At 38.9% G+C, this 125,981-nt stretch overlaps 1 protein-coding gene and 1 long non-coding RNA gene across 6 annotated transcripts; one reads left to right on the top strand and one right to left on the bottom strand.

The window, feature by feature from the left end:
* Positions 1 to 9,027: 9,027 nt before the first annotated feature.
* NUCB2 (nucleobindin 2) lies at positions 9,028 to 63,048 on the bottom strand. Of its 5 annotated transcripts, none has more exons than XM_027581343.2 (14): positions 62,919 to 63,048; positions 57,625 to 57,777; positions 30,484 to 30,627; positions 29,793 to 29,900; positions 25,998 to 26,124; positions 17,781 to 17,884; positions 16,780 to 16,965; positions 16,498 to 16,588; positions 15,836 to 15,894; positions 15,647 to 15,739; positions 14,499 to 14,588; positions 9,913 to 10,083; positions 9,571 to 9,652; positions 9,028 to 9,140 (listed from the first exon to the last, which is right to left on the bottom strand). In XM_027581343.2, exons 3-14 carry the CDS (start codon positions 30,625 to 30,627, stop codon positions 9,133 to 9,135), a joined length of 1,263 nt encoding a protein of 420 aa, XP_027437144.1. In that variant the 5' UTR covers positions 57,625 to 57,777; positions 62,919 to 63,048; the 3' UTR covers positions 9,028 to 9,132. The 5 variants fall into 5 exon arrangements, with proteins under 5 accessions (XP_027437144.1, XP_027437145.1, XP_027437147.1 ...); XM_027581344.2 differs by lacking the exon at positions 62,919 to 63,048 and adding an exon at positions 59,644 to 59,705; XM_027581346.1 differs by lacking the exon at positions 14,499 to 14,588.
* Positions 63,049 to 63,164: 116 nt separating this feature from the next.
* On the top strand, positions 63,165 to 107,507 carry LOC113915418. The gene is made up of 3 exons (XR_003517655.1): positions 63,165 to 63,295; positions 66,242 to 66,329; positions 106,684 to 107,507. It is a non-coding gene; the product is annotated as an uncharacterized LOC113915418 (long non-coding RNA).
* Positions 107,508 to 125,981: the final 18,474 nt, after the last annotated feature.

The following is a 125,981-nucleotide window of genomic DNA, read 5'->3' as shown; positions in this document are numbered from 1 at the left end:
AAAGAAAAAATGCTGGAAAGGAATCCTTCCTCTAAGGCCCTCAGACTCTTTGACTCTATAATTGTGTTTTGCAAACAACCCACTCTTTCAACATTGCCAAGTTTGTCTTTTTCCCCAGAAAATAACAAATATTACATATTTTTTCTGATTTTACATTTAATATAATTAAAACAAAGCTATACAAATGATGACTAGAATAATATTTTCTGACAAATATTGCACTGGGAGAAGTTTTACAATATAAAATCAAAAAACAAATATAACAAACTTGTATAAGGTCTCTGTGTCTTCCTGATTATCAAATTAAAATCCAGTTATTTATTTGTAGTTTTTTTAAATGATCCAATTTTCTAAAGAAGCCAAAAAGAATTAAATCTAAATACACTTCAGATTAATAAAATTTCTGTCCACACTCTAAAATTAACAGAACACTTTTGGCCACATATTTATAAAAGGTTACATTTTTAATTCAACACTTAAATTGAAAAAAATTCCACAGTCCCCCAAATTTAGCAATAACAAATAAAATAAATGGTCTTTAAAATAGGATGTATATACCATCATTATTAAAAGTTTTTAAAACATAATAAATATTCGCCTGGGTGGCTCAGTCGGTTAAGTGGCTGCCTTCGGCTCAGGTCATGGTCCCAACGTCCTGGGATCGAGCCCCGCATTGGGCTCCCTGCTCTGCAGGAAGCCTGCTTCTCCCTCTCCCACTCCCCCTGCTTGTGTTCCCTCTCTTGCTGTGTCTCTCTCGTCAAATAAATAAATAAAATCTTAAAAAAAAAACATAATAAATATTGATAAAGTACGGATTATGCAGCACTGGTTTTCTTCATGAAAAGGAAAGGCAAAATTTTTTCACTTTTTAATTCGAGGACACAATTTTTTTCAGAAGACACAAACTAACTAATGGTCTTCCTTCCACGCCTATTTTAGGCACAAGTTTACATATAAATGTACACATATTGCTTCTGAAATATGATCTTTCAATTAGATGTTATAAAAATTGGTACATAGACACTATGAAACTTGCAAGGGCTTATTATAACCTTCATGTGTGCTAATAGATCCTGGACTAACAGTTTCAAAGAAAGAAACACATTCACTTAAAAGGGGCTCCTTCCTCCACCTCTGCTATAGTACTTGAGCCTCCAGGGCTCTTCCATTCTTAGGCCCTGAAACTGGATGGAAAGGTGCAAACAGAGCTATCTGGAAGTCACCAGAGCCATCACAAAAGAATGAAAAGATGCTCTGGGCATTAACTGGCTTCCAATTATCCTTAAAATAAAATACCTATCCTCTATTACATCTCTCACAAATCTTTTGTAAATTAATCCTGTTTTAATAAAGTCACCTCTACATCTTCCTTAGTGGTAATACAACAGACTCCCTTGAAGAAAAGATGAATAGTTTAGGATTGTGAGGGAAGGGCAGAATTCATTAGAAAGGCCTGATAATAAACCCCAAAAGCTGGCGGCAGGGGCGACAGTGAAACTTTAAGAGAGCTGACAGTGGTGCTAATAACTCTCTACATCACTCAAAGCTTTCTCCATTGACTCAGGAGGTGCATTAGAAACACAGCAGTGGGAAAGTCAATACAAAAAGTAGAAAAGGGGAGAGTTCATAGAGAGAAAATAACTTAATTAAAGCTAAGATCAGGGCACCTGGGTGGCTCAGTCTGTTGAGCATCCAACTCTGGGTTTCCGGATCTGGTCTAGTGGGTTGTGGTCTCAGGACTGTGGAATGGAGCCCGCCTCGGCTCGGTGCTCAGCAGGGAATGTACTTGGGGATTCTCTCTCTATGCCCCTCTCCCCCTAAAATAAATAAATAAGTCTTAAAAAACAAAAACAAAAAACAACTCAGATCATCCAGGCAAAAATAACAAATACAAAAAACTATGCTACTTCTAATCAGAGATTGCAAAATTCATGTCCTGGTCTTTCTATTACAAAAAATACTTTTTTTTCCTTTATTAAGAACCATAAGACAGAAAATGTCTGCTGGAATGCACAAAATATTTTTTAAACTATTATTACTTAAGGAGGGTACAAAAAAGCTAAAGAATTAGACAAGGGACATTGATCAGAGTCTGAATGCTATGCATTTGCTCCATAAGCTGGTTCACTCTGCGGAAGAGGAGTCAGGAACCCTACTCATGAGTCAGAAATTTTGTTTAGGGTTAGAGTTACTCTCCACAGTGGTCAGGAACCCCTCCAGGAATGACTGCGGCTTGCCTAAGGAGCTCTAGGACACCCCTCTAGAAATGACTGCCTGCTTGCTGAAATAGCTCTTTCTGCAAAGGTGGTTTTTCTTTTTCCCAATATCAATCATGAATCTCAATGAAACATGCTATAAATATCAAAGGGAGTGGAAATACATACACATCAAAGGAAATAAGAAATGTATATGGGATTAGAACTGAGTTAATCAGAAAAAAAATTAAGATACAAACTATAACATCCATTGCTCAATGCTATAGAACAAGAAGATGATTGTTGTGTTTGACAAAAATGCTTCAATACTACCACAAAAATGTTTAAACACTAAGAGGCATGGCAAATGTTTTCTAAAAAAGGAAAAAATCTATAAGACATCATCACACTAATAAGGAAATATTTACAAAGAAGCAATGCCAAGAACAGAAAGGGAAGAATTCAAAAGTAAAGCAAACTCAAATCACTTTGAGGGTAATAGTGACAGATAGACACATTAAAGGGTAAGAGTGAACAGTAAAGTAGGTAAAACAACATTGTACAAAACAAATACAGAGTATGGCACAGGCTGTACATGTGTTTCATACTCCACACATAAGGAATCGAAAATGAGAGCAGGGATTTAGTTAAATGACACATATTCTCCTATCACTAAAAATCTACATTTAAGGTGGACTAAAATTGAACAAAAATAACATTTTAACACAATGATTCATGGAAGAAGGCAAAGAGAACTAGATGGAATCTTATTTCTTCTCTCTCACTTTTAAAGCACTCAGACAAGTTATAGCTTTAAAATCATGTGGAAATAAATCCTTACCCATTTTTAAATTCCATGGAGCAGCAAAATTAAAAGAATTGTAAAATAAAATATTTTAACATTTTAGTTACAAGATCTATATTCATAATCTTGGAAATCTTAGAACATATTACCAAGGATAAAACAAAAAGAGATAAGGAAATTTGCACAGCAAAAGTCAAATCTATTGCTTGCAATAAATTATAAACAAAACCAAATTTGTTTAAAGGCATGCACAGCTCTGAAGTTAAATGGAAGGGTAAGCTTTTAGGGAAAAATACACTGTCAAGGGCTGACTAACAACCAAGCTGGTACATGGCATTCACCAAGAGTACGACTACTGCCAATTAAAATGTAAACTAAAAGCTCTGCAAGAAAAACTGCAGATATCTATAAACATGAAATGTAGGGGGCTTTTTCTATATAATTCTAGAGGTAATATTGGGGGAAAATCTAAATACCTAAAATTAAATCAAAGGTTTTATTGGTTTTGCTTTGCTTTTTCTCAATAAAGAGGTTGGCAGTGCTAGTAATCATAAATTCAAATTTTTCAATTTGGTGCCTTTACCACTTGCTGCTGCTGCTTGTTCTGGCTCAGTTCTTGGATTGTCTAAGAAATGGGTATTACTCCATAGCTAAGTACTCATTTAAAAAATAAATTAAATGTGAGTAAGGGAAAATTGGAATACTGATAATGATATTGTGTTAAAAAAAAAAAAAGGCAAGGAAAAGACCAGATTTCCCTCCAATCTCATACCTTGAAAGCAAGTTGTCATTACAGTCTTTCATTCTTTCACCCACAGGGAACAAAAAAGTACACTTTTCACTTTACTCAGTACACCTTAGTCTCTCAGTTAAAAAAAAAAAAAGAACTAAAGTATTAAGTTGAGGCACCAGTGGTTAAGGGTGAAAGTGACTTCTTTAGCAGGTTCGTCAAATGATAAAAATCTCCCATGACAACGATGAAGCTCATCGTCTAACTCTGGCTCTGTTTCAACTTCTTCTTCATTGTACTGCACAGTTATAAAGCAAAGATCAAATTTTAGGCACTAACCAGAACTAGGCTTGTCAAATTTTCTTCCTAAAGAAAATAGATTTCTCACCACATTCTCACAAAACTGTAAAATTTTCTTTGTATTTTTCTTTCTGTGAAAAACAGATGTGCATTTAGGCTTTGGTAATACAAATATGTTCAATTAGCATAGAAAATAATGCTGTTGTAAACACATTTTGGTTAAAAAAAAATGTAGAGCCATATCTCAAAGAAGTTTTTTACCACTACTTCTAAACTACAGTTTCTCTTAGCAAGAGTCAAATATTCTAGAGGACTATCATCTTCCAAAATCTAATTTTAATTATATATACCTAAGTATACTATAACATTTATATGCTTTATGAAAATTCATATATGAAACAAAACCCCAAGTTACTAATACATACCACTAAGTCACCTAAATCAAAGACTACTGAATACCTAAAAAGTATTAAGAAGAATGGTATAGGGGTCCTGGGTGGCTCAGTTGGTTAAGCGTCGGACTCTTGATTTTGGCTCAGGTCATGATCTCAGGGTCCTGAGATGGAAACCCATGATGGGTTATGCTCAGTGGGGAGTCTGAGATTCTCTCCCTCTCCCTCTCCCTACACTCGTGTGCTCTCTCTCTCTCTCTCTCTCTAAAATAAATAAATAAATTTTTAAAAAATTTTAAAAAAAGAAGAATGGTATAAATTAAGCACAGGACCAATACTTTCTAAGAGAGCTGTAAAGAATACTCTTAGCAACTCTGTAAGAAAAATTAGTTGCTCATAAATGCCCAATACTCTTAAGAACTGGAATTCCTTAAGTCCATAGATAATCTTGGGCTAACAATTCTTTTATTTTAAAGATTTTTAATTATTCATTTGAGAGAGAGAGAGAAGAGAGCACACAAGCAGGGGGGAGGGGCAGAGTGAGGGAGAGCAGACTCCCCTGCTGAGCAGGGAACCTGACATGCAAGGCTTGATCCCAGGACCGGGAGATCAAGACCTTAGCCCAAGGCAGACACTTAACCATCTGAGCCACCCAGGCGCCCTCAATTCTTTTTTTAATAATATAAATTACGATAATTTGCTGGAAACTGTGAGGTATGTCTACAGTAATATCCACCCATTATTACTCATGCCAAAAGATCATTTGAAGAAATGTCTCTAAATTCTCCTCCAATTATATTTTTAACTGAATATATTTGACATATAACATCATGTAAATGTAAGAGGTACAACATGTTACTTTGATACATTTATATATTCTCATGACTACCCTGTATCCATATTTATCATATTACATAATCATAGTACAATATTATTGTCTCCAATTCCTTTCTGATTGAACCCCAGTCCACCATCTAAAAAAGTTTGCCCTCGGGACGCCTGGGTGGCTCAGTTGATTAAGCGACTGCCTTCAGCTCAGGTCATGATCCTGGAGTCCCAGGATCGAGTCCCACATCGGGCTCCGTGCTCAGCAGGGAGTCTGCTTCTCCCTCTGACCGTCCCCCCTCTCATGCTCTCTCTCATTCTCTCTCTCAAATAAATAAATAAAATCTTAAAAACAAAACAAAACAGGGCGCCTGGGTGGCTCAGTTGGTTAAGCGACTGCGTCGGCTCAGGTCATGATCCTGGCATCCCGGGATCGAGTCCCGCATCGGGCTTCCTGCTCAGCAAGGAGCCTGTTTCTCCCTCTAACCCTCCCCCCTCTCATGTACTCTCTCTCGTTCTCACTCTCTCAAAATAAATAAATCTTTAAGAAACAAAACAAAACTTTGATAAAAAAGTTTACCCTGGGTGAATCTCTGTTTTATCACAGTTTCTTGTCACAGATAGAGTCAACAAAAGGATATGCCAGATAATTTTTTAATGTTTCCTACAATTTAAACAATAGAGGTAGGAATCCTTCTCCATCTCTAAGGAAACACAGCATTACTCTAGTGAGTGATTTTTTTGTGGTTTGTTTGTTTGTTTTTGTGTGTGTGTGTGTTTTTTTTTACAGCTGTATGTAAGCAGAACTTTCCCAGATTGCTACATTTAATTTTGGGATCCATGATTTAAGAAAAAAAAAAATCGAAGGTATCTTTGGAGCATGCTCTGATTATTTAAAAATTTTATAAAATGAGGACTAAGAGTTTTAAAAATTATTAATGTGAAGAGACACAATGTAAAAGTATGAGATGTTACGACAGATTGGCTCACTCAACAGCTTTAAACATGCCTTCCTGTACTACAGAGGTAGTAAAGTTAAATACTAGGATTTCCCAACCTCCCTTGCAGCTAGGTTTCCAGATATGATTAGTCCAGTCAATCAGATGCACTCACTTGAGACTTTTGCTCAGAACCAGGTTACATGGGGAGAGAGGCAGCACACGAGGTGTCCACTTTTGCCAACACAAAGCACGGCAGAGGTGGTACAGTTAAGGAGCTGGCAACTGTTCTCAGCTTCCTTAATCCAGCAGGAGGCATCCTGATCCGGCAGGCAGCTTCTCGATTGTTCCAAAAGCAGCAGCTTCTTTGGCAGCCCACTCTTGTGATGGAGTTCCTATGAAGCTCAGCCTAAGTTCTGTTTCATCTGCCTTCCCAAAGATTCTGTGAGTTACCCTTAATCAAGCACCCCTTAATCAAGCCCCTTCTGTTTAACAGCTAAAGAAGATCCCATTATCTACAACCAGGAATCCTGACCTAGACAGAATTTGGTAGCTAGAAGTAAGGTACAGCTAGTAAAAGGACCTTAAATATGGAGTTAGGTTAGTTGAGGAGTAGGGCTTTGGGCAGTGAGACCTCATGCCACTAAGGTTAAGATATCAGAGGAAGTAGTGGTAGAACTTCAGAATGTTAGCATGTGGGCTGCTTCTAGCCTCTTTCAGCAAAGTCATACGGGAGAGATGGGACTCAGGCTAAGGTTAACAAGACTGCACAGATGGAAAGGAATATAGCTTTGCCAAGGGAATGGCTCTCTACAAAATAAATTGACAAAGTCCCAAATCTGGAGCCCTGAAAAATTGGAAAAGTCAGCTACTACTCCAAACTGAAACAGTTATAAGTAAAGGTTCTGAGGAAGCTGCTAAAGCTTCCTCAACCTTTTTTCTGCCTTTCCTTTTTCTGCCTCAACCTTTCTTAAGAATTTTCTGCCAAGTAATGGGAGCCATCCTAAGGAAAGAGATCAGACTGGGATTGTTGCCATCCCATCCAAGCCTACAATTTAAAATGGTCCCAAGTAGGTACCATTCATTTAAGACCCAAGGGGAGAGAGAGAGAGCACAGAAGCCAGCAAGTAAAAGATGATGTTCTTTGTTAAAAACTGTGTCTTGACAAGATCTTTGTGGTTACTCATGGTTAATAATTGAAAAAGACAGACCAAAAACATACTAAGTTTTTAGGGGACGTTTTTGCCAAAAAACAAAATAAAAACAAACCCTAAACCTGGCCTGCAACAGCCTGTAACTATCTAAAACAATTCCCAAGCCCCTAAACCCACCATAACAGGAAGTTATGGGGTCCGGCCCCCAAGACCAGCACACTTTCCAATGCCCACGCAAATGTGTCCTTGAAAATTAATGGACAATAAAAACTTGCTAGAAGGCAGCGCCAAGGGCCCCTGAGGACATTCGACAAGGGAGTTCCTCCCACAAAAGTGAATCAGGGGTTGCCTGATATGAAAACCAAGGAATATATTTATAGACAGGGCAGAGAGACCTTGCTATTTTTGCCAAGCAGTACCTTTTAAGTGTTACGGATCAGTGACTGCTATTTTCCCCTCTTCTGAAAGGTTGATTTTATTGCAGTTATCCTGTACCTATCCCACCATTATGCATTTGGTACTCATGAGGCAGACACCTTGTTTTTTAGTTTGTTTTTTAGTCTGTTTTTAGTTTTTAGTTTTTAGATGGCCAGAACATTAGGTGCCACATCCTAACCTGACAGAGAGGACTATACAAGGGTATCATTGTCTTTGAGCTACATGCAATAATGGATTGGATGTGGGAGATTTCCTTTTGGGGCAGGGCAAGTGAGTGTTTTCTATGTTTCAGAAGAGTGTACACAGATATATAGGGAGCCAATAAAGCTGTATGGGTTAAAACTGAAAGTTGCCTACCAAACACGACCTCCTTCATCTTTAGTTAAAGATCCTAACTTTTAGCTGGTCCCAATGCCACGTGGATTTCTCAGCTTCCCTAGCAGCTACATGACCAATGAGATATAAGTTAAAATGTTGTGTGGTTCTCCAGGAACACTGAATCCAGTAAGCTGATACAACTGGGGGGGGGAACTTCCTTTTTCTCCTCTTGCCCACTGCCTCCAAAAGCAATCTTGGACAGTGAGAATGAGGTAACTTGAGGATAAAAACCATGCACTGAGGATAGCAGAACAGAGAGGCAGGAACCTGGACACCACCTACCTACAGATTTCCTTTATGGAAGAGGGAAGAATTCCTATTTAGTTTAAAACACTGTTATCTTTGGTTTTTCTGGTTTTTTGTAGCAGAACCTGATCTTAAGTAATAGAGTAGAAAGCAGAAATATGAACCAAAAAATGACCTGAAATGGTAGCAAAAGCTATTCAGTAGAAGAATTTCTAGCAGGTAAGGTTTCTGGAAGTAGGAAGAAGTTACCAGGAAACACTGGGGGAAAGTGCGATCTTCTCAGAAGAAGAATTATTAACATCAAAGAGACTTTTATCGAGAGAGGGGCTGATAAGCACCTATAAAAGACTATCTTTATGAGTAAGTGACAACAATATAAATTTACTTTAAAAGCAATACAGAACTTTTTCACTTAAACAGTTACTGATAGTTTCATTAAATTATGGCATAATTATGGCCACTTAATTGAATCATTAAAGGAGAACAAATTAAAAAGAAGAGAGGTATGAAAGTGAGACCAGTTACTGAGTTTGTATTCTTCCTGGTTGTGGTGGACTTCAATCCTTAAATATCTGTGTCCTGAAAAGATGTGTTCTCATTTAAAAAGTATCTTCCTTTATTCCATATATGCTTTAAAATATTTATTGAGCAGAAAAAAAGGAAGGGTGGTAAAAAGATGACACAGATGTTGATTTAACAATTTTCTTCCAAGTTCTGGTGGATTTCGGACTTTAAATGTCTGTTTGAAAAAAAAAAGGTATCTCCCTTTATTCTGAATCTCCATATACATATATATATGTAAATATAAATATAAAGCATTTTTAAAATACGTTTAGCTAATCATAGATTACAGTTAAGAAACCATGTTCTCTGACAATGTCAATAACTGATTAGAAAGAATTGTGAATAATGTTGAAATAAATCATTTCACCATAAATATAGCTATCAAATTATATAGCTTTTGAAATATGCTAATGCATAGACATTTTAGAAGGCTTGTTTCTGTATGTTTTTCTGTACATTTTTTTGTAGTACAAGTTGCACTATTTCCACAAATATATAGTAAATACCACAGATATTAATGATTTGAAATTACATTTGTAATAAACATAGATTTCAATTTATTCAATTTTTTTATTTCCTTAAACAAAAAAAATAAAGTTACATACGTGGCTGGAACTTCAATTCTCCACCAGGCCCTGATGGAGGAAATTCTTGTTGTAATTTTTTTTGTTCCATCTGCTGTACAACCTAGTGCATTGAAAAAGAATGTCTTAAAAGTAAGTATTCTTTTATTTTCTCATGACCTTTGACAAATCACAACAAACTAATTGAAAATTGTTTCCCAAAATGAGATATTCAGACTCTAAAATTTAGATTAATATTCAACAAAGCAGTTTTTAAAATACTATAGCTAATCGGACATTGAAATATTATATTACAAAAATCACACACTTTTACCAAAACACCTAAAATTCTTTTTAATGCCACAATCATTTTATAAATACCACCTGATGATATTCCAGCTTCTGAGCCTCAAGTTGATCATGCTGACGCTGTAGCTCTTCCTTTTGTTTCTGAAGTTCATCTGCCTTTTTCTTAAGTTCACTTTCTTGTAAAGAGATAAGATTTTCATATTCTTTCAGTTCTTCCTCTGTGAAGAGCTGTTGCTGATCCAGTGTCTAAAAGGAAAAAAATTGAGGAAAGAATAATCTTGGCTATACAACAAGGTTTGATTCAGCTTTTAAAATTCTATGATTAGTAAAGTACAAGAGTTTCTATAGTAATATACCTTTTTGGTAAGAAAGGGGAAATAAGAAAATACATATTTACATATTTATTTGAGCAAAAGGAAAAATCCAAGGCTAATGAAATGGGTTACCTACAGAACAATGAAGAGAACTAGGTAGAAAGGACAGAGAGAATGCGGGAAAAGAAATCACATTTCTCTGAATACACCTTTTTCGTACAGGTTTGATTTTTAGAAACTTGTCAGTGTTTCATATACTCAAGAAAAGAGAAGAAAGAAAATCCACAAGGACAGGAAAACCCAAATTGACTATAAGCAGAAGAAAATAAATTATACTTTTATTTTAAGTGAATAAAACAGAAGGGGGGAAAAAGAACTAATCAAGAAACTTTGGATCAGAGTATTCAGACTATATGCTCAGGTTAAAAACAACAACAAAAATCTAAACAAATAATAAATTCTTTTTTGCAGAGTTTAGCAATCTGAAACACTCTGAACATCCTAGGATTGAGGAAATAAGTGGAATAATATTGCGGAAAATAGGAGCCAGGTTTCATATGAAATATGGAAAGAGGAAGAAATAGGATGTTATACTGGAATTGGAGGCATTGGACTGAAATTTCAGGAGGTAGCAGTGTGAACTCATTAAGTTTGTGTTCTGTTTTTTTAAGATTTTATTATTTACTGGAGAGAGAGAGCGAGCATGAGTGGGGGAGGGGCAAAGGGCGAGGGAGAATTAGACTCCACACTGAGCAGGGAGCCCCACACTGGACTCTGTCCCAGGACCCTGGGATCATGACCTGAGTCAAAGACAGATGCCTAACCGACTGAGCCACCCAGGAGCCCCAGTGAGCTCATTAAGTTTTAATATATACTGATACTTAAATATACCAGGATGAATATGAATGTAAGTGTATCTCTGTATGTGTATAATACGTGCATATACAAATAGACATAATACAAATATAAATATATATATAAATATACACACACACACACACACACACACACACACTTAAATGTTTTTTAATTACCCAACTTTATTATCTGACAAAGCCTAGAAGCAAAGATTCTCTGGTAGCAAGGAACACATCCAGTGCCCAGATCCCAGTCTGTGATAATGATCTCCACTAAAAGGGACCAGTGCTCCTCAGAAAAATGGCTGATTCCAGAGGTGGGATGGAGAAAGAACAAGATGAGCCTTGAACATCATCTTATTATGCTAATAAGTAAGGAAGTCCTCAAAGAATGATAGGTAACATGCCAAAAGGATACAAAAGTCAGTTTGAAGAAACTCCCACTAGCCAAATCTGGAGCAATATGGGCATCGAAATAAGTAGTGATAGTAAGGATTCAAGCTTATTGAATAAAATAAGCCATGAATCTACACTCAAACAAACAGAAATGAGGGAAGGGATAGCTTTTCCTTACTGCAGAAAGCCAACTAATAAATGCAGAAGGAATGATGATTAGAAAATCACCATTTGTCAATAGTCATTGTAATAACTGATTCTGGCTAGAATCATCAAGGATGCTAAAATTAGTAGATAATGAATCTCAAAGTGTACCCTCAAAGACTCTTTAAAAAAACAAAACAAAACAGTGGTAATGATGGTAGTGTTAATTGGTACAATTCTTTTGAAAAATACTTTTACAAAATATATCAACTGCCCGAAAAAGATTCCCTTGGTCTTGGTAGTGCTACCTTGAGAATCCATCCTATAAAATAACCCTAAACACATAAGCTTTATATAAAAATGTGTTTATAGCAGCACTATCTTTTTAAAATAAACAGTAAAAGAATGGGTGTCTGGCCCTGAGAAAACAGTTAAGCACTTCCATAACTATTAAAGTTATGCTTACAATTAATATTTGGAAATACTTTTGATATGATGTCAAGTGATTTCTTTTAAATGCTGACTTCTGATCCTGGCAGTATGGTGTATTAGACAATATAAGAGTTTAAGTTACAAGTTACAAAAGACAAAATAGTGAGGAAACCTGGTAGACAGTATCTTAACCAAATAATCAAAATTAACATTGCCAGTTATGAAATTAATCAGCAGCATATGCCTCATGATATGATGCACTTAGATCACTTTGGTGGTATTCCTACCAAAACCAGAAATCCGAAAGAAACAGCAGACTGACTCAAACTGAAGGAAATTCTACAAAATTACTGGTCTGTACTCTTTAGAAATATGAACGCCATGAGATACAAAGACTCGGGAACTGTTTCAGATTAAAGGAGATTAGGAAGACATTACAACTAAATTCAGTATATGATTCTGGATTTTCTTTTGCTATAAAGGACAGTATTAGGAAAATTAACAAAAATCTCAATAAAGTCTAGAGACTGGAAAAGAGTTTTTTGTGTGTAGCCATAGATAATTTTACTGTAGTTATGCAAGATAAATCCTTGTTTGCAAAAAATACACACTCAAGTATTTAAGGTTAAAGCAGCACCATGTGCAACTTACTCTCAAAAAAATTATGTTATATATAAATACACATATGCACAGATTAAAAATAGAGAAAGAGATAAAGAGAATAACTGTAGTAAAATGGGAAATCTGGGAAGGGTATTCAGGAATTCGTTGTCTATTCTTATAACTCTTTTGTAAATCTAAAATTATGTTAAAATGAAAAAAAGTATGTAATTATCTATTTCTCTAGTTCACCAGAAGCAATAACGGGAATGCATGTTCAAATATCTGAGCATTCTTCTTCTTCTTCACCAAAGTCCAGAAATATTATAAATATTAGAAAAAAACATGACAAAAAAAGCTGATTTCTTTAATCTCGAACTAAGATGATAAACTGTCATCCTGGGACTGTCCTCGTTTCAGCACTAAAAACTCCCACATCCCAGGAAACTCCTCAGTCCAGGCTACACCAGGACAGTTGGTCACCCTACCTCAAACTATTTTCTGGACAGTTAAAAATCTAATTGAAATGGTAATCTTTTAAATTTTGTATAGAAAATGACAATTTTTTTTTCAATCTCTTCTGGTTGCTACCTCTCAACTATTCTTTTAAAAATGTGTATGCACAGTAAACTATGGAATAAATTGGTATGCCTTTCTGGAGCAATTTGACAAGACATATTTAGAAACTAAAAATGGTCATAAACTTTGAGAATAGTTCTATTCTTAGGAATTAATCCCAGGGAAATTATTACAGATGCTCAAATATGTATGAACAAGTAGAGAGTCATCATAGTATTAATCACTACAGTAAAAAAATTGGAATTGACCCAAATGACTAAATCTGTTCCAATGGTTATATAAATTATGCTATAATCACACAACTGCATGCTAAGGAGTCATTTCTAAAGTCTGTTTTTTGAGGAATGGCATCATGAAATATTGTTAACATTAAAAAACACAGAATTTCCCAAACATACAAAGACATTTATACAGTATGAAGCCATTTTAAGACTATATAGACAGGATGGGGTGCCTGGGGGGCTCAATCCTGTAAGCCTCTGACTTCAGCTCAGGTCATGGTCTCAGGGTCCTGGGATTGAGTTGCATCGGGCTCTGAGCTCAGCAGGGAGTCCGCTTGTCCCTCTGCCTCTCCCTCTGCCCCTCCCACTGCTCAAGCTCTCACACTCTCTCTCAAATAAATACATAAAATCTTTAAAAATATACATAGAGAGATAGAAGCTTATGTGTATATGTAAATTAAAAATGGGACAGGGGTGCCTGGGTGACTTAGTCGGTTGAACACCTGGCTCTTGATTTTGGCTCAGGTCATGATCTCGGGGTAGTAAGATTGAGCTCCACATCAGACTCCACGCTGGGCATGGAGCCTGCTCAAGATTCTTTCCCTCTCCTTCAGCCCCTCCCCCTCATTTGCGCGCGCGCTCTCTCTCTCTCTCTCTCTCTCATAAATAAATAAATAAATAAATAAATAAATAAAATAAAAATGGGACAGTACACTCTATATTGTATGCTATATATGCATATACTAAAGATACAAACTATTTCCAAATTGTCATACTACAATGCATAAATTAAGTGTCTACCTCTGGATGGTAGAATTATAGGTAACTTCTAATTTATTCTTTAAATGTATCTATATTTCTAATTTTCAAGAATGAACACTAGAAAAAATAAAATTTTAAAAAGACTTCTAATTATATGTAACATGATTACAAATAAGAGGTCAATTGACACAAGCTTTCCAAAAAATCAAGTTCATTATTTTATAGTGACATTTTATTGAAAAGCCAAGACAGTAAGGCTCTACATGCAAACATAATGGGAAATAAAAGTTAAAAGTAGAATGGACTGATGTAGAATTTCTTGAACCATACATCCCATTTCAAGTAGGTTTTATTACCTCCCAGCTATCTGGCTCCAAGAATTCCTTTTTTTCTGTAGCTTTCAAAAACTCGTCTAGAGTCACTAATCGGTCTTTGTTAGCATCAACCTGATTAAAAAAAAAAATGTATATGTAAAATATAATAACTCTCATATTACTAGAAATTGTCTTCTAGACAATTGCTGTATATTTGTGTAGATGCTACTACACAAATATACAGCAATTAAGGCTAGCCTAACATCCACAGAAACAGGGATGGAGGGTTGGAAGGAAAAAAACCAGAACACTCAACATTATAGTAGAATCAGAAAATAGATACTGCTATCTTCTGTATTATTCAGATTTGAAAATACAGTGAGATATTTATACTTCTGATGCTCAAAGATCATCACGCTTGAGTCTGCTGATCTGACTGGTTAGGCTATTATGGTCTTCCTCCCTCATCACACCATGTAAAATCCCAAGAAAAATAACCTTTACAGAAAGAGGACTGTGTTAGCCAACAGTAAAGGAGTTTACATTAAAATGCTCTCAACATTCTTTCTTAAAAACAACTAATAAATCAAAATTAAAGTTGACAACCAGTCCCAATCCTCTTCAGTGGCTGTTACAGCCATCCAGTTGCAAAAGTGAACTCCATAATGGCCAAAGAAATTCACTTGACACTTGGGATGCCAGCAGTCAACAGAAATCCCAATCCATCACCAATAGCTCAAATATCAGGTGAAAATCACTGACGCAAAACAGTGGGTGTTAGTTACTGGCCTCTGATGTCTATGACCAAAGTTCTCAGCTTAATAATGTCAATAAGAACTAAATACGTTGTTATAAACCATTACGGTATTAGATTTTTTGTATTTTCTTAATAAAAACACAGCCTTTTAAAACATCAAATCTTGGACTACATTATCTTTTACTTCTAAAAGACATGCAACAGCATCTTAATCTCTTAAATAAAAACCTTTTAAATTTTAAAATATTTTAAAGTAGTTACAAAATAATTTTATCTACACTAAGGGAGTCTAGCGAATATTCTGGATCAAAAAATGCAAAATTCAATTAAATAACTACTTTGTGTATTTATTTTCCACTTTATGGTAAGATTTATTGCAAGAACTTGAATAATCCATTGAAATAACATATATTCTTAAAATTTTAAAACATACCTCATTCATCACATGTTCCCTCATTCTAAGCCGTTCTTCCTCCATTTCTACCATATCATCCTCCTCATTTTTGGGGTCATATACTTTCTCCAACTAAAAAGAAAAGTTTAAAACCAACATAAAAGGAAGGAAAATAATAGAAGGAAAAAAGAGAGCAAAAATGCTGAACACTTAAATGAACTCATTTACCTCTTTAGTAAATAGGGCTTCTAATTCTTGTTCATCCAGAAAGCCATCATTATTGACATCTGAAGTTTAAAAAGTCACAAATGCAAAAATTTATTTTAATGCCTTCGAAAATCAATAAATAAATTACAACTCTTCACAACTGCCTTGCAGAAGTGATACTAACACGAAGCATCCATGTGCTACATAAAGATGTTTCCTCCTTTTTTATGAAGCCTCACATCAGTCCAACTGATAACAATTTACTACTAATTTATAATTCATACTAGGTTTTTTTTTAGAAAAATATATCTTAACCAGTTTTTTTCAAACATATAAAGTGAAACAATACGCTATAGGGAAAAAAGTAAATTTTAATATTATAGCATAAAGTGTGCTAGATAGAACCTAGCTAGTCACAGAAATACCTTCAGTTTACAGAGAACCTTACAGTAAGCTGTAATGAGTCAACAGTTAAAGCAGGTAAAAGACACAGCTACTGACTTAAAGTATTTTATGCTGCAGGTCAGCAATAAAGACTATTCTATTACCCTAGAGAAAAATTCTAAACATTTACTGTCAATAGGACTCAATAGCAGACCTTGACAAAAACCAGTTAAGAATAAAGCAACTATAATCTTTCAAACAGCAGACATAAATATTAATATTTGTATCAAATCTGTTACCATGTAATTTGAAAAATGTCTTGGGGTCAAAGTCATTAGGATCCAATCCATCAGTCTCTTCCCATACCTCTTTTAGTTGATCTTTGCTTCCCTGTGAATCAATTTTTAAAAAATGCTCAAAACAAAATATAATCTATGTATATAGACTGAAAATAAAACACAAATTTGAGAAACTATGCTGAATTAAGATTCTAAAGTACTAATAACTTATGATAAAATTCTATCTGATACTCAAAGAAGTATCTTCATCTAATGATGGTTTCTTAAAGTCATAATTCTTACTGGATGATTAACTTTGGGATGATTTTCATGCTTTTTCCTCATTTCTTCAAATTTAGATTCTTCTTCTTTTCTCTTTTCTTCATTCAGTGTTTTTAAATATTCTCTTCTTTCATGTTCCTTCATCATTTCATATTTTTTAAATTCTTCATGTCGAGTCTTATCATAGTGTTCCAGATCACTTGTGGCCTATAATGTAATATTTAAACTAAATAACAAGGAGTATTTGAAAATATAAATAAGGGCTTTCTTGCATACAGCATATTCTAATAGAAGGTAGTATAGAAGGTCCAGAAAACATTGGACTCCTCTTTTAAACTCTGCCATTTTATTTTAGTCATTATTATTATTACCAGAATGTAGGCATTAAAAGAAACTCAGAGTTCAAAGCAAGCCTCAACTTTAGAAAGTTCTTCATAAGTAAGTAATATATAAATTGATTTTAAAAAGAAGGAAGGGACTGTATCAAATCTATACAATATAGAAAACTAGAATTGTTTCTAACTACTTAACTAAACTCATACCCAGGCTACAACATGCATTTTGGTAACTCCATACAGTACAACATGAGAAGCCTACAAACTCTTATCTAAAATCCCAGAGCCCAGATATGTTTCAGAATTTTCTAGTTTTCAGAAAAAGAATATGGCACTTATGCCATATTGTGTAATATCCTTGCAGAGTCTATAATCAAACAGATTAGTACTTCCTCAGCAAAGTCTATGAATATTCACATTATGTAGGCTAAATAAAAACTACAAATAGCCTTATTATAACTGAAGCCAGATTTCAGCTTTTATAGTGCTTTGGATTTTGGAATTGTGGGCAAGGGGTTACAGACCGTTATGGTCATATTATTATCTGTAGTAATAAAGGTTAAGCTATCTCCCTTTAAAAATATTCTTGAGAGTGTCTAAATGTTATATTACCACTTCACTGAATTTACTTATCGAATGACAGAGCCTCAAAGGCACAATGACAACACTTTTTAGAATTATTCTCACCGCTTTGATGAGCATATCTAAATCTGTAGATTCAAACTTGTCAGGATTCAGGTGGTTTAGGTGATCAAATTGTTTTAGAAGAGCATGGTGGTCTATGCCTGTATCTGAAAGAAAATGAGAAAACTGTAAATGATAAAGTACTAAAAGCTAGAAACATTAATATAAATAATACATAAGCATAAGTATTCATATTTATTCTATAGGATCTTATAAGAATATTCAAAATTTTAGATTAAGCTTTCATATTTTCTTTTAGAATATTGTACATAGTGTTATTCTAGGCAATAGTGATGTCCTTGAATCCAGAAAGGAATACAACATAATATGTACACTTTAATATTATTTCTAGAAAGGCTAGTTGACTATCAGTATAATTAATAGTAAAAACTTTTTTATTATTGTAAAACTACCATATTTCCTACTTTTAATTAGATAAAGTCTAATATACTGCCTTCATCAGAGATCTAAGTAGAGGGGCGCCTGAGTGGCTCAGTCAGTTAAGCTACCGACTCTTGCTTTAGGCTCAGGTCATGATTTCCTGGATGGTGGGATTGAGCCCCACATTGAGCAGCATGTCGGGGCTCTGGACTCAGTGAGGAGTATGCTTGAGATTCTCTCCTTCTGCCCCTCCCCCCAACTCATGGTCTCACGCTTGCTCTCTTCCTCTCAAATAAATCTTAAAAAAAAAAAAAAAGGACCTAAGTGGAATTTCTCTTTTTTTAGTATTTTATTTTTAAGCAATCTCTACACCCAAAGTGGGGCTCAAACTCACAATCCTGAGATCAAGAGTTGCATGCTTTTCCAACTGAGCAACTCAGGTGCCCCCTAAAGAGAATTTCTAAAAAGAATTGTTCTAAAATTTATATGAAGGAATTTTTTGTATGCTGCTCCAATGAATCCTTTACGGAACAATAAAAATCTAAATTAGGTAAATTCATTTGGATTAGGACTTATTTTTAAAGACATATCAATTATTTTCTTTGTGAACATTTTTTTTTAAACAAGCTACAGTTTGGGGCACCTGGCTGGCTCACTTGGTTAAGCATCTGACTTTTTTTTTTTTAAGATTTTATTCATTTATTTAAGAGAGAAAGAGAGCAGGAACAGGGGGAGGGACAGAGACAAGGAGAAGCAGACTCCTCACTGAACAGAGAGCCCAACAACATGAGGCTCAGTCCCGAGCCAAAGGCAGCCATTTAACCTACTGAACTACCCAGGCGCCCCTAGTGTCTGACTCTTGATCTTGCTCAGGTCTTGATCTCAGGGTTGTGAGTTCAAACCCAATTTTGAGGGGCGCCTGGGTGGCTCAGTCGTTAAGCATCTGCCTTCGGCTCAGGTCATGATCCCAAGGTCCTGGGATCGAGCCCCGCATCAGGCTCCCCACTCAGCGGGAAGCCTGCTTCTCTCTCACTCCCCCTGCTTGTGTTCCCTCTCTCACTGTGTCTCTCTCTGTCAAATACTTAAAATCTTGAAAAAAAAAAATTGGGGCCCCACGCTGGGCATGGAGTCTACTTAAAAAACAAACAAACAAAACAAAAACAAAAAACAAGCCACAGTGTATTGTAGCTGAAAGGGTAAAGTGAGTCTGGACTATTTCAGTTGGATTATAGAATTGAGCAAAATAGGTACATGTGTTGATTTGTTAAAAGTCAGAATTCTCACTTAGAAAAAAGGAATGTACAAATATGGAATCATGGAAGGCAAGAAAAAAATCTCTGACTTGGCATCAGGGAAATACAAATCAAAACCACAATGAGATACCACCTCACACCAGTCAGAATGACTAAAATTAACAAATCAGGAAACAACAGATGTTGGTGAGGATGCGGAGAAAGGGGAACCCTCTTACACTGTTGGTGGGAATGCAAGCTGATGCAGCCACTCTGGAAAACAGTTCCTCAAAAAGTTGAAAACAGAGCTACCCTACGAGCCAGCAATTGCTCTATGGGGTATTTACCCCAAAGATACAAATGTAGTGATCCAAAGGGGCACCTGCACCCTAATGTTTATAGCAGCAATGTCCACAATAGCCAAACTATGGAAAGAGCCCAAGATGTCTATTGACAGATGAATGGATAAAGATGTGGTATATATACACAATGGAATACTACTCAGTCATCAAAAAAATGAAATCTTGCGACTTGCAATGATGTGGATGGAATTAGAGGGTATTATGCTAAGCAAAATAAGTCCAATCAGAGAAAAACAATTATCATATGATCTCACTCATATGCGGAATTTAAGAAAACAGAGGATCATAGGGGACAAAGAGGAAAAAATAAAACAAGATGAAATCAGAGAGGGAGACAAACCATAAGAGACTCTTAATCATAGGAAATAAACTGAAGATTACTGGAGGGGAGAAGGGTGGGTGGATGGGGTAACTGGGTGATGGACATTAAGGAGGGCACGTGATGTAATGAGCACTGGGTATTATATAAGACTGATGAATCATTGACCTCTACCTCTGAAACTAATAATACATTATATGTTAATTAATTGAATTTAAATTTTAAAAAAAGAAATAAATCTCTAGAAATAGATGAGAATTAGCACTGTGTGAACTTATTTCTAAAATATGAATATGTACATACATATGTATGTATGCTTTACAGGTACACACACATGTGTGTGTATATACGCACATACATTTATACAGCCAAAAATGTGTGTGCCCGTGTATGTCGATGTATATAGACATGCATAAATCTCCTATCTCTGTCCAGTGAAAATGTCAATAAGAAAATATATTCCAGGGGCACCTGATTGGCTCAGTCAGTTAAGCATCTGCCTTCGGCTCAGCTCATGATCCCAGAATTCTGGGACTGAGCCCCTCGTCAAGCTCCCTGCTCAGCAGAAAGTCTGCTTCTCCCTCAGCCTCTGCCCCTCCCCCCGCTTGTGCTTCTCTCTCTCTCAAATGAATAAATAAAATCTTAAGAAAAGAAAAGAAAGAAAATATATTCCAGAAGCAATGAGCACACCTACTGCCAGTCTTTGGTCTGTAATATCATTTCCCACTAAAAAAAACCAGGAATCCTCAGAGAAATAGCTCATTCCAGGCCTGGGGCAGGATAGGTACAAGATGAGCCTGGAACATTTTGTTATACCAGAAAGTAAGAAACTGCTATATTTAGTTAAATTAAGATTTCGCTGAATTCTTTGTATGGCACTGTACAAATTTTACTTATGAAGAAAAGATTTGTCATAAGACCCAGGCCTAAAAGATATGACCGGACAGTGAAATACATGAAAAGATGCTTAACCTCACTCAAAATAGGAGAAATGTGTATTAAAACCATGCTATTATACTATCTAACAGAACGGTAAAACTCTTAAAGTCTGAAGATACATACTATTAACAGGATGTGAGAAATTATAAGAGTATGTATTGATACAACCTCTGTGGAGGTGGCAATATCTATAAAAATTACAAATACATATATATAGTTTCTCTGTGGGGAACGTATCCTACAGATAATTTTACACAGATATACAGCGATATATATACAAGACTATTCGCTAAAAATAACCCAAATACTCATCACCAGAGGCCTAGTTAAATAAATTATGGCATATCCATATAATGGAAATCTATGCAGCTATAAAATAAACTTTTTTAAAATGAAGATGGTCTCCATGTACTAATACAGAAAGGTCTCCAAATATGTTGTTAACAGAAAAAGACAAAGTACAAAATGTGTATTATATGCTAACCTTCTGCATAAAAAGAGAGGAAAAATAAGGACTTTTATTTGTATTTGCTTATATAAGAATGAAGAAACAGAAGGATCATGTTGGGGGAACTGATAGGACACAAAAATATCAGAGCACTTTTGCTATATGCCTTCTATAGTTTCTGGTTTTCAGCCATGTGAATGTATTACTTACTTTAAAAATTATACCAAAAAAAAAAAAAAAGACCCTTTAAGTCTTTCTTCAAATTATCAGAAATTTCAATTCATAAATTCTGAATCAGTAAGAAAACATACATAAGTTTTCTAAGCATCAGACAGTTTTCTTTAGATAATGAAATTCAGCCCCTATTTGGAATAAAGAAAATATTGCCAAGATGGAACGGATGGAGGTTGTCTAAGAGGAAAGTAATCTCAAAACACCTTAGGCCCAGATTTAAGGACGGAACCTCCTTCTATGTCTGACCACCTGAGGTAGTAGGGTATGCGCTCAGTTTACCTCTCATTGATTTCCTTAAATCTCAGGATAAGGAATATTTGGTACTGGTTTTCTATGTCTATTCACCAGCAAGGAGTTTAATGCTCTACACAAGCATTTCTCCAATATGATCCATTGACCAGAGGCACATGTTTAAAATACATATTACTCACCCCCAGAATCAGAAACTCTAGAGGTAAGATCCAGTTAACTGAATTTTTAACAAGCTCCCCAGGTGATTCCTATGCAATCTGAAGTTTAAGAACTACTATTCACGGGGCGCCTGGGTGGCTCAGTCGTTAAGCATCTGCCGTCGGCTCAGGTCATGATCTCAGGGTCCTGGGATCGAGCCCCGCATCGGGCTCCCCGCTCAGCGGGAAGCTTGCTTCTCCCTCTTCTTCTCCCGCTGCTTCTGTTCCCTCTCTCTCTGTCCAATAAATAAATAAAATCTTTAAAAAAAAAAAAAAAAAAACTACTATTCACCAGGAGTAAATGTTCAAATGTTTATTAATGCCAATGAACCATCGTTGGCATTATAGCCTATAAGGGACATGTCACAAAAATAGGTCAGCCAGCTGGAAGGGTCTCCCACTTGTCAAATCTAGCTTCTTGATTTTGTTTCATAATTAGAAAGGCCATTCCAAGATAATAAAGAAATTCACCTATGTTGTCATCTAGTGCTTTTATGGTATTATTTTCTACACTGATATCTTTGATTCATTTGTACTTATTCTGATGTAAATGAGATACAGCTCTAACTGTACCTTTTTCCAAATGGCTAACCAATTGTACCAACATTATTCTTTTTAAAAATCTATCTTGATCCTACTAATAATGAGATACCACCTTTAATTCAAACTAAATTCTAAATGTATTTACTTTTACTTCTGGTATTTCTATTTAGTTCCACTGGTCTTTCTACTTATATGCCAAAACTATACAGTTCTAATGACTGGGGCTTAGTGATATATTTTAATACCTAACCTATCTATCTAGTCCTTCATTGTTCTTTTTCTGAAGTATGTAGCTTTTTTGCTTCTTTTTTCATATGAACTTTAAAATTAAGTTGTCTAGCAGCAGAAAAAAAAAGTACATATTTTTATTTGGATCCTGTCAAACTTATAAATTAACCTAAGGAAAACTGACATGTTTATAACGTTGAGTCTTTGTATCAAAAAGATGTTATGTCCTATATCATATGACCTCACTGATATGAGGAATTCTTAATCTCAGGAAACAAACTGAGGGTTGCTGGAGTGGTGGGGGATGGGAGTGATGGGGGAGCTGGGTGATGAATGTTGGGGAGGGTGTGTGCTATGGTGAGCGCTGTGAATTGTGTAAGACTGATGAATCACAGACCTGTACCTCTGAAACAAATAATACATTATATGTTAAAAAAAAGAAGAAGAAGATAACAGGAAGGGAAAAATGAAGGGGGGGAAATTGGAGGGGGAGACGAACCATGAGATACTATGGACTCTGAGAAACAAACTGAGGGTTCTAGAGGGGAGGGGGTGGGGGTTTGGGTTAGCCTGGTGATGGGTATTAAAGACGGCACATACTGCACGGAGCACTGGGTGTTATGCACAAACAATGAATCACGGAATACTACATCAAAAACTAATAATGTATGGTGACTAACACAATATAATAATAAAAAAATAAAACTGAAAAAAAAAAGATGTTATGTCTTCTCATTTTTTTCAAGTCTACTTTTGCATCCTTCAGGAGTATTTTAAAGCTTGTCTATAAGTCCAATTTGTTAATAGGTTTAATCTGGGTATTTTATCTTTGTTGGTATTTGTAAATGGAGTCTTTTCTTCCATTATATCTTGTAACTGGCTGTTGCATATGAAAAATACTGATTTCTGGATATTAAGTTTACCTTGCTGAATTTTCCTGTTCTTTATGTTACTTTTTTAGTCAATTATTTTGAGTTTTCCAAGTATATAATCCTATCACCTGCAAACAGAAATGGTTTTATCAACTCCTTTTCAATTACTTTATCTCCAGTTTTTTTTTTTTTCATTTATGTAATTGTTTTTGTTAGTACCTCCAATGCTATGATAATTAGTAGTGGTGATTGTGGACATCGTCTTGTTCCTGATGTTAATTAGAATACACACTTGCATTTCCCTACCAAGTATGATGTGGCTGAGTTAAACATACCTGATCATGTTACAGAAGTATCTATTGATCACTATTTTATTACTTTTTTAAAATTAAGAAGTGTTAAATTTTGTCAATTGCTCCTTTTCTGTAGATTTAGAGATGGTCATATGATATAGGAGATTGCTTTCTTATCTGTGGATATCTTCACATTTCAAAAATTCTACTTCATAGCTATTTAATATTCTCACAGTCTAAAATTAAAAGAATATAGGAGCATGAATAGGCAGAGCACAGAGGATTTTTAGGGCAGTGAAACTATTCTGCATGATACTATAATGGTAGATACATATCATTATAGATTTGTCCAAATCCTAGACTGTAAAACACCAAAGTGAACTCTAATGTAAACTATGGACTTTGGGTGATTATGATGTGTCAATGTAGGTTCATCAATTGTAACAAATTTACCATTCTGGTGGGTGATGCTAGTAATGAAGGAGGTTATGCATGTTTGGGGGGCTGGGGGCAAATGGGAAATCTCTGCACCTTCCCTTCAATTTTGCTGTAAACCTTACACTGCTCTAAAAGAATCAAATCTTAATTTTATTCATTTATTTATTTGTTTATTTGTTTATTTATTTTAGAGAGAGAGTGTGTGTGAATGGGGGAGCAGGGCTAGGGGTGGAGGGAGGGGTAGAAGTAGAGGGAGAGACAATCTTAAGCAGACTCTGCACGGAGCTTGGAGCCCCATACAAGGCAGGGCTCTATCTCACAACCCCAAGATCACAATTTGAGTCAAAACCAAGAGTTGGACACATAACCAAATGTGCTACTCACACATGCCAAATCTTAATTTTAAAAGATAGAAGTTTCAAAGATTTATTCTAATTTATCCTTTGTCCTTTGACTTCTTGATTTTTGTCACACCAAAATTTTTTCTATTACTATTCATATGATGATTTATAGTATTAGATTTCCTAATATTAAGTCAATCTTGCATTCCTAAAATAAATGCACTTGCTATTATATGGTGTACTTTTGACATAAAATAATTTTGGTTTTGGCATCAATACATATTAAGAGTATGAAAGCTTTCCTTCTTTTTTTATGCTCTGGAATAGTTTAAATAGCACTGACAATCTGTTCTTTTTTTAAAAAAAAAAAAAGATGTATTTATTTTTACTTGAGAAGGAGAGAGGGCAGAGGGACAGGGAAGGAAGAGAATCCCAAGCAGACTCCCCACTGAGTGTGGAACCCAACACGGGGCTCGATCTCACGACCCTGAGATCATGACCTGAGCTGAAACCAAGAGTTGGACACTTAACCAACTGAGCCACCCAGGTGTCCTGACAATCTGTTCTTTAACAGTTTAATAGAATTCCTTTTGACACTCTCTGGGCATAGTATGGTTTTTTTAGAGCAAGCTCTCTGACGATTTTCTGTTTCATCTATGGAAATTGTTATAATTAGATTTTCTCTCTCTTGGTTTGCTTTGATGTTATTCTTCCTCCCTTATTTTTTTTTAAAGATTTTATTTATTTATTTGACAGAGAGAGAAGGAACACAAGCAGCAGGGGTGGGAGAGGAAGAAGCAGGCTCCCCGTCAAGCAGGGAGCCCAATGTGGGGCTCGATCCCAGGACCCTGGGATCACGACCTGAGCCAAAGGCAGATGCTTAACGACTGAGCCACCCAGGCGCCCCATTCTTCCTCCTTTAAATCAGTGGCTTAATTCATTACTTTTCATTGATAAAATAATTTAAGGCTAATCATTTTGATTTTTGAATGATGTGATTACCTATTTTAAAAATTAAAAATTAAGAGAATGCAAATCAATGCTAACATTAAATTTTGACTAGAAGAGCATGGTATGTGCCAATATAAACTGACCTCAACAACCAAATACTGAAACTTTCCTACTTTTTTTTAGCACTTACCTTGAAGGGAATCCAACTTAGCTTTAATTAGCATTCTTAACCTTGCCACTTCTTGCCTTTTCAGTTCATCAAGTTTTGTCCTCACGTGGTGACTTACTAAATCCAGTTCTTTGCTTAGCCTCCCACTCTGTTAAAATTAACAAGCTAGTTTTATTTATTACATTCCATTTTTAGACCAGACACAATATATTAAAATTAGGGTTATGATGAAGTATGATAAATACTTTAGACTAATTTAGATAAATTTGGCATTACAAAAAGCATTTCTTTCAGAAGATACTCAGTTTATAACTCTAAAATCAAGATGTGTAAAAAACATATATTATGGAAAGAGTCCAAATGTCCATCAAGTGATCAATGGATGAAGAAGATACGTATACATATACAATGGCATATCAGTCAGCCATAAAAAAGAATGAACTCTTGCCATTTGCAATGACATGGATGGAGCTAGAGAGTATTATACTAAGCAAAATTAGTCAGTCAGTCAAAGACAAATACCACAAGATTTCACTCATATGTGGAATTTAAGAAACAAAACAGATAAATACGGGGCGGGGGGGGGAGAAGCAAACCAAAAACAGACTCAACTCTAGAAAACACACTGAGGGCTACTGGAGGGGAGGTGGGCAGGGGGGATGGGTTAAACAGGTGATGGGTATTAAGGAGGGCACTTTTTGTGATGAGCACTGGGTGTTGTATGTAAGTGATGAATCACAAAATTCTATACCTGAAACTAATATTACACTGCATGTTAACTGGAATTTAAAGAAAAATTTGAAGAAAATAAAAACCATATAATTGAAAGCATAATCAAAGCACAAAGAAGAAACTCAAAAAGTAACTTGAATTGTAAAATGGTACAGCCACTTTGAAAAACAATTTGGCAGTTCCTCAAAAAGTTAAACACAGAATTACCATATGACCCAGCAATTCCATTCTTAGGTATATACTTAAAGAATTGAAACATACGTTCACATAAAAACTTGTACCTGAATTTTCATAGCAGCATTATTCATACTAGTATAAAAAGTGGAAATAACCAAATGTCCATCAACTGATGAGCTGATAACCAAAATATGGAATATCCATAAAGTGGGATATTGTTCAGCCATAAAAAGAAATGAATGTACTAATATAAGCTACAATACAATGAACCTTGAAAAACATTATGCTCAAAGAAACCAGACACAAAAGGCCACATATTGTATAATTCCATTTATGTAGAATGTCCAAAATAGGCAAATCCATAGAGATAGAAAGTAGATCAATGATTGCCAAGGGATAAGAAGGGGGGGGAGTGATGGCTTAATGGGTACAGGGTTTCTTTTGGGAGGAAATGATATCGTTTAAAAGTAGACAGTGATAAATAAAATCTTGAAAAAAAAAAAAGGGGGGGGCCTGGGCGGCTCAGTTGGTTAAGAGACTGCCTTAGGCTCAGGTCATGATCTCAGGGTCCTGGGATCGAGCCCCACATCGGGCTCCCTGCTCCGCGGGAAGCCTGCTTCTCCCTCTCCCACTCCCCCTGCTTGTGTTCCCTTTCTCGCTGTGTCTCTGTCACGTAAATAAATAAAATCTTTAAAAAAAAAAAGTAGATAGTGATGATGGTCACATGTAGATATACTACTGAATTATATGCTTTAAAGGGGCAAGTTTTAAGGTATGTGAATTACATTTCAATAAAGTAATTTTAAAAAATAACTTGGCCACCTTAAGTTTTAATAGTTACATATATAAATAACTTTTCAAAATTCATCTTTTTTAGGCTGTCTCCTTTGATTACTTTTCTCTTAGATGAGTACTTAGATACATGTTCCAAAATTTAAGAAACAAAATAGCTAGTAGCTTACTTTCTCTTGTTTATAAATGCATTTGCAATCACAAACTGCAAATCTAACTAGCAATCAGGCAGACAGACTTTTTAGGACTGAGTCAACGGGGCCCACTGAGGAAGGTAAAGAAAAGAAACCCCCTACAAAGGAGACCAAGAAAGAATATTCAGAGGTAAGAAGGCGAACTAGGAGAATTTGCTATTATAGAAGCAAAAAGACTGATATACTCAAGGAGAGGGTAGTCATCATTATTACATACAACAATGGTTCTCAAAGTGTGGTCCCCAAGTAGAACATTAGCACCAACTGGGAACGTTAGAAATGCAAGTTCTGACTTACTGAATCACAAAGTCTATAGGTGGGGCACAGGAATCTGTGTTTCAACAAGTCCTAAAATCTGAGAACCACTGAGATAATAAAAAGGGGTCCAGTAAGAACAGAAATAAATAGTATTCACTGGATTTGGCAATTAAGAAGTCACTGACATCCTTCGTGAAAGTATATTCAGTGGCATGATATAGACAAAGCCATAATCTTTCCAGTCAGCAATATTTGGGAAGTGAAGAAATGCAGTATGATTCCCCTTTCAAAATACTTGGCTGAGGGGCACCTGGGTGGCTCAGTCTGTTAAGCATCTGCCTTCAGACGCTTCTGCTCAGGTTATGATCCCAGGGACCTGGGATGGAGCCCCACATCAGGCTCCCTGCTCAGGTGGGAGCCTATTTCTCCCCTCCCTCTCCCTCTGCCTGCCGCTCCCCCTGCTTGTGCTCTCTCCCTCTCTCTCTGTCAAAATAAATAAATAAAATCTTTAAAAAAAAAAAAACCTGATCAAAATACTTGGCTGAAAAGGAAAGGACAAATTTTAAATTTTTTCTCCCAATTTTATTGATAAGAGTCTTTGCGGAGCTATTTATATAATGATTCCGTTGGCTTGAGTTTTAGTGTCTTTTTTTTTTTTTTTTAAGATTTTATTCACTCCTTTGACAGAGAGAGACACAGCAAGAGAGGGAACACAAGCAGGGGAGTGGGAGAGGGAAGAGCAGGCTTCCCGCGGAGCAGGGAGCCAGATGCGGGGCTCGATCCCAGGACCCTGGGATCATGACCTGAGCCGAAGGCAGACGCTTTAACGACTGAGCCACCCAGGCGCCCCTTTAGTGTCTATTTTAATTCTTATATCTTTTTCATTGAATAACTGTTTAACTTATTACATTTTGTCTCCCCCTGCCCCAATAGGGAATAGGATTGACTGTGAAAGGCAGACAGTTATAAAAGTATTCCCATACCAAACCAGGATTATCTCTCTATTGTACTTCCTATTATCTACCTTTTCGGTTACCCACAAACAATGTTCTTTTTTAAAAAAAGATTTATTTATTCATTTGAGAGAAAGAGAGAGAGAACAGGGAAAGGGCAGAGAGAGGGAGAGAGAATCTCAAGCAGACTCCACACTGGCTGTGGAGCCCAAAGCATGGCTCAATTTCATGACTCTGAGATCTTGACTTGAGCCAAAACCAAGAGTTGGACATTTAACCACTGAGCCACCCAGGCATCCTGCCACAAATAATGTTCTTAATCCTAACTTAAGTAGATAAGAGACACTGAAAGTTCTACATTAAATATTATTCAGCCCAGGAAATTAGTTCCATAGATCAAATTAATTCCTCAAAGGAAACCTAAGATTACTCTCAAGGTAATTCAGGGAAATTATTGGCATGATGCTCTTACCTCTATCAGGAAAAATGACTTTCCATCTTTCCCCACTGCTGAACTATGTGTCCATGCTAGGCATCTCCAAAATATATTATACCCCCATCATATATTCATTCCAATAAAATTTTTTCTAGATATTATTTATTCAGAATAAATAAGAGCTTGGAAAGAGTCTCATCTTTGTATTCCCAGTACTTAACTCAGTGTCTGGGATGTTCTAACATTTGTTAAATAATTATTTAATTACATTTACCTTTATTTCCTCTATGTCTGCTTTCTGGAGCTTTTCTCTGAAATGATTATCTGTTTCCAGCACATCAATCACTTGCTTAAGATATTCGTCATAATAAAGTCCAGTATCCTTCAAATTAAGAAACAAACAATAATGTTTCTGAAAGTTTTTCCTTCCCTGCATCTAAAGATCTCAATCCTAAAAAAAAATTTTTTTAATTAAAAAAAAATAGACTAGCAAAATGGCACTGAGACGTATCTACTCTGATAGCTGGGACAAAGTTAAAAAGCTGTATTTCTCAAATGAAGAATTTTATATCAGAACCAATATAATGTTTTATTGTTACATAAAGGTACATATTCTATATGGCTTAGACAATGAGGACTTAACCAATAATATTAGTTGTTGATTTTGTTCCACCATCACCTGTCTCTCCTCATTGCTGTATCTCCTTTGAATACAATACAAATGTTTTTTCTTGGCTAGTGAGCTCTCCATTGGAAATGTATTATGATTAATTCTCCTGTGCATTATTTAATATATGAACTACATTAAATAAACACTGTCTAATATTAAACAACATATGTTTATCCAATATTCTTTTACTGCTATTTCCAAAATAGTTCCTAAATGTACAATTTTATAAGTAATAAATATTAGCAACATTTGGTTAAAATTCTTCCCACAAGGTTATCTTTATCATTTCACTTACTGGTGGTTCTATCTTTGCGCTGTCCACAGGTTGAGTATTTTTTACTTTTGTCTTGTCTATGTCTATAGGCACAGCTTTAAGAGCAGTAAGTAGGCAGGAAATCAAGAGAAAACAACATTGTAGTAAGATGGTCCTCCACCTCATCTGAAATAAAGGTATAATTACAGTAAGGTCCTGAAAAGATGTCTTCAAACTATATATACATGCATTCCCAATGCCATGTTAATTATAAATCCAATTTCAAGAAATTTATTACAACAAAATAGTTCTAAAAAGAGGTTTAAAATAGACTATAGCTTATCAAAATAATGCTTAAAACAGATCACTAAAGAAAATCAGGGGAGAAATGATTTTCAACTAAAACTAAAAAGAAAAGGAAACAAATTTTAAAATTTAAACAGCTTATAGTATAAGAAAACATTTAATTATAAAAGCTTCAAATAAAAATGATAATAAGGGTCTGAAAATCTTAAAAAATTAATAGCCCAAATTTTAGAAAAGGAGAAGTAAGGAAAAACTATATTTTTTCAATTAAAATACTAGGAAGGCAAATTTTTTGCTGGATACATTTAATTTAGCTTCAACCTAATTTTGAATATAAGTTGCTCCATAAATATAAGTTGATTAAAAGAGACAACTAGATAAAATATTCTCTTAGCCTTATAAACACCATTTTATCATAGCCAGTAGTCGTTTGCTAAAATTCTTTTTGGTCAATAATTTTTCAAATAAATAGGTCAATAAAATATCAAGCTTGAAACAAAAGAGGAGCAAGTATTGTTATTTCCACAATATTATTCAGATTTTGTTTATTCCACTCCATACGGATCTTTAGTAGCTCTGGAGGATCTACTACAAGAATTAGAATGAGTAAAAATCTCATATTTAATTGATTTTATACATACAGACTCATGTTAGGGTCCAAGTCAAGAATATTGGTCTGACCAGCAATGTGGAATATGCATTATTTAACTCAGAATCTCCCAAACTTAGCTGACTATGGACTTTTTTCTTTTCTTAAGTCACGTTTTTATCCATAGAGCACAATTTGGAAAAGAGTATACTGCCTCATTTTTGTCACAAACCTAGGTAGTAGATAGGGCAGTGACTTGTTTTACAGACGAAGAAAATTTTAATTAAAACAATTCACTCACAGAGCATGGTCTTGCATTACAAAATCGCTAGAACTCACATTTTAGTGCTATTTCTAATATATCAAATTTTTTAGCATCTCTTTTGAGATATAACTCACATGCCATAAAATTTACCCAGTTAAGGTACGCGTTTGTCTATTCTGTAAAGATGCTACTCAAAGTTTAGTTCTGAAACCTGAAGGATCAAATCACCTGGGAGCTTGATTCTCAGGCTGCACCCAAGACCTCGGAAATCAGAATCTCTGGGGTGAGGTCCAGAATCTGTTTTAAGAAACTTTCCAGGTAAACACACTATGGGTTGCTGGAGGGGAGAGGGGTGGAGGGATGGGGTAACTGGGTGCTGGACATTAAGGAGGGCATGTGATGTAATGAGCACTGGGTGTTATATAAGACTGACGAATCACTGACCTCTACCTCTGAAACCAATAATACATTACATGTTAGTTAATTGAATTTAAATTTAAAAAATTGGAAGGAAGGAAGGAAGCTTTCCAGGTAATTCCTACATACATATGCTCAAGCCCAAGATTCATCCTCCTCTAGGATACTTTAACATGATCACTGTGAGTAAATGTTTTTCAGGATGAAATGTTTGGGAGATGATGGGTCAATGAAGCTAAATAAAGTTTTCATCATTGCAAGCCTTTCAGAACATGTGATGGGCTACTATGCATTATGAATCTTTAATAGAAGGATGATTTGTTTCTCCACAGAAATTATTTTTCTCCTCTTCCCACAATTATTTTTTTATGACAACCAAAGTTTATTCCTCATTCATGCTTCATGCCCATTACAGGTGTATCTTTTATTTTTGATTTTCGTTTTTTGAAAGATAATTTACATACCACAAAACTTACTCTCTGAAATTGTACAATTCAGAGGATAATAGTATATTCACAAGGCTGTGCAATTATCACCACTATCTAATTTTTCTTATAACAATATTTTCTGCCTTTTTTTTTAAGATTTTATTTTTATTTATTTGACAGAGAGACACAGTGAGAGAGGGCACACACGGAGGGGAGTGGGAGAGGGAGAAGCAGGCTTCCCACAGAGCAGGGAGCCCGATGCAGGGCTCGATCCCAGGACCCTGGGATCATGACCAGAGCCAAAGGCAGACGCCCAACGACTGAGCCACCCAGGCGCCCCACCACTATCTAATTTTTTAGAACATTTTCATCACTCCAAAAAGAACCCTGTACCCATTAACAGTCCTCCCCATTCCCTCATTCTCACAACTAATCCACTTTCAGTCTGTATAGATTTGCCTATTGTGGACATTTCATATATATGGAATCATATAACATGTAGCCTTTTGCATCTGGCTTTTTTCATGAGACATGAGTCAGTACTTCATTCTTTTGTAAAGCTTTTGTATACACCACAATTTGTTTATCAATTCATCAGCTGTTGGACATTTGGGTTGTTTCTACTTTTTTGGCTAGTTTGAATAATGCTACTATGAACATTTGTGTTCAAGTTATTGTGTTACCATGTTTTCAATTCTTTCAGTTACATACCAAGGAGTGGAATTGCTGGGTCAATTTGGTGACTCCATGTTTAAGTTTTTGAGGAACTGCCACACTATTTTCCATAGCACCGTTTTACATTCCCCCCAGCAATATATGAGGCTTCCAATCTCTCCACACCCTCAGCAACATGTGCTATTGTCTTTTTTATTATAGCCAACCTACTAGGTGTGAAATGGTGTCTCATTTTGATTTTGATTTGCATTCATTGGCTAATAATGTGAGGCATCTTTGCATGTATTTATTAGTTATATCTTTACCTTTTTTAAAAAATTAGGTATCATTGAGTTAGTTGTTTTTTTAAAAAAACTCTAAATTGAAACTTTTGTTACCTTTGCAAGTCCTGTGGGTCCCTGCAAACAGGCTGACCAAATGACCATTAAAAAGGATAATTAATAGTTTCAAGTGCAATCATGGCCCAAAAGCCCAAATTATGACTTAACTGCTCAAGTCAACTTTGATGTTTTCTACACAATTTCTGAAGTTTAATTGAGTCTCCATGGTTCCTAACATGGTACACATGTAGTTGGAAAATGAATAAGTGCTAACATTATTTGAATAGTCTTTCTATAAATGTGCATGCAGAAAGTCAGCTGATGATATACCTCTATAACTTCATTTTGCAGACCTCCTCAGGAACTGTGACTAGCCCTGGATATGGTTGACCCAGAGTTTAGAAGAATCTTTCACAGAGACTCCTCCCCTCCACCCACAGTACCTCCACTATCCTATTCTCTCCTTCTACCACATCACACACACACACACACACACACACACACACACACACACACACGGCAATTAATAAGCAGTTCTGTCTCCATAATTGGCAGCTGTCACATATTTTGAAATATGCTCTTTTTTTTAGTGTCCATCTTTACTCCATTATATAATAGAAGCCTGAGATTAATAAAAGTAAATTATCGTTAAATTGAATCTTGGAAGTGGTATGAATGCAGTATGCAAAAAATGCAGAATGCAGAAAAGGGGAGTATGTCAGAGGGGGAGACGAACCATGAGAGATGATGGACTCTGAAAAACAAACTGAGGGTTCTAGAGGGGAGGGGGGTAGGGGGATGGGTTAGCCTGGTGATGGGTATAGAGGAGGGCACGTTCTGCATGGAGCACTGGGTGTTATGAACAAACAATGAATCATGGAACACTGCACCAAAAACTAATGATGTAATATATGGTGATTAACATAACAATAAAAAATTAAAAAAAAAAATGCAGAATGCAAAAAAAAATCCCTTTTGCAATTTGTCTCTTCTGCTCACACTGTTCTGCTAGGTTTCCCATAAATGAGAAGGAAAGTCAAGCAAGGAATATGTTTGTACATATGAATGTGTGTATGTGTGTGCACACACACATCTCAGCATCTCGAAATGACTAAGGAACAAAAATTGTCTCTGGGTATCTACTCTAAAGCTTTAACTGAATTTATGGCTCATTAACTTTTAATTGGGACCTTTTTTAAAAAGGTAAAGATATAGCTAATAAATACATGCAAAGACTTATTATAAATAACAATAGAAACCATCAGTTGGAGTGTTTACTATGTACCAAGCAGTATGATAATTTTTTTATATTAAGTAATTAATTCTTACAATGACTCTGTGAAATAAATACTATTATTGCCATTTTAAAGTACAGGAAACTGAGACATGTCAGTTAAAAAACCTGATCTGGGGGGCACCTGAGTGGCTCAGTCGTTAAGCGTCTGCCTTCGGCTCAGGTCATGATCCCGGCATCCTGGGATCGAGCCCTGCATCAGGCTCCCTGCTAGGCGGGAAGGCTGCTTCTCCCTCTCCCACTCTTGTGTTCCCTCTCTCGCTGTGTCTCTCTCTGTCAAATAAATAAATAAAATCTTTAAAAACAAAACAAAACAAAAAATCTGATCTGGGTCAAACAGGAGTAAGTCACATGGCCAAAAGTTTGGGCCTGGGAATGACTGACTCCCAAGCCTACGACTGTTTTTAAGCAGTAGTTCTCAAAGTGTGATCCCTGGGCCAGCAGCAGCACCATCAGCTGGGAGTTAGTTAGAAATGCAAACTATCAAGGCTTCCTCCAGACTTCTAAATTGGAGACTCGGGGAGGGAGGGGCATAATCTGTTTTAACAAGCCCTGTAGGTGATTCTAAAGCTTGCTAACATTTGGAAACAGACTGCCTCCCTTTGCTCTATTACTCATGAACCTCCTGTGCAAAGAGAGACAAAGAGAATGCTTATCTGAAGAGTAAATTTAGATCCTCAAGGAACAGAGAAATGGGTGTTACATCTAAGAAGAGTAAGGCAAAATTAAATTTAGGTCTATATTCTAATTCCAGCTGCATCACTCACTTGCTATGAGATCATAGGTCAATTAACTTCCCCGCTTATTTCCTTATTTTTAAAAATAATGGATTTTTTTTAAGAGGAATTTAACTAGGCCTCAGTATTCTTTAAGCTCTTAAATTCTATTACCAGGTTTTTTCTTTTTGTTATAAAGATCTTTTTCTGTTACATCATCAGAAATGATGGGGCACCTGGGTGGTTCAGTCGGGTAAGCATCTGCCCCCGGCTCAGGTCATAATCTCAGGGTCCTGGGATGGAGACCAGAGTCAGGCTCCCTGCTCAGAGGGGAGCCTGCTTGTCCCTCTCTCTCTGCCCCTTCCACTCCCCACCCACCCCTCCTGCTCTCTTGCACTGTCTCACGAGCACTCTCTCTCAAATAAAATCTTAAAAAAAAGAAATGCTAATAAATTGCTTGCACTCACACCAATTGTATGAAATGATTAAGTTATATGGTTTATAAGTCTTTTAAACTAAATACTGCGTATTCAGCCAGTTTAAAATTATATCAGTAGAGCAAGTAGAAGATCTGGGCGCTGGGATACAGAGAATACAAAAATTAACTACCAAAGAAACTTTCTATCTCCAAACAATAAAAATGAGGTAAAGCCAGAAACATTTCACTCTTTGGATACCAGGTGCCCTCTGAGCAAACTTACATCCTTGCTACTGGAGGAGAAAGTTCCTCCTTGATTTCAGGTTTAGAGATTGCCAGACTTGTATTTCATTCAAGCTGGATTTATTTTTACTTTTGCAGGCAGGAGATAATGACTTGTGGGCTGCCATTACAAAACCAAAAGCAGTTTCAATTTTTGATAATTTTAGAGGACAAAAGACAGAGTTCGAGGAGAAACTTACTTGCTTTCAAATCAAATACAACATAACTGATTAAAAACAAATATAACCAGATGCAAAATGATGCATATTATGATTCTATTTATATCTAATGTCCAGAATAAACAAATCCATAGAGAAAGAAAGTAGATTAATGGTTGTTTAGGACTACTGGTGGGCGGGGGGAGAGGGAGAAATGACTGCTAATGGACATGGCTTTCCTTTTTGGGGTAATAAAAATGTTCTAAAATTAGACAATAATGATAGTTGTACAACCTTGTCAATATACTAAAAATTGTACACTTTAAAAGTGTGAATTTTATGATACATGAATCAAATTTCAATTTTTAAAACTAATGAAAAACAGCAAAAAATCTGAGCTTATAAAAAATGTGAACATAAGAAAAAGAACAAATACAATTTATAAACCATCATTAACCTATGGAAGTATGGAAGTATAAACTAGCCATTCACTTTTCATAATTATCCAATTTTTATATTTTTTTAAGTGGGCATGGAACCCAATGTGGGGCTTTAACTCATGACCCTGAGATCAAAACCTGAGCTGAGATCAAGAGTCAGACACAACCAACTGAGCCACCTAGGCGCCCCTCCAATATTTATATTCTTAATAATTTTGTCTGCTTAAATTATCATCACTAGAAAGTAAAAATCTTGCCGTATGATTTTGGATTTATGTTTTCCTTATAATTCTGTCAATTTTATTGAGAATTTTGAGGCTATGTTACTAAATGTACACAAATTTAAGATTTTCTAGCTTTTGGTAGATTTGCTCTTTTATACATTTGAGTCACTGTTATGCACTTTACCTTAAGGTCTACTCTATTTGATAGTAATATAGCTAAATAGTTTTCTTTTTTTTGAATTTCAAATTAAGCTCTATTTTTTTCAGCTTAACATTCTTATTTTTGTTTTTTTAACTTAAATTCAATTAACCTATAGTATATTATTAGTTTCAGAGGTAGAGTTCAGCAATTCATCAATCTTATATAATACTCAGCACTCACTACATCACATTTTCTTTTGATTAGTGTATGGAGATACACTTTTTAATCTAGCCTAATGATCTCTGTCTTCTAACTGGAGTATTTTCTCTGACTATATTTAATCAAATAATGGATTTAAGCAATTCCAAAATGCAAAATTTCCTGAGTTTAACATCTCAGAAATCAAAGAGTGATTTTCTAATGGAATATTAAAATTATGATTCACGGGAGTAGGAGACCTGGATTTCATCTGGTCTCAGAAATTCAGCGGGATAGGGATCAAACCATTCTGAACACCTACGAACTCAACAGGAGATCGAAGAAAAGAACAGCAACAATTCTCTGAACAGAAAAGCGACCACTTTCTGTAACGTAGGACGTGCGGAGAAGTGAATCCGAGACGATATTTGGGAGGACAGACGGCGGGGGAGGGGGGCCTCCGTCGGCCGCTTCTGGCAAGTGATAGAGCCGCGGAGCACAAAATTGGAACTTTTAGAAGTCGGCTCTGGTGAGGGATGTCGCTCCAGTGGCTAAGCTGGGGGTGGAACCCTCGCAGGACAGTGTGGTCTCAGGACCCTCAGGGTCACAGAAAGACTGGGGGTGCCTGAGTGCAGCAGAGCTCCTACGTTTCGGAGCGGGGAAGCGGGCTGCAGAGACGGAACCAAGGTGTGGGCTCTCACCTCGGGGTTGCCATGAACTGTGATCGGCGGACCAGTTGGGCCACTGCTCCCCCAGCAGGGACCCAACAAGGCAGATTGGGGAGACTCCCCTTCTTCCCCCGGGGAGGAGCGGGAGCGCACCGCAGGGATCGGCTGGGTTTGGAGACTCCACACAGAGTCGGGTGCCAGAGATAGAAACACTCGGTCACAGGCCGGGTGAGCACGGAGTGTGGCCAAAGACCAGGGAGGCAGGAGTGACTAACTGCTTTTCTCTGGGGGCGCACTGAGGAGCAGGGACCCGAGTTCTCGGCTCCTCCGGGGCAGAGATTAGAGGCCGCCATTTTCACTCTCATCCTCCAAAGCTGTACCGAAAGCTTGCAGGAAACAAAAGCTCCCGAGATCAAACCCGAGCAGATTGCTTAGCCCGGACCGGCAAGGGTGAAGCAATTCTGCCTCCAGCAAAGACGTTTGGGAACCACGGCAACAGGCCCCTCCCCCAGAAGATCAACACGAACAGCCAGCCAAGACCAAGTTTACTGATCAATGAGAATGGCAGAACTCCAGCGCTAGGGGAATACCGCACATAGAATTCATGGCTTTTTTACCATGATACATTAGTCTTTCAAAGTTAAATTTTTTTAACTTTTTTAAAAATTTTTCTTTTTCCCATTTTCAACCAACATCTTATCAATCTGTTTTTTTAAAAAAACATTTTTATTTTTCATTTTTAGAGTCATTCTATCCCTTCATCGTAGTTACCCTTATTTTTGGCATATATATATATATAAGTTGTTCTCTTTAAAATTTTGAGATAGTTTCTTCTAACATATCAAAATATACCCTAAATCTCTAGTGTATGGCTTTGTTCTAGTCTCCTGCCTAATCACATCTCTCCCCTTTTTCTTTCTTTACTTTTTTTTAATCCTCTTCTTTCTTTTTTCAAACATCTCCTTATAAATTCCTTTTTTAAATTTTTTATAATTTTCATCCTTACAGTCATATTCCATCCCTTCATTGTATCAACCCTTATTTTGTACATATATAAGTCTTTCTTTCTTTAAAATTTTAGAAGGCACTTTCTTCTAACAGACCAAAATACACCCAAAATCTAGTGTGTGGCACTGATCTATGGACTAGCCTGATCATATTTGATCATACTCTGGTTTTCTTTGTTTTGTTCTGTTTTTGTTTGTTTTCATCTTTTTCTTTTTCTTTTTTTTTCTGTTTTTTCTTTCTTTCCCTTTCTTTTCCCCTGGTTTCAGGTCTTTTCTGATTTGATTAGAGTATATTTTCTGGGGACGTTGTTAACCTGTTAGCATTTTGTTCTCTCATTCATCTATTCTCCTCTGGACAAAATGACAAGACGAAAAAAAATCACCTCAACAAAAAGAACAAAAGGTAGTACCGTCTGCCAGGGACCTACTCAATATGGACATTAGTGCGATGTCGGACCTAGAGTTCAGAATCGTGACTTTAAAGATACTAGCTGGGCTTGAAAAAAGCGTGGAAGTTATTAGAGAAACCCTTTCTGGAGAAATAAAAGAACTAAAATCTAACCAAGTTGAAATCAAAAAGGCTATTAATGAGATGCAATAAAAAAATGGGGGCACTAACTGCTAGGATAAATGAGGCAGAAGAGAGAATCAGAGATATAGAAGACCAAATGATGGAAAATAAAGAGGCTGAGAAAAAGAGAGAGAAACAACTACTGGATCACGAGGGCAGAATTCAAGAGATAAGCGATACCATAAGACGAAACAACATTAGAATACTTGGGATCCCAGAAGAAGAAGAAAGAGAGAGGGGCAGAAGGTATATTGGAGCAAATTATAGCAGAGAACTTCCCTAATGTGGGGAAGGAAACAGGCATTAAAATCCAGGAGACACAGAGAACCCCTCTCAAAATCAATAATAATAGGTCAACACCCCGACATCTAATAGTAAAACTTAACGAGTCTCAGAGACAAAGAGAAAATCCTGAAAGCAGCTCGGGAGAAGAGATATGTAACCTATAATGGTAGAAACATTAGATTGGCAACAGACCTATCCACAGAGACCTGGCAGGACAGAAAGGACTGGCAATATATCTTCAGAGCACTAAACGAGAAAAATATGCAGCCAAGAATACTATATCCAGCTAGGCTGTCACTGAAAATAGGAGGAGAGATAATAATCTTCCAGGACAAACAAAAACTAAAGGAATTTGCAAACACGAAACCAGCCCTACAAGAAATATTGAAAGGGGTCCTATAAGCAAAGAAAGAGCCTAAAAGCAGCATATACCAGAAAGGAATACAGACAATATACAGTAACAGTCACCTTACAGGCAATACAATGGCACTAAATTCATACCTTTCAATAGTTACCCTGAATGTAAATGGGCTCAATGCCCCAATCAAAAGACAAAGGCTATCAGATTGGATTAAAAAACAAGACCCATCAATATGCTGTCTGCAAGAGACTCATTTTAGACCCAAAGACACCCCCAGATTGAAAGTGAGGGGGTGGAAAACCATTTACCATGCTAATGGACACCAAAAGAAAGCTGGGGTGGCAATCCTTATATGGGACAAATTAGATTTTAAAACAAAGACTGTATAATAAGAGATGAGGAAGGACACTATATCCTACTTAAAGGGTCTATCCAACAAGAAGATCTAACAATTGTAAATATCTATGCCCCTAACATGGGAGCAGCCAATTATATAAGGCAATTAATAACAAAAGCAAAGAAACACATTAACAACAATACAATAATAGTGGGGGACTTTAACACCCCCCTGACTGAAATGGACAGATCATCTAAGCAAAAGATCAACAAGGAAATAAAGACTTTAAATGACACACTGGACCAAATGGACTTCACAGACATATTCAGAACATTCCATCCCAAAGCAACGGAATACACATTCTTCTCTAGCGCCCATGGAACATTCTCCAGAATAGATCACATCCTAGGTCACAAATCAGGTCTCAACCGGTACCAAAATATTTGGGATTATTCCCTGCATATTTTCAGACCACAATGCTTTGAAACTAGAACTCAATCACAAGTGGAAAGTCGGAAAGAACTCAAATACATGGAGGCTAAAGAATATCGTACTAAAGAATGAATGGGTCAACCAGGAAATTAAAGAAGAATTAAAAAAATTCATGGAAACCAATGAAAATGAAAACACAACTGTTCAAAATCTTTGGGATGCAGCAAAGGCAGTCCTGAGAGGAAAGTATATAGCAATACAAGCCTTTCTCAAGAAACAAGAAAGATCTCAAATACACAACCTAACCCTACACCTAAAGGAGCTAGAGAAAGAATAGCAAATAAAGCCTAAACCCAGCAGGAGAAGAGAAATAATAAAGATCAGAGCAGAAATCAATGAACTAGAAACCCAAAGAATAGTAGTACAGATCAGGGGCTGGTTCTTTGAAAGAATTAACAAGATTGATAAACCCCTGGCCAGACTTATCTAAAAGAAAAGAGAAATGACCCAAATCAACAAAATCATGAATGAAAGAGGAGAGATCACAACCAACACCCAAGAAATACAAACAATTATAAGAACATATTATGAGCAACTATATGCCAGCAAATTAGATAACCTGGAAGAAATGGATGCATTCCTAGAGATGTATCAACTACCAAAATGCAACCAGGAAGAAATAGAAAACCTGAACAGACCTATAACCACTAAGGAAATTGAAGCAGTCATCAAAAATCTCCCAACAAACAAAGCCCAGGGCCAGATGGCTTCCCAGGGGGATTCTACCAAACATTTAAAGAATTAATACCTATTCTCCTGAAAATGTTCCAAAAAATAGAAATGGAAGGAAAACTTCCAAATTCATTTCATAAGGCCGCCATTACCTTGATCCCCAAACCAAAGACCCCATCGTAAAGGAGAATTACAGACCAATATCCTTGATGAACATGGATGCAAAAATTCTCACCAAAATACTAGCCAATAGGATCCAACAGTACATTACAAAGATTATTCACCATGACCAAGTGGGATTTATCCCTGGGCTGCAAGGTTGGTTCAACTCCGCAAATCAATCAACGTGATACAATACATTAACAAAAGAAAGAACAAGAATCATATGATCCTCTCAATAGATGCAGAGAAAGCATTTGACAAAGTACAGCATCCTTTCTTGATCAAAACTCTTCAGAGTATAGGGATAGAGAGTACCTACCTCAATATCATAAAAGCCATCTATGAAAAACCTACAGCGAATATCATTCTCAATGGGGAAAAACTGAGAGCTTTCCCCCTAAGGTCAGGCACATGTCAGGGATGTCCACTCTCACCACTGCTATTCAACATAGTATTAAAATTCCTAGCCACAGCGATCAGACAAAAAGAAAGCAAAGGCATCCAAATTGGCAAGGAGGAAGTCAAACTCTCACTCTTTGCAGATGATATGATATTTTATGTGAAAAATCCAAAAGACTCCACCCCAAAGCTGCTAGAACTCATACAGGAATTCAGTAAAGTGGCAGGATATAAAATCAATGCACAGAAATCAGTGGCATTCCAATACACCAACAAGACAGAAGAGAGAGAAATTAAGGAGTCAATCCCATTTACAATTGCACCCAAAACCATAAGATACCTAGGAATAAATCTAACCAAAGAGGCAAAGGATTTGTACTCAGAAAACTATAAAATACTCATGAAAGAAATTGAAGAAGACACAAAGAAATGGAAAAATGTTACATGCTCATGGTCTGGAAGAACCAACATTGTGAAGATGTCAATGCTACCTAGAGCAACTACACATTCAATGCAATCCCCATCAAAATACCATCCTCTTTTTTCAAAGAAACGGAACAAATAATCCTAAAATTTGTATGGAACCAGAAAAGACCCTGAATAGCCAGAGGAATGTTGAAAAACAAAAGCAAAGCTGGCGGCATCACAATTCCGGACTTCCAGCTCTATTACAAAGCTGTCATCATCAAGATAGTATGGTACTGGCACAAAAACAGACACATAGATCAATGGAACAGAATCGAGAGCCCAGAAATGGACCCTCAACTCTATGGTCAACTCATCTTTGACAAAGCAGGAAAGAATGTCCAATGGCAAAAAGACAGTCTCTTCAACAAATGGTGTTGGGAAAATTGGACAGCCACATGCAGAAGAATGAAACTGGACCATTTCCTTACACCACATACAAAAATAGACTCCAAATGGTTGAAAGGCCTAGATGTGAGACAGGAGTCCATCAAAATCCTAAAGGAGAACACAGGTAGCAACCTCTTCGACCTCAGCCGCAGCAACTTCTTCCTAGAAACATCGCCAAAGGCAATGGAAGCAAGCGCAAAAACGAACTGTTGGGAGTTCATCAAGATAAAAAGCTTTTGCACAGCAAAAGAAACAGTCAACAAAACCAAAAGACAACTGACAGAATGGGAGAAGATATTTGTAAATGACATATCAGATAAAGGACTAGTATCCAAAATCTATAAAGAACTTATCAAACTCAACACCCAAAGAACAAATAATCCAATCAAGAAATGGGCAGAAGACATGAACAGACATTTTTCCAAAGAAGACATCCAAATGGCCAACAGGCACATGAAAAAGTGCTCAACATCGCTCGGCATCAGGGAAATCCAAATCAAAACCTCAATGAGATACCACCTCACACCAGTCAGAATGGCTAAAATTAACAAGTCAGGGAACGACAGATGTTGGCGGGGATGTGGAGAAAGGGGAACCCTCCTACACTGTTGGTGGGAATGCAAGCTGGTGCAACCCCTCTGGAAAACAGTATGGAGATTCCTCAGAAAGTTGAAAATAGAGCTACCATACGATCCAGCAATTGCACTACTGGGTATTTACCACAAAGATACAAATGTAGGGATCCGAAGGGGTAAGTGCACCCCGATATTTATAGCAGCAATGTCCACAATAGCCAAACTGTGGAAAAAGCCAAGATGTCCATCGACAGATGAATGGATAAAGAAGATGTGGTATATATACACAATGGAATATTATGCAGCCATAAAAAGGAATGAGATCGTGCCATTTGCAACGATGTGGATGGAACTGGAGGGGGTTATGCTGAGTGAAATAAGTCAATTAGAGAAAGACATGTATCATATGACCTCAATGATATGAGGAATTCTTAATCTCAGGAAACAAACTGAGGGTTGCTGGAGTGATGGGGGGTAAGAGGGAGGGGGTGGCTGGGTGATGGACATTGGGGAGGGTATGTGCTATGGTGAGCGCTGTGAATTGTGCAACACTATTGAATCACAGATCTGTACCTCTGAAACAAATAATGCAATATATGTTAAGAAAAAAAAAAGAAGAAGATAGTAGGAGAGGAAGAATGAAGGAGGGGAAACAGGAGGGGGAGACGAACCATGAGAGATGATGGACTCTGAAAAACAAACTGAGGGTTCTAGAGGGGAGGGGGTTGGGGGGATGGGTTAGCCTGGTGATGGGTATTAAAGAGTGCACGTTCTGCGTGGAGTACTGGGTATTATGCACAAACAATGAATCATGGAACACTACATCAAAAATTAATGATGTAATGTATGGTGATTAACATAACAATAAAAAATTTAAAGAGAAAAAAAATTATGATTCACCAAGTGGCAACAGCAACATAATCTTTACTGTCTGTGCATGGAACTTATCATAGCTATTCTTACTCCCATTTCTTAGGATTGAGTTTTTCCATTGTTGGCGCCTCATAAATTAATCGCCATTTTTAAAGGTCTTCGAAAATAATTAAATTATGATTTGGCATGGAAATAGTTATTGCATAAACACAGAAATGAAGCAGCTGATATTAATGAAGCAAATATTTGATGCTAAAGGAATAGCAGCAACTTAAGCCTTCTTGTAAAGAACAACTAAATGCTTTACCTGACTTTAGACAGGAAGACACCACAAGTAGACAAAACTGTTACACTTTGTTACTGAGATGCAGTAAGGTTACCCTTGAGTAGCCAAACAATGCAAATAAAGATAGTAGAAACTAACAATGCCACCAAGAATTTTTTTTAATTATATGGAATACGAGGCTGATTTGATGGATTCATGCATGGCTAAGACAAACGTCAATTTGTCAGAAACTTGCTATGAATACTGAACAGAAGCTGCACGACTTCCATGAAATTTGAGGAAAAAACAAAGCTGAGTCAGTCTATAGAAAATGCTGACAAACCCGATGCTCTTTTATATACCTGAAAATGGTACACCAATGCTAAAGGCGCTAACAAAACTGATACCCTAAAAACGGGTTAGAGAGTAGCATATGTAACACTATGTGTAACCTAGTGTTATAACTATAACACTATGCATAGACACCTACGGCCGAAAGGTGCTGCCATATTAAATTTTAAACCACAAAATAATTTCCCCAAAAATGCTATTGTATGCATAAAAGGGTGGGAGGGGGTGATGGCTGAGCTAAAGGAAGGCTGGCTAAATCTGGTTTGAATGTCCAAGAGCCCTCCATAACCTGCTAAGCATATTAGTCTGGTTCTTGATACATTGTGAGGCCATGCATCTAATTAAAGAACAGGATGCCTGCAAAGTAATACAACCTGATGTTATTCCTGATGCCATGTCTAGACCACTGCAATCCTCAGTGATTCAGTCAACAAGCCACTGAAGAAGGGGTGGAGGAAAGAAGATATATCTGAAAACTTTCCTTTGTCACCTTTAAGAAGCACTGGTATCAAAGCTTGCAAAGTGTCAGAGGCTTAGAAGAAATTCCAGGCAAAGGGGTTTGAAGAATTTCCCAGAAGAAAATCACCCTGAGTCTCCATAGCATAAAGAACAATGTGCAGAAAAACACAGACGTTGACAAGTATGAATCAAGAAAGTGTTTCAAAAGAATCAGACTATGAATATGCAAAAGCCTTAAGAATACTTTAACCAATTTCATTATGTATGCCCAAAGTGATATGAGAAAAACCTCTATGTCTACGTGAATCTAAAAAATGCACTTTCATAAACATAACATGAAGTTGTGACAAAGCATAATGTCACAGTTTAATTGCCAGTATTTTTTTCTATATGATATGTATTGATGCATCTTAATATCAGTGAAGTCTTAGAGTCAATGAGACAGCCTATCTTGGGTTTTAAATCTACCATCTTCTTTCAGATTTTCTAGTTATTCTGCCTCTTTAATATTTATTTCCTCTTTCTTCCCTTTTTGTTTGTTTTTTATTAGTGGAGGATTTAAAAAATACTTTTTTCCTTCTAATACTTTCTAATCTTTTGGTATTTATTCCAGAAGTAATTAAGACAACTAACTGAAGTCTCTGAAGTCGAAAGCGAATTAAAACATTTACTTCTTTTTAAAAACAATTTTTTTGGGGGGCGCCTGGGTGGCTCAGTCGTTAAACGTCTGCCTTCGGCTCAGGTCATGATCCCGGGGTCCTGGGATCGAGCCCCACATCGGGCTCTCTGCTCTGCGGGAAGCCTGCTTCTCCCTCTCCCACTCCCCCTGCTTGTGTTCCCTCTCTCGCTGTGTCTCTCTCTGTCAAAAAATAAATAAAATCTTAAAAATAAATAAATTAATTAAATAAAAATTTTTTTTAATCCAGTATAATTAACATACCATGTTATATTAGTTTCAGGAGTAGAATATGGTGATTCAACAATTCTATGTATTACTCAGTGCTCATCATGGTAAATGTACTTTTAATCCTTTTTACCTATTTCACTCATCTACCCACCCACCTCCCCTCTGATAACCACCAGTTTGTTCTCCATATTTAAGAGTCTGTTCTTTTGTTTGTTTGTTCTTCTGTTAAAACATTTACTTCTTAATAAGGGTTCAAGAATATTAACTGTCATAATAACAAAAGAAGTGGAAGATGTTCTAACACATGAGGTAGAAAAGTAATGATACAAAAATTTCTTTAAATACCAAGATAGTGTTAAATGTGTCAGATATACATTTATAGATTTTCATAAACCCGATAATATGCAAACATCCGTACAAAATAAGGAGAGACAAGTATAAGGAGAGGTAATGGGAAGATGGGGAAATTAACCTACTTTTCTTCCAGTATCTGGTCAGTAAAAATGGCCTCCTTTCCTTTATCACCCTCTTCTTCCATAAGAAGAAAAGAGATCCAAAGAAGACTGTGGGTGGAACTGTGCTGAAACAGTAGACTGATCCAACCAGGACAGGCAGATAATTTATGCTCTAAAGTCAAATGATCTGAAATTTTAAATCAGGTAATCTCAAGACTGCATGGAAAGCATCGCACCCAAGGGCATCAGAGCCTTAGGCAAAAATACAAAGCACAGTTCTGAAACCTCTTCTACCATTCAGTAGATACAAAATAGTTTCCCTAAATTTCCAAGTCCTAAAAGGAAGCTTATCTCTCTTCTCCTGTCTCCAACAAACCAAAATTCCCATTCACACAGAGATGGATTTTTGAACTATTGATTCATATCAGTAGTTAACCAAATTAACTTTACCTGGGGGGTGGGAGGGCGTGAGTGAGTGAGTGAGTGAGTGTGTGTGTGTGTGTGTGTGTATCAGAAAGTTTCCTGTTTTGATTGCAGTGAGAGATGCTGTTAGTGGTTAAAAAGAATGGTCATGGGTAAGAGGGGTGAAGAATACAGAAAACTGAGAGTAGCTTATTTCTTCTTTTCTTGTTTCTCTATTCCTCCTTCATCTACCTTTTTCTCCCTCTTTCAACCCTCTTCTTTTACTCTTCTTCATTTTAAACTGAAGTGTATTTCCTTAATCTATTGTATGTATTTATTAATTTAATCACTATTTATTAAGTACCTTCTATGTGCCAGATATGCTGGATACAAAGGTAAAAACAAGAAAGACATGGCCCCTATCCTTGTAGGCTTCCCAATCTACTCTAGAAGGTAGCCTATAAAATACACAATTGCAATTTGATACTACCCAAAGCAATATACACATTTAATGCAATCCCCATCAAAATACCACTAACATTTTTCAGAGCTAGAACAAACAATCTTAAAATTTGTATGGAACCACAAAAGATCCAAAATAGCCAAAGCAGTTCTGAAAAAGAAAAACAAAACAGGAGTCATCAAGATTCCAGATTTCAAGTTATACTACAAAGCTGTAGTCATCAAGAGAGTATGACAAGGGCACAAAAACAGACACATAGATCAATGAAACAGAACAGAGAATCCAGAAATAGACCCACAACTATAAGGTCATCTAATCTTCAACAAAGCAGGAAAGACTACCCAATGGAAAAAAGATAGTCTCTTCAACAAATGGTGTTGGGAAAACTGGACAGCAACATACAGAAGAATGAAACTGGACCATTTCTTACACCATACACAAAAATAAATTCAAAACGGATGGAAGACCTAAATGTGAGACAGGAAACCATCAAAATCCTAGAGGAGAACACAGGCAGAAATATCTTTGACTTCAGCCATAGCAGCTTCTTACTAGATACATCACCATTGGCAAGGGAAACAAAAGCAAAAATGAACTATTGGGACTTGATCAAGATATAAAGCAAAGGAAAAAAAGCACAGCAAAGGAAACAATCAACAAAACTAAAAGGCAGCCTATGAAATGGGAGAAGATATTTGCAAATGACAGATCTGATAAAGGGCAGTATCCAAAATCTACAAAGAACTTATCAAACTCAACACCCAAAAAACAAATAACCCAGTTAAGAAATGGGCAGAAGACATGAATAGACACTTTTAGAAAAAAGACACCCAGGTGGCTAACAAACACATGAAAAGATGTTCAACATCATTCGGCATCAGGGAAATACAAATCAATATCATCTCATTGTCAGAATGGCTAAAATTAACAACATAAGAAACAACAGGTGTTGGTGAGGATGCAGAGAAAGGGGAAGCTTTGGGTTGAAGACCTATATGTAAGACCTGAAACCATAAAATTTCTAGAAGAAAACAAAAGCAGTAATCTCTTTAACATCAGTTATAGAAACATCTTTCTACATATGTCTCCTTTGGCAAAGGAAACAAAAGCAAAAATAAACTATTGGGACTATACCAACATAAAATATTCTCACAGAGGGAAGGAAACCAACAACAAAATAAAAGGACAATCTACTGAATGGGAGAAGATATTTGCAAATGATGTATCCAATAAGGAGTTAATATCCAAAATATATAAAAACTTATACAACTCAACACCAAAATAACAATAATAATAATCCAATTTAAAAATGGGCAGAGGAGAGGCGCCTGGGTGGCTCAGTCGTTAAGCGTCTGCCTTCTGCTCGGGTCATGATCCCACGGTCCTGGGATAGAGCCCCACATCGGGCTCCCTGCTCCGCGGGAAGCCTGCTTTTCCCTCTTCCACTCCCCCTGCTTGTGTTCCCTCTCTCGCTGTGTCTCTCTATCAAATAAATAAAATCTTTAAAAAAAAAAAATAGGCAGAGGACCTCAACAGATATTTTTCCAAAGAAGACACAGAAATGGCCAACAGACACATGAAAAGATGCTCAATATCACTGATCATCAGGGAAATGCAAATCAAAACAATGAGATATCACCTCACATCTGTCAGAATGGCTAAAATAAAAAACACAAGAAATAACAAGTGTTGGCGAGGATGTGTAGAAAAAGGAACCCTCATGCACTATTGGTGGGAATGCAAGCTGGTACAGGCACTATGGAAAACAGTATGGTGGTTTCTCAAAAAAATTAAAAACAGAATCACTATATGATCCTATAATTTCACTGCTGGGTATTTATCCAAAGAACATGAAAACACTAATTCAAAAAGATATATGCACCCTTATGTTTACTGCAGTATTATTTATAACAGCTAAGATATGGCAGCCACCCAACTGTTGTCCATCCATTGATGAATGGATAAAGATGTGAGATATACACATCATGGAATATACACACCATGGAATATTACTCAGCCACAGAAAAAATGAAATCTTGCCATTTGCAACAACATGGATAGACCTAGAGGGTATAAGGCTAAGTGAAATAAGTCAGTCAGAGAAAGACGAATACCATATGATTCCGCCCATATGTAGAATGTAAGAAATAAAGCAAACAAACAGAAAAAAGAGACAAACAAAAAAAGACCCTTCACTATAGAGAATAAACTGGTGGTTGCCAGAGGGGAGGTGGGTGGGAGGATGGGTGAAATAGGTGAAGGGGATTAATAGTACATTTATATTGATGAACACTGACTAATACATAGATGTTGAATCATATTATACATCTGAAACTAATAGAACACTGTATGTTAATTATACTTGTTAAAAAAATAAAAAATTTAAAAAGGAAAAAAATAGTGAGTTTTTATACATGTAAGCCCCTTGACTATTTTGTTTATTTGGGGTCAATTGTTCTAAAACAGAAAAAAAAGGGAAATTGAAGCACTATTAGCAAAATAATTACTGAACTTTGTGCCTAAGTAGTACAAGGAAAAATTCCAAACCTTGCAAAAACACAAACATACTTTGTAGAAATAAATTCTTAACTTGCTCCTCCTTATCTTGGTTGTAATATCACTAAAAGAGTGATTGAATCTAGATTCTCCTCCCTCCCAATTTCCATTTCCTGAATTTCAGTCTCTTCCTTGAAACTTTATTTCAGTTCACTTTCTTTACAGATACAGTGGCAACTGAACCACTTAACATGACAAGTATAAAGTATATTGACATAATATTTACAAAGAAAATTCTGGAAAGGAATAAAATAGTGATATATCTAAGTAAATTAAGGAAAGGCTAGTAGTTAAGAGGAAATTTCAAGATGGGTAACAAGTGGTTAAAAAAAAACAGATACATAAGGAGGGCAAAAGTGGGCCTCATGTGACAATATTGAATTTAAATGTACCTTGAGATGGATTATACTTTCACTGTGCTCACCCATCCCCCGCCCCCCTCTAAAATCCTGTTTGATTCCTACAGTACCTCATGGTTCGTCTCCCCCTCTGACTCCCCCCCTTCATTTTTCCCTTCCTTCTCCTAATGTCCTCCACGCTATTCCTTATGTTCCACAAATAAGTGAAACCATATGATAATTGTCTTTCTCTGACTTATTTCACTTAGCATAATCTCCTCCAGTTCCATCCATGTTGATGCAAATGTTGGGTATTCATCCTTTCTGATGGCTGAGTAATATTCCACTGTATCTATGGACCACATCTTTATCCATTTGTCTGTTGAAGGGCATCTCGGCTCCTTCCACAGTTTGACTCTTGTGGACATTGCTGCTATGAACACTGGGGTGCATATGGCCCTTCTTTTCACTACGTGAAAAGGCACGTATTGCATGGAGCACTGGGTGTTATATGCAAACAATGAATCATGGAACACTACATCAAAAACTAACGATGTACTGTATGGTGAATAACATAATAAAAAAATTATAATTAAAAAAAGGAGATGTATTATACTTTCAACATAAATTTACTTCCTAATGATACCATTAGGATAACTTATGTCTTTTTAGTACCTTGTATAAGGCAAATGGCTCAATTAATGTTAGCTCTTTTTAACACATCCATAAGTTGTACAAGAAACATCTATTAAGCATTTATGAGTAATTTTATTTTATTTTTTTTAATTTTTTTTAAAGATTTTATTTATTTACTTGAGAGAGAGAGAGAGCATGAGAGGGGGGAGGGTCAGAGGGAGAAGCAGACTCCCCGCTGAGCAGGGAGTCCGATGTGGGACTCGATCCCGGGACTCCAGGATCATGACCTGAGCTGAAGGCAGTCGCTTAACCAACTGAGCCACCCAGGCGCCCTATGAGTAATTTTAAAAAACTAACCAGACTTCTAAAGGAATTAGAAAAAGAAGAGCAAAGCTCTAAGTTAGTAGAAGGAAATAATAAAGATCAGAGCAGAAATAAATGAAACAGACATAGACACCAAAAGGGTTGGGGGGTGGGGAGAAAGATCAACAAAACCAAGAACTAGTTCTTTGGTAAGATTAACAAATTGATAAACCTTTAGCCAGACTCATCAAGAAAAAAAGAGGGAGGACTCAAATAAATAAGATCAAAAACGAAAGAAGAGAAATAACAAGCAACACAACAGAAATATAAAAGATTGTGAGAGTAGATGAAAAATTATATGCCAACAAACTGGACAACCAAGAAGAAGAAACCTGATAAAGTCCTAGAAACATACAATCTTCCAAAACTGAATCAGGAAGAAATAAAAAATCAGAACAGACCAGGGTGCCTGGGTGGCTCAGTCAGTTAAGCATCCAACTCTTGATTTGGGCTCAGGTCATGATCCCAGGGTCCTGGGATCAAGTCCCACATTGGACTCTCTGCTCAGCAGGGAGCCTGCTTCTCCCTCTGCCTGCCGCTCCCCCTGCAGGTGCTCGCTCTCTGACAAATGAATAAATAAAATCTTTTCAAAATTTTTTAAAAAAATTAAAAAGAGTTAATACCTATTCTTAAAAAATAGAAGAGGAAGGGGGTGCCTGAGTGGTTCAGTTGGTTAAGCATCCGACTCTTGATTTCAGGGTCACGATCTCAGAGTTGTGAGATCAAGCCCCGTGTCGGGCTCCACGCTCAGTGGGGAGTCAGCTTGAGATTCTCTCTATCCCTCTCCCTCTGCCTCTTCCCCTGCTCTTTCTCTCTCTCTCTAAAGTAAATAAATAAATCTTTAAAAAAAAGGGGGGGGGGGGCCACCTGGGTGGCTCAGATGGTTAAGTGTCTGCCTTCGGCTCACGTCATGATCCCAGGGTCCTGTGATTGAGTCGCACATCGGGCTCCTTGCTCAGCAGGGAGCCTGCCGTTCCCCCTGCTTGTGCTCTCTCTCTCTCTCACTCTCTCTGGCAAATAAATAAATAAAATCTTAAAAAAAAAGAACAAGTAAGAAAAAAACAGAAGAGGAAAGAAAACTTTGAAATTCATTCTATTAGACCAGCATTACCCTGATACCAAGGCCAGACAACGACACTCTTAAAAAAAGAAAACTACAGACCAATATCCCTAATGAACAAAGATGCAAAAATCCTCAACAAAATAGTAGCAAATCAAATTCAACCATACATTAAAAGGATCATTCACCACTACCACGTGGGGTTTATTCCAGGGATACAAAAATGGTTTAATATCTGCAAATCAACCAACATGATACACCATGTTAAAAAAAAAAATGAAAGATAAAAACCATACGATCATCTCAATAGATGCCAAAAAAAAAAAAAAAAGCATTTGACAAAATTCAACATCCATTCATGATAAAAATTCTCAACCAAATGGGTTTAGGGGGAACATACTTCAATATAATAAAGAACATATATAACAAACCCTCAGCTAACATCATACTCTATGGTGAAAAACTGAAAACTTTTCCTCTAAGATCAGGAACAAGACAAGTATGTTCACTCTTGCTACTTTTAGTCAACATAGTAGTGGAAGTTCTAAGCACAGCAATCAGACAAAAAATGAAAAAAAAAAGGCATCCAAATTGGTAGGGAAGAAGTAAAACTGTAACTAGTTGCAGGTAACATGGCACTATATGTAGAAAACCCTAAAGACTCCACCAAAAAACTATTAGAACTAATTAATGAATTCAGTAAAGCCGCAGGATACAAAATTAATATACAGGAATCTGTTGTTTCTATACACAAAGAAGAAAGAGAAATTAAAAAAAAACATTTACAGTTGCATTAAAAAGAATAAAATTCCTAGAAATAAATTTAACTAAGGAGGTAAAAGAACTAAACTCTGAAAACTGTAAGAAGACATTGATGAAAGAAATTGAAGATAACATGAATGGAAAGATATACCATGCTTATGGATTAGAAGAATTAATATTGTTAAAATGTCCATACTACCCAAAGCAATCTATATTCAATGCAATCCCTACCAAAATACCAATAGTACTTTACACAAAACTGGAACATAATCATAAAATTTGTATAAACTGAGAGTTGGCTGCTCAACCAACTGAGCCACACAAGCACCCCAGGGAGAGAGAGAATCTTAAGCAGGCTTCATGCTCAGCACAAGCCTGACCTGAGGTTCAATGTCACAACCCTGAGATCATGACCTGAGCCAAAATCAAGAGTCAGATGCTTAACCAACTGAGCAACCCAGGCACCCGCCAAAGCCATCTTGAGAGAGAAGAACAAAGCTGGAAGTATCACAATCCCAGATTTTTATGCTATAATACAAAGCTATAGTAATCAAAACGGTATGGTATTGGCACAAAAATAGACACATAGATCAGTAGAACAGAATACAGAGCACAGGGGCGCCTGGGTGGCTCAGTCCATTAAGCATCTGCCTTCAGCTTAAGTAATGATCTCAGGGTCCTGGGATCAAGGCCCTCATCAGGCTACCTGCTCAGCAGGGAGTCTGCTTCTCCCGCTCCCTCTGCCCCTTCCTGCTGCTCTATGCTGCCTCTCTCTCTCAAATAAATAAATAAAATATTTAAAGAAAAGGGGAAAAAAGGATACAGAGCCCAGAAATAAACCCATGCTTATATAGTCAATTAATCTACAACAGGGATGTCTAGGTGGCTCAGTCAGTTAAGTGTCTAACTCTTGATTTGGCTCAGGTCATGATCTCAGGGTTGTGACACTGAACCTCAGGTCAGGCTTGTGCTGAGCGTGAAGCCTGCTTAAGATTCTCTCTCTCCCTGGGGTGCTTGTGTGGCTCAGTTGGTTGAGCAGCCAACTCTCAGTTTAGGCTCAGGGCATGATCTCAGGGTTGTAAGATCAAGCCCCACATCAAGCCCTGCATCAGGTTCCCTGCTTAGCAGGAAGTCTGCTTGAGATCTCTCTCTCTCCCTCTCCCTCTTCTCCTCCCCTGCTTGTATGCATGCATTCTCTCTCTCTCTCTCTCAAATAAAAAAATAAATAGTAAAAAAAAAAAAGATTCTCTCTCTCCCTCTCCCTCTGCCCCTAACCCCCGCTTGCATACTCTCTCTCTCCCTCTTAAAAAAAAACAAAACAAAACAAAACAAAAACTAATCTGTGACAAAGGAGACAAGAATATATAATGGGGGAAAGACAGTCTCTTCAATAAATGGTTTTGGTAAAACTGGACAGCTATATGCAAATGAATGAAACTACACCATTTTCTTATACCATACACAAAGATAAATTCAAAATGGATTAAAGATCTATATGTGAGACCTAAAACCATAAAAATTCCTAGAAAAAAAAAAACAGGCACTCTTCTCTTTGACATCAGCCTCAGCAATATTTTTCTAGGTATATGTCCTTTGGCAAGAGAAACAAAAGCAAAAATAAACTACTTGGACTACATCAAATTAAAAAGCTGTTGCACAGTAAAGGAATTCATCAACAAAATAAAAAGGCAATCTACTGAATGGGAGAAGATATTTGCAAATGATATATCCAATAAGGAGTTAATATCCAAAATATATAAAGAACTCATACAACTTTCTAGCAAAAAAAACAAATCGGATTTTAAAAAGAGCACAGGACCTGAACAGACATTTTTCCAAAGAAGACAGATAGATGGCCAGCAGACACCTGAAAAGATGCTCAACATCGTTCATCATCAGGGAAATACAAATCAAAACCACACTGAGATATCACCTCACACCAATCAGAATAGCTAGTATCGATAAGAAATAACAAGTGTAAACCAAAATGTAGAGAAAAGGGATCTCTTGTGTGCTGTTGGTGGGAATGTAAATTGGTACAATCACTAAAAAAACAGCATGAAGATTCCTCAAAAAATTAAAAAAATGAAACATCACATGATCCAGTAATTCCACTGCTGGGTATTTATTCAAAGAAAATGAAAACACTAATTTGAAAAAACTATATGCACCCTTGTTTACCACAGCATTATTTACAACAGTGAAGACATGGAAGCAACCTCAGTGTCCACTGATAGATGAATGGATAAAGAAAATGTGGTATATATCCTGGAATGTTACTCAGGCATAAAAAAGAACAAAATCTTGTCATTTGCAACAACATGGATATACCTAGAGGGTATTATGCTAAGTGAAATAAATCAGATGAAGAAAGTCATATCCCATATGATTTCACTTACATGTGGAATAGAAAAAACAAAATGGGGGCACCTGGGTGGCTCAGTCATTAAGCATCTGCCTTTGGCTCAGGTCATGATCCCAGGGTCCTGGGATCAAGCCCTGCATGGGGCTCCCTGCTCAGTGGAGAGCCTGCTTCTCCCTCTCCCTCTGCCCCTCCCCCTGCTCGTGCTCTCTGTCTCTCTCCCTCTCACTCTCGCTCTCTATCTCAAATAAATAATAAAATGAGGGGAGCCTGGGTGGCTCAGTCCTTAAGCGTCTGCCTTTGGCTCAGGTCATGATCCTGGGATCCTGGGATCAAGCCCCGCATTGGGCTCCCTGCTCAGCGGGAAGCCTGCTTCTCCCTCTCCCTCTGCTTGTGTTCCCTCTCTCACTGTCTCTCTCTCTGTCAAATAAATAAATAAAATCTTTAAAAATAATAATAAAAAATAATAATAAAATGAAATCTTTAAAAACAAAAAAAAATAAAAAATAAAAAACAAAATGAACAAACAAACAAAAATAGATTCATAAATCCAGAGAACAAACTGGTGGTTGCCAAGTAGAAGGATGGGTAAAATAGGTGAAAGGAATTAAGAGATACAAACTTCTAGTTATAAAATAAATAATCATGGGGATGAAAAGTGCAGCACAGGGAATATAGTCATAATAGTGTAATAACTTCGTATGGTGATAGATGGTAAGTACACTCAATGGAGTGAGCACTGGGTAATATATAGAACTGATGAATCGCTATGTTGTATACCTGCAACTAATAACATTGTCAGTTATATTTCAATAATAAAAATATTAGTAATAACCAGAACAAATAATAAGACAGGAAAGCTTCTATAATGAATCACAGGCTAAAAGTAAAAAAAAGGAACATAATTTATTAGAAAGTTATTCATTTTGAAGACAATGATCAGACAAAGCTCTTCTGTGGCAATTACAGAAGCTTCTGCAAGTGGTTATCATAGCTTATAGATCTCAGAGATGAAAGAGAAAAAAACTATCCAGAGTAGGCAGAGACTGCTATTTGCCTGCCAATATCCAAATCGTCCCTTCCTTCTCAGTAACAAAAGCCCAGTTTTATTCGGGATAGCTATGCATCCAGCTACATTTCCCTGCTTCCCTGGTAACCTGAGCTTTGGTTTGGGAAGTCTCCTTAAAGGAAGAGGATCCCTCTTTGTCTTTGCCTTGCTGCCTGGAACTGGGTTGTGATGATTAGAACTCTGGCAGCTATCCTGGACTACAAGGACCAGTGCCACACCTTAGAAATGGCAAATCAAAGAACTGGGAAAAGCTTAGGTCCCTGATAACTTTATGAAGCTACTATACCTATCCTAGACAACCTACTTCAAGAATTATTTTACATGAGGGGCACCTGGGTGGCTCAGTCAGTTAAGCATCTGCCTTCAGCTCAGGTCATGATCCTGGGATTCCAGGATCGAGCCCCACATCGGGCTCCCTGCTCAGTGGGGAGTCTGCTTCTCCCTCTGCCCCTCACCCTGCTTGTGCTCTCTCTCTTTCTCTCTCACTCTCAAATAAGTAAATAGAATCTTAAAAAAAAGAATTATTTTACATGAGAAAATAAATATTGTGTGTTTAAGCCATCATTAAATCTGTTTTTACTTTTGCTATCTTAACTGATCACTTACCTTCAGATAGGTAAAGAATTTTTATCTCCTTTTTACAGATCAGGCAACTGAGATCCAGAGAGGTAAGATGACTTGCACAATATCAAATTAGTGACGAGGTGGGTCTTGGCTCCTAGGTCAATGCTTTTTCACTAAAAACTGACTCAACAAGTTCTAAATGTAAAAAAAAAAATGAAATAAAAACAGATTAAATATAAACATAAATTTAGCCTTATTACAGTGGTAATGGCATATGATAGTATATATACTTGTCACATCCTACAAATAGAAAAAGTACCAAATTTTTATGATGTGAAAGGAGACTAAATTATATCAAAATCCAGTGGAGAGGGGAGAGAGAAATATTAAATAAACAGAATCAAAGACCACAATAAACAAAGATTTGGGTTTAAGATGCCAAGGCTTTACCATATCACTCCTCTTGTAAATAAGAAGAATTCAGACTAAAAGCTTATTTTCCTCAGCAATGAGACTTCAAGATATAGGTTAAGTTTTCTCCTGAGATTCTTAACTGAAATTTTTCTTAAAATCCTTAACTAGAATCTTTCTTTACTCTTACCACCACTTTAAAAAATTAACCTTGGCCCCAGTCTTAGTCACAGAGATCAGTAATAAAGCAAAATAGCTCAAATTTTCTTTTTTGAAACCCCACTACCTATCAAATACAAGGCAGTTGGCTCATGTGCAAACCCACTGGTGAACAAAAGGAATTATTTCTAAGCAGTCTATAAAGAAAATAAGCAAATAAAATATCTTCAGATTTTAAGAAGACATATATTTCTTTCTTTTTATGGTATATTAACATAAAATCATCTAAACAGAGAGTGATCATGCACGTTATATGTAAAAAAAAAAGGCATATGACTTTTATTAACACAGCATGGCCAAAAATAAACAACAGATTGAATCCTTATCACTCCCATTTACTGGCAAGCTATTTGCCTCTCTGATTCTCAATTTTTCTGCCTATAAACTGAACTAATACATCTTCATAAGTTTTTGATTGGCTGAAAATAAGAATGAATACATGGTAATTAGCACAAAGCATGGCAATCATAAATGCTCAGTAAATATTAATGCCTTTTGTGTCTTGAAAATGAAATAGCTATATAAAGTAATAAAAATCTGTTCCGTAAACACGCAAAGTTATAGAACCTAAAGAGCAATATACCAGTTTGACATACAACCTTTAAATGTCATTTTTGGAAAGGCTGCATTAGAACTCTCCTCTGAGCATTGCCACAGCCAAAGTCCTGATGCAGCTATAGGCCAATGACAAGAATACATCCAACAAAAGAGGAATACAATCTCTTCCTCCCTGGGATTAAAACAAGAGTCCCAAGTTTCTTTCTCCAAGGCACTGCCCTTGGCCAGGAAACCTGGGCTGGTTCTTTTTGCTGTCAATGTCATAATTCTAACTGTGAAAAGGAGCAGGGTGGAGAAAAATAAATGGCTTCTGAGTTTCTCAACGGCAGCAGTGATGAGGGAGACCAGTACCCCAGTACTCAACTCCATTTTTCCCTTTAAAAATGAGAGTCCACAGGAAAGCAAGATTCAAAGTAAAGTATCAGATGTCTGACCAGCTGAGCTGGACTCCAACCCTTCCATGAATCAAGACATTAGTATAGATATTCGGGTGCCTGGCTGACTCAGTCAGTGGAGCATGCAACTCTTTATCTCGGGGTTGTGAGTTCGAGCCCCACTTAGGGCATAGAGATTACTTAATTTAAAAAAAATTTTTTTTTTTTTAATGAGAGTCCAAAGGAAAGTGAGATTCAAAATAAAGTATCAGATGTATGACCAGCTGAGCTGTATCAAGACATTAGTATAGATATTAATGTCTTTAATGTACATATCTGTAGAAAAGGACACCAACTAAGGACACCATCATATTGCCTTTCTTTTTTCAATCTTAATTGGTTACAGTATCCTTGATAATAGGCTTAATGAAAGCAGATACTGTTTCTCATCTGTATCACTCAATAAACAAATGTATTAAAATTACAATATCTTGGGCACCTGGGTGGCTCAGGTGGTTAAGCGTCTGCCTTTGGCTCAGATCATAATCACGGGATCCTGGGATCGAGCCCCGCATCAGATTCCCTGCTCAGCGGGGAGCCTGCTTCTCCCTCTCCTCCTGCTCCCCTGCTTGTGCTCTCTTGCTCTCTGTCAAATAAATAAATAAAATCTTTAAAATAAATTTAAAATTACAATGTCTCCATTATTCATATATACTGTACTTTGGATAACTAAAATACAATATGCCAAAAAGCTCTGCCAAATTTTAAAAAAAACAATTAAAAAATTTTTTAAAAAGCTCTGCCAAAAATAAAAGCATGCAACTGCTATCTCAATTTCCACTAGGTTGCTTTAAAATTTTTAAAACAGAATTCTGGGACCAGAAATGATCTCAGAGGTGGTTTGGTTCAGACCCAACTTTTACAAAAGGTTATAAAGCATAAGGAAGCTAACTGACCTGGCCAAAATTATTTGACAGAGCCAGGATTGGAATCTGGCCATCAAATTCAAATCAAGAATAATTTTTACCATTTCATGTTTTTTTTTAAACTTTGGATTGAAAATCAATAAGCGATTGAGATTTTTTTTCCTTAAATAAATTATTTGAAATTGTTAGGAGTCTGTTTTTTAAAGTCTATAAGCTAATTGCACATATCCAACATAAAAACAACAAATGTCCCCCTTCTAGACCTTCAGATATTTAGAAAGAGTTAATCATCTATCATACCAAATACAGTCAACTCAATTACTCACGATACTTAAAAGATTATCCACTTTAGGGATTACTTTCAATGCATGTTAAAATCCTATATTTGATTCCTCCAGCTACCCAATACTTAAAAGGGTATTTTCCTCATTCACCAAAAGGGCCCTTAGAAAGTAGAAAGCAACTTAAATATTATTCTAAATAACAAAATTAATTGGATATATCTATAGAGATATACAACATATCCCCAAACAAAAAGACACTGGTATTGATTATACTACTGATAGTCTATATTAGCAACCATGATTAATAACTAGTGTTTTGAAAGGTACCCTCATTGTTTTCATTGTGCATTTCGTTTTAACTGGTATTTACAGGGCACAAACCAACTTGGCAAAAGTTGAACGGTAAGTACCGATGGGCAGATTAAGGTGAACAGAGCAGGGACTTAGGCCATGCAAGATGGGTATATTAAGATTGCTGGAAGAGAGGGCGCCTGGGTGGCTCAGTTGGTTAAGCGATTGCCTTCAGCTCAGGTCATGATCCTGGAGTCCTGGATCGAGTCCTGGATCGAGTCCTGGATCGAGTCCTGGATCGAGTCCCACATCGGGCTCCCTGCTCAGCAGGGAGTCTGCTTCTCCCTCTGATCCTCTTCCCTCTCGTGCTCTCTATCTCTCATTCTCTCTAGCTCAAATAAATAAATAAAATCTTTAAAAAAAAAAAAAAGATTGCTGGAAGAGAACAGCACTAGTAACCACAAGGAGGCGGAAATGAATTTTTCACTAGCAAGTTAGACCGGATCATGGAGAGTTTAGAGAACAAGATGAGAAACAGGAGTTTCCATGTTCACCCCAATCACAAGAGTAATAGTATTTGAGATTTCTCATTCTAAATTTCCTTTTTTTTTAAATTTTGGGCCCTATTAACTGAGGAATATTTGTTGAGACATTTGTTCAGCATTTATTGAACTTGCTGATCAAGTTTTATGAAACAAGAACTCGCATTCAACTTCAATCAAGATGAATCCTGAGATAATATCTATGAGGGACAAGATGCAAAAATGTATATATTGCCTAACTATTCAACAGAATTCACCAGGGAAGGCCCTAAGAAACAAAAATTTAAATAAATCATAAAAGAATCTATAGGTTTTAGGATCCAAATCTATTATACCTATAGTCATTCAACTTTTAACTAATTCCTTAAAGCAAATGTTTCCTCAATTCTTTCAATTCTTACAGGGCAAGTCCAGAATCTCCTTCAAACTATCAGAAATATTTGCATCAGTTCCAAATCTATTAACCATACTACTTTTAATAAATTTCTTAAAGCAACTCTCTCAGCATATTTTTTTCCGATTCTTTAGAGAAAGTCCACAATCCCCTTCAGACAGAATTGACTATCAGAAATATTTGCATTTAACCTCCTTCTTCCCCTTCCCCCCTTTTCAGCCAAGATAATAGTAAGTGGTTTGATGTTCATATTCATCCATGGATTTAAAAGCATTAATAAAAGGCTTAGATGGGAGCACTTATTCAATTGTGTAAACGTATATTATCCAATTTAGGAGTTTAGTGGACACTCTGAGAATCTCAAGAGGTTCTGTCTCCCAGAAATCAGAATAATGGCTCAAGGGTCATGTTCATATTTTCTCCCTCCTTCTTTCTCTCCCTCTTTCCCTGTTCCTGTCTCTGTCTCGATATTATAAAATATCTGGATATTGTGGGACGCCTGGGTGGCTCAGTCCGCTAAGTGACTGCCGACGGTTCAGGGCATGATCCTAGAGTCCTAGGATCGAGCCCCATGTCCCCATGTCCGGCTCTTCTCCCTCTCCCTCTGCCTGCCGCTCCCCCTGCTTGTGCTCTCTCTCTCTCTCTCTGACAATAAATAAAATCTTTAAAAAAAAAATCTGGATATTGTAAAATAATCGCCACCCAAGACCAATTGCCAGCACCGACCACAACAGTAACTACATTTGTTCGCGGAGTTACCATTTAGGAAGTGCAATAAGGAAGTGGGAGTACTATCTCCGAAACAGAAAGAGCTAGTCTCACAGCAATTATTTCTCACTTAAGGGAAAACAATACCACAGCTGACACGAACTTTCTCTAAGTGTCAAGGACTGCGGGGTTAACAGACAGGCAGAAGAGCAGGATTCGCCGGCCTAGTTTTGCTTGACCGCGCCGGGGGTTATGTGCATCAGCAGGGAACTGGTGGGTACACCCCCCTTCTCAGTGGGCACCTCTTTCGCCCAACGACCTGCCAAGGCGAGGCTGGACCCTGTCGGGGTCTCGGTCCTGCACTCACCCACGCCTGCTCCCGGCCAAGAACCTACCACCTTCATCTACCCCAAAGAAAGCTTGAGTGCCCTGCTGCGAGTGGAGTGGAAAAAGGGACCCCACGCTTCAGGTTGCAACTGGAAGCGCCCCTCCACCGGTGCCCGCCCACTGCGGTTTCCCCCGCCATTCTCCATGCAGGGTAGGGCAGGCGAAGCCCTGAGCCCTATCTCAGGACCCGCTCCAGCCTCCCGCCGCGCTGATCCGCACCCACTTCGGGCCCCCGGCCTTACCAAGCCGGGTCTCGGCGCTCGAGGCTCCGCCTGCTGAATGCACGCAGTGCATAAACCTGTCTCTCCAGCCCCCCGCCCGCGTTTTTGCTCTGGACCTCTGTTGACCGCGCGCTCCCGCCTCTTCGCTGCCTTGGCGACAGCCCCCGCCCCTCCGACAGCCTCTGATTGGTCCGATTAGGATCGCGGAAGTTGCCGATTGGCGGGGCGGAGACGAGGCCGCTCCCGCTGGCTGAGAGGCGGGCGGCGGGGAACCGGAACGCGAAGGAGCTTGGGGGAGCCTAAGCCAGGAGGGACGTGGCGCTCTGCGACGCGGGCGGGGAAGCCGCGCCCCTTCCTTCTCTAGCTTTCATGGAGAAGCCTGCGAAGCTGGAATTTGGGTGGGTGAGGTGCTGTCCCGGGATCGGGACAAAGCCCCAGGGATCGCCTCCCCCTTGGCCGCTGGCCTACGCCGGCAGCGCTCAGACCGGTCAGAGATAGGCTGTCAGGCCCATTTTCGCCTATAGGCCTCGCTCGGGGTGACACCCCCGGCCTCCTCGCGGCGGGAATCTTTTCTGGTATCCGCATCCTCACCAACCGCGGTGGTGCATGCAGGGCCCTCGGCCACCGAGCTTGATTGCTTTTTACTGCCCCTTCTCCCATCTCTCACACCCTTCTGCGCACATTATCTCTTTTCTCTACAGCCAACCGCTCCTAGAATTACTCCACTCCCCCTCACTTTAAAGGTGGGAAAACAGGCTCAAAGGTATAAGTGGTTCGAGGGTTAGAGAAGCTTTTGGACCCTCGAGGCTGATTCCAAAGCATGTCTGCCAAATAATAGTACCGCCCAAAACAAGTTTTCTAGCTTGCAAAAAATGGTATCTATCTCAGAGTTGTTAGTGAAGATTAGATGAGTAAAACATTGCAGAAAACCAGTACAGAATCTGCTGCATGTATGTTAATCATGGTTGCTTCTATTTACCAGGAAATAAAGGCGGGTAGTAACTAACTGCACCAGTTTAGAGCCAGACTGCCTACGTTGCAAAACCGGATTCAGTTTACCATACCAACTCCAAGTTACTTAAGTGCTTTGTGCCTCGGTTTCCTTGTCTGTAAAATGGGGATGATAATTGTACCCTCCCTCCTTACAGCATAACAATTAGTAGAAAAGCGACTGGCACACACTAGGTGCTCAATAAATGTTAGCCATTCTTACCTTAGTGGCTGAGCTAGGACTATACTTCAAGTCTTTGGACTTCAAGACCAGTAAACTTTGCTCCTACAGACTTCTCATCGACATACTTAACAGTGCCTCAAACCTTTTTAAGATTCAGTTAGAAACACTTGTCCATTTTCTTTAAGTCAAAATCTTAAACTATCTCCCTTATCATCATCAAAGTATTAGAACGTTGTGATTCTGCCTCTAATGAAGGTTTAATGGCACAGGCAAATGTAAGGAAAACAATCATGTTCTGGTCCAATGGATAGATTGAAGAGCAAAAGCACTAGAGTAAGAATATTCAAGAGGTGATGGTGTAGGAGCACTGAATTTCAATTTGAAGAAGATGGGAAATATTATTGTATATTGGTTATGTAACATTAATAATCAATATTAGTGTCAGATCAGGAGACAATACCACATCCCAACACTGGAAAACACTAAACTGTAAATACATCTTCCACATTTTTTTAAGATTTTATTTATTAATTTGTCAGAGAGAGAGAAAGAGCACAAATGGGGAGTGGCAGGCAGAGGGAGAAGCAGGCTCCCCAATGAGCAAGGAGCCAGATGCAGAATGCGGGATTTGATCCCAAGACCTGGGTCATGACCTGAGCCAAAGGCAGATGCTTAACCAACTGAGCCACCCAGGCAACCCCATCTTCCACATTTTTTTTAAAAGATTTTATTTATTTATTTGAGAAAGAGAGAATGAGAGACAGAGAGCACGAGAGGGAAGAGGGTCAGAGGGAGAAGCAGACTCTAGGAGCCCGATGTGGGACTCGATCCCGGGACTCCAGGATCATGACCTGAGCCTAAGGCAGTCGCTTAACCAACTGAGCCACCCAGGCACCCTTCATCTTCCACATTTTTATTACCTATTATCTCCCAGAGGACCAAACACATAGTGCCTGATCCAGGCACTAAGATTTGGGATAGACCATTTAAGGGGACATCTGAAAGATCTGGTAATAATGTATCTAGATTATTTATAGTAATCTAATGGATATGAATAATGGAGAATAAGAAAATTGGATTAGTCCAATAACAAGAGGAAAAAGATAATGTACACCAGTGTGGTAACTGAGATGTCAGCATTATTCTCAACAATATTCTGGCATGAACAAAAAAGAAGACAAGGAAGACAGGGCAAACAAAGATTAAACAGCAAGATCCAGAATTAGGAGAAATTGCTGAGGAAAATATTTCAGAATGTCATGTTCATATAAAGCAGGCAATAGCATCTCTTGTACTAATAAAGATTGTTTTGTGGTAGGGAAACATAGAGATGTTGATAATGAGCCCTGGAAACATGCTATGATCTGAGAGACTAATAAGGAAATGTTACTTAATAGGTAATCCCAAACTTGGGGAGTTTAGCACTGATGAAAAATCTGATGGGGAGGAGAACTGGAGAACATATAATTATTACATCGTACAAGGGAAAAAACAAGGTTTTGGAGTCAGAACAGGATCCCATCCTGTCTGCATTAAAAACCCAGCTCTATATTAACTGAATTTCCTCTGGAAGTTACTTAACCAGTCTCCATAGCATGGTTTCCCCATTTCTAACATGGAGGCAATAATGGTTCCCTGTCATAGAGTTCTGAGGGTTAAATGAGTTTATATTTGTAAAGCAGAGCAGTGCCTGGCATACAGTAATTGCTATATTAACATTTGATAAAATATTGGTTTCAGTTTCTCCATCTGTATCCTGGGGTCATAATACTGGACTTACTGTAAGGATTCAAATGATGTATATAAAGTGTTAGAGAGGAGATGCTCAATAGATATATTTCTCTTCCCCTCCAGTACCCCTAACCTCCGGACTGATACCTTTGAATCCCTCTCTGATTACCACTGCCACTGCCATCAAGGGGCTATTGCTCAACGCAGTCTATGCAAGGATAAAATATCTTTTCTTGATTTCCCTTGGCTCAGAGGAGAAACTCAAAATGAGTTTACTGGAAGCCAGGAGAAAATAAAAGGGAAACAACTCTAAAGAAACAGCTGATGTAAAGCCTGCCCCATAGTACATCTCTTGGTACTTTGGGCAGAAAAAAAAAATGATGTCAAGGAGATTCTGGCTTCCTAATACTTCAGTTCTCCCCCTTCTCACTTCTTCTAGGATCCCATAGAGCATCAACTGGCCAAGTTCTTCATTGTCTTCAGAAGAAGAGAGAGGGAGGCAGGGGAGTATTTACTGACAAGAGACAGTAAGTAATCAGAACAAGAAAACTCAACAGTACACTCTGCATGGGAGCCAAGACTTACTCATTTTACTAAGGTTTAGATCAGGGGTCAGGAAACTATGGCCCTTGGACCAAATCAACCAACTGCCTGTTTTTGCAAATAGTTTTTAGGAAACAAAGCCGTACTCAACAGTCACACTCACTTGTTTATGTACTGTCCCTGGTTGCTGTTGTACTACAATGGTAGGGTTGAGTGGTTGTAACAGACTGTTTGGCCCTCAAAGCTAAAAATATTTACTACCTAGCTCTTTACAGAAAAAAAAATTTTTTTTTGCTAACCTCTGATTTAGAAAATTCTGCCAGAAGCGTCTTTTCAGCATCCCCAGTGCAAAAAGTTTCACCTTTATTAAATCCTCTTCCCAGACTTTAATGTGCATACAAATCATGTGAGGATTTTGTTAAAATGCAGATTGACTCAGTAAATCTACAATGAGGCCTGAGATTCTGCCTGCATTTCTAACAAACTCTACAGGATACGAGTTATCTCTAGATCAACTTGATTTCATCGGAGTTTTTTTTTCTTTATTGAAGTATAATGGACAAATAACATTATATTAGTTTCAGTGTACAACATAATGTTTCAAAATCATATACTCAGTATGTATATATTGTGAAATGATCACCACAATAAGTCTAGTTAACATCCATCATCACACATAATTACAAATTTTTTTCTTATGATGAGACTTTTTAGGATTTATTCTCTTAGTGGGGCAACTGGCTCAGTCAGTTAAGCATCCTACTCTTGACTTCCACTCAGGACCTGATCTCACGTCATTCTGATTAGGGTGGTAGGATGGAGCTCTGCATTCAGTGGGAAGTCGGCTTGAGATTCTCTGCCTGTCCCTCTACCTTTCCCCACAGCTCTCCATTGGGCCCCTGTGCTCGCTCACTCTCTCTCTAAAATAAATAAACCTTTAAAAGAATATTTACTCTCTTAGCAACTTTCAAAAATGCAATACAAAATTTTTTAACTATGGTCACCAAGCTATTCTTTATATCCCCAAGGTTTATTTGTTTGACAACTGGAGGTTTGTACCTTTTGATCACCTTCACCTATTTCACCCACTCCCCACCTCCTGAATCTGGCAACCACCAATCTCTTCTATGTTTGTTTGTTTGTTTTTTAATATTTTATTTATTTATTTGAGAGAGAGTGACAAAGAGAGGGAGCATGAGTGTGGGGGAGTGGGTGGGGAGAGGGAGAGGCAGACTCCCCACTGAGCAGGTAGCCCAATGCACGGCTCTATCCCAAGACTCTGGGATCATGACCTGAGCTGAACACTTAACCAACTGAGCCACCCAGGTGCCCCTGTTTTTTTTTTCTTTTTAGATTCCACATATAAGTGAGATCATATGATATTTGTTTTTCTCTGTCTGACTTATTTCACTTTGCATCTTGCCCTCAGGGTCCATCCACACTGTTGCAAATGGCAGGATTTTCTTATTTTTATGGCTAAATAATATTCCATTGTATATAGATACCACAATTTCTTTATCCATTCATCCATCAGTGGATACTTAGGTTGTTTCCATGTCTTGGCTATTGTAAATAATCCTGCAATGAACATGGAGATGCAGGTAGCTTTACAAGTTAGTATTTTCATTTCCTTGGGATAAATACCGGTAGTGGAATTGCTAGATCAGATGGTAGTTCTATTTTTAATCTTATGAGGAACCTCCATATTATTTCCTATGGTGGATGCACCAATTTACATGCCTACCAACAGTGTACAAGGGTTCCCTCTTCTCCACATCCTCTCCAACACTTGTTATTTGTTATTTTTTGTCTTTTTGATAATAGCTATTCTATGTGTATCAATGAGGTGATATCTCATTGTGTTATTGGGTTTTTTTTAAGATTTTTTATTTATTTATTTGACAGAGAGAGACACAGCGAGAGAGGGAACACAAGCAGGGGGAGTGGGAGAGGGAGAAGCAGGCTCTCTGCTCAGCAGGAATCCCGATACAAGGCTCGATCCGAGGACCCTGAGATCATGACCTGAACTGAAAGCAGACGCTTAACTGACTGAGCCACTGAGGCACCCCTATTTTTGTGATTCTTGTCTTTGCTTTTGGTGTGAATTCCAACAAGTCATCACCAAGACTGATGTTAAGGAGCTTACCACCCACGTGGAAGTTCTTCTAAGAGTTTCATGGTGTCAGGTTTACATTCATGTGTTTAATCTATTTTGTATTGATTTTTGTTTCTTGTGTAAGATAGTGGTACAGTTTTTCTTCTGCATGTTGCTGTCCAGTTTTCCCAACAGCATTTATTGCAGAATCTGTCCTTTCCCATTCTGCATTCTTCATAAATTAAGTATTGACCATATATGCATGGGTTTATTTCTGGGTGTTCTGTTCCATTGAGCCATTATGTCTGTTTTTATGCTAATACCATATTGTTCTGGTTACCACAGTTTTGTAATATAGTTTGAAATCAGGAAGTGTGAAACCTCTGGCTTTGTTATTCTTTCTCAAGATTGCCTTGGCTATTTGGGGTCTTTTATGTTTACATATAAATTTTAGGATTATTTGTTCGATTTCTGTTTTAAAAATGCCACTTGAATTTGCATTGAATCTGTAAATTGCTGTGGGTAGTATGGACATTTTAACAATATTTGTTCTTCCAATCCATGAGCATGGGATATCTTTTAATTTATTTGTATCTTCTTCAATTTCTTTCATCCATGTCTTATAGTTTTCAGTGTATAGGTGTTTCACCTCCTTGGTTAAATTTATTTTCTAGGTATTTTATTATTTTTGATGCAGTTGTAAATGGGATTGTTTTCTTAATTTTTCTTCCCCATCATTTTTTATTATCAGTTCTCTCGTTATTTCTTTCCTCATTATCTAGCTTAATTTCTCTGGTTAATCAGTAAAATAAGTCCCATATAAACATCAACTCCCTTATCTTTATTTCCTTGTATTGCTCTTACCTGAAAAAAAACCCAGCCCTGGATAAACCCAAAATATTCCTTTTCCTTGTCTCTACCAATGTAGTTCTATATTGCTGGACAAATATCATTAGACCCATGTCTCTAAATTCATGGTCACCAACCTTAGACAGACCCTAACCACTGCCCAGCAATCCTCCAATACTTCTCTAACATATTCTCTCTTGCACACTTTCGAAGGTCATTCCACAGTTCTTGCTCCATAGACCTGTCATTCTTCCTTCCCACTCATTTTCACCTGACCCTAAGTCAGCTTTGTTGAGAGACGCCTTATACAAGTTAAGGAAATTTTGTTTTAAAACAGGGTTTCTTGTGGTGCCTGGGTGGCTCAGTCATTAAGCGTCTGCCTTAGGCTCAGGTCATGATCCCAGGGTCCTGGGATCGAGCCCCGCATTGGGCTCCCTGCTCAGCGGGAAGCCTGCTTCTCCCTCTCCTACTCCCCCTGCTTGTGTTCCCTCTCTCGCTGTGTCTCTCTCTGTCAAATAAATAAATAAAATCTTTTTAAAAAAATAATAAAGCAGGGTTTCTCAACAGTAGCACTACTGGGTGCCTGGGTGGCTCAGCTGGTTAAGCGACTGCCTTCGGCTCAGGTCATGATCCTGGAGTCACTGGATCGAGTCCCGCATCGGGCTCCCTGCTCGGCAGTGAGTCTGCTTCTCCCTCTGACCCTCCCCCCTCTCATGTGCTCTCTCTCTCTCATTCTCTCTCTCTCAAATAAATAAATAAAATCTTTAAAAAACAAAACTCAGTAGCACTATTGACACTTTGGGTCAAATACGTTTTGTCGTGGGGGATTGTCCTGTGCATTATAGATGTTATCAGCATCCCTGGTATCTACACTCTAGATGCCAAAATTACCCACCCTCAGTTGTGTCAACCAAAAATATCTCCAGACATTGCAAGATATTCATTACGAGGCAAAATCTCCCTAGTTGAGAACCATTGGTTTAAAGCAACAGAAACCAATTCTAGCTAACTTTAAGAAAAGGGGGATTTATTGAGAGGATAATTGAGTAACTCATAGACAGACTAAGCAGGGAAACAATCCCTGGGGCAAGAGATCTTGGGCCTTCTTTCTAGAAGAGATAATAGAGTATCTCCTTCTGCCTTTGGGTATTCCTAATTAAGTTTAAAATTTTCAGCAGAAAGAATCCAAGTTCTGTATAAATCAGGTATTTATTCCTGTGGCCTGGGAATAGAGTCTGTAACTAGGATCAAGATAGGAAGAGGTGTTCAGGAGAAAAAAAGGGAAGGCACCGTACCTCCCTAATATTCTGTATCTATATTCAGCTAAAGTGACATAACCTGACTACAAGGGCTTCAGTGAATTGGAGTTTATTTTTCCATGATAAAAATAAGTCTGGAGGAGATAGTGGTTGTCATTGGTTCAGCTGCTAAACAGTATTATCATATTGCCTTCTCTCAGCTCTGGCTTTTCATCTTCAAGTTTATTGAAGGTTGAAAGATGGCTATCATACTTCTTGCATCATGAACTTGACCACATTCAAAAATAAGAAAAACACAGGAGTTGGATGGAGGCAGCAAAAGGACCTTTTATGTGAGAAGTTCCCTCCCCTTTTCTCAGCAAAGGAAATGCTTTCACTGAAGCCCCCTCAGCAAACAACCCTTAAGTTCCATTGACCAGAAATAGGTTCTATGGCCATATTCTTTTAGCTGCAAGATATGGGAAAGTTAGTATCTGGCAAAGGGGAATGCAGTAGTCGACTGGCTGAGACCAACTACTATTAATTCCCTGGGTCTGGGCCAGTGGTGCCAAATTTTGGATTCTATTAGCAAGAGAAGAGGGTCTAAGCTGTTAGTTAGGCAACAGTGTAGTGTCTGCCACATTTTCCTACTATCAGATCCACAAACCTACATGATTTCTGTAAACATTTCCTCTTTCTTTCCTCCTGTAACAATAAAAGGCAGTCCCTTTACCTGAATCCATTCCCCTCAGTTCTCAAGGACTTCATTTTTCTCACTTGGCCATCCCCTGTCTTCCGTGTATCATTAATCTCCCCTAGCCATCACACTCTAGGCATACAAACATGCTCTAGAAGTGTTTTCCATTTTTAAAAATCCCTTCCCTACGGATAGATAAAAAGATGTGATAAAACAAATAGAGTAACGTTTTTATTATAGAATTTAGTGATATTTACTGTGAATTTCATTCAATTTTTCTGTCTGTTTAAAACTTTCATAATAAAATATTTGAAATAAAACCCTTACCTTGATTCCAAATCACCCTATAATTTGTTCCTCTGGTTATAATGTGTGCAAATTCCTTTAAAAATTCCTTCCTCAGAGCGCCTGAGTGGCTCAGTTGTTAAAGGTCTATCTTCAGGGACGCCTGGGTGGCTCAGTTGTGAAGCGTCTGCCTTCAGCTCAGGTCATGATCCCAGGGTTCTGGGATCAAGCCCCGCATTGAGCCCCACATCGGGCTCCCTGCTCTTTGGGAGCCTGCTTCTCTCTCTCTCTCCCACTCCCCCTGCTTGTGTTCCCTCTCTCACTGTGTGTCTCTCTCTGTCAAATACATAAAATCTTTTAAAAAATAAAAATTCCTTTCTCTACTTGCTCCCCTCCCTTTTACTCTCAGCTTATGCCAGTCTGGCTTCCATCTCCTCTTTTCCTCTGAGATTTCTCTTATTAAGCTCACCTGTGACTAGACAATTTTCTATCCTCATCTTAATTAACTATTAGCAGAATTCTTTGCTGCTGACTTCTCTCTCCTTGAAACACTTTGCACTCTTGGCATCTGACACCATTCTCTCCTAGTTTTCTTTCTACCTTTCTAGATACGCCTTTTCAGTCTCCTTTGAGACATTTGTCTCCATTACACAGCTTCTAAATGTTGGCATGTCCCAGGGGTTGGTTCTGGAACCACTTCTCTGTCTATAGCCAATTTTCCCACAAGGGCACTATTGGCGTTTGTGTTCGACATTTCTTCATTGGACGGGATTTCCCATGCATTTCAAGATGTTTTACATCCCTGGGCCCTACCTCCTTGTCCCTTTTGTCAATGTGACGACCCAAATTGCCTCCAAGCAGTCCCCAGAAAAATGATACCTCTCAGGGTTAAAAATGCCTTTTATTGGGTGATCCCAGCCAGTCCATGACTTTAAATATCATACATATGCTCATTCTCAAGTATCTCCAGCCCAAACGTCTCTTTTGAAATCTAGACTGCCTGCAACTATGTGCATGGTATTTCTTTTCTTTCTTTTTTTAGATTTTATTAATTTATTTGAGAGAAAGAGAGAGAGAGAGAGAGCATGAGTGGAGAGGAGGGGCAGAGGGAGAAGCAGTCTCCCCGCTGAGCTGGGAGCCTGACTCAGCTCTATCCCAGGGTCCTGGGATCATGACCTGAGCCGAAGGCAGCTGCTTAACCACTGAGCCCCCCAGGCACCCCTGTGCATAGTTTTTATATCTGAATGGCCTATTACAGAAACCCAATAAGTATTTGATAATTAATGATATAATTAACTAACTTCATCCCCCTCTTGTTTAAAACTAAATTCTTGATCTTTTCCTACCTACTGTTCCCTCTGGGAGCCATGGGGATGTGCTTCTAATGCCCCCCTTCAAAAAAGCCTGGCTGCCCAGCTGTAAGGAGTGTGGTTAGCTGACAGCCTCTCTAGCTCTTACTGGTTTCAGGGTCCACCTCAGCTTTTAGAGCCAAAGTTACACTCTTCTTCTGGTATAAAGTGAGAGCGTACTCTTCTTGGGGAGGCTCCCAGCAATGAACGAGCAAGGTGGTAGGACAAGGGCCTAGGCCCGTGTAGAAGTCCACTAACTCGCCCACCATCTTTGCCCGGGAGCTCCCCATTGGGTTGGCAGACTATCAGATTTGCATCATTGCTGGCGACCTCCCCTTTCACATTTCTGCTTCTGCCTCTTTTCCTTTCAGAAGTGTTATTCCCTGATAAACCTTTTGCACATCTAGCTCTGTCTTGACATCTGCTTCCCAGAGGTATGCACCCAGTTGCTCAAGCCAAAACCCTGTGAGTCATCCCTGATTCTTAGTTTCCCTTCACACTACCTACCTAATTCATCAACATGTTCTGTTGATCCTACCTGTAAGATACATGACTACTTTCTCTCTCCTGCTACCAGCCTCAAACTAGTGTCGTGCTCCCACTCTGATCCCTTCCAATCCATTCTCCACACAGCAGTTGGGGATGATCTTTAAAACATAGCACTGCTCAGGGCACAGTGGATTAAGCGTCCTTGTCCATCAAATTCTTGGTTTCTGCTCAGGTCATGAGGTTGGGCCCCATGCCTGGCTCTGCACTCAGCGCAGAGTCTGCTTGGGACTCTCTACCCCCCCCCTCCCCCCACTGATCTCTCTCTCTCTAAAATAAGTAAATAAATCTTTTTTAAAAAGTAGAATAAAAAATAAAACATAGCACTGCTCTACTTGAAAACAATGGCTTCTCATCCAAACTCCTTATTCTCTCTCAAGGCTCTTCCTGATAGCGCCTGTCTTTCTGTTCAGCCTCGTTTCTCACTACCTTCTTCTCAGTCACTATGCTCTAGCCATGTTGGTTTCTTTGTTCTTAGAAACCATTCCCAGCTAAGGCTTTTGCCCAAGCTGTGCCCACTTCAGTAGACCACTATTTCCCCTATATATCACATGACTAGATCTTTCTTATTTATTAGAACTCAAGCGCTACTGGCTCAGAAAAGTCTACTCCAACTGCTCAATCTAAAATAACTTCCTTCTCTTCCTTTCCATTATTCTCCCTAATAGGATGTGTGTGTATGTGTATGTATGCACATATATGCACAAATTCATTTACATATACAGATATTCACATATATCCTTCCTTAATTATTTTTCTCTGTCTCTCTCATAGACCATAAGATCCATGATAGGATAGACGATATTTGGTTTATCACTGTTTACTGAGAGCTTAACACAGTGTCTGATGCATATAGTAGGCAATCAGTACATATTTGTTGAATGAATGAAATAAAATCACCTAATTATGTTAGGTCATTATGTTGTTAGGGATTTTTTTTCTCAGTGTTTTGGCAAAGGGATTTGATTTTTATTTTTGTCTTTTTTTCTTTAGAAATAGAATGGAAATTGTATCCTCTGCCCACTGATATTACAGTGACTAACATACAGGAGATAAATACTAATAACCATAAATCATAATATCTAGATCCATGTTGCAATGACCATAATTTCAAGAGCCTCTTACTTTAAAAATTAGTCTATCCCTGCCCAAAAAGTTTTATAATATCCTTAGAATAATAATCCTACTCCCACTTAGCCATCTTAAAAAAAAAGGAAAGAATAAACTATTGCATACAAAGTAGTATGAAAAATCCTGATGTATATATTCCATGGATTATAATAATTTAGTGAGAATAAATTTCAGCCATGTTGCAGTAAGGAACAGTATCAAATAAATATTATGGGCTACATTTATAATTTTTTTTCCTTCCAGCAAAAAGCCTTAAAATGTGCAATGACTGCAGTTATAGAAATCTTATTCCTAATCTCTGGATTTTCATTCCGTGAAGTTAAGAAAAAAAGATAACCTCTCACTCCACCTAAGAAACGGACACTATATCCAGAGAGCAAAGTCTCCTTAAAGATGTCCTATAAAATTTCACTCTGATCGGGGCACCTGGGTGGCTCAGTCGTTAAGCGTCTGCCTTCGGCTCAGGTCATGATCCCAGGGTCCTGGGATCGAGCTCCGTGTTGGGCTCCCTGCTCGGCGGGAAGCCTGCTTCTCCCTTTCCCACTCCCCCTGCTTGTGTTCCCTCTCTCGCTGTCTCTCTCTCTCTGTCAAATAATAAATAAAATCTTAAAAAAAAAAAAAAACTTCACTCTGATAAAAGTTAACCTGAAAAACTTGGAAAACTAATTTTATACTTTTTATTCATTCTAAAGAGATCTAAATCACAGTTTTTAAGCATCCTTCCCTAAATTTTATGATTCTTTTTAAAATCTTTGTTAATGCAGACATTGTCTTATGACACCATGAACTTTTCCAAACAACCTCATCCTTTTATGATGCCATACAGATTGTATCTTCCCATTCCCCATCCCAAGTTGCAGTCCTGGGATGAGGTTACTCATCATGACACAGGGGGATGATCAAAGAAATATGCAAAGGATTGCAAAGGTATGAATAAATGATTTGTCATTCCAAGGTGGTAAGGCCATTCATATGTCATAAAGGGCATGACCAGGCAAGAGTGAAGGGGAAGACTATTGACATAGTTCATGATATCACAAGGAGAGGGGTAAAAATTGATGTCTAAAGGAGTGAGAACAGGGCGCCTGGGTGGCTCAGTCGTTAAGCATCTGCCTTCGGCTCAGGTCATGATCCCAGGGTCCTGGAATCGAGTCCCGCATCCGGCTCCCTGCTCTGTGGGGAGCCTGCTTCTCCCTCTCCTACCCACTTGTGCTCTCTCTCTCACTATCTCTGTCTCTCTCTCTCAAATAAATAAAATCTAAAAAATAATAATAATAAAATAAATAAAGGAGTGAGAACAGTGGAGAAATTACTTCCCCTAACCATGCTCTCCTAGCACTAAGAAATAACTCCTCTATTAGGCTCTCATAGAGTTTTGAAGATACCATTATTAAAGAAGTTATACCTTTGTTATAGAACTGCAGTAGGCTTTTTTTTTTTAAGGTATTAATCTCCTTTGGTAGAAATAAAGACAGTGAGTTACTTAAAGGCAGGTGCCAAATGGTACTTAGAGAGTGGTGCCAAATAGTACTCCACAAGAAAAGGAGGGTGAGTCCATATTTGGGAAATCAGTAATGTCAGAAGGAGATGGAACAGTCCTTCATTCCTTCAAGTATGATATCACAGAAAACTAGGGAAGTTTCAGACAAAGTCTCACAAACTAGAGCCCAGGAGTAGAATCAGGCCCATAGACATGTTTTGCTGGCCTGCTTAGAGGGTTGTTTTTTTTTTCCAACTAGTTGCTAAGTTGAGAGTTTCCATAATAAAAATCAGAATTTCTGGCTTCTCTTGAAAATATTGGAGTTCTGACAACCCATAGCCGGCATTCCTACATGGCAGTGGCTGGCTATGGCAAAATAGCAGCTTCCTTCTTTGGGCGAGGCAGACACTCTTAGTTTACCAGTCCCCACTCAGCCAGTTTTACTCATATTATCCACCCAGCACTTGTAGGCATTTACATTTGTGACACTGGCTTGGGGAACTCCATATAACAAAAAGATGAGTCAATGTTGAGGAACTATGTCGTAGGAGGGAAAGGTAAGCTATGACATAGGAAAGTATGCAGACCTTGGAAAATTCATGGTGACAAGGATAGAAGCAGCAGAATATTAATATCCTGCCCTTTTAATTCCAAGAATATTCTTTTCGAGCCTGCCACTCTCACCTAAGAGCATTTTGCCCCCATGATGTATTTGAGAGCTTTGTAGTCTATTCATTAATCAAGAAATTAAACTGGATCAGTGGAATTTAATTCATAAGATACTTTCCCAAAAAATTCATAAATATTGGCATAATTCTTATTATACGTTTGCTGTCAGATATCCTTGGTGTCAAACATCCTTGGGTCAGGTGTAGAATAAATCCCATTATCCTGAAGTGGTTTTAACCTTTATATCTTCAAAGAATAAGGTATTCTATAACATCACCAATTAATTGTCCTTAGAGCATCCTATTTTCCTTACAGCCTACATGCCACAGCTCAGACTGCTCCTTTTCTTGGAATGTCTTTCTCTCTCACTAAACCTGTAGTCATTCTTCAAGGAACAGTGGAGAAATCACTTCCCCTAACCACGCTCTCCTAGCACTAAGACATAACTCCTCTATTAGGCTGTCCTAGAGTTTTGGGTGAAGATACCATTATTAAAGAAGTTATACCTTTGTTATAGAACTGCAGTAGGCTTTTTTTTTTTTTTAAGGTATTAATCTCCTTTGGTAGAAATAAAGACAGGGAGTTACTTAAAGGCACTATTTTTGTGTCTCCAAGACTTAGAAATCTAAAGACATTGAATAAATATTTATTGAATGAATGGTCCTAAGCAGATATAAAAATCTACTAGGTCAAAAGGTTATGGGGTCATGATGGGACTTCCTATTACATAATAAAAAATTGCCATAAAGGGATGAAGCAGTATATGATGTCATGTGAAAATTCTGTGAGAACTTATCTGATGACACTGGTCAGGAAGTGTTAACTACAATAGAGAAAGAGCTAGACTGTGCATTTAGGTGACTAGGGTGATGCAGGCCTCTCAGGAGTCTTCCCATGCCCAGATAAGCATTAATACCTACCACAGTGCCTGGAACCCAGTAAGCCTACAATAAACCATGTTGAATAAATTAACGAGGGAATGAGTATGGAATGAGCTAGCGTATACTGGGCTCTGGGCCATCTTAAACCACGCTTTGGTTCTAACCTGGGTTAGTCAGGAGTGATTTGGTTTCTTTGTCAAGCTGAACTGGCACATGACTATGTTCTGAGTTGGGCTGATCTCTTAGTGGAGGACAACATGGTTGTTTATCTGTGTCTGTATCAATCTGGGTACCACGTTGTATTGAGATGGTACTGGCTAGGATTCTGACTGAACTGTAAACTGATTTCTGAACTTATATACTTGGACTGGTCAACAGGTTTGATCTTAGATATGGGTTCCAGTTTGGGCAGGAGATTGGTTTGGGATTTTCCTTGGCTATGCGATTAGCCCATAACTCAAATCATGAACTAGGTCAAACCAGAATGTGGTCAAAATTCAAAGATAAAAGAAATTAGTAACTCGAGTAACTTTTGAACACAGTATTTTGACATATATACGCTAAAGACCAAAAGAACTATAAGCAAAAGAAAATTTTTTTTACTTTTTTGTGCTACTTTATTGAGCTATGATTGACATATAAAAAGCTGTACATATTTAACATATACAACTCGATGAGTTTGGAGATAAGTATACACCTGTGAAACCATCACCACCGTCCAGGCCACACATACCCATCACTTCCCAGAGTTTCCTCCCACCCTCTTTACTGCTGTTGTCGTTAGTGTGTGTGTGCCTGTGCATCTATGTGTGCGTAGTAACAGCACTTAATGTAAGATCTACTCTGTTATTTACTGGAGAAAGAGAGTGAGAGAGAGAGCACAAGCTGGGAGAGCAGCAGAGGGAGAGGGAGAAGACTTCCCAATGAGCAGGGAGCCCGATGCGGGGCCCACTCTCATCCCCTCTCTCAAATAAATAAATAAATAAATAAATAAATAAATAAATAAATAAAACACTTTAAAAATTAAATTTTGGTAGGATTATACAAGTAATAAAATATTTTGAAAGACTAGTTTGTTAATATGGCTTGGGGGGTTAATATGGGTGGAGGTAGGAAAGGTAAGACAAATAAAGGAGGAGTCCAGAAAAAGGAAGAGAAAAACGTGTTTTAAAAAATCATTGCAGGGCGCCTGGGTGGCTCAATCAGTTGTGTCTGCCTTCGGCTCAGCTCATGATCCTGGAGTCCCAGGATGGAGTCCCACATCGGGCTCCCTGCTCAGCAGGGAGTCTGCTTCTCCCTCTGCCCCTCACCCCACTTGTGTGCTCTCATATGTGTGCACGCACTCTCTCAAATAAATAATAAATAAAATCTTGAAAGAAGAAGGAAGGAAAGAAGGAAGGAAGGAAAGAAAGAAAGAAGGAAGGAAGGACGGAAGGAAGGAAAGAAGGACGGAAGGAAAGAAAGAAGGAAAGAAGGAAAGAAAGAAGGAAAGAAGGAAGGAAGGAAAGAAAGAAGGATGGAAGGAAGGAAAGGAGGAAGGAAGGAAAGAAAGAAAGAAGGAAGGAAGGAAAGAAAGAAGGAAAGAAGGAAGGAAGGAAAGAAGGATGGAAGGAAGGAAAGGAGGAAGGAAGGAAAGAAAGAAAGAAGGAAGGAAAGAAAGAAGGAAGGAGAGAAGGAAGGAAAGGAAAGAAGGAAGGAAGGAAAGAAGGAAAGAAGGAAAGAAGGAAGGAAGGAAAGAAGGAAGGAAGGAAAGAAAGAAGGAAAGAAAGAAGGAAGGAAGGAAAGAAGGAAGGAAAGAAGGAAAGAAAGAAGGAAAGAAAGAAAGAAGGAAAGAAAGAAGGAAAGAAGAAAGAAAGAAAGAAAGAAAGAAAGAAAGAAAGAAAGAAAGAAAGAAAGAAGGAAAGAAGAAAGAAAGAAAGAAGAAAGAAAGAAGGAAAGAAGGAAAGAAAGAAGAAAGAAAGAAAGAAAGAAAGAAGAAAGAAAGAAAGAAAGAAGAAAGAAAAAAGAAAGAAAGAAAGAGAAAGAAAGAAAGAAAGAAAGAAAGAAAGAAAGAAAGAAAGAAAGAAAGAAAGAGAAAGAAAGAAAGAAAGAAGAAAGAAAAAGTCATTGCTTGAGGGGCTCCTGGCTGGCTCGGTTGGTGGAGCGTGCAACTCTTAAACTCAGGATTGTGAGTTTGAGCCCCATGTTGTGTGTACTTAAAAGTAAAATCTTTTAAAAAAAAATCATTGCTTATATTACCATATTTATACATTCCAGGTTTTTGTTCTAGGTGATAACACGTTTGTTACATTTTTTTCAGAACCGTTCAGTAGTTATTTTTTTCCCCCAAATATAATTTAAAAAAGAAAAAGTCTCAGACTTCAACTCTTACGGGAACTGGGATGTGGTTTCCAGTTAGCCAGGCTAGCCTGGTCTGGTCTTTGCTTCTTGTTCTTAGTTGTCAATGATCCTCTCTTAAATGTTTCCAGTGTATGTTAAATCTGACTTTATTTGGCTTCTTTGTTCAGAAACTGAACCCCTCCCAAGCTCTTCCCTCTCCCTGTAGTCCCTTCCCTAGGGCAAGGAGTGATACCAGTTTCTGATCCTGGAAGTCAGATAAATTTAAATTCAAAACTCATTTCCTGGGCCAGAGAACTGAGTTCATTTGGCTATGGAAAACCAGTCTACCCAGGTGAGGAAGATTATGGCCAAATACCCTGAGAAACTTCTTCAAAAACCTTCCCTAGAGAAGTGCCACTGGGATCCTGAGCAGAGGCATTGTTTGGGAATGATCTGACTGATAGTAGAACAAACCCACGAGCTGCAGGTTCAGACACAGCTGAAGTATCTCTTGCAATAGGGAAGGACAGAGATGGCCAGACTCTGGAAATACCTTCTTTGATATGTCAGGGTCCAGTCCCCCAAAACTAAGAGCCCTTGACCCACCCCCACTATCCACACCCAGCCTGTTCCATAAAAATAACATTGAGTTCCCTTTATTTAAGCCAGCCTGGTAGTGAAACTGAAACAATGTCCTTTCCTGACAAATGCTACCAAAGTTTACCATAAAAATAAAACTGGAATCTAGATCTTATATGCTGATTATAGTCAGAAACTTATTTTTACCAAACATCACTTACTTGTTCACAGTGAACAGATTTATCTACTCACTACAGATTTACCTATTCATTATCTAATCCAGCATTACATATCTGTAGCAAGAACAAAACTACCCAGTTCTATTTAACTCTTCATATTTCAAATCACTTGGATTCTATTACCTATTAGATGATTTTTTAAAAAATCATGACTCTCATACAAATATAAAATGAACACATACCAAAAACTTTATTTAATTCATTTATTAATGAGGGAACCAATAAGATGTTACAACTGTGAAACCTAAACCAACTACCTGGCAAACCTCATACTCAGCTGGACACTGAGAAAAGGAACCATACCTTACTTTACTATGACCGTGTGCTATTCCTGTCTTCATTAGCATGAGTTTGTTATTCTCCTGTCTTCACTTAGCATCACTTAATTTTTCCTGGAGTCTCCTGTCCAGATAAATGGTTTGACTGTTTATTACAGGAACTTCCTGAAAGGACCATCAACACTTTATTTTTTTATTTTTTAAAGATTTTATTTATTTATTTGACAGAGAGAGACACAGCGAGAGAGGGAACACAAGCAGGGGGAGTGGGAGAGGGAGAAGCAGGCTCCCCACAGAGCAGGGAGCTCAATGCAGGGCTCAATGCGGGGCTCGATGCGGGGCTCAATGTGGGGCTCAATGTGGGGCTCGATGCAGGGCTCGATCCCAGGACCCTGGGATCATGACCTGAGCCGAAGGCAGACGCTTAATGACTGAGCCACCCAGGTGCCCCAACCATCAACACTTTAATGGAGAACATCAATAGTTTGCTCCTTAGGATTCTTTGAATCCTAAGGATTTTTTGAATCCTTTCCCTCAAATCCACTTCTTGGCTGTTCCTACCAATCCTGAACTATCATGTATCAAAGTATCATGATCCTGACCTGATCATAATTAAGTCTTTATTTTGAAAGTCACCCAAAGCAAACTTCCAGTTCTCTGTAAAATTCTGTCTTTGCCTTCTCCCTCCACAATATTCCAAAGCTTTGTGAAGTGGTGTTCTTCCTTACCATGGTAAGCAATAAACTCTGCTTCATCCTATTAACAGATTGTGTTGGTGATATTTGACAACTAGTTTAGAAAGAATCCAAGGAGTATAAAAGCCATCAGGATACTGAAAAGAGTTTGCTTAATAAATGCAAAACTGATTTCTTCCACAGTGAGGGAGGGGAATAAAGGAATCTCTGCCAAACAAAATTCATTTGCACGTCTTTAGACAAGAGTCATTGTACTGGTATCACTTATCTACAATTTACAGTGTTTTAAATAACTCAAGGACAACAAAAGGCTCAAGACCCCATAAAATCAGAAAACCTGGAAGTGTGTGCTAGACAAGACCTATTTTCCATTGAAGACACCAATAATCTTTGTAGTCTGTTTCAGTCTCTTACAATTTTTCCTTATATGCTACACATGGCTGTTTCTTCAGAATTATACCACACTGTTAAAGTAACAGAAAACATTCTCTTCTTGGTATACCTGGTTTGATTCTCATGCCTACATGCCTCAATTTTGCTATGTTAGTAGTTCTTTCATCTCTGGACTTAGAAACCCAAAATGGTTCTATAGTCACTTCAAAATAACTATACACCAAAGCAAACTCTTTTTGAGAGCCTTGAAGATTTTCTAATAGCTGCCACCTCCCTTCTCAATCTTATCAGCTCCGTTGTTTTTCTTATTGTTTCAAGCATCTTCCTCTGCTGTAAAATCTTGTATTTATGTGCTGTTAAAAAAAAAAAAAAAAAAAAACAAAACAGGTCCCAGAATGGGATTGTGCTAAGCCAAACCAAGGCTTAATACCTAACCTAATTACACTTTCAAACTTCTTCAGGAATGTAGTCTTTTTCTTTTCTTTTCTTTTTAAAGGTTTTCGTGGGGTTTTTGTTTTTATAATTTTTTTTTTTTATTCATGAGAGTCAGAGAGAGAGAGAGAGAGAGAGGCAGAGGCAGAGGGAGAAGCAGGTTCCCGCCTAGCAGGGAGCCCGATGCGGGACTCGATCCCAGGACCCCGGGATCATAACCTGAGCCGAAGGCAGACGCTTAACCATCTGAGCCACCCAGGCGCCCCTTCGTGGGGTTTTTTATTTTTTAAAGATTTTATTTATTTATTTATTTATTTATTTATTTGGCAGACAGAGAGAGACAGGGAGAGAGGGAACACAAGCAGGGGGAGTGAGAGAGGGAGAAGCAGGCTTCCCACGGAGCAGGGAGCCTGATGCGGGGCTCGATCCCAGGACCCGGGATCAGGACCTGAGCTGAAGGCAGACGCTTAAAGACTGAGCCACCCAGGCGCCCTTTCTTTTCTTTTTTTTTTTTTTTTTTTTGATTTTATTTACTTATTTGACAGAGAGTGAGCAAGAGAGAGAACATGAGCAGGGGGAGGGGGAGGGGTAAAGGGAGAGGGGGAAGGGCAATGGGAGAGGGAGAAGCACGTCCAGGGACTTAAGAATCATGACCTGAGCTGAAGGCTGACACTTAACCCACTGAGCCATCTAGGCACCCCTCCAGGAATGTCATCTTAGCTAGTCAGTCTGGAATTTTCTGGTCAGCACCAGTGACATAATCTGCCACAAAGACCCTTTCCATCCCACAAAGGAAGGTGAGGTAATTTGCTCTTTCCTTATTTCTGACCCTGCCTATGAAAACCTTCCATTTTATACAGTTCCTTGGAGCGCCTTTCTGCTTGCTAGATGGGATGCTGCCCAATTCATGAATTGTTGAATAAAGCCAATTAGATCTTCAAGTTTACTTGGTTGAATTTTTTTTTATTTAACAATATCAATCTTGCTTATTCTTCCTTCTCTTTCCTAAAACTTACCTTTTTGTCTAAGTTCTCTCTACTCTTCTATTAATTCATATTCTTTACATTTGTCAAGGCTGAATTAAGAGTTAGTCTTTTGCAGGAAGTCTTCCTCGAATGACTTATCCCAAAACCCTCCTCTGTATCGCTCTTGGTAACCTCTCACTTTGTCAAATCCAGCCTTTGTGCAATTGGTTATCCTTCTTGGCCTCTTGGCAGCATTTGATGCTGTTGGGCAGCCTCCCCTTGACACTCTCTCCTCCTTGGCTTCCTTAATAGGGTATTCTTCTGTACTTCTTCCTCTTCCCTGACCTTTTCTCCTGTCTCCTAACCTGCCTCCTGTCACCTAAACATATGGATTCTCCAATGATCTCTTTGGGCTGAGCAGACTTATTTATCTACAGTGCCTGCCACCTGCCTCACCTCCCTTGCAGTATTGGCACTATTTCCAATGCCACACTTATCTGCCAAGGAAAGAGGTGGACTAAAGAGAAACATGGACTTCCACATGGGCTCCAAGGCCCACAGGTGTTGAGACCTGCCCTGAAAGATGCCTTACTTAGCTCTGGTCAGGGCTGCAGTGTGGTGTACATTGGCCAGTGGGCAAAACACAGCATCTCTAGGGGAGGAAAAAGTTTCCCAGGATCCCTGAGAGGGTCTGAAAGTTAAACCAACAAAGGCAGATTAATAAGAGAAAAACATACTAATTTATTTAAGTTTTTATGTGACACGGGAGCCTTCATAAGGACATGAAGACCTGAGTGGTTTTTGTTGGGTTTAATGAAGAGTAGACAGTATGGAGGAATATGGTAGGTTAAGGAGTATGAGTTAAGTGTAGTAAACTGGGGGAAACTTAGCAAGGCATATTAGGATTTTTCTTGACATCCTTTTGTCTTCAGAATGAGGGTGCTCCTTTCCTCTGGGTATAAGGAGAGCATCTCTTGCATGAGGGTTTTATGACTTATTTCAGGTGAGAAGGGCAAGGGGAAGGTTGGAATGACCTTCCTTCTTCTGCCATTTCTCAAAACTTCTTCAGCTTAAAATATTCAATATGGCAAGGTATGCTATTTTGAGGTAACATGTCCAGAGCCCCATCACCTTCAGTGGACCACTTGGATGTTGCCACAACTTCCCAGAATTCCAATAACGCAGACCTCCGACAACTCTGGTAGTCACTCAGCCAGAGGATGTGGGTCTATACAACTCTTGGCACTCAGACAGAGGAGCTATCCCTGGAGCCAGGTAAGCTGGAGGGCAGCAGACCTGTGTCAGCCCAGATAACTTAGTTCCCTAGAATTGTGAAAATTCTATCGTATCCAATTTTGCCTTTTCCTTCCATTAGTAAGAGAATCCGTAGCCTTCTGGTTTATATGAGATACTGTGATCAAGGAAGGCATATAGGCCTCCCAGAACACCCCCTTATCTTTGGAGGGAAGGACAAAGTTCTATCTGTGAGCCTGGGAAAGCTCCCACTGGGAGGGTGAGGGGCCTTTGGAGTTCCTGCTAAAACTCTTAATCTGAAAGGACATTAAGCAGTGGCTTTCAGTCAGAGCTTCTGTCTTGGACTTCAAAGGCATTACATGATCCCCAGATGGGTTAGATAAATATGTGTGTCAAAGATTTTTTTTAAGATTTTATTTATTTATTTATTTATTTATTTATTTATTTGAGAGAGAGGAGAGAGAGAGCATGAGAGGGGGGAGGGTCAGAGGGAGAAGCAGACTCCCCACTGAGCAGGGAGCCCGATGCGATCCCGGGACTCCAGAATCATGACCTGAGCTGAAGGCAGTCGCTTAACCAACTGAGCCACCCAGGCGCCCACCCCTCATAGATTTTAAAAAGATATGAGCATATACTATGTGTTAGACCCTATACTAGACATTTGAGTACATATGAGAGAAAAGTAAGTGAAGACATTACCTATGAACTTTGTTCACCAGTGGGGCTTCATTTCCTCTTAGGGATGAGCACGCTTATATACTCTGCAGATAATAGAAAGTATAAAGCAGTCTGATATGTAATAATCTCCAATATGTATTATTCAGTGAAAAAAGAAAGAAGCAGGGGAGCCTGGGTGGCTCAGTCAGTTTAGCATCTGACTCTTGGTTTTGGCTCAGGTCATGATCTCAGGGTCGTGGGATTGAGCCCTGCATGGAGCCCTGAATTGGGCTCCATGCTCAGCGGGGAGTCTGCTGGAGATTCTCTCCCTCTGCGCCTCCCCCTACTCAGCACACTCTCGCTCGCTCGCTCTCTCACAAATAAATCTTAAAAAATAAAAAGAAAAGCACAAAACTATATACTATATGTTTCTATTTGTGAACACACACACCCACACACACAGATGATCTATCCAACACCTTAGTTTCTCAGTTTCTTAATTCCTTGAATTATAATTATCTTGTATGAACATGGCTGGAGAAAAATATACAATTATGCTAATTGATGTGATTTTAAAATTTCTGACCACAATCCTCAAGTGGGCCCACAGTGGTACCCAGCACCTTGCTAATTTCCCTAGACAATTCACATTCCTACTCCCCTAACGTATCACTTAATTCCTCCTCCTCAGGCCTCTACTACCCTTTCCCATTCCCACTCTCAGATGATGACTGGCTTTTTATTTCACTGAGAAAACTGAAGGAATCAAAGAGAATTGCCACATCCTCTCACCAATAAAATCTACTAACTGCCCTACCTCTCCACCTCCCTGTATGTTTATCTTCCCCATTAACTGTGGATACTTTATCTAAGCTCCCATCTAAAGCGAACTCTTCCATTTGTGTGATGATGGCTGTCACCTCCTCTTACCTAACTGGTTGGATTTCAGATTCATTAAATAGAATTTGAGATCCAGGGGTGCCTGGGTGGCTCAGTCGTTAAGTGTCTGCCTTTGGCTCAGGTCATGATTGGGATCGAGCCCCGCATCGGGCTCCCTGCTCCGCAGGAGGCCTGCTTCTCCCTCTCCCACTCCCCCTGCTGTGTTCCCTCTCTCGCTGTCTCTTTCTGTCAAATAAATAAATAAAATCTTAAAAAAAAAAAGAATTTGAGATCCAGTAAACTCTAAAAACTGAGAATTATAATAAAACACATACTACAAAATAAGGAAACTATGAGTTGACTTCCAAATATAAGGCAGGTGTAGAGGTCCCCAAGAATTTTCACAAGAAAATCAACCGGGCTAAGAATCAAAAGAGGTCTGCTGAAGGGGTTTTGGAGGTTTTAGTATGGTCATGCTACCAGCTGTATGAACTTGGGCAAGTTACTTAGATTCATGGACTTGGGAAGGGTGTGGGGAGGCCACAGACAAGGCCAGCAAAGTTGCCTTTTGACCCTTGGGTTCCTTCTATAACAGTCTCTGAATTAGGATCTCACAAACAGCAGAAATCAACTGAGCTAAGTGGAAACAGAACTTTATTAAAAGGATATTGGTGGTTCGCAGAATCTCTAGGAGTGCTGGGAAACCAGGATTGGAGGTTCTGCAGCCAGGACCCAAGCCCACAACACACCCTAGAGCTAATCTGGTGGACACTGCAGCTTTCACTAGGCCCAAACACTACAGCTTGTCTCATGGATTCTCCCCAACCTGATCCTGGACACCTGCCTCCAGGTCCACTGCCACTGTTACCTCTGGGAACCAGATGAAGCTGTGGTCACTGCAGCCACTTTACTAGAAGAGATTCTACACAGCCCCTGCTTCTTCACATCTCTAACTTCATACCGACTATCTTTTTCTGAGGAAGCTGCCTCGTCCAGCCCTCTACTGAGGAAAGATATGGGAGTCAAGCTATTGTAAAAACAGAAATGGCTACCAGTTGGACTAGCCACGGGATTTGATTCAAGAGATACAAACCCACAGACTGGCCTGTGACCTATGACTTTGCTCCAAGGTCAAAGCCCTGACCAATGGATATGATAAAAGTTATTTAAGTGAATTTGGTTCTCTGCTTCTGAAATTCGAAATTTGAGGAAATATTGAAAGATTCACTGGCAGCAGGGGGGAGATATGAAGAGACCACAAAGAGAAACAGAAATTAGACAGTCTCATTAACAATCAGATTATAGTGCTCGCTTAGGCAGCACGTATACTAAAAACAATCAGATAATAAATAACAAGGGATAATCAAATAACCTGAGCCCTGGGCTAGCCTTGCATTCTGAAGGATGGCTGCTCTGAGATTTCTGTGAAATTCCCTTTCCCTTAGTGCTACATGGATCCTGCTTGAGTGGTGACTACAAAATTTATTAATGTATTGGTTCAAAACCTTCCCCTTTCTCTTGCCCTCTACGGGAAGTTTTCTTTTTCCAGTCTGGTTTCCAGGGTTTTGCATCACAAAGAGTTGAAAATCAGATGGAGGATGAGGAATGTGCTTCTAAGACTGAAATTTTCTCACTGGAGAGAATGCTGAAGACAGAGTGAAGGAAAGGCTAGGGTCTGCCACTCCACAAACTAGGTCTCGGTTGTTCTGAGTTTGAAGTTGAGGGCAAGGGGAAAGTCAGGGAGTAGCTGCCATGAGGGTGCTGCAGGTGGCAGAGATAGGAAAAGGAAAATCTAACCATTTTTTTCTCTGTATTCTTTTCACCTCTAAGTACATTTTGATTGATAGATGTGTTTCTTATAAAGTGCCATTGAGAGACCAGGCTAAATCAACCAGGATGAAGTCTCATTGTCCCAGTGAGACCATGAAAGACTTTGTTAGCTGGTTTACTGAAGTCCAGATGCTCTAAATTCCTGATGGACAGTTTATTAGATGGTTGTTGTAATGAACTGAATTGTGTGTCTACTTAAACTCTCTCACTTTATAGTGGCATGTTCTTGTACAGCTTACCCTCTCCGACGCCAATTTCCTCCTCTCTTATTGAGAGATTACTCTGTTCCAGTGCTATGGTTTACCCTCTGTTGTCCTGCATAATTCTTGCAACAATCTGAGAGATAGTACTATTATTATTCTCACCTTACACATGAGGAAGTTGAAGCACAAAGAGGCTAGGCATCTTGCTCAGAGGTTAGATGCAGGATTCAAAGCCAGGCAGTCAGTCTCCAAAACCCACCCACCACTAACTCTACTCTCTTTGGTGCCTAAACCAGTTCCAGCACCGTGCCCACTGCAGTGACCACTGTTTCCAGAGAGGGTTTTCTGTGGCTTCTTTGTTAGCATTAGCTCCAGAATCAAACTAGTTTGTGTATTTGAACGCCTGAGCTAAGCATGTGCTGCAAAATGACTGTCTGCCATTTTCAGTTTTTAGAGTGGGAGGTGACAGCGCCTCTCTTGGGTCTCGCCAGGATTCCCTTAACATAAAAAGTGGTTTCAAAAGCCAAGCAGCCAAAAGAAGAAGTGACCCTCTCACCACTTGTTTTGTTGTCGTTTCCTAAGGAGAAAGCAAAGTGTGGGTTCAGGAGAAGACCACCTGGGCTCTGCCACTTCCTAGCTGAATGACGTTGGGCAAGTTGTTTGTCCTCTCTGTCCCTCAGTTTCCTCATTTGTAAGATGTAAACTAGTACCCTCCTCATAGAGTTGTTGTGTGGATTAAATGACTTAATATTTATTTGGAAAGTACTTTTAACAGAGCCTGGCACATTTCCAGTGTTGAATAAATTTTACATAAAGATATGTGAATAATCTCACCATCTAGTTTTCCATTTTCAAATAATATATCCAGGTACACTAATATATAATAGTGTTAAAACGTTCTCAAAGGAAGAAGAGTGGGGAGGGACAGGGTATACCAAAAAAAATGGATGTGATTTATTTTTCTTCACCATCACCCCCTTCCACATCTCCTAGTTGTGTGTCGATGAGGATATCTGACATCCCTTCTCATGTGCCTGTGCAGAGGGCAGACTCTTGTTTGGAGTCCATTGTAAGATCTCTTTCCTTAGCTTGCTTGGTTTTCCTGAGAGTACCCTCCCTTTCGGATCCCCTCTCCCTAATGCTGCAGATCCACTCCTTTGCCCCAGAGCCCTGCACTAGTGGGAGAATTGCCTAGCTGCAGAGTGCCTGCCTTGCTAACCACACAGATGGACCAGGCATGGCCTGTGCCCTCAGGTCACTCACGGACCTAGAGGACCAGTACTGTGTAACCTTGAAACTATCCATTCTGCGATATATGAGAACTTGATCTGCTTTCAGGTGGTTATCTAGTATAATTTACATTCATAGTCAGTTACAGCTTGTATTAAGCCACCCAGAAAACTAACCCTTTCCACAGAGGAAATTATGTTAAACCAATGTCTTCTGTGGTTTATTCTGGTGTATTTTCTTTTTAATAGCAGGAACAATCAACTGTGGAAAGAATTTCAAGTGGCATAATATTGTAGAAAGGGTCCCTAGCTAGAAGTCATGCATCTTGCAGTTTAACCAAACGCTGCCCCTGTAACACTTTTTCACCTCTCTGGGTCCCCACTTACTAAAACATTCAGTGCTATGGGAAATGGCAAATATTTTTTGATGCTCTCACAGTCGAAAGTGGGCTTCTACTAAATCAATGGAACATTGGGTCTGAATACCAACTAGTCTAATTCTTCATTTTACAGGGGAGAAATGAGGCTAAGAGCAATCAAGTGACTTCCCAAGGTCAGACATCTAGCTGAGATCAAAGTCAAGACTACATGGTTAAAAATTGCGTGCTCTGTTTGCTAGACCCCAAGCCATTGTGTCCCTATTGGTTTTTTCTGTGGCAGCAAACAATGTTAAGCTTAATACACAATTTTCTTCCTTTATTTAGACAGTTCCCCTTGAAGGAAATAAAGTCCTTCCATTTATTGTGATTTACTTTGAAGGATTACAAGCTTTTATCTTATGTTGTTGGTCATAATAATTAAATTTTGAACAGCTTTAAACACTGTGTAATACAAAAAAGTTAAGTAAAATTTTCTGAAAGACAAAAATTTTCCAATTTTATAATTCAGTAAGACATTTAACATGGAGGACAAAAGGAATAATAAAATGCCTTCATTCAGACTTTAGAATTATAACAGCATTTTCCTTGTTAGAGGAAATGTTCCACAGGGACAAGGTTTCAAGACTTGAAAGTTCTTTGATAATTAAATAGTGGTAATTTTCTTTTGACATGTTGCACTTTATTTTTGTATAATACCATTCATATAAAGATTATAGATGAGTTTTAATCTTGCTTCTAATTAAGTTTCACATAATCCATTAATTTTATTTCTCTGTTTTCAGATGAACAAATCAACATTTTTAGAAATAAGATACCCTCAAAAGCTCCACATTGCCAGTCCCTTATTTCAGCAAACTCAAGTCTGAATATAGCTTGTAAGTAGCCTTTGGTTCAAATTTAGCCTCACCTGTCGCAGGAGTGATATTATCATGCTAGCCACCAGTTCACACTCTACCAGATAAGCTGCGGTCTCCTAGTTCCCAAGCAGTCACCTGCCACCATCTCTTCACTTCCCTCTTGCCGTCTCTTCCCACTTAGCCAACCTGTTTTGCTTCAACTTTCCCTGCTTTGCCTTGGGCTTCCCCAGGACCTGTGATCAAGCACCCTTTTCCCTCTCTCTCAGCTTCAGTCTACCTCAGACAGGATACCTGGACTAGAGAGGAAATTTGTCCCATCTCCTCTCCCATCCCCATTTGGGACACATTATTGTCCATCCTGCCCTCTGTCTAGGTACAAAGGGACAAAACAAAGGAAGCAAGTCTGAGGCTTGTTGCAGTCCTTAGATGCAGAGTTTTTGGATAGCAAGCATTAGGTTCTGAGTTAGAAACCTGTGACCCCCCAAAAGAAGGAGAGGATGATAAATATTGCTGGTGAATCCCTGTTGAAGGTAGAGGTGTAACTGGAAGTGGTGGTATGTTGTCTGTAGCTTTGTTACTTAGAGTGTGATCTGGGGGCCAGCCGAATCAGCATCACATAGGAGCATCTCAGGCCCTACCTTAGACCTAACAAATCCAAATCTGCACTTTAGTAAGACCTCTAACTGATTTGTGTGCATACTGTCTAAGGTCAGTCTGGCTTGATCTGTCTTTCCTATGAAAGACCTCAGAGTGACCAGGGCCTGCAAGACAGACTTGGGCTACCCAAAACGCACAGGAGCCAAATGCTAATTCAGTTATCCACAGAGAGACATTACTACCACTGGACTGACATACTTACCTGTTCATTTCTCCCTGTTAGCAAACTTAACCCAGGCAGCTAGAGCCTCTCTAGGCTACCAGGTGAACCTGGGAATAGTTATTCTCTCTCTCATAAATGATCCAGGATTTCTCTAGATACATTATTGCCAGCCTGAGAACACTTAGTTTCCTTTCTCTGGCTTCAGAAAGGCAGTCTTACTGACCTCATTTTCTCGAGCTTGGGGGACATTTCCTGGTAACTCCCAAATAATTTTAATCATTGTAACTTAGTCACATGATCTCATTTAAGCCTCATAACAACACTATACAATAGGTATTATTATCCCCATTTTACAAATGCAGAAACTGAGGCTCAGAGATGTCAAGTAATGTATTCAAGGTCCAGTAGTAGGGGATGGATCAGAACTCTTGCTGGCTCCAAAACCTGTGATTTTAGGTGCCGCAACGTGTATACCACCTCTTCAGCCTTTTCCTCAGGCAAACTCCAAAGCTGCTTTGGAAGCTGCTATTTACAGACATATAACTGACTTGTTTACCTGCTCCTTCATGTGGTTTATATGTCATATGTCAACCACATCATTGTAATTACTGTCATTTCCATCATCACCAATTAATATTTGTTGAAAGCTGTCACAGTGCTGGGTGCTATAATTTTAATTCCCTACATGCTGCTTCTGGCTGCATACCCTTCCTTTTAAATAATCACATTGCTAGGAAATATAGTATTTCCTTTTGAAAGTGTGACAAACTGCAAACAGGTGCAGGGGCATTTGTTTTAGTGCTGGAAGCTGGAGAAGAAACATTAGCTCAGTTATTCACCATGCACAAAGTCTGAACAATTGATGCCCTACTTTCACACTTCATGTTTGATGACTTCAAAGATCAAGATAAATCCTTTTAACCGGAGAAAAAATAAATCTAAAGGAACTTAATCTGCGCTCTATTCCTTCTAATGTTGAATACCTATGCTTTTATTCTGTTCTGATTTTTCCTTCTAAATTTTAAAATGCTAGGACTATTTATTTAAATTTAGAGTTTTGATGCCTAACCTTCAGATCATAGATATTTGTATCAGTGAGCAAATGGTAATGTAAAAGAAGTCAATCTTGTATTAGAATTTTGGTTAATACTAGCTGGGTCACTTTGGGAATGTTACTTAACCTCACGGAGCCTCAATTAGTCTACCTATTAAAAGAGGTTAGGGCGCCTGGGTGGCTCAGACAGTTGAGTGTCTGCCTTCGGCTCAGGGCATGATCCTGGGGTCCTGGGATCGAGCCCCGCATTGGGCTCCTTGCTCAGCGGGAAGCCTACTTCTCCCTCTCCTTCTACTGCTCCCCCTGCTTGTGCTCTCTCTCTCTCTGTCAAATAAATGAATAAAATCTTAAAAAAAAAAAAAGAGGTTAATAAACTCTTAAAAGAGTTCTTATCTTTTAGAGATACATACTGAATGAAATTGTATTATGGCTTGGATTTGCTTCAAAATAATCCAAGTGTGGGGGAAAGTGGATGGGTATTGAAACAAGACTGGCCATGTGTTGATAATTATTGAAGCTGGGTGCTGGGTACCCAGGAATTCATTATACTGTTCTACTTTTGTAAATGTCTGGAAATTTTCAACTGAAAGAATGAAAAAAAAAAACCTTGTAGATCTTTGCAAATGTTAGAAAACATATAAGAATGTGCTTCAGCCTAGAATAAAAGCAAGCTTTTTCAAGCATTTATTATGTACCAGATGCCATTCAGAACATTTTACATACATTATCTTGTGTAATTATCTCAACAATTGCATGAATTAGGTATTATTATTATCCTCCTTTTAGAGCTAAGGAAAATGAGGCACAGAGAATCTGAGCAACATTCCCAAGGTCACACAGCTTAGTACCAAAGCCAGGATTCAAACCTCAGTTGAAAGCTAAGGCCCATGTTACATTGTCTCTCACCTGATAAGCATTTTAGCAAGAACCAATAGTAGCTACCATTTTTTGAGTTCCAAACCTATGAAGCATCATCCTAAATGCCTCTTCTCCATTATCTCTAACGTGTTCATTTTTTTCCTTTTATTTTCTGTCCACCATTTAAAAAAAGTATCTGTCCTAAAAGTTGAAAAAACAAGATAATCCCCTTGAAGCCATTAGTTAACAATTTAAGAGTATTAATACAAAGCTAGATCAAGAATATGTATATTTTCAGGGTACCTGCGTGGCTCAGTTTGTTAAGTGTCTGCCTTTGGCCCAGGTCATGGGATTAAGGCCCACGTGGGGCTCCCCACTGGGTTGGGGGGGCTGCTTCTCCCTCTGCCCCTTCCCCCTCTCTCCCACTTGTGCTTTCTCCCTCTCTCAAATAAATAAAATCATTTTTTAAAAAAGAATATGTATATTTTCCCAGGAGGGAAAGATCAGTAAAGCTTGAAGGAGTAAGAAAAACCCTTTTAGACCTAGACCTTCAGCATACCTCCTCTGAGAAGTTGATTAAATCTCTAGCTTTCTCTCACAAAGCATATAGGTACATATATATATACACAAAATTTTACATTTCTCTTTCAGAGGCTTGTGAATCCCCTGAGAGCCATCTATGAAACTCTGGCCTAGGGAAGAGGAGGGAGAATATTGCAGGTAGAGGTCACAGGACTATTAGCAGCAGAAAGGTGAGGGGAACAATCTGCTGGATGGACTAGTGAAGGTAAAAGAAACAGGGAAACCAGACTGGAGAGGCAGAGTAGGAACCAGTCTCCTGAGGGCACTGGAGAGCACACTTGTTCTTATACTTCCATCTCACCCCTGGGGATTTACCTTAAAGAAAAATTCATATAATCATTATTTACAACACTAAAATATTCACATAAAATAATATAAAATGCCATCTAATATAGTAAATAAGAAAAAAATGGAAACAACCTAAACTTCAATAATAAAAAATATTAGGGGCGCCTGGGTGGCTCAGTCGTTGTCTGCCTTTGGCTCAGGTCATGATCCCAGAGTCCTGGGATGGAGCCTGCGTCGTGGGCTCCCTGCTCAGCAGGGAGTCTGCTTCTCCCTCTCCCTCTGCCCCTTCTCCTGCTCATGCTCGCTCTCTCTCTCTCTCTCAAATAAATTTAAAAAAATTTCTCTCAAAAAATAAAAATTTAAAAAAATTTAATAAAAAATAGAAAAATTAGGTGTTTCAAATTGCTAGAATAGTATACAGACATTTAACATTGTAATTATAAAGCCTTAGCATAAACAAGTGTCTAGAAAAATTTGCCAAGATTTGAAAATAGGGAAAAGAGTTTACTGGTGTCCTTTCAGTGGAGTGCTAGCCATTGTCTAGTAGACCAACTGGGGATAATTTGATTCTACAGGGATGTGCCCTGGACTGTCTTTCTTCTAACTAGGCTACTTTATAGTTCTTTGGGAAGTTAAATTGTAGAAAACGGATGGTAATACAAAAGATTCTTGTCCACAGAAATACACATGAATTTTGTCTGATGGAAATATAATTAATTTCCAGTTTGTAAAAAAAGATGATCCAAAACATTACATCTTATTGTCCCATAAGATATTAGTCAGATTTGCATCTCTTAGCAAATTTATTTGTTTTTAATTGCCTCTCTATTCTCAAAATTCTCATTCTGTCTTACTGTCTTACCAATTCCCTTATTAACTAGTTGAATAAAATCCTTAGCACCTGTATCAGTAATCCATGGCTTCATAACAATCCCAAAACTTAGTGACTAAAACAGCAGATATTTATTTTTATTTAAGATTTTATTTATTTATTTGACAGAGAGAGACATAGCTAGAGAGGGAACACAAGCAGGAGAGTGGCAGAGGGAGAAGCAGTCTTTCTGCAGAGCAGAGAGCCCAATGTGGGGCTCGATCCCAGGACCCCAGGATCATGACCTGAGCCGAAGGCACACGCCTAACAACTGAGCCACCCAGGCGCCCCTTAACACAGCAGATGTTTATTATGTTACAAGTTCTGTGAGCCAGGCATCTGCAAATAGCTCGCTGGGTGGTTCTGGGTCAGGATCTCTCAGGAGGCTGCAGTCTTCTCAAGGCTTGGCTGACGTGGATTTACTTCCAGGCTCACTCACGTGGCTGTTGACAAGCCCCAGAAGATCTACTTCTACACTGACTCACCTGGGCCTCTTCACAAGGCTGTCTCATTACATGGCAGTTGGCTTCTCCTAGAAGAGAGCAAGCCAAGAGAGGGAGAAAGAACACACCATGTGAAAAATAGTCTTTTTATAACCTAATACCAGATATGACTTCATTTCTGCCATATTCTATTCCATATGAAGGGGTCCACCATAAAAATTACTTTGAGCTGAAGGTGTTTAAACATGAACAGATAAAGAGGCTCCCCATCCCCCACCCCCAAACTCCTATTTATCTGCCTAAAAGCAGAGCCTCCTCAAAGAACTCAACTGTCATAAATCATCTCCCAAGGAGTTTCTTAACCAGGGAAGTTTGACCTTTAACACCAGAGACAGATGTCAGTACCAGGACGAGAGATTACCTAAACAGACGTTGTCACAAAACTATTCTATGTTCCATCTATTTTCCTAAGGACTCATTTATCTTTCCTAAAAGTCATTTGTTTTCCCGTAAATGCCCTTTCTTCATCTCCCCTTTCCCTATCAAAATGGTATATGGGCCCCAAATTCTAACTGACCCTTTCAGTCACATGTTTCTCTGTGCTCCTGCATATTACATGAATTAAAAATTTGTCTTTTTCTCCTGTTAATCTCTTTTGTCAGTTTAATTCATAGGCTCCCAATTACTAAACCTAAGAGTGGAGGAAATATTTCCCCCTCCTACACTTAGAAGTCAGTAAGAGCAGTCCTGCTCAAGGGGAGGGGACTGCACAAGGGCATGACTAGTAGGAGGCAGAAATTATTGGAGCCCTCTTAGAGGCTACACCATGACACATTTGCACAAATGCCATGCACACTTTTAAGTCGTTGAAAATTACATTTAACACAAAGAAAAGATTTATGATATTAAACTACATAAGAACAGACTGTAAAAGTGAATATATACCATATATTATATATAAGATATAAATAATATTTTGCATGTGGACAAATACTGGCAGAGGGGAAAAGAAAGAAAGAAATGTCCAAGGGTATAATAGCTGAATAAGGATGGACTTTAAAATCCAGGGTGGTTCCTTTTCATTCATCCATTCTTTTTTTACTTTAAAATCATCTCAAATATTATCTTGTGTTTTTTTTAAGATTTTATTTATTTATTTGAGAGAGAGAGCACATGAGAGGGGGGAGGGTCAGAGGGAGAAGCAGACTCCCTGCTGAGCAGGGAGCCTGATTGCAGGACTCAATCCAGGGACACCAGGATCATGACCTGAGCCAAAGGCAGTCACTTAATCAACTGAGCCACCCAGGTGCCCTATCTTGTGTTTTTTCAACAAAAAAATAAAAAAAAAAGAGGGCTTGAACTTACTGGGATACAAAATATGAAGTCCTAAATTAATCAAATGGAAGCTAATGAGGATAAAAGATTTTTTAAAGTGTGTAAAAAAAGAAATTTCTTATTTCAGGAAAGCCATCAAAAGGTAGTCACTTGAGATGTGAATGTGAAAACAGAGAAAGTTTGCTGTATTATAGCAATCTTCCTCAGCAAGTTTACTTTAGTCAGAACTATAGGCAAACTGGATTAGAGAGGTGGGAGATTCCCTGCTCAGAATGCTGAAGCTGTCAGCGCTAGCACCCCAGTGAGCCTCTGACACATTCTCCCACCAAAGCTGCAAAAAAAACCTGAGTGGTGGGGTGGGAAGACGGTGGGAGAGTAGGAGGACCCTAGGCTCACCTTATCACAAGAATACAACTAGATAACTATCAAATCAACCTAAATACCCCAGAAATTGACCTGAAGACTGACAGAACAAACGCCACAACTTGACGTAGGGAAGAGACCACATCGAAGAAGGTGGAGGTGAGGCACGGTTTGGGAGAGAAGTGGATCGCGGCGCTGCGGTGGGGAGGGAGGCTCAGGGTCTCGGAGAAGGGCAAGAGACAGACTGACACAGAGGGGAGTGCAGGGGGACGACGACTCCCCAGGGCAAAAGAGGGGCCGAATTTCATGGATTCTTGCAAGTGCCAGGGTTGAAAGTCTGGAGTTTTAAAGTTCAGCATGCCTGGCTCTGAGAGAACTTGGGAGGACATTGGGGTTGCTCTTAAAGAGGGGCGCCTGGGTGGCTCAGTCATTAAGCGTCTGCCTTCGGCTCAGGTCATGGTCCCAGGGTCTTGGGATCGAGCCCCACATCCGGCTCCCTGCTCCGCGGGAAGCCTGCTTCTCCCTCTCCCTCTCTTCCTGCTTGTGTTCCGTCTCTCTCTGTCAAAAAACAAATACAATCTTAAAAAAAAAGAAAAAAAGACAGCCCGCAGACATACAGCGTGGAAACAGCAATCTGAAAAGTCCTGGGGCACTCAGTGGGGAGGTTCTTTGCTCCTCCTGGAGCGAGTGACAGACTTCATTGAGACCCCTACAGGAAAAAAGGAACAGGGAGGCGCCATTTCCTTCAGCGCAAGCACAAGGCCACCTGCGGGAACCAGCACAGCCCGGACACCCGCTACTTCACTTGCTTACACCAAGCCCCGCCCCCTCGCTCTGGTGGAACCGCCCCCCTAGTCTTGCTAGCCTCAGTCCCCGGGCCTCCTTCGTTCCAGGGGCAGCAGTTCACAAGCAGATCAGAGCATATCTAGTTAAAAACCACATTCAGGCCAGGGACCAAACACTGCCCACAACAGGCAGAGAGCCCCTGTGGACAACTGGCCTGAAGTATTAAGTGGCCAGGACGCAACAGCTGAGTGCATGCAGGGCACACTGGAGACACTCCGGGAACCTCCAGGCCCTGGGGAGCCAGGAACACTCCACTGAAGGGCACTACAGGACCTTTTCTTCATAAAGCCATTACCCTCAAGAACACGAGGCATAGCTGACTTTCCTAACACACAGAACCGGGCACAGAGACACAAAATGAGAAAACAGAGGAATTTGTCCCAAATGAAAGAACAGGACAAGGTCATGGCCAGAGATCTAGCCAAACAGATACAAGTAACATGCCTGATGGAGAATTCAAAGCAATGATCATAAGGGTATTCACTGGACTTGAAAAAAGAGTAGAGGCATCAGTAAGACCACTGACATACAACATTATATTAGTTTCAGGTATATAACATAAGGATTTAATATTTGTATATTCCAAAGTCAGTTGTGTGGTTTTTTTTAATTTTTATCTTTTTTTAAGATTTTATTTATTCATTTGAGACATAGAGATAGAGAGAGAGAGAGAGAGCATGAGCTGGGACAGAGGCAGAGGGAGAGGGAGAAGCAGGCTCCCCGCTGAGCCAGGAGCCCGATGTGGGGCTCGATCCCAGGACCCTGGGATCATGACCTGAACCCAAGGCAGACGCCCAACCATCTGAGCCACCCAGGCACCCCTGTGTTTTGTTTGTTTGTTTGTTTTTAATTGAAATATAGTCGACACACTCCAAAGTCAGTTTTGAAGAAAGATATTTGCTTCAGTTTCAGTTACATTTTCTCTAAATTTACAAACTAAGGCAAATTTGGAGCCAGGGTGACTGAACACTCTTTTGAAAAAGTGACGTGCTCCCTAGCCCACACATCAGCAATGAAAGGAGTGCTAGTTCATGGTTGACAACTGGTTTTCAAGAGAAAAGTCCTGATTAGTAGCATTTGCAGGGATAAATGCTTCTAGCATGGCCAATTTTGCAGTGTCACTGAGTGCAGAACAGGAAAGAAGTGTGATTACTACACATCATTATATAGGATTGCCATCATATAGATACAGTAAATGTAAATTACCTCAAGAACATAGATAATAGTAAAATAGTAAAATAAGGAAGTGATGAGTGATCACTTTTTATTGCCTTTGTTCTTAATGTAATTTATTTAATTATAAGTTTATGTAAGTTAATTTTTAATAATGGTATTATTTAACAACTGGCTCACAAAATTCCTGAAAGCTGAACAGTTAACTCTCCTGAGCTGGTATCAGTGAGCTCCAGCATAACACTAAAGGTCAAAAGTTTGTTCTCTGTTAGTTAAGTAATAGTGAAAGGTAAGAAGTTATTGCCAGCTAACATTATTGGCTTAAAAATTAGAAATTTATGGGTGTGAGTTTTATCACTAAATTTCATTTCATTCAGAATTAGCTTCCCAAGTGCCATAAATACAAAAGGATGATGGGTTGATCTGCGATGTCAGTTTGGAGGGATTTGTGAAGTAGAGACATGAATGACTCTAGGAAGGGGTAATTTCTGCTCAAATCTAACAACCAAATGACTCTAAAATTCAGCCCATTGAGAGATTTGAACAGACAATTCATAGAAAAGAATCACAAAAGAACTATGAAACTATAATGGCTCTTCATCATATGAAAAAAAAAAGACTCATCTTTCAGGAGACTGAGAAGACAAACCACAGACTGGGAGAATATATTTGCAAAAGCCATATATGATGTAGGACTAGTATCTATAATATATAAGAACTCCTAACACTCAACAGTAAGAAAACAAACAACACAATTAAAAAATGAGCAAAAGATCTGATAGACACCTCACTGAAGAAGATACACAGATGGCAAACAAACATATGCAAATTCCATCAATGAAATTCCGCTACACGTTAGAATGACCACGATCTAAAAGAGGTAACACTAAATGCTGACAAGGATGTAGATAAACACTTTTATTTATTATGGTGGGAATGCAAAACAAGCTACTTTTTGGAAGACAGTTTGGCAGTTTCTTAAAAAACTAAACATCCTGGGGCACCTGGGTGGCTCAGTTGTTATGCTCTGCCTTTGGCTCAGGTCATGATCCCAGGGTACTGGATCGAGCCCCGCATCAGGCTCCCTGCTCAGCAGGAAGCCTGCTTCTCCCTCTCTCACTCCCCCTGCTTGTGTTCCCTCTCTCGCTGTGTCTCTCTCTGTCAAATAAATAAGTAAAATCTTAAAAAAAAAAACACTAAACATACTGTTACCCTACTATCTGATACTCCTAGGTATTTAGCAAAATGAGTTAAACATTTATGTTTGTACAAAAACCTGCACACAGGTGTTTACAGCAGCTTTATTCATAATTGCCAAAACTTGGAAAGAATCAAGATGTCCTTAGGTAAGGTGAGTGGATAAATAAATGTGGTACATCCAGACAATGGAATATTATTCAGCACTAAAAAGAAATGAACTATCAAGCCATGGAAAGGTATGGAAGAACGTTAAATGAATATCACTAAGTTAAAGAAGCCAGTCTGAAAAGTCATACAGTATGACTCCAATTGTATGACATTCTGGAAAAGGCAAAACTATGGAGAGAGTAAAAAGATCAGTGGGTGTTAGGGAATAGGGGAGTAGGAGGGATGAATTGGCAGAGCACAGAGAAATTTTTAGGGTAGTGAAACTACTCTGTATGATACTATAATGGTCAATATGTGTCATTGTAAATTTGTCCAAAACCAGAGAATGTATAACACCAAAAGTGAACTCTAATGTAAACTATGCACTTTGGGTGATAATGATGTGTCAATGAAGCTTCATCAATTGTAATAAATGTATCTCTCTGGTACAAGATTTTCCTAAGTGGTAGGGTGTGCATGTATGGGGTCAGGGGGTATATGGGAACTCTCTGTATCTTCTCAATTTTGCTGTGAACCTAAAACTGCTCTAAAAAAATAAATCTACCTAAAAAAAAATCCTGGGGGCACCTGGGTGGCTCAGTCAGTTAAGCGTCTGCCTTAGGCTCAGGTCATGATCCCAGGGTCCTGGGATTGAGCCCCATGTCGGGCTCTCTGCTCAGTGGGGAGCCTGCTTCTCCCTCTCCCTCTGCCTGCTTGTGCTCACTCTCTCTCTCTGCCAAATAAATAAATAAAATCTTTAAAAGAAAATTCTTCCTGATTCATAATAACAGACATACAAATTAGACCCACTGAAATGTTATCTTCCACCATCTGATTAGCAAAAAATGGAGAGTTTGGAAACACTGTTGGTAAGGCTGTGGGCCAACAGGTACTTTCTCAACTCCACTGATAAGACTGGCAATTTCTGTAACCCCAGTGGAGGACAGTTTGGCATTATCTCTCAAAATTACAAATGAATGCACCTCTTGATACAACAGCTTCATTTTGGGAAACTTATTCTAAAGAGAAGAAATATGTGAAATGATGTGTGATGTGTGAAATGACACACGCACAAAGGTATTTGTCGTGACGATTTTTGTTGTAACAAAAGATTGAAAACCAATAAAATATACATCGTTAAATATAGTTCCAACAAAGCTGCCCTGAGAATAAGGATGCTCTTTTTTTAAAGATTTTATTTTTTGAGGGAGAGAGAGATGGCACCAGTGGGCAGAAGGACAGAGGGAGAGGGAGAAGCAGACTTCCTGCTAAAACAGGGAGCCTGGAAGTAAGCCAAAGTCAGCACTTAACTGACTGAGCCACCCACACAGAAGGATCTCCCAGATGTATTAGTAGAAAAGCAAGATGCAAATCTTCATGTTTATCTGTTCCCCTTAAGTTTAAAACGAAACACAAGAATATTTTCACTTTCTTACGTACTTTGTATACAAAGAATATCTCTGGAAAGATACACAAGAAACTAATAATAGTAGTTACCTATCAGGAGTGTGTGGGAATTGAACAGATGGGACAGAAAGGAGACTTTTCTCTCGGTTACTTAAAAAAAATTTTTTTTAGGGGAGCCTGGGTGGCTCAGATGGTTAAGCCTCTGCCTTCGGCTCAGGTCATGATCCCAGGTCCTGGAATCAAGTCCCGCATTGGGCTCCCTGCTCGGCGGGAAGCCTGCTTCTCCCTCTCTACTGTCCCCCCTGCTTGTGCTCTCTCGCTCTGTCAAATAAATAAAATCTTTAAGAAAAATTTTTTTAGCCATGTGAATGGATTACATATTCTTCTCTTTTTTAAGATTTATTTATTTATTTATTTGAAAGAGCGAGAGAGGGGGAGAGGCACAGGGAGAAACAGACTCCCTGCTGAGCAGGGGACCCTGGAATCATGACCTGGGGACACTGGGATCATGACCTGGGCTGAAGGCAGACGCTTAACTGACTGAGCCACCCAGGCGCCCCTGGATTACATATTCAATAAATATATAAGCACGTAACACAACCACCACAACAAAACAAAATACAGTTCATGTCCAAGCCATAAATATATACGCCACTCCTAGTTAAATGGAAAACATCCCAAGTATCAGTTTGCTTTTGTTTGGATTTTATTTTATTTTTAAAGTTTTATTTATTTATTTGAGAGAGAGTGTGTGAGCAGAGGGGAGGAGCAGAGGGAGAGGGAGAACCAGACTCCCTGCTGAGCAGGAAGCCCACCCCACCAGTGAGGCTGGATCCCAAGACCCCAGATCATAACCTGAGCTGAACGTTTAACTGACTGAGCCACCCAGGAGCCCATTTTGTTTGAATTTTAGACTTGAAATTTTAAATGATTTTAAGAGATATGCATCTATGCCATGCACACATGTACACACATACATACCCACATACATATATGGAGGTATTGAGAAAGAAAAATTGCATCCTTTGACATCGAGGAATTGGCCTGGTACTACCAGTTGCTGGGCCTTGGAGTTGCTATAAGCTGGCTTGGCACGCACAGGTAGGTGTTGGTGTTCTGTTGAACATGAATTATTTCACAGAACATCAACATCAGACAAGGCCACTCTGGGAACATGATGGATTAAGACAAAAACAAGCCCACTCCAATAATCATGTCTGAACACAGACAAAACAAGAACATTGTCCAAGCCATAAAATACCAAATATCTCCCTGTACTGGCTGGTATGAGTGACTGATGCTGTTTTACTAGTTACAGCTTTAGCTTCGCTCTAGTCTGTCCTTCCTATAGATAAAATTTATTGAGATATTCAGTGATAGAACTGTCTCTCCTTTCTACAAGCACTCAATCTAGAGTGAACTCCCTCTTCTTTGTAGCTTCCTCAAACTCACTCAACCAAAGCTCAGTTCCTCAATGAGTCCTTTCTACCACCCTCTTACTGAGATGCTCTGTAGTCCCTCATGGCATATGTTCTCTCCTGCTGCAATGATGTTCTCTCCTGCTGCAATGATTTATAAACTAAATTTATTTAACCATAGGAGTGTTCCTGTTGGTCTTCAGCTGAAGGACATTGACCATACATACAGAAAAAGAGCTACATAATTTCCAGGTTAGCCTGGCATTGAAACATTAGACTCTGCTACAGGCAAACCTGGATTCAAACCTGTCAGGCTAAGACCACAGGGACAAGCATACAGGTGACAAAATCAAGTTAATTGACTGCTTACTATGAGAGACTGCACACTGAAGGAGCCATCAGGCATTTCACCAAAGAAAAACAGAATTATTAGAGAATCTGGGGAAAGGACAGAATTTTTAGTGTAATGGAGGGAAGCAATGTTTTGATTAGGTTCAAAGTGAAACAGGGCTATTTGTAAATGGGTGAATGTCAGATTTGGACTGCTAGTGGACCAAGGGTCCTGCTTCCTCGGCCATTACAAAGGTAAGATACATAAGGGATGCTGTGTGAAGGACTCATCCGCAGCTCTCACCTAGGCTGGAAATCCAGAGAGCCTCTGTCTCACAGTGCCTTAGAACCTCTAGGCAAAAGTAGGCTGCTTCCCTTTTACTGATAGTTTCCAACAACAAAGCTTCTTATACCCTAGGATTTTAGAAAACAAGGTTTTTCAGTGAGTAAGAAAGCAGTAGTCACTCAATGAAGGGGATCATTATGACACTGTATAGCCACAGTGTGTCCTTGGAAGAAATAATAGTTCTTGCCGTCATTGTCACTAGCTTTATCTGTCTGTCACCACACTCCCCGCCCAACCCGCCTTGATGAATGGCATGGTAGACTTTTACTTTCTTTTTTTTTTTTAAGATTTTATTTTATTTATTTGAGACAGAGAGAGAGAGAGAGCACAAGAGGGGATAGGGTGAAAGGGAGAAGCAGACTCCCCGCCGAGCAGGGAGCTCGATACGGGACTCGATCCCAGGACTCTGGGATCATGACCTGAGCCGAAGGCAGTTGCTTAACCAACTGAGCCACCCAGGCACCCAACTTTTACTTTCTTTTTTTAAAGATTTTATTTATTTATTTGAGAGAGAGAGAGCATGAGTGGTAGGGAGAGGCAGAGGGAGAAACAGGCTCCCCGCTGAGCAGGGAGCCCGATGCAGGGCTTGATCCCAGGACCCAGAAATCATGACCTGAGCCGAAGGCAGACACTTAACCAGCTGAGCCACCCCGGATGCCCCAGACTCTTACTTTCTTGAATTCCATCTGTGCCTCTTTCCTGTGTGTTTTCATGCAAGTAGTTCTACTTCTTATACCTCAGTTACCTCAACTGTAAACTGGGGATACTAGTAATACCTACTATTATAGGGTTATTATAAGAATTAAATGAGATAATGTTTATAAAGAGTCTAACATGGTACTTGGATATACTGCTCAGTAGATGATCTATGTCCATAAAGAGATAGATTTCCTAGATCAGATGAGTTATTTCTCCTGGTCTAGGATATAAAAACAAATCCTATCTTTTTTTTTTTTAAGATTTTATTTATTTGACAGAGAGAGAGATAGCGTGAGAGGGAACACAGGCAGGGGGTACTGGGAGAGGGAGAGGCAGGCTTCCGGCCGAGCAGAGAGCCTGATGTGGGGCTCGATCCCAGGACCCTGGGATCATGACCCGAGCCGAAGGCAGATACCCAACGACTGAGCCACCTGGGTGCCCCAAAAACTATCTTAAAAGAGTCTTTTAGATTTCATCCTGTGTATGATACTCCCATCATTGAGTGCCTACACTATTGGGAAAATAAAGATGCTCCATGTTGGAAAAACAAAGATGAATAAACAGTAGTTACCACCTTCAGAAAGCTTACTGTTAAAAAGATGCACTATTTGCCCTGTGGGGTTTAATTGGGAGATAAATTTTATTGGACCCCAAGGAAGGGGTACAGCCTTTTATTGGAGCCAGCAATGCGGCCTAAAAGGTGAAAAGTTTAAGATTCAGGGAAATGATGGAATCAGGATTCTTTTTTTTCTTCCAGTTTTACTAAGATATAATTGACAGATAACATTGTATTAGTTCTAAGTATACAACATGAACAATATTGTTTAATAGCATCTTAGCATATCCTCCAGGTCCTATAGCTATTAGGATTTCCATGATGCGCTGTTGTAATAATGTGTTGTGGAAGGAAGGGGAGAAGGGAAGGGAAGGCAGAGAGGAGGGAGGGAGATGATAAAGACAAGCCCAGAGATACGCTGTTTTCTTTGTGATGTGCCAGAGGACAGAGCACTTCTGAACCGTGAGGACTGAGAAACTGTAGCATTTCTGAACCATTTTGTCTGGTCATCTTCTAAGACTTTTGACCTTTCTCTTTGTCCTGAACTGTACATAATTAAATCTAGATGGCTAACAATCTAATGCCCTAGTCCTAGCTGCATTCAAATGTAGCCAGTAAAGACAATGAAATGGATCATGATCTTTTAGGTATAAGAGTTTCAGTCTCTGAATATACATCCTCAAAGAAAAATAATCAAGAAAAAAAATCTTTTAGCTTTAAAAATGTTTATATCTTTTGACTTAGTAAAAATCTATCTAAAGGAAAGAATCCCAAATATGCAAAGATTTACTGACAAAATATGTACCAAAACATTATTTATAATGGTTGAAAATTGGTAACAACCTAAAGTTGCAACAATAGATCTATTAATTATGGTATTTCAACTGGATGGGCTATTATGTAGCCATTTTTAAAAATGATATTTCTGAATAATTTATAAGACCCTAGAAAAGCATTTATATGACACTGTTATTAAAAATGCAGGACATAAAATTGGATATACAATATGGTCACAACAACAAAAAAATGCAGGCTGAAGAAAAAGATGAGAAAGAAATAGACACAGATGTTAACAGGAATTATCTTTTATTGTGAGAATGCGAGAGGGTTGGGATTATTGTCCCACATTGTTTCCACATTTTTGTTATTTTTCCAACTTTTTGATAATGAGCACACTGTATATTTTCCTCTAGATGCTTCTTCATCTGTTCTTATTACCCTTATGTAACTGTGAGAGCCCTGAGCAGTAACACCCTCAAGGAGCTGTGCTGTGAAGGAAGGAGCATCACACCGAAGAAATGGAGGCCAGAGCTCACCATCCAAAGAATTCAAGCATGATGCACCCAAAGCTAATTACTGTCAGACATTGTTTTTCACATGAAATTTTAATTTGCTTAGAATTTTTTTAAGTTACTGGAATTCCAACTCCCAGAGGGTATTGGAAGGGAAGTCCTAAACAACTATATAGCAGGTTTAGAAAACAACATGTCTAGATTGGAGGTATGTGAGGACAGAGGTCTCCAGGAGGAGCATCTCTAGGAAGATGTGGAGGTCATGAATCGTGTGATATGTTGGACTATATAAAAGCTGTAAAGAGAAGCTGTTGGGGTATATGGAGATAATTAGCAATAGATATATAGAAAATTGAGGAAATTAAATAATGAGGCAATTATTGAATCTGGAAAAAGCAAAAAAATATAGAAGGAAACATGATCTATGTACAACACGTACTCAGTAGTAAATTACACTTAGTCATATTGAGTTAACTAAATATCTTTACATAATTATATTGGGAGAATGGGAAAAGTGGAAAAAGAGAATGGTTTAACAATGCTAAATCTGTGTCTGCCATGATTACAAAATTGTAAAGAATGAAAAAATAATAAAAAATAACAATATTAGCATATTAATTAGGACTATGGTCTCAAGGACCAGAAGAACAACTAAGAAGAGTTGAAAAAAATCTGCCTCTGGAGAGCAGGATTGGGGGACAATGAGGGATAGGATTGGGATGAGAACCTTATAACCCTTTTAGAACTGCATTATTTGACTTATTAATCTCATGCAGCCATTTTTTTTGAAGATTTTATTTATTTATTCATGAGAGACAGAGAGAGAGAGAGGCAGAGGGAGAAGCAGGCTCCCAAGGAGCAGGGAGCCCGATGCGGGACTCGATCCCAGGACCCTGGGATCATGACCTGAGCTGCAGGCAGATGCCTAACCATCTGAGCCACCCAGGTGCCCACTCATGCAGCCATTTTTAAAAAGGTTTTTTTTTTTTAAGATATTATTTGTCAGAGAGAGCATGAGCAGGGGGAGCAGCAGACAGAGGGAGAAGCAGGCTCTCTGCTCAGCAGGGAGCCTGACACGGGACTTGATCCCAGGACTCTGGGATCATGACCTGAGCCGAAGGCAGAAGCTTAACCAGCTGAGCCACCCAGGTGTCCCTATGCCCCATCTTTCAAACCACACTTACTCTTACCTTTCTAGTTGACACATTATGTTTTGATAACTTTTCTTTGCAATCCCCACTCCCAGCTCCTCTGGAGCTCCCATGCCCCATTGTTCTCACGGTTTTTCAATTAAACTTTTCTGCTTTTAGTTTTCTGAGTTGCCTTTTCATATTCTCAGTGGAATGCAAAAGTCAGAGGTTGATGTGTTCATTGTAAGTCACGTAGGTTCTTTGGTTGTGATTCAGTTTTAAAACCAAGAAAGTCCGGGTGCCTGGGTGGCTCATTCAGTTAAACGTCTGCCTTCAGCTCAGGTCATGATCCCAGGGTCCTGGGATCGAGCCCCACATCGAGCCCCACATCGGGCTCCCTGCTCAGCGGGAAGCCTGCTTCTCCCTCTGCCTGCTGCTCCCCCTGCTTGTGCTCTCTCTCTCAAATAAATAAATAAAATAAAATAAATAATAAAACCAAGAAAGTACTCCACAAGCTCAGTATTAGCAGTGTAAGTCCCAAGTCCTGGGAACCCCCTTAATGCTGAAGTTGGTCATCCTAACTCAGCTTTCTCTTCTCATTGTCTATCTTGACCTTGTGTGTATGTGTTGATGTATTTTTATATAGTCAAGGGCTCAGCTGACCCAGAAGACTGAGCTGCCAGATGGTCAGACTACTTGATTAAGACAACAAGGCAAAAATGACTAACACTCAAGCCTTTAATCACTTACTGGGACAGTATAAGCAAGAGGCTGAAAGCAGAGAAAGTTGTGACTCCCTCCTGCTGCATTTTCTCCCATGGAACAAGTGAATCAGCACAATGTGGATGGGGTTTAAAGAAGGGCTAGGAGTGGAAAAGTACTGAGTCAGAGTAGGAAAGTACTGAGTTCTAATTCAGAGAGGAGATTCAGAGAGGAGTAAAGTGTCTTCAAGGTTTCTCCCTCCCTTCTCTCCCACCAATAAGGAGGCCTCAACAGAGACCCCTGAGGAAGACTTCCAACTGAAGGCTCCTGGTCTAGATAGGTAGTTATGCTTACGACCATGGCTGGCCAGGGAGGCCTGAGTGTAAACTCCTTCAGAGACTGCAGGGAACTGCTTGTTCCTCAAGTCTAGTGGGGGCAGCCATCCCCTGCAAGGCCTGCCCAGTTAAAACTTTGCAAGTGCCCACAGTTGGGCCTAGAAAATCACACATAGGTTTTTGGCCAGGAGCTGGAATATATGTATATATAAAGCTCAACAACCCAACAGAAAAATAAACAAAGGTTGTAATCAAACAGTCCACAAAGAAAGAAATGTTAAATGATGTGACTCATAATGAGGGAAATGCAAATTAAACCTGCACTGAGATAACAATTTTTCACTTAACACCCTTTGTTGGTGAAGAAATGGGAAAACACAGACACTCATATTGCAAGAGGGTATTTATATCGGTACTGCCTCTACAGAGAGCAATTTGAAAACTTTTATCAAAATTATAGATTCAGGTATTTTTGACCATCAAATACATTCTTGGAATCTATCCTGCAGATAGGCTCACACCTGTGGAAAATGACATATACACAAGAGCCTTTATTCATTGCCATTGTTTTTTTAAAAAAGACTTTATTTATTTGAGAGAGAGAGCATGCACAGAGGGAGAGGGAGAGGGAGAAGCAGACTCCCGCTGAGCAGGGAGCCCAAAGTGGGGCTCAATCCCAGGACTCTGGGATCATCACCTGAGCCGAAGACAAACGCTTAACTGACTGAGCCACCGAAGCGCCCCGCCATTCATTGTTTATAACAGCAAAAGACTGTTAACCACCTAACAGAAAGGGACTGGTTAAACAAAGTACAGTACATCCATACACAGAAATACTGTGCAGCCTTTCCAAAGATACAGCATTAGGTTTTAAAGATTTATTTATTTTAGAGAGAGAGGGAGAAAGCAGGGGGAGGGACAGAGGGTGAGGGAAAGTGAGAGAAGCAGACTCCCTGCTGAGCACGGAACCCCAGGCAGGAACCAACAGGGGTTCAATCCTGACCCTGAGATCACAACCTGAGCTGAAATCAGGAGTCGGATACTTAAACATCTGAGCCACCCAGGTGCCCCTATCATTAGGTTTTATTTATTTATTTATGTTTAAAGATTTAATTTATTTATTTATTTGAGAGAGAGAATGAGAGAGAGAGAGAGCACGAGAAGGGGGAGGGTCAGAGGGAGAAGCAGACTCCCCACTGAGCAGGGAACCTGATGTGGGACTCGGTCCCGAGACTCCAGGATCATGACCTGAGCGGAAGGCAGACACTTAACCAACTGAGCCACCCAGGTGCCCTATCATTAGGTTTTAAAAGCAAATGCAGAACAGTGTGTATGGTATACACAGTTTGTGTGATAGGACAGGGGAAATAACATTTTTTTGTTTGTGTATAGAAGGGCATAATATCAAATAGCAAATGGGCACAATGATAGCACAGCGACTTCAGAGAGCGGCTGTTGAGAATTAAAGGAGGGAACACAGATCCATTATTTAGATCAGGTGCAGACTCTGGAGCCAGGCTGCCAGGGCTCAAATGCTGGCTCTACCCCTCTCAAGTTGTATGACCTTGGACAAGTTATTCAACCTCATTTTTCCTCAGGTTGTTCATTTAGAAATGGTGACAATAATCAGATTGTGTAAGGATTAAATTAGTTAATACTTGTAAAGTGCTTACAGCTGTGTTTGGAACAGTAAGTGCTATATAAGTGTTTGTGGAATATTAGATATCTGTTTTATATGAATATTAGTTATTATTGTTAGCTATTATCCAACATCGTTGAAATAAACCCCACTTAGATTGCTTTTCCAGAATTATCTTACCTACCCACAACCATGCTCCTTTACTATCTATAATTTTACAAATACACTGCATCTGTTATTTGCTAATATTATTCCCAGAGTCTGGAGTGTCAATTCCAACCATGATTGGCTGAGGAATGCTGTCCTTTAAGATCCAATTCAAAGATCTCTTCCTCACTGAAGGTAGTTGCTCTCTCCTATTTGCTGCCCCATCACCAATCACTAGTCTGACTCTTTCCTGCTCTGGCTCTCTCCTCTCCTGCAGCAGGCAGGGTAAGTAACACTGGATAAATGGGTAATGGAATACTGACATTTTGTGCCTTCAAAAGAACTCAAGAAAGTGAAAGTTTTCTCTTGTGACATATTTCAACTTTATTTTTATGCCCTAAGGTCTCAGAGAAGAAAGAAAGAACTATTCAGGGACACTAAAGAAAGGTGGAAATAGAATACTTTGGAAATTAGAAGGCATTTTTTAGGGGATTTTGGGGGGGGTTGTATATTTTTTTAATTTTTTTATTGTTATGTTAATCACCATATATTACATCATTAGCTTTTGATGTAGTGTTCCATGATTCATTGTTTGTTCATAACACCCAGTGCTCCATGCAGAATGTGCCCTCTTTAATATCCATCACCAGGCTAACCCATCCCCCTACCCGCCTCCCCTCTAGAACCCTCAGTTTGTTTTTCAGAGTCCATCATCTCTCATGGTTCCTCTCCCCCTCTGACTTACTCCCCCTTCATTCTTCCTCTCCTGTTATCTTCTTCTTCTTTTTCTTTTTTCTTAAAATATGTTGCGTTCTTTGTTTCAGAAGTACAGCTCTGTGATTCAACAGTCTTGCACAATTCACAGCGCTCACCGTAGCACATACCCTCCCCAATGTCTATCACCCAGCCACCCCATCCCTCCCACCCCCAACCACTCCAGTAACACTCAGTTTGTTTCCTGAGATTAAGAATTCCTCATATCAGTGAGGTCATATGATACATGTCTTTCTCTGATTGACTTATTTCACTCAGCATAACACCCTCCAGTTCCATCCACGTCATTGCAAATGGCAAGATCTCATTTCTTTTGATGGCTGCATAATATTCCATTGTGTATATATACCACTTCTTCTTTATCCATTCATCTGTCGATGGACATCTTGACTCTTTCCACAGTTTGGCTATTGTGGACATTGCTGCTATAAACATTGGGGTGCACGTACCCCTTCGGGTCCCTACATTTGTATCTTTGTGGTAAATACCGAGTAGTGTAATTGCTGGATTGAATGGTAGCTCTAATTTCAACTGTTTGAGGAACCTCCATACTGTTTTCCAGAGTGGTTGCACCAGCTTGCATTCCCATCAACAGTGTAGGAGGGTTCCCCTTTCTCCACATCCCCACCAACATCTGTAGTTCCCTGACTTGTTAATTTTAGCCATTCTGATGGGTGTGAGGTGGTATCTCATTGAGGTTTTGATTTGGATTTCCCTGATGCCGAGCAATGTTGAGCACTTTTTCATGTGCCTGTTGGCCATTTGGATGTCTTCTTTGGAAAAATGTCTGTTCATGTCTTCTGCCCATTTCTTGATTGGATTATTTGTTCTTTGGGTGTTGAGTTTGGTAAGTTCTTTATAGATTTTGGATACTAGCCCTTTATCTGATATGTCATTTGCAAATATCTTCTCCCATTCTGTCGGTTGTCTTTTGGTTTTGTGGACTGTTTCTTTTGCTGTGCAAAAGCTTTTTATCTTGATGAAATCCCAATAGTTCATTTTTGCCCTGGCTTTCCGTGCCTTTGGCGAAGTGTCTAGGAAGAAGTTGCTGTGGCTGAGGTCGAAGAGGTTACTACCTGTGTTCTCCTTTAGGATTTTGATGGACTCCTGTCTCACGTTTAGGTCTTTCAACCATTTGGAGTCTATTTTTGTGTGTGGTGTAAGGAAATGGTCCAGTTTCATTCTTCTGCATGTGGCTGTCCAATTTTCCCAACACCATTTGTTGAAGAGACTGTCTTTTTTCCATTGGACATTCTTTCCTGCTTTGTCAAAGATGAGTTGACCATAGAGTTGAGGGTCCATTTCTGGGCTCTCGATTCTGTTCCATTGATCTATGTGTCTGTTTTTGTGCCAGTACCATACTGTCTTGATGATGACAGCTTTGTAATAGAGCTGGAAGTCCGGAATTGTGATGCCGCCAGCTTTGCTTTTCTTTTTCAATATTCCTCTGGCTATTCGGGGTCTCTTCTGGTTCCATACAAATTTTAGGATTATTTGTTCCATTTCTTTGAAAAAAGTGGATGGTATTTTGATGGGGATTGCATTGAATGTGTAGATTGCTCTAGGTAGCATTGACATCTTCACAATGTTGGTTCTCCCAATCCATGAGCATGGAACGTTTTTCCATTTCTTTGTGTCTTCTTCAATTTCTTTCATGAGTATTTTATAGTTTTCTGAGTACAGATCCTTTGCCTCTTTGGTTAAATTTATTCCTAGGTATCTAATGGTTTTGGGTGCAATTGTAAATGGGATCGACTCCTTGATTTGTCTCTCTTCTGTCTTGTTGTTGGTGTATAGGAATGCCACTGATTTCTGTGCATTGATTTTATAGCCTGCTACTTTACTGAATTCCTAGATGAGTTCTAGCAGCTTTGGGGTGGAGTCTTTTGGGTTTTCCACATACAGTATCATATCATCTGCAAAGAGTGAGAGTTTGACTTCCTCTTTGCCGATTTGGATGCCTTTGATTTCTTTTTGTTGTCTGATTGCTGTGGCTAGGACTTCTAATACTATGTTGAATAGCAGTGGTGAGAGTGGACATCCCTGCCGCGTTCCTGACCTTAGGGGAAAAGCTCTCAGCCTTTCCCCATTGAGAATGATATTCGCTGTAGGTTTTTCGTAGATGGTTTTTATGATATTGAGGTATGTACCCTCTATCCCTATACTCTGAAGAGTTTTGATCAAGAAAGGATGCTGTACTTTGTCAAATGCTTTTTCTGCATCTATTGAGAGGATCATATGATTCTTGTTCTTTCTTTTGTTAATGTATTGTATCACGTTGATTGATTTGCGGATGTTGAACCAGCCTTGCAGCCCAGGGATAAATCCCACTTGGTCGTGGTGAATAATCCTTTTAATGTACTGTTGGATCCTATTGGCTAGTATTTTGGTGAGAATTTTTGCATCCATGTTCATCAAGGATATTGGTCTGTAATTCTCTTTTTTGATGGGGTCTTTGTCTGGTTTTGGGATCAAGGTAATGCTGGCCTCATAAAATGAGTTTGGAAGTTTTCCTTCCATTTCTATTTTTTGGAACAGTTTCAGGAGAATAGGTATTAATTCTTCTTTAAATGTCTGATAGAATTCCCCTGGGAAGCCATCTGGCCCTGGGCTTTTGTTTCTTGGGAGATTTTTGATGACTGCTTCAATTTCCTTAGTGGTTATAGGTCTATTCAGGTTTTCTATTTCTTCCTGGTTCAATTTTGGTAGTTGATACATCTCTAGGAATGCACCCATTTCTTCCAGGTTATCTAATTTGCTGGCATAGAGTTGCTCATAATATGTTCTTATAATTGTTTGTATTTCTTGGGTGTTGGTTGTGATCTCTCCTCTTTCATTCATGATTTTGTTGATTTGGGTCATTTCTCTTTTCTTTTGGATCAGTCTGGCCAGGGGTTTATCAATCTTGTTAATTCTTTCAAAGAACCAGCTCCTAGTTTCGTTGATCTGTTCTACTGTTCTTTTGGTTTCCAGTTCATTGATTTCTGCTCTGATCTTTATTATTTCTCTTCTCCTGCTGGGTTTAGGCTTTATTTGCTGTTCTTTCTCTAGCTCCTTTAGGTGTAGGGTTAGGTTGTGTATTTGAGACCTTTCTTGTTTCTTGAGAAAGGCTCATATTGCTATATACTTTCCTCTCAGGACTGCCTTTGCTGTATCCCAAAGATTTTGGAACAGTTGTGTTTTCATTTTCATTGGTTTCCATGAATTTTTGTAACTCTTCTTTAATTTCCTGGTTGACCCATTCATTCTTTAGTAGGATGCTCTTTAGCCTCCATGTATTTGAGTTCTTTCCGACTTTCCTCTTGTGATTGAGTTCTAGTTTCAAAGCATTGTAGTCTGAAAATATGCAGGGAATGATCCCAATCTTTTGGTACCAGTTGAGACCTGATTTGTGACCTAGGATGTGATCAATTCTGGAGAATGTTCCATGGGCACTAGAGAAGAATGTGTATTCCGTTGCTTTGGAATGGAATGTTCTGAATATGTCTGTGAAGTCCATTTGGTCCAGTGTGTCATTTAAAGTCTTTATTTCCTTGTTGATCTTTTGCTTAGATGATCTGTCCATTTCAGTCAGGGGGGTGTTAAATTTCCCCACTATTACTGTATTGTTGTCAATGTGTTTCTTTGCTTTTGTTATTAATTGCCTTATATAATTGGCTGCTCCCATGTTCGGGGCATAGATATTTACAATTGTTCGATCTTCTTGTTGGATAGACCCTTTAAGTAGGATATAGTGTCCTTCCTCATCTCTTATTACAGTCTTTGTTTTAAAATCTAGTTTGTCCAATATAAGGATTGCCACCCCAGCTTTCTTTTGGTGTCCATTAGCATGGTAAATGGTTTTCCACCCCCTCACTTTCAATCTGGGGGTGTCTTTGGGTCTAAAATGAGTCTCTTGCAGACAGCATATGGATGGGTCTTGTTTTTTAATCCAATCTGATAGCCTGTGTCTTTTGATTGGGGCATTTAGCCCATTTACATTCAGGGTAACTATTGAAAGGTATGAATTTAGTGCCATTGTATTGCCTGTAAGGTGACTGTTAACTGTATGTTGTCTGTGTTCCTTTCTGATCTTTGCTGCTTTTAGGCTCTCTCTTTGCTTAGAGGACCCCTTTCAATATTTCTTGGAGGGCTGGTTTCGTGTTTGCAAATTCCTTTAGTTTTTGTTTGTCCTGGAAGCTTTTTATCTCTCCTTCTATTTTCAATGACAGCCTAGCTGGATATAGTATTCTTGGCTGCATATTTTTCTCGTTTAGTGCTCTGAAGATATCTTGCCAGTCCTTTCTGGCCTGCCAGGTCTCTGTGGATAGGTCTGTTGCCAATCTAATGTTTCTACCATTGTAGGTTACATATCTCTTCTCCAGAGCTGCTTTCAGGATTTTCTCTTTGTCTCTGAGACTCATAAATTTTACTATTAGATGTCGGGGTGTTGACCTATGATTATTGATTTTGAGAGGGGTTCTCTGTGCCTCCTGGATTTTGATGCCAGTTTCCTTCCTCACATTAGGGAAGTTCTCTGCTATTATTTGCTCCAATATACCTTCTGCCCCCCTCTCTCTCTCTTCTTCTTCTGGGATCCCAATTATTCTAATGTTGTTTCGTCTTATCGTATCACTTATCTCTCGAATTCTGCCCTCATGATCCTGTAGTTGTTTCTCTCTCTTTTTCTCAGCCTCTTTATTTTCCATCATTTGGTCTTCTATATCACTGATTCTCTCTTCTGCCTCATTTATCCTAGTATTTAGTGCCCCCATTTTTTATTGCACCTCATCAATAGCCTTTTTGATTTCAACTTGGTTAGATTTTAGTTCTTTTATTTCTCCAGAAAGGGTTTCTCTAATAACTTCCACGCTTTTTTCAAGCCCAGCTAGTATCTTTAAAGTCATGATTCTGAACTCTAGGTCCGACATCATACTGATGTCCGTATTGAGTAGGTCCCTGGCTGACGGTACTACCTCTTGTTCTTTTTGCTGAGGTGATTTTTTTCGTCTTGTCATTTTGTCCAGAGGAGAATAGATGAATGAGAGAACAAAATGCTAACAGGTTTACAACGTCCCCAGCAAATATACTGTATACAAATCAGAAAAGACCTGAAAGCAGGGGAAAAGAAAGGGAAAAAAAGCAAAAAGAAAGAGAAAAAAAAGAAAAAAAAGATAAAAACAAAAACAGAACAATACAAAAAAAGCAGAATATGATCAAATATGATCAGGCTAGTGCATAGATCAGTGCCACACACTAGATTTTGGGCGTATTTTGGTCTGTTAGAAAAAAGTGCCTCCTAAAATTTTAAAGGAAGAAAGACATATATGTACAAAATAAGGGTTGATACAATGAAGGGATAGAAGATGACTGTAAAGATGAAAATTATAAAAGATTTTATAAAAGGACTTGATAAGATAAGAAGTTGTTTGAAAAATGAAAGAAGATTTAAAAAAAAAAGGAAAAAGGGAGAGAATGTGATCAGGCAGGAGACTAGAACAAAGCCATACACTAGTGATTTAGGGTATATTTTGATCTGTTAGAAGAAACTGTATCTCAAAATTTTAAAGAGAGAACAACTTATATATATATGCCAAAAATAAGGGTAACTACTATGAAGGGATAAAATATGACTCTAAAAATGAAAAATAAATAAAATTTTTTTTAAAAGGATTGATAAGATGTTGGTTGAAAAAGGGAAAAAGAAAAATAAAAAGAAAAAACAGTTAACAAAAATTAACTTTGATGAACTAATGAATCATGGTAAAAAAAAAGCCATGAATTCTATGTGCAGTATTCCCCTAGCGCTGGAGTTCTCCCGTTCTCCTTGATAGGTAAACTTGGTCTTGGCTTGGTGGCTGTTCGTGCTGATCTTCTGGGGGAGGGGCCTGTTGCTGTGGTTTCCAAATGTCTTTGCCGGAGGCTGAATTGCCCCGCCCTTGTCAGTCCTAAGCAAGCTGCTCGGGTTTGATCTCAGGAGCTTTTGTTCCCTGCAAGCTCTCCGTACAGCCTTGGAGGACCAGGGCAAAAATGGTGGCCTCCCAATCTCCACCCGGAGGAGCTGAGAACTCGGGGCCCCGCTCCTCAGTGCGCCCCCAGAGAAAAGCAGTCACTCCCATCTCCCCAGTCTCCGGCCGCACTCCGTGCTCACCCGGCCTGTGACGGAGCGTTGCTATCTCTGGCACCCGACCCCGTGTGGAGTCTTCAAACCCAGCAGATCCCTGTGGTGCGTTCCCGCACTGCTCCTCCCCGGGAAGGAAGGGGAGTCTCCCCAGCTCTGCCGCTTGTTGGGTCCCTGCTGGAGGGGCAGTGGCCCGACTGGGCCGCGGATCACAGTTTATGGCAACCCCGAGCTGAGAGCCCGTGACTTGGCTCCGTCTCTGCAGCCAGCTTCCCCGCTCCGATACCTGGGAGCTCTGGCGCACTCAGGCACCCCCGGTCTTTCTGTGACCCCAAGGGTCCTGAGACCACACTGTCCTGGGAGGATTCCAGGGGGTTTGTTTTTAATCAACATGGATCTGACTCCCCCTGCTGGATTTAAAGTAAAATGCTGCTTTAAAAATTAGTTCCTTTATGTAATCAAAACAGTATGATACTGGCACAAAAATAGATACATCCATCAGTGGAACAGAATAGAGAGTCCAGAAATAAACCCACACTTATATGGTCAATTAAGATAAAGGAGACAAGAATATTTACAATGGGGAAAAGACAGTATCTTCAACATACGGTGCTGGGAAAACTAGAGAGCTATATGCAAATGAACGAAACTGGACCACTTTCACCAGACACAAAAATAAACTCAAAATGGACTAAAGACCTAAGTATGAGACCTGAAACCATAAGACTCCTAGAAGAAAACATAGGCAGTAATTTCTTTGACATTGGGCACAGAAAAATTTTCTAGATATGTCTCCTCAGGCGAGGGAAACAAAAGCAAAATTAAACTACTGGGACTACACCAAAATAAAAAGCTTTTGTACAGCAAAGGAAACCATCAACAAAACAAAAAGGTAACCTACTAAATGGGAGAAAATACTTGCAAATGTTATATCTGATAAGGGGTTAATATCCAAAATATATAAAAAACTAAGAGAACTCAACACACACACACATACACACAAAACCCACCAAAAACAAATAATTTGATTTAAAAATGGGCAGAGGGGGGGTGCCTGGGTGGCTCTGTACATTAAGCATCTGCCTTTGGCTCAGGTCATGATCTCAGGGTCCTAGGATCACCCCTGCTCAGCAGGAAGTCTGTTTCTCCCTCTCTCTCTGCCCCTCCACCTCCTTGTGTGCTCGCTCTCAAATAAATAAATAAATAAATAAATAAAAATTAAAAATATGTGTAAATAAAAATGGGCAGAGGACCTGTACAGACATTTTTCCAAAGAAGACAGATGGTCAACAGACACATGAGAAGATGCTTAACATCACTCATCATCAAGGACATGCAAATTAAAACCAGTGAGATATTGCTTTACACAACGGCTAAAATCAAAACATAAGAAATAATAAGTGTTGGTAAGTATGTGGAGAAAAAGGAACCCTGATGCACAACGCAAGCTGGTGTGGCCATCATGGAAAACAGTATGGAGGTTTCCTCAAAAACTAAAAATAGAAATACCGTATGATCCAGTAATTCCCCTACCAGGTATTTACCCAGAGTAAATGAAAACATAAATTCAAAAAGATATATGTAGCCCTATGTTTACTGCAGCATTATTTATAATAGCCAAGATACGGAAGCAACCCAAGCATCCATCAATAGATAAATGGGTAAAGAAGATGTGGTATTCATAGAGAGATGCGGTATATATATCACAAAATATTACTCAGTTATAAAAAAGAATGAAATCTCACCATTTGCAGCAACATGGATAGACATAGACGGTATAATGCTAAGTGAAATAAGTCCGTCAGAGAAAGACAAATATCATAAGATTTTACTCATATGTGGAATTGAAGAAACAAAATAAATGAAAAAAGAAAAAAAGAAACAAACAAAAAAACAGGCTCTTAAATGCTGGAACAAACTGATGGTTGCCAGAGGGGAGGTTAGTGGGTGGGGGGGGATGAGTGAAATAGATAAAGGGGATTAAGAGCACACTTATCTTGATGAGCACTGAGTGATGTATAGAATTGTTGAATCATATATTATACACCTGAAACTAATGTAACACTGTGTTAATTATACTTTAATAAAAATAATGGAAGGAAGGAAGGAAAGAAAGAAAGAAACAACTATGGAAAAAGGCTTGAGGTTTTCATGGAAGATCTCTCAAATCCATTTTGATCAGCAAATACAAAATTCTTTTTCAAAGAGAAAAGTTTCTACTGAGGAATATGCTGGCAACCATACCGTTTGTAACTGATGTTACCATTTCTTTAATGCCCTTCAAATCAGGTATCAGTTGGTGATACCTGACTCAAAAATCTGACTCAAAAATCTCTGACTCAAAAATCTCTGCACCAACTAAACTATATATCCTCTGGGACGTATAAGCTCAGATTTTCGTATCTTAATTCTATTAAAATAGAAATGACATAGGTTTCTACCTTAGACAAAGAAAAGTGAGTTGACCTTAGGGAGAGTTGGGGCTTCTTCCTCTGCCTCAGAACTGGAAAGTTCTTCTTGGCAGAGACTGAAGGAGATACAGAGTAAGGGTCAGGACAGTGGTGGTACTACTCAGGCATTACTCAGGGAGCTTGTTACATGGGCGGGGGCAAAAGGGTTTGTGTATGGGTGGTTAATGCGTATGGACTGAGCTGTTGCTGCACCATATAGACTGAGCTGTTGCTGCACCATCCTCCTTGGTAAGGCAAAGGAGAGGAGCAGGAAAGTAATGAGAAACAGAGCCTTTGGCTTTCCAACTAAGGAGAAACTACTCAATGTGAAACAGTGGATCTAAAAAAGGGCAAACACTAAAAATGCATGCTATGTTGTAATCAGAGTCCCATGACCCTTCCTGCCTGTCTGAAGTTCAGGTAAAGTGACAGTATTTTCTTGACTTCTCTCAAGACCATTTCTACTCTCAGGATCCACATATGCTGCTACTGTATAAGGCTTTGTACATTATTTAAAGCAAACTTTATTAGGGGTACGTATTCTATCCCAGGCAAAGTACCCTATTGCATTTATTCACTAATCATTTGTCTTAAAGAAAATCAAATATAGATTTGAAAATACTGACATCCTGCCATGTAAAAATAGCCACTATCAATCATAGGGTATTTTCGTTCCCGTCTACCCTTCCTATGCAATATGTGTGTGTCCTTTGAGCCAGTGGTGTCCACACAAGCACAAATCATCCAACAAGTGGGAAGTTCATGACAGAGACTAGGCATGGAGTGAGCACTGACACCCTCTAACCCAACCGTGCAGATCTGCAACAAGGGGATGGACGTCTTATTAACATCCAGTTTTACTGTGAATTCCTATTTGCCACTGTTCCTTGGATATGTGCTTACAGGAGTTGAGCATTTCTAAGGCTTATGGTAATGTTATCAAATGTAATAAAATATCTCCGTTTCCTAAAAAAAATCAAGTCATTTACGTAAAGGTAGAGGAAACAAAACTTGTGGCATATTTAAAATAGTATCCAGAGTTTTCATCAAGGTTCTTATTACAGGTGGCATGGTTGTAGCTATAGCTTTTCAGCACTCCTATAATGACTGGCTATGTAGCAATTAGTTACCTCACGTATTTGGAAGGAGAGGTGTGGCTTTGAAATCAGAGCCCAGGACTACAGACCAAGAAGTCCTAAGTATAAATCCAGCTTTGATGACAACTGTAAAAAGTGGACTCTGGCAAAAAATTTCGCTTGTTTTTTGTGTTATTCTTTTTTTTTTTTTTAAGATTGCATTTTTAAATAATCTCTACACCCAACATGGGCTCAAACTTACAACTCCAAGATCAAGAGTCACATGCTCCACCAACTGAGCCAGCCAGGTGCCCCATTTTTTTGTTATTCTTAATTTTTATTTTACCATCTGTGTAATGAGCATAAGAATGCTACTACCGTCTCAGTACCACTGAAGCACTTGAATGATATAATCAATTGAGTACCCAATGTCTCCTGTGTGCACAGCAACACTCAGTGCCCGAGGGAACCCAAGAGCACTACAGTGTTCTCCCCTCAAGTATCTACAGGTCTTGGGGCACCTACGTGGCTCAGTTGGTTAAGCTGCTGCCTTCAGCTCAGGTCATGATTCCAGAGTCCTAGGATCGAGCCCCGCGTCGGGCTGAGCTTCTTGCTGTGGGGAGCCTGCTTCTCCCTCTCCCTCTGCCTGCTGCTCCTGCTGCTTGTGATCTCTCTCTCTCTCTGTGTGTCAAATAAATAAATAAAATCTTAAAAAAAAAAAAAAGGATCTACAGGTCTTAAGGGAACGTGGAAGCTGTGTATATGATGCTTCGAATGGTGCCTGACAAAGTCAGCCCTCAACAAATGTTCACTCATTTCCTTTCCCCACCCCTTGACTCTGCCTCTGCCCAGGGCTAGAATCCCTGACTCCAGGCCCAATAGAACCTCTTCTGAAATAGATTCCTCCCAGCCTCCACTAGACTGTCAATACTGTGAGAACAGGGACTAGGTCTTATTTACGTTCCATCTCTGGTGCCCAAGACTATGCCTAGCATGTGAAATTGTGCTCAATACATTTTGTTGAGTGAATGGCCCTTCCAAAGAAACTCATTCTATTCTTGACTTACCCTTATTATTAAAGAAGTGAGCTGAAATCACACCTTCCTATCACTTGAATTCACTGGTTCTTGTCTTGCCTAATCTAAGCAGTTCTCACTAAATGTAAGCTCCCTTTCTACCTCCCCTTCTTGCCTTTCTGCCACCATTGCCCTCAGGAATATCACAAGATATTATTTAAATCCCTTACTGAAATCCATTTATTACTGACTATACCTTCAGTGTTCCTCTAATCCATTAGCCAAATTATTAAAAATTCACAATGTGATTGAGGAAATCCATCCTGAAACAGGAAACAAAGAGGAATCAAAACCTTTAAATGTGGTGAATGATTGTGGTCAGACAGTAAATTCAGGAATTCATAAAAGGGAACTATCTTTAGGGTATAGAAGAGTCAGAAGAGATTTTCTGCATTTCTTGGGCTGGACCATTTATTCATTCATTCATCTTAAGACCTAGATGAAGCAAACAACACAGTACTTTCCCTCATGAGTTCACCTTTTAGTGGAAGAGACAGATAAGTAGCAAGTGAATTAATAAAACGAAGACAAGGTGATGCTATGAAGAAAAACACAGGGCGCTATGAAGGAGAATAATGAGGTGAGGTAGGTAGGGGACAAACATCAGCTTTAGAGAGAATGGGGGTTAGGAAGCCTCTCTGAGGAGACATGAAGAAGGAGCTCATCACAGAAGAACATTCCAGGCTGAGAGAGCAGCAAGTTCTGCAGCCTTGAAGGAAGATTTGGCAATGAGGAGCAGAAGAGGTGGGGAAGAGCTTAAGAAAAGGCAAGGGTGGGAGGGGTTGGCGGTATGGTTTGGAGGACAAATGTTAGAGACAGTGGAGTGTAGGGAAAGAAACATAAATTCCAATGCAAAACTTGTTTTTATGAAAAATATTCAGTAATAGTATTTAGGCAAACATCTAGCTCAACATCTTTTGTGTGCTATTCCAAATACTTGAGCATTACTTTATATACAGACATATACATGAAAATACATTCTCAAACATGTAAATAGTTTATATGTTCCCAAAAGGATTCAAAGAAACTTACAGGAATATAACAGGAAATAAATGAGTTAAATAACTGGGTGGAGGTGAGAAGCTAAAGGCAAACAGGAAAAGGAAAATCTGCTAAAAAGTCAACTGTTAGAACTGACATTCAAAAAATTCATGTTATACAGTTCTAATGACTCTTTTTTTATTTTTTTATTTTTTATTTATTTATTTGAGAGAGAGAATGAGAGATAGCACGAGAGGGAAGAGGGTCAGAGGGAGAAGCAGACTCCCCGCCAAGCAGGGAGCCCAATGCGGGACTCGATCCCGGGACTCCAGGACCATGACCTGAGCCGAAGGCAGTCGCTTAACCAACTGAGCCACCCAAGCACCCTACAGTTCTAAACTATAGCTAGATCTAGACTGAATCTTTGATTCTGAGCTTCCAGGAACAAAGCAATAGAAAAATGTGAACTATTATGAAATTTAATGTCCCTATAATAAAAAATGAAATAGTTCTTCTAAGAAAATATGTAGCTTCCTTGTACTAAGCTCTGAGAAAAATGTTTCTTCATTATGAGTCACCTTATGACATAATGGTCAAAGTCCTCAACAATATCCCTATAATAAATATAACAGCAAGATTTCTAGGGTCATTGCCTATAACTCACTTCAGTGTATAAAGCCAAAGTACAATTCAGTAAAAGCAGTTCTACAAGTACCACAGGTAGTCCAGCCACACAGCTTATTCTAGCAGCTATAAATCAGGGATAACATTTAGAATGTCTAGAGAAATGGATGGATTACTTATTCTTCAAGTAATCCTCAAAGAATATTACTCCTTTCACTTAAGCTTTTTATGAATAATGTGCAGTAGAGTTTGAAGTTGGTTCTCTGGCAAGAAACTAGAATGGAAATGATCTTTGCTGCTAATTAATAGTTGTTTCAACAATCAATAGAGCTGAAGGTAGGATTGACGTTCTTCCAGAGAACTAAGAAACCTTACAGTGTGATAGCGTGAAAGGTAAGCTATCCTACTGCCATTTGGAAGTGGGTCTAAGACTGTCATTCAAAAAACAGATCTGGCGGGCGCCTGGGTGGCTCAGTTGATTAAGCGACTGCCTTCGGCTCAGGTCATGATCCTGGAGTCCCGGAATCGAGTCCCACATCGGGCTCCCTGCTTAGCAGGGAGTCTGCTTCTCCCTCTGACCCTCTTCCCTCTCGTGCTCTCTATCTCTCATTCTCTCCCTCTCAAATAAATAAAATCTTTAAAAAAAATAGATCTGGACCCACTTAAACACATAGACAGATAATGACTCAGGCCTTAAACTTCTTTCACACATGTGTGGTCAAGATCATTCTAGCCTCTATTAGTTAAGAGAATACCTTAATTAAGTTAAGAAATTAACTTTCCAGATAACTGCATAGTTTATGTGCTGTACAAATTTTTTTTGGCAATAAATCAGTTAAATGTTGGAGGACAGCTACCAAAAACAATATTTGGATGTAGGATGAGTTGATCTCAAGCCTAATGATATAGAAAGATTCAGAGCCTGCTGAGTGGTAATAACACCACATCGTCAGTATAGAGGCAGATAATTATCTTTCCCTTAAGAAAAAGCCATGCACTAAGCTCATCTAAAAGTGGTTTTAGTTCCTTAAGGAGTGTATTTTGAAAACAAAAGGGAAGCTCTCTGCTTGAACCAAGAGAGTTATCTGATTGTTGGCATGACAGAGACTGTCTAGCTGGTTATTAAACCAGTTTCCTTTCCCTCTGGGCCCACAGTTCAACTACATTTCCCAGCCTCCCTTGCAGTTAGGTGTGGGCAAGTGAGTTTCGGCCAGTGGGATTGGATGTAATTCACCTTTAGTGTGGTGCAAGACACCTCAGAGTGACCTTGGATGTGATGTATTGAAGATGGTGGATCTTTCCATCAGTCTAGGTCCCTCAACACTCCACTCTTATTGGGCTTATGCGGGAGAGAAATAACTATTGTGTAAAGCCACCAAGATTTCAAAGTTTATGTTAGAGCAGCTAGGATATAGTCAATATAGCATTTAAGTAGAGCCAAAAATATACTTCTACGTCTCTGTATCTCCATCTCCTCAACTGTAAAATGAAGATAATAGCACTTAGCTCCTAAGTTTGCTTTAAGAATTAAACATGTTAGTGTATATGAAGTGCTTCAAACTGTGCCTGACACATAGTAAACATTCATGTTAGAAATTGTTATTACAAAGCTTCCTAGTAATAGGAAGATACAGTTTCAGTATAATTCAAATTTCTTCTGACTATTCAAATTCTAGTAGTAAATGACGTCACATTTATGTTACTATCCACATTGTGCTGATCTGTGGCCCCATCACTGTAGGGCTTCAATATACTTCTGGTCACCTTGGGTTGTCCCACACATACTATGAAATTGTTCTTCTCTGATCTCCATATTGTTGTTTGCTTACCACTTCTGAAGTTCCTGGGGAGTAGGGAGTGGCAGAATGAGTGTGCTGATCAACCCAAGGCACTCATTTGTACCAAAGCTATAGATCCTCAAGATGGCAAAAATAGACTCCTATCCATTTGTATTCGATTTTTTCCCAAATTTGCTTTAATTTTAAAAATTCAGGTAATAATTAACTATATTTCAGGAAATGTTAGAAACACATTTAAGAAATTATTCTCAGGGGCGCCTGGGTGGCTCAGTCAGTTAAGTGTCTGCCTTCTGCTAGGGTCGTGATCCTAGGCTCTCTGATCAGCAGGGAGCCTGTTCTCCCTCTTCCTCTGCCTGGCCCTCCCCC

This window comes from Zalophus californianus, chromosome 11 (assembly GCF_009762305.2).
Source record: "Zalophus californianus isolate mZalCal1 chromosome 11, mZalCal1.pri.v2, whole genome shotgun sequence".
NCBI lineage: Eukaryota > Metazoa > Chordata > Mammalia > Carnivora > Otariidae > Zalophus > Zalophus californianus.
This window is presented reverse-complemented; position numbering and strand designations above follow the sequence as displayed.

Coding starts and splice junctions, on each gene's coding strand:
- NUCB2 (XM_027581343.2), bottom strand. CDS start 30,627: ATGAGGTGGAGGACCATCTTACTACAATGTTGTTTTCTCTTGATTTCC. Junction 15,895..16,497: donor GACATTTTTCAAATTACATG/GTAACAGATTTG, acceptor TTTAAACTTCAG/ATGTCAATAATGATGGCTTT. Junction 14,589..15,646: donor GGGAACATGTGATGAATGAG/GTATGTTTTAAA, acceptor TTTTTTAATCAG/GTTGATGCTAACAAAGACCG.